The 128,824-nt window shown below is 38.0% G+C and overlaps 1 protein-coding gene across 8 annotated transcripts; it reads left to right on the plus strand.

Moving 5' to 3' along the window:
• Positions 1-3,376: 3,376 nt before the first annotated feature.
• SCEL (sciellin) lies at positions 3,377-107,998 on the plus strand. 8 transcript variants are annotated; one of them, XM_047720185.1, is made up of 33 exons: positions 3,377-3,558; positions 19,316-19,377; positions 20,339-20,456; positions 23,215-23,274; positions 26,675-26,743; positions 31,818-31,886; positions 32,769-32,807; positions 34,646-34,726; positions 36,750-36,815; positions 53,735-53,815; positions 55,980-56,045; positions 59,106-59,165; positions 63,096-63,140; positions 64,103-64,162; positions 64,463-64,522; positions 68,562-68,621; positions 69,122-69,181; positions 70,793-70,852; positions 74,965-75,024; positions 75,669-75,728; positions 76,980-77,039; positions 79,485-79,544; positions 83,170-83,229; positions 83,373-83,432; positions 83,581-83,637; positions 91,453-91,515; positions 97,297-97,389; positions 98,092-98,163; positions 99,999-100,073; positions 103,728-103,836; positions 106,080-106,182; positions 107,379-107,408; positions 107,652-107,998. In XM_047720185.1, exons 2-33 carry the CDS (start codon positions 19,335-19,337, stop codon positions 107,666-107,668), a joined length of 2,076 nt encoding a protein of 691 aa, XP_047576141.1. In that variant the 5' UTR covers positions 3,377-3,558; positions 19,316-19,334; the 3' UTR covers positions 107,669-107,998. The 8 variants fall into 8 exon arrangements, with proteins under 8 accessions (XP_047576141.1, XP_047576139.1, XP_047576142.1 ...); XM_047720183.1 differs by having other exon boundaries at positions 3,378-3,558; positions 79,482-79,544; XM_047720186.1 differs by having other exon boundaries at positions 3,378-3,558; positions 69,125-69,181; positions 79,482-79,544.
• Positions 107,999-128,824: the final 20,826 nt, after the last annotated feature.

Genomic DNA, 128,824 nt, shown 5'->3' on the forward strand with positions numbered 1-128,824 from the left:
AGAGAAATTGGCTCTGTAATTATCATCCTAATGATATATCTTTGTATCTTTGTTTTAACGTGCACATAACATTTTTTCCATCTGGGAGGAAAAATGGGGACTCTTTTTGAACCCCAGCATGTCCTATATAATAGATTAGAGAATTCGAGATGCTTATTTGTCCCATTTGCTTTTTTTTTTTTTTTTTTCATTTTCCACATCACTTTTGGAATCTGTCTGGGGTGTGGAGGTATCTTAGTCCATTCAGGCTGCTATAACAAAATACCACAGACTAAGCAGTTTATAAACAACAGAAATTTAATTTTCACTGTTCTGGAGGCTGGGGGGCCTGAGATGAAGATGCCAGCATGGTTGGGGGGCGGTTTCTCTCCCTTGTTCAAAGCCTGTGCCTTATCACTGTGGCCTCACCTAAAGGAAGAAGCTAGAAAATTCTGAGAGGTCTTTTTTGTAAGAATACAATCCCATTCAGGAGGGTTCCACCCTCATAACCTAGCACCTCCCAAAGGCCCCAACATCCCAACATTACCCTCTTTGGGGGTTAGGATTCCCACATATGAATTTCAGGGGGACGCAAACATTCAGACCATTGCAGAAGGTGACAATCATTTAATAACAATTATTAAATTAATGTATGAAAAGTGCTTAGAACAATGCCTAACACATTAACAATGCTATGTATTTTGTATTTTCATTATTATGTAGTAGTAAGGGCTCATTTTGGCTGATTGTTTCATTGGATATAATACATAGAAAAAGCACTGCTTCATTTAAAAAAAAGGGAAAAACAGGAAAACCACTCTTTTATTTTAAGGAGCTATATTCAGTATAAAATCCCCCCTCTGAGATGCATGACAGATAATGTTAATTAAAATTATGGCACTCCTGAGTAAGTCAAAAGTTGCTTTACAAATCTCATCATATCCCTCCAGGCAGCCACTACCAAGCAATTGGCATTGGGCACCTGCAATAAAACATGCCAGCCTAGGAGCTCACGTTCTAAAGAGACCTCAAGAACTCAGATACTCACAGCGAAATATGCCGGTGGACCAAGTATTCCAAGCATGCTCAAGGCCTGAGTGAAACCAAGACCAAACCTATCTGGCCACTTCCATACCCAAACACATTGTTGACTGACCTCTTCAAACTTTGAGATTCTTAATTCTTAGCAGTCTTTTCACAGAATGTCTGCTCAGCCAGGAGGAGGTGTGAATTTTCCCCAAGTGTTTAGAATGAACCCCTTCTTGAGTCAAAGATTTAGTTCTAAATGAAAAGACACTGGTGTGGCTTAGTGGTATGGATTCCTGCTGGATAAGAGGAACCATCAATTACAGGCAGAAATAATTGCTTGGAAGCTCAAAAGCCTACGATGTATCTTGGGCAGTATATTTTACTTCATTAAAATTTTAAAAACTTATTTTTCTGGTTCTATATTTTATGAGGACAAAAACATACATTTAAACATTCTGTAATGTAAGTTATTGCCTGTCCCTACAAGCTGGCTCTGAAACTGTTTTAGCCCTTCATTTGGCTAAATGAATGCTGAATCATGCTGAATATAACTTCTAATTTATTTTACTGAATGTTACTTCTTTATAATGCTGAATATAACTCCTAATTTATTTTTTGAATTGAACAAACATGTTTTTTCAACTTTCTCATCTATAGTATTAATATCCAGCCTCAATCTAACCAACATTTACAGGCATCACAGAAGTTTAGAACATATTTCTAAAATTTTTTACATTTATAAAATTCTGTGGAAGGATGGAATATACATGTATATATATGTTACTTTTATTTTTTTTAATTTTTAAAAGATTTTATTTGACAGAGAGACAGAGAGAAACAGAGAGAGCACAGGCAGGGGGAGCTGCAGAGAAAGAGGGAATACGAGCAAGGGAAGTAGGAGAGGGAGAAGCAGGCTCTGTTGAGCAGAGAGCCCGATGTGGGGCTCGATTCCAGGACCCTGGGATCATGACCTGAGTCGAAGGTGGATGCTTACCCCACTAAGCCACCCAGGCACTCCTGTATGTTACTTTTTTTTTTTTTAAGATTTTATTTATTTATTTGATAGACCGAGATCACAAGTAGGCAGAGAGGCAGGCAGAGAGAGAGAGAGAGAGGAGGAAGCAGAGGCTTAACCCACTGAGCCACCCATTAAAAAGTATGTTACTTTTTTAACATAAAGTAACCTGTATGTTATTTTTAAAGAAAATTTTCCATTTTAGATTTTCAAATTCTTCAGCCCAGAAAAAGGGCCTATTAAGGAAGTGGTGTCCCAGAGTATAATGACTGCATACTACAATTGTCTGTGCCTTCCATTCTGAACATTTTTCTACTTGTTGTTATGGTCATTTCTGTGACTACAGCTCACCTGGCCTGTAGTTTTCAGGAGCTGTCTTGAAACTGGGAGGATTTGGTTAATTGTTGGTATGACGAATGAATAAAGACCCAGGAGGTTCTAATGACTTGGCTTTGCTTGGCAACATCCCAGGCTTGCTGGGCTTCTTGTAAAGTTCCCCTGGCTATGATGGAAGGTACATTTCGGACCCCGTAATGGGAACCCCCACCAAGCATGGCTTTTCTATGTTGTTGCTTCCTCTCTGGACCAGGGGTTGACACTAGAGTCTACCTCTGCCCTTAGATGTGAAAGACGTTCCAAGCGTCTCTTTCCCGTTGTTATCTACGTTGGAATAATGAAAGGATCAGATTTCAAAATGCTTGTTTCCTCTGATGGTTTTATAAAAATATCCCATGTATAGAATTTGTGTCCTTTCTTAGTTTCTGATTTCAGAATTTCAAAGGCCTTCTCTCTCCTAAAGGATATGGTTCCCGTGAGCAGTGTGCTTCTTGGGTTGTGACTTCGTGCCCCAGCCTTCCAGCCACTATGGGTAGATAGAGAAAAACTCTCCCTACCTTAAGTTTTTGTTTGGCTTTTTAAGAGAATCCAAAATGGGGGGCGCCTAGGTGGCTCAGTGGGTTAACCTCTGCCTTCGGCTTAGGTCATGATCCCAGGGTCCTGGGATCGAGCCCTGCATTGGGCTTTCTGCTCGGCAGGGAGCCTGCTTCCCCCTCTCTCTCTGCCTGCCTCTCTGCCTACTTGTGATTTCTCTCTCTCTGTCAAATAAATAAATTAAAAAAAAAAACACCTTAAAAAAAAAAAAAGAGAATCCAAAATGGATGGGGTACTATGCCTCCTTGTTCTGTGTATTGTTGATATCAATTAAAAGGGCGATAACAGGAGTACATTCTTTTTGGCATAACGAGGCCATAACTTAGAACAAGAATTCGCCAAACAGAGACAGTAGGTCCATGAGTGAGCCTGTTTTAATTGAATTGGTATTTATATAAGGTGACACCCTCTTTCACACCACCCACCTCCTCCCTGGGTGACTCAGCCACTGAGGGAGAAGCCGCAGAACTATTCATTAATACAGTCAAGTAGAGGTGGAAAGGACACTCATTTAACTCCGGGTACACATTAGTTTTAGTAGTATCCACCTGGGGAATCGCTGCAGACAGTTTAGACAAAAGGTCCTGGTTTTTGCCTCAAGAGAGGTAAGTTGGATGATATTTGCAAACATAAATGTATCTGCTTTCCTTGTATTACTTTCTCTGTCTTTTTTGCAAATGACTACAATGAAAACTTACTGTATTAACTTTGTCGTTTCTCCAGTTAAATTTCGACAGCTCCCAAGGGGCTGTTCTGCTTGTCAACAGCTCTGCTGCTTCTTGTGATTTGAGATGGCATTGCCTTTTAACTTCTCTGCAACTTTACACAATTACGGGTAGCAGAGAAATGAAAGCCTCTTTGAGTTTCCGTGTGGGAGCTGTCAGCTGGTGAATCCGATCACCCATAAGGGTAGTAACTTCTTCAAGGCAATTCTATTTCGCAAGTGACTATAAAAACATTTTTTAAGAGGACCTCCCTGTTTTCACAGATGATGCTTTTATGGTGTGCTCCATTATTTTACGGATTTGTTTTTCTTGACTGCTAAAAACATTGCAAGCACTGAGCTGTGAGGGGGAGATGACAAGCCCATACCGCCTCTACCCCATCTTCTACCCCAAATAAGAAAAACCACATTTCTTGCACAGTGTACCAAGGAATAAAGCAGGGTGGTATGAACTGGCAGCAGGTGGGGGGGGCACATAATGTCCTCCAGGCGTTCATGTATATTTGGCCAACTTGTCTATGTTATATCCTGAGTTCTAACCCAAGAATTGGTTAATGTAGGTGGGGGGCAATTTTCAACCTCTATTCATATTCTAGTCCTAAAAATTGTCTTTAGAAACTGATTCTTTGATAGGATTAGAAAAATTATTCTAACCAGGCTTTCCTTTATAATTGATAACAAAGCTGACTTGTCTGACTCATGTTTTTTTCTCCACTGTTTCCATTTATGACATAGAGCCTTGGGACTCAAACTCCTGGATACATGCAGTTTGCAAGTAGTAGCTCTGTGCCCACTAGAGGAGGGTCTCCCTCCCAAGAGCCTTGAGGCTCTGCCTTAAGTTCTAGCCTTCTCATTGCTTCCCATTGCTGACCAGGTCATGTGTGTCTCAGAGGGGTTTAGAGCTCAATTCCCAAAGGTTTACTGAGGAATTTTATAACTTGGCTTTCAAACATTTATAGTAATCAGAAAGCTAAAGCACAGCATTTGTGGGTTGTAAGTTTACTTTTCAGTAAAGGGGATCAAATTTAAAACCGGCTATCACTTCCACAGTTTATAAAGCAAATGTGGTCTTCCTGATATCTGTTGTACTCCAGGGCTTATTGGAACAATCAGTTTGAGAAAACTGAGAAATGTTATCAGTAAAAATTTTTGAAAAGCATTGGGTTTATTTTAAATGTCAGGTTAGACAGAATGCAGATAAACAGGTCAGGGTTTTTATTTAAATTTTAGCTTCATGTAAATCTTTGATTCCAGCAACAGAAATTTCTGATAAGAATGGAGCATAGCCTTATCTAGTCTAATGTGTGAATTTTTTAGATGAGGACGACGAAACATATCAGTGTCGAGCAACTTGCCAAGATATGGTTACCAGAATTGGAACGAGAAGCCTGATTTTTGTCTTACTGAACTTTTCAATGGTTTTTCAAATTTCTTTCACATAAAATATGTAGGAGCAATAAATGAGCTTTCCTCTGGCTTTATAAAAAAGCTAAAATGATATGGAAACAAGAATTTCCTTATTCAGTAATACTTGTACGTGTGGTATGACTATTACATGAGATACATTTTTATTTGTGGTTTATGGGGTCCGTCCTGTTAAGCATTGTATTCCCAGGGTTTTAATCCAAGAAGCAGTCAGCCCCTCTGCAGGAAGGCAATGTGGTATGTGTTTGGAGGTTGTGGTGCTCCCCATCTGTGACATCCCTACCTCAGCTACCATTCTGTAGTTGCAATGTCTTTCCTAACCACTGGAGTTTTGACTGAAATACCTAAAAAACTAATTTTTCTGTCAACAAAACAGAGAGAATATGTTTTGAATGACTAAACTCAGACTGTGGTATCTAATTCACTAAGCAGTCAACTTAAGTAAACATGATTTAACTGAGAGTATCCCTGTGATCCAGGCATTAACTTGAAGCATACTTTACGAAAAAAGTGGTAAAATCCTTGGCCAGGAGGTCAAGGGAGATCTTTGTTGTCCCACACAGCATATCTTCTGATATTATCTGCTTCCAGGCCACTGATTGATCAAATTTCCTTTTCTCTTGCTGAGAACTTTGGAATAGGGTTTTATGTAAAATTTCTGTGTACTGTCATTAGTTTCTCAGGGTTTACTTTTTAATCATGAGGCTTCATCAGACATGTTTAAGTGTTTCTAGTTTATCGCTATAAAAATCTGTGTGATTTTAGAATTCGGGAGAGGCCCTTCAAATGGACGCTTTCTCAAATGACCACTGTATTTATTAGATTGCATTTTATGTCAGTTGCTAAACTTATTAAGGATACAAGTCATCCTTTTATTGTGATTATTAATTGGAAGAACGCCTTTTATGGCTCCCCATTAAATGACAACTAGCTTACTTCTAGACATGAGAACCAACAGTGCTGAATCCTCATCGTAATTGTATACTTGAGAACTCCAAGCATCTAAATAATTTATTCTGCATTTCTAGACCTAAGTTCCCCTGGCCTAAAATGTAATTCAGTCTCCTTTTATGGAACCTCCTGGCGGCGGGAGGTAGTGAACTGTAGACCATACTTTTTAAACTGGAACATACACATCCCAGAGACTGGTGGTATTTGAGAAAATGCACAGATGCCACGTGGTACAAAGGCACTAAGAGCTAATTTTACTTAAAAGGTTTTGCAGAAAAATGTCCTCCTATAACTCTGCCCGCTTTTGTCATTAGGTAAAAGTTTGAAAGGAATCAGTATAGAAAAAACTGTGGGAGGCTGGAATCCAGATAGACTTGGACTGAATTGTGATCCTACTTTGAACCAAGGGTAATTTGTATGATCATGCATGTCTCATAGCACCAGTAGATACAAAGAAAATTTAGAATTCTTTTTAAAAATTTTTAAAAATCTTTTTTAAAAATATTTTATTTGTTTGCAAGAGAGAGAGAGAGAGAGTAGTGTGTGTGCACAAGCAGGGGGGGCGGCAGGCAGAGGGAGAAGCAGATTTCCCTGCTGAGCAGGGAGCCTGATGTCGGGTTCGATCCTAGGACCCTGGAATCATGACCTGAGCTGAAGGCAGACCCTTAACTGACTGAGCCACCTAGGTGCCCCCCAAATTTAGAATTCTTATTGAAATATATATATATAAAGAAATAAATATAAATAAATATATAAATATATTTTATATAAACATATAAAGAAGTAGTAAATATATATATTTACTATTTCTTTCACAATAGCACAAGATATGTGAAACATCAAGAAAAAATCTCCATGAGAAAAATGTGGGACCCAATTTTAGAAAACCACAGAAATTTATTGTAAGACATGAAGAATTTCTTGAGTAAATGCTTCTTTGAGTACTGTCCCTAGATGGACAGATTGAATATCATAAATGTCGGCTCTTTTGAATTCATTTTATAGGACTCATGCAATTCTGATCAAAAGTTCCAATAAAATATTTATTTTGGAACTAGAGGAAATAATTTTAAAGTTTATATGAAAGAAATAAGTGGGTTAGAGTAGTTGATAGAATTTACACAAAGGAAATTAATGAGGGGTGCTTGTATTGGTATTAAAATGTATTATAAAAAAGACAGTAATTAAAATGTTATTTCTGTTGCAAGAAACTAAAAACAACTTTCTGAAACAAGACAGACAGTCATGAAGCATTCTAGAATATGTAAGAATTTTATATGTGACAAAGGAAGAATCACATATCAATAGGAAAGGGATTCACCATTACCAGACTAAATCCATATGTAATAGAGTTTCCATGTAACAATAAAATACTTTTTAAAAAATTTTAAGAAAGCACACATAAACATTTAATTAATCTCATTTGTCTGGTAAATAAATATCCCTCTAGAACTGATTATGTGCCAGATACTCTAATAAGTTTCTAGAAACACAACTGTAGAGAAAATGGTCTTGTTTATAGTTTTCAAGATTTAGTCTGTATGTGTGTGTGTGTGTGTGTGTGTGTGTGTGTGTGTGAGCACGCATGCACATGTGTGCCCAGGTGTACTCACTCTAGGGATAGAAGAATAATCAGTCACACAAACAGGCAGTCTGTTTGGTAAATGTTTTTACCGAGAGATACTCTTTGCTATTTGAACACTTAGTATGGCCCTTAACTCATCCTGGGGAGGTGGGGGCCAGGTTACAATGCTGTCACTGAATGCTTCTGGGAGGTTATGTGACCTAAAGAATGAATAGAAGTCTTTCCTGAAAAGAGAGTTAAGGGGTGAGGAAAGGTTCAGAACAAAGACTGTTTGGGGCCTAGTGCATAGCATAAGCAACAGCCTAAGGGTGATAAAATGAATGAAACCTTCAGGGAATTAGCATGATTTAGTGTGGCTGAAACTAGAACTTGAATGAGGAATGGGGAGTGGGGAGACATGAGACAGGAGGGTGTGTGGACTTGTAAGCCTTATTGACAACTTGGCTTTTAGCCTGACGGAAATGGAGCACCACTGAAAAAGTTTTAAGCAAGATGGTGACTCTCTGGAAGAGAATGGGTTAGAAGAGATTAAGTCTAGAGACCAGGAATATATTGAGGAAGCTGTTAAAATAGTGAGCAGATTGCAGTAGCTTGAATTGGTAGCTGAATAGGGAAAGACATCCTGTAAGGGATATGTAGGACCAGAGTTGTGGGTCTTGGTGATTGCTTGGATTTTGAAGTCAGAAACAAGTTTCATGCATGGTCTACAGGAATTTTTAAAGACTAAAAGAATTTATAAGGGGAAAGATAATTAGAAAAGTGAAAGCTGCTGATAAAAACAATCAGAATAAGCAGACAAGTGAAAATTGGAAAAGTAAAAATTACTATTACTGATATATGATGAGAAGAAAAGAGCAGTAAGAAGCACGTAATATAAATCAATGGAGAATTCACAAAATAAATAAAATAATGGATACAATTATGAAAATATGCAATTGAGGTAAAGTGATTCCACTTTCATTTATTAAATTGTTAAAGGATTAATAAGTGACAATTCTAAATGCTGGTGAATGTGTGGACATTTTTATACTGCTTGTGCATTATAAGCTGGTACGGGTTTTAAGGAAGGAGATTTGACAATAGGGATCAAAAAGGTTTTAGAAGTTATACCCCTAGGCAAGCAATTTCACTTCTAGGGATTCATCCAAAGAAAATAATCAGAGCTGTGGTCAAAGATTTTTGTATGGTTTTGTTGGAAACACCAGAGGAGTTATGTTATATTCATAGACACATAAGATGAAATATATTTTAGTTGCAGAAGAAATGATCATTTAATTGTTTTTAATGACATTGAAAAAATGTCGAACAGTAGGATCTAATAGAAAAAGAAAACCCTGGAAGAAAATAATGATATAGATGAGAAGTGTCTCATTTTTTTCCTTCTTTGTGCTTCCTTTGACTTTTCACATTTTCTTTTGAGCATGTATTACTGGTATAATAAAAAAGATGGTACAGTGTAAGATTGTAATAAAGAATGACCTCATGACAGAGCCATTGTGAATATGAAACATGGTAAAGTACTTATGTTCACTAATGGGGTTTTGGCTCATAGTCCATGGTTAAGAATTTGGGTCTTCACTCATTTAACAAATGTTTTCAGCTAAAACTGAACATAGCCCATGAAGGGCTCAGGTGATAGATAACTTTTGTTCCATAGCAATTTTATTAATGAGTATTAAATCAGTGTCTTTTTTTTTTAAGATTTCATGTATTTATTTGACAGAGACAGAGATAGCGAGAACAGGAGCACAAAAGCAGGGGGAGTGGGAGAGGGAGAAGCAGGCTCTCCACTGAGCAGGGAGCTGGATATGGGGCTCGATTCCAGGACCTGGTATCATGACCTGACCCAAAGGCAGACACTTAATGACTGAGCCACCCAGGCAGCCCTAAATCAGTGTCTTCTATAGACTGAAACGGATCATTGTCCCAGAGAGTAGAACTCTTCATGCTAGAACTCGATGCTGTCATTCTGTGGAAAAGAGGTGGTGACTGGCTCACACTAAAAATAGAACAAACAGAAAATGTTATGGTGGGTACCAGAAAACCAGTGGCCTGTAGACCTCTGGCTGGCTGAAAGATTTCACTCGCATACGTTCAGAACTGTTTCACCTTCAGTGAGCAAGTTTCTCAGTGCTAAGCTCAGATTGCGTGACTAAAGAAATAGCAAATTTCCAACCATCGCAGCGGGCTAAATGAGTCCTTACCAGCCTGGTAATTACTGGATTTGCTTCTACACTGCATGTGAAGGCTAAACACAATCCATTAATTTAAATGGACCTGTTAATGTTTGCACTTCACGAAGACCTGTTTGTTTTCTTCTTACATAATATTTCATGTTCTTTTGGGTGGTAATGGGTTGTTTGTTTTTATTTGTCTTCCAGAAGCTAAGGCTTGTGTTTATTGGTTTGTAATTACCAGCCTCCTCTTACTCTTCTACAGAGAACAGTTTGATGGCATTTGTTCTTTGCCAGTTTCTAGGGTTTTTTCCCCGCTTACCAGTGATCTCTGGGAAACAGGGACTAGTGGGTATGGCACAATCATTGGGCTGTGAAACCACCCGGACTTTCATACACAAAGGTGAATGCCACCAGGGCGTGGACCTCTGCCAGTCTTTACCCATTTTTTGCTCTTTTTATTTCTTTATTTTACATTAGCTTTTAAAAACTTTCCATCACTATAGTGATGTCCCCTAGGTGAGGGTTCACGTTTGCTCTTTTTCGTAAAGATATCAGTTTGCCTGAGTATATTAGAAGCTTGGTAAATTGGAAGATTTTGGAGCAGTTAAAATAATCAATTATGGCTCAGTGCTGATCTTATTATACTTCGGTAAAATGATCCAAGAAAGCCTAGTCTGATCTCTTTCTCAGTTGAGGTCCATCAGGGATCCATGGTAGAGGAAATGTCATTCTTCTTTCCCTTTCTTTTAGCCTGTTACTTTCCACCTGCTAGCCTCTTTTTGTTTCCTGGGTTTCTAGGGACAGGAACTTTGTTGCCAGGTCAAATCCCAACTTGTGCACCGGCTATGCAGCCTCGGGCAAACTATTCATCCTAAAACCTCTTTCCAGAAACAAGTAATTTCACCCACTGCCCACATTTCCAACTCCTGCCCTACCTTCTAAAAAAAGACTGATTCCATTGAAATCATTCATCACACAGTTTCACTTAGGTGTAGAACGAAGATAATGATAGCATCAACCTTAAAGCCTTGAGTGTGTGGGTTTTAAATGAGATAATATATATATATGTATTATATATAAATATAAAAACAGAGCTCCATGCTGCTGACGCTATCACATGACCCAAATCCAGCAGTCACATTGATTTTTCCTTTTTTTTAACTCCTTTCTTCTCTTATCTATTTTATCAGCTTATTTTCCCCTTTTCTATCTCACTTTTCCTATTCCCTTTCCTCTATGCTATACCCCATTCCACTTTCTTTGCTCACCCAATCTTTCTGAAGGGAACATTAGCAGAGAGTAGTAAAGACCTTGTTACATAAGCCAAGAGACATTTTGTTCTTGTGCAGGAAGGGAAGAGTGAGATACACAATATTTTGACAAGAAGACCCAGATGATGAAGGAAAAGACTGTAGCTCAGTTAGGAAGTGTCCAGGAAATTATTTTAGAGTTGGGACAGGAGGAGCTGGAACTGAGATTGGGCTTAATCTAATGGACCTAAAGGCTCTTGGGAAAGTGCTATTATTACAAATAGAAAACAGTGAAGGGAATTGAGAACAACCATAAGGAAATAAAGAGAAACTGAAAAGAGGATAATTTAGGAAATAGGAGATGTTTGATAGTTTCAGATACACCCAAAGAGAATGAAGAAACGTGATTGCTTTTGTGATTCAGAGCTTAAGAAGAGCGATCTCACCTAAAACCTAAAGACAGATGTCTTTGTGTGTAAGCTGTAGGCATGCGGTAAAAACCAGCTCTTTCTGGTGTTTGGCCACAAAGAGGAAATGAAAGATGGGCCAGAGGTTGAGAAGTTTTTTCCTCTATCTTTATTGATTTGATGTCATGATTTCACATCAGAATTTTCAACTTATGCATTCGATGCTTTAAAGAGAAAGGCTTTTGTAGTGTCCAGTGTAATAGAGACAGACAGCTTTCCCACATCTTTTCTCATAAAATTTTCACATTTAAAGTACAGTTGTTGGTTATCTGCCATTGTTAGGCATATGCACTGGTAACAGCTTTTTGAGAAGCTAACGTTAGAGTCTTTCTCCTGAAAAGTTACAAACTTAATTGGAATGAAACTGAAGGGCAGCACTTAGAAATAAGTCTAATTGGCCAAACTGAGGCTACTAAGATGTCATTATTAGACACTTTATAGACATACAGACACAAAGGCGTCTGAGTAGGTTGGAAACTCAGGATAACTTCAGTCCCTGAAATAAGTAATTTCTTTTAAAAATGTTGTAAAAATAAAATTCGGCTGTAGATATTCTTGACACTATCAATTTAAGAGGTTTATTATCTCTGGTTCACTTGACAAAAGGATATTTAATTAATATTAATTATAATAAGGGTTATTCACAAAGACATGTGTTGTTGATCCATTTTAATAACAGTACAAGAAATATTCATATATACAAAATACTGCTTTATATTCTGGGTAAGATGGAAAGAGTTCCACTGCAGTAAACTTTCCAAGGCATGAAAGGTGGATGAAACAGGGTCTTACACCTTAGAGGTTTTAGATCGGAGCTTCTAGGAATGGTTCTGGGCCACCAAAGAGGCTGATGTGGGGAAGTGGTTAGGGCAACATGGCCGCTAAGTCCTAAGGAGGAAAAGGAGAAGGTGGGGCTGAGGGAGATTGTGTGGGAGGTATAAGAGAGACACATGCAGGGCACTGTGTGACTCAGTCAGTTGAGCAGCCAACTCTTGGTTTCTGCTCGGGCTGTGATTTTGGGGTCATGGCATCAAGCTGCACTCAGCATGGGGTCTGCTTGTCCCTCTCCCTCTGCTCCTTCCCCTGCTGTCAAGCACTCTTTCAAATAAATAAATAAATGAATAAATAAATAAATAAATAAAATCTTACAAAAAGAGGAACACATGTAGATTTAATGAGAAAAATTTATTTTCTCATAATATTAGTCACTTTCATAAGAAAAAAAAAAACTCTCGCATATTTATTAAACTACCATCACCTGAAAATGGAATATATTACATGTTCCTTTCTCATTTACTTTGTGTCAATGGACAGCCCGGGGCTAAAAAAGAGTATGAAGCATCATTAAGTCATCTAAAAGGGAGATAGATCCAGGCAAAGAGTCCGGTCAGGAATCCTGCCAGGCCACTCATGGCTTCATTGTAGAGGCAAGAGTGAGGCTCGTGGCTGAGCTGTCCAGAGATGTTGGGGCAGCCCTTCATTGCTGCTGCTCCTCCCAGCTCCTCTTCCATTATCTTCCATTTTTCAGAACTCCAGGGCATTTCCTTGTGTCTGGTGTGGGTTATATCACATGGTACTTAGGGTGACAGGTAGTATCATGTACTCAAAAGAGCCTTGGTGTTGCGGTCATATGGACCTAATTATACTTCCTGGTTCTGCCACTTACTGTGTGACCTTGGGCAGGTTATTTAACCTCTCTGAGTTTGGGATTCCTATAATTAGAGCTAATAGTACTCATTTGGAAGGACTAAATAAAATAACATTCATAAGGCACGTGGCACAACCTGAAGCAATAGTAGGAACTCAACAAATGATCCCTTCTGCTAGGAACACTGAACACATAGACATATTGCAAGAAAGAGTGTTTTACTAATAAAAGAGTCACTGATCTCTTAAAAAAAAAAAAAGATTTTATTTATTTCTTTGAGAGAGAGCACAAGCAGTGGGCAGGGAGCGGGGAGAGAGAGAGGGAGAAGCAGACTCCTTACTGAGCAGGGACCCCGAGATCATGACCTGAGCCAAAGGCAGATGCATAATGACTGAGCCACCCAGGTGCCCCAAGAGTTATGGATATCTTATATTTTGTAGACCACCGTGGGCTTTTTACATCTTATACCTTCTATTTGCTCCACAAGGACATAACAGATAGGAAGAGCATTAATCTTATATAATAAAAATATGGAAAAGCAATCTTCTGAACAAACTAGGAGGTTTATTTTTTTCTTGCAAGGAGAAGTCAAGAGCTAGATCATCTAGGGCTACTGTGGCAGCTTTGTGATTCTATCAAGGCCCAGGCTCCTTCAGCTTCCCGCTCTGCTATGCTTAGTATGTAACTTTAGTCTTCATGGTTGGTCCATGGTCCCAAGATGGCTGCTCCTAACTTCTGCATGCATTCTAGTTTGAGAGAAGAGGAAGCATGAAGAACAAAAGGCTAAGTTCTTTCTGGGGACTTTCATGGAAGAGGCAATGTGATAGAACCGGGTGTCCTAGAGGAAGCAAGTGGGTTTGTAGGAAACTTCCCTAGAAAGTATTACAGAGACTCTGGGGTGGAGCCAGAGAGGAGTTTACAGGACAGCTGAGGCCACTCACTGTCAGGGAGAATGAGGTAAAAGGCCATGAGCTTCATGCGTGCCTTATCTCACTTGATTCCACTTAACTAGGACTTCTGGAGAATGCTATGGGAGGCATGAAAATGTCAGTCCCTCTAGCAGAATGTTGGATCTGATTAGAGCCATTCTCTAAATATAAGGTAAAGAGGAAATACCTGCTTTTCTCTGTACAACTTTGCAGGAAGTGCTGACGATGTGGGAGTCCCTGGTATAGAGATAAAAATGATGAGCCTCCAGCTAGAAAGCCTCAGGTTGAGTCTCAGCTTTTCCACTCATTAGTTACTCGATCTGAGTCTTTGCTTCTGTCTCTGTGAGGTAGGGATTGTATCACTCTATTTTTTTTTTTTAACTGAGGTATAGTTGTCCTACAATGTGTTTCAGGTATAGAACGTAGTGCTTTTGACAATTCTTTGTGTTAGTGCTCACCACTGTAAGTGCAGTCTCCATCTGTCGTCATACAGTGTTATTCTGTATTATGGGCTATATTCCCTATGCTCTACCTTTTACCTTAGTGACTTATTATTTATTTTACAGCTGGAAGTTTTTACTTCTTAATCGCCTTCACCTATTTTGTCCATCCCACTATCCCCCTCCCTTCTGGCAATCACCAGTTTGTTCCCTGTATTTATTACTCTGTCTCTGTTTCTTTGTTTATTTGTCTGTTTGTATTAGATTCCACATATAAGTGAAATCATATCATATTTGTCTTTCTTCTCTGACTTATTTCACTTAGCATAATGCCCTCTAAGTCCATCCGTATTGTTGTGGAATTATGTCACTCTTAAATGTTGTGGAAATCAAATGGGATAAATTATAAATTAATATAAGAGCATCTAAAGTATTATTCTTGTCTGAATGCTCCTCCTTAACCAGCAGAACTTAAAGGGACAGCAGAAGACTTGCTTGGGAGAGAATTGAGGTGAGATATGGTAGAACCTCAAAGAAAATCTAAAAAATAACATCCATTTAGAACCATATGCATGTGGTCTGTTATGTCTGGCTTCCCTCATGAGCATGTGTCAAGCTTCATTCATGTTGTAGTATGTACCAAAACTTTATTTTTTTGAAAAATTGCTGAGTAAAATGTATGAGTGTAGCACGTTCCTGTTGAATACCACGTGCTCTTTGCCCATTCATCCATCCGTGGACGTTTATGCTGTTTCCACTTTTTGGCTGTTTTGCATGCTGTTATGATCATTCCTGTACATGTTTTTGCATAGACGTCTGTCCATAACCAAGAGAATATCAGAGAGCACCCAGAGAAGCCTGCTCTGTGAGGCCTTGTCTGCTGCAGACGCTATCCAGGTTCTCCTGCTGCGAGCAGAGCTCATAGCACTTCTGAAGCCTGAGATGTCAGGAGTCAGGTGGGGGCCGCTGGGGTCTCCCTTTCCTCTCACGCTAATGTCAGTGCACTGGTCCAGTCTTGCAGTGACTCCATATGAGCCTTATTGCCAGTTTCTGTAGAAAGAGGTGGCTTTGGTTTAGAAGGCAGATTCTGCCTCTTCCCACCTTAGGTGTGTTACATCCTCTCCCTGAGCTTCAGATGTCCTGTCTGGGAGATGGAGATAATAGCTATCTCACAGAGTGTAGGATGAGGTTGAGACAATGCCTGGGGAGTGCCCCATTCAGAACAGGTGCTATTATGGCCCCAGCAGTAGGACAGTTGACAACGCAAAGGGCACAGGTCAGAGACAGTGTGACACAGAGCTCTTTGAATGACCTAAGCATATTTAAATCACTTTTCCCATAAGCACTCTATTTATTTGCTAGGTCTGCCATGACAAAAGACCAAAGACTGTTGACTTAAACAACAGAAATGTATAGTTTCATAGTTCTAGAAGAGAACTAGAGGCTACAAGTCCAAGATCAGGGTGCTGTCAGGTTTGCTTTCTCTTGTGGTCTCTCTCCGTGGCTTGCAGATGGCCACTTTCCGTGTCCTCACATGGCCTTTTCTCTGTACACATACATCCCTGGTATCTCTCTATGTGTGTCCAAAATTCCTCTCTTATACAGTCACGAGACAGGTTGGATGAGGACCTACTTAATGGCCTCATTATAACTTAATCATCTCTTTAAAGGCTCTGCCTCCAAACACAGTCATAACTTGAGGTACTGGGTACTGGGCTTTGACATATCAGCTTTGGGGGACACATATTCAGCCCATAACAAGCACCTGAGGAGCATCTACTCTGCCCCAGACCAGGATATACAGAAGGGAAAGACTCACGTTTTACCCCCAGTTTTTTGGTAGAGATAGGCCAATAGACAATTATGAAAATACCTCTTCTCCATTTACCTTGCCCTGTGTCTTACACGTAATTTTCAGTCTTTGCAAATGTATCATCAAATATACATTCAGCATTTTGTCCACTGAAGAATCTCAGTTCAATCAGCTATGAGCTCTCTAGGTCTTTACAAGCTCAGGAAGAGAATTTATTGGAGTCCATTGAGAAGCAGAAGGTTAGCCAAGAGCCCAGATGAGCTGGGCCAGACTGAGGGGGAAATGAACAAATAGTTGAGATTGAAGTTTGTCCTCACATTGCCTCTTTCCCACCCCCTTCTGCCAAATTTTGGTGACCTTCAAACACAGCTAGCCAGAGGCTGCCCACACTCCCTGCATGCCCAGTGTCCCAAGTTTAAGGCTGTTCCTTCCCCTCTCTACACCCAAACACACCTGCCTTATGTCTTTGTTTTCTGCTTCCAAGATGATAGAGGCATGAGGTTAAAAACTGAGCATTTTGATGGGGTGCCTGGGCGGTTCAGTTGGTCAAGTGTCTGCCTTTGGCTCAGGTCATGATCCCGGGGGTCCTGCGATCAAGTTCCATATTGGGACACTCCCTGCTCCACAGGATGTCTGCTTCTCTCTCTCCCTCTGCCCAATCCCCTGCTCATGTTCTTTCTCAGATAAATAAATCTTTAAAAAAATTGAGTGCTTTCAGTGTGTTGGGCAATAATTAAACACTTTACAAATGTCATCTAATTTGATCTTCAAAACAGCTTTTTCATCGTTTGATAGATGAGGGAGCTGGACTATGACACACTCAAAGTAATAGTCAGCAAATAGCATCCTTTAAATGCAGATCTTTCTACCTTCTGATAGTAGTGGTAGTCTTAGGTTGGGTTCCTAAAAGCAGTGCCTGAGAGGAATGTGGGTGCCTGTAACTTACTGAGGGTAAGCTCTCAGGAGAGAGGAGAAAGGGAAGCAGGAAGTAGAGGCAGAGGAAGGGGCTGAGCAAGGATATGTTCTCTGTTAGTTTAGCGTCAGTCTGATCCCATAGTGAGCTCTGAAGCATAAATCACCTACAGAAATTGGCTCCACCTTGGGGCACCAGATTCACATTTTACCCTAGGTCATTCAACCATTGGCTGTAAGTTGTAGTGTGTGGGGAGGGTGTGTAACCAGGTAGCCCCACCAGCAATCATGAGTCCATAGTGCCAGACATGAGATAGGTAGACAGGACCTGGTCTGGGCACCAATACATTCCACTTCTCACCTACTCAGGGTAGGGGTGTGAACATTCTAAGAGAAGGTCCCAAGAAAAATGATGATATGATCAGGTCCTATGGCAAGTTATTGTAGGAGATACTTTTGCATCAGAATGTGAGCGGGGCTTTTAGAACCCCTAAGTTATACCTATGAACAGCTTCCTGACAGTATGGTCTTAAATTGGACTAGCACTTAAAGTTTAATGATTGATGTTTGTGTACATTATTTTTAATCATCACAAACCTATGATGGCAGGTTTCATTAACCCATTTTACAGGGAGATTATGTGGTTCAATTATAGAACTTTTTAAAAAAGATTTTATTTATTTTTTTGAGGCAGAGAGAAAGACTGCATGTGCACAAGCATGGGGGGAAGAGGGAGGAGGAGAGGGAGAGGAGGAGAGGGAGAAGCTGAGTAGGGAGGCCAACTCCAGGATCATGACTTGAGCTTTTGAGACAAAAGCAGGTGGTTAACCTACTGAGCCACCAGGCACCCCCCAATTACAGAACTTTGATGTGATAAAGCTCAGCCTATGACTTGCCTTGGACTTGAGATCTAATGTCCCTCTGTGATTTCATCCATTGTACAGTTGGACAGATTCTGCAAAAAACATACTACCCCGGGGCACCTGGGTGGCTCAGTGGGTTAAGCCTCTGCTTTCAGCTCAGGTCATGATCTCGGGGTCCTGGGATCGAGTCCCGCATCGGGCTCTCTGCTCTGCAGGGAGCCTGCTTCCTCCTCTCTCTCTCTCTCTGCTTGCCTCTCTGCCCACTTGTGATCTCTCTCTGTCAAATAAATAAAATCTTAAAAAAAGAAAAAAAACATACTACCCCACCGAGGGGACCAGCCATCCCCATTTGCTCAGGACTTTTTCAGTTTTAAAACTGAAAATCTCACATTCAGGGAAACCAGGACCAACTTAACCATTAAACAGAAAAAGCAGTGCCTAAGGCCTATGATACTTTTGGGGGCCTACAAAAACGTTCTAATTTTAATTCCTTTTAACAAGAGAAGAAAAAAATGAATATTATAATAATGAAAGTCTGCTAAGTAAGCCAGCCTGAGTTATTTTTCATCTTTATACTAATAATCACAAAATATAATTTTTTAACTGTGTGGGCATGTGTGTGTGTATGTCTGTGTGTGTGCCTGTGTGTGTCTGTGTGTATCTGTGTTTGTGAAAGAAGAAGCCTATGAAAGCAAAAGTGCCTAGGACTCACAAAGTCGTAATGCAGCCCTGAGTTCACTTTGGCTTCCCCACAGGTACTCTGCGTATTTTTCTGTGAATTCCATGTCTCTCTCCCCCTATAGACTTGACCAGACATTTCTCGTATTCATCTTCTTGTCTCCAGCTCCTGGCTTAGGGTCAACCATACTCTAAGCACCCAATGCCTATTTATTGATTGAATAAATGAATTAATTGACGGCCTCATTCAGCCGATTGCTTGTTATAATAACTCAGGGGACATCAGCTGCTCTTGGCCTTAATTTCTACATCTGTAAAATAAATACATTGGAATAGAAGAACTCTCAGGTTCTTAGGGGACACTTGATGTCATGTATTCCTGATACCAGGTCATGGGACTTTCTTAATGTCCTTGGAAAATGTCATTACCAATGAAAGAATCACTTGTAGATTCTTGAAGTCATTGTTGTATTTTTTCCCCCTCCTTATTTTTTTTGTAGATCCTTACTGGAAGCCAGCATGTCCAATTTTACCTCGCGAAAAATTTCTTCCACAGGAAATGGTAATGTAGATAATATTTTCCTTACTCAGAAAACTTAAAAATCTGAGAAAAACAACGTATAGCTCTTAATTCTTTTACATAGATATGGAATGCTTAGAAGCAACAGTCTAAATTAGCATTGGTCAATGTAAGGCTTAGAGAAAAAGTAGGAGTGCTATAACTTTTACTCATGTAATTGCAATGCAAAGATTTTTTTTTTTAATCAATAAAAATGTTCTTTTGTGTGTGGGACATTCTGTGCTTCTGACTCCCCTGAGGTTAAAGAATTCAGTTACGGGGCACCTGGGTGGCTCAGTGGGTTGAGCCTCTGCCTTTGGCTCAGGCCATGGTCTCGGGGTCCTGGGATTGAGCCCAGAATCGGGCTCTCATCTTGGGAGGGAGCCTTCTTCCCTCTCTTCCTCTTCCTGCATCTCTGCGTACTTGTGATTTCTCTCACTCTGTCAAGTGAATAAATAAAATCTTAAAAAAAAAAAAAAAAGAATTCAGTTACTTATAATGAAAAGCACCGGAACTTCTTGACTATCATTTACTAGGTACATTGTAAAAAAGTCTTGTGTGTACATTTTTTTCCTTTGTACTTCTGAAGCATATATATATATATATATATATATATATATATTTTTTTTTTTTTTTTTTTTAATGAAATGGCCAACCCACCAAACCATGGCTTTGTTTATCCCACACCCATAGTTCTCTATTCCCGGGTGCAGCACAGGACATCATGAGCTGCCCTGGCAGTTTCACTTGGCACCTGAGCAATTTTATATGTTATCTCTGATGCTGGGGTGTGAGATTTGTCCTCTCCTACCAGAGCATCATATTTTGAAACAGTGCTGAACTTGTCAGCCTAGGAGATGGATGATGGCCAATCAGATGTGCCTCTCAAGACACCCAGGTTAACAAACTCACACTTGACCCCATACAATTGCATCTCTCGTTTTTTTCATTTTTCTGTTGATAGATATGAAGAATACCTCTCAGGGGACAACATTGAGGCAACAGGGTTTTCATGACGTGAACAAAAGAAGGACTTTCTTACAGGACAACAGCTGGATAAAGAAACGTCCGGAAGAAGAGAAGTAAGAGAGTGCGGAGAGGAGGGGGTGGGTGGACAAGTAGAGCTGTTCTCCAGCTGGGAAGCTAGTGGCCATCTGGAAAGCAGGTTCTTTCCTTAAAACACTTGTTGCATAGCCTAATGTTTGGTTTAATAGGCATACATTGGCTTTCAGATTTTCAAGAATATTTCTACCATTTTTATGATTTACATAACAAAGAGCATGTGAGTCATTAGGGAGAAAAAGCAGAGTTTCATTGTTACAACTAGCATGGGTGTTTGTGTCTATTTGACAATTGAAAAGAACATGACTTTCCAGTTTCCCAACAGGTACTATTTAATGCATGGCAGGGAGCCTCCTCATGTATATTCATCATGTCAGTTGAAATAAACAAATAATAGCATGATTCCTAATTTACAAATTTAATAATAACTTATCTAAAATTCCTATATGTGCAAGTGAAATCAATACATTCTCAACTCATTTTAGTCCCAGGGGTCATATATCTCTAGATATCGGGTGGGAGCTAAATGCGGTATTACTTTGCAAGGGAAAACATTTACCATCAAGAATGTTTTGTCTGTGTTGAGCATTGCTTCTACTAGCTCAGGGTTACAGATCTGAAAACAATTACAGGCGTATTGTCTCATTGTCAGCATAGATTTACAATAAACATTTGTCCAGCCCATATATATTTATTATAAATCACACATATACGTATGCATATGTTTTAAGATGCCCTCTTACATATAGGTACATACTTTACATAAAAAGCATCTTTAAATCTCACAAATCACACAAGGTAGGTATTATTACATCCTCTATTTTATAGAAGAGGAATCTGAGGCTCAGAAGAGTTAAGTAACTTGTCCAATCCACACAGCTGTTAAGTGATGGAGTTGAGATTTTTAACTGACCCATTGTCTTTCTGTTACACCAGTGGTTCTCACTGAAGGGCAGTTTTATCCCCAGGGGATGTTTGGTAAGAGCTGGAGACATTTCCAATTATCAAAATTAGGGAGTACTCCTGACATCTAGTGGGTAGAGACCATGGATGCCACTAAACATCCCTCAATGCACAGGGCGCTCCCCACAACACAAAATTGTCAGGCCCATAGTGTCCTAGTGCTGAAGCTGAGAAGCTCAACATTACAGGATACTTACTCTAAACTTTCTACTAAACTGCCCATATATGGTTATCTGAGAAACATACTTGTGACTGCTAAATGAAGATGTCTATTAATTCCTGTTACTAAATCTTATTATTTTAAGGGAATATAGGGGTATTTAGAGACTCACATTGACTTTCGGAGTTGACATTCTTGGACAACAACCATTTCCTTTAGTAACACACATTTACTACTTCTGTCAAAGCCTAATGTGGCACTTCTATTTTTCCATAGTGGTGGAGTGATGTCAAACGTGAATCATAAATTCTGTGTTGCAAATATTTGCACAGATGTGTGAGGATAGAAATGTCTAAGACAGATTATAATTGGTAGGAATGATGGTTTTATGCCAAGGATGCCTCATTCATAAAGGGTGAGGGAAGCCAAGTTGGATGATATGGCAGCTGCTGAATGAAGGGAAAATGGGCTCTGATGCTTTCCCCACTCCTACTGGCCCAGGTCTGGGCTGTGTGTTATGATTCTTCTTCAGGTCAGAATGTGTCCCGTGTCTGCTACTCTCTCACAAGTTTAGGGAATGGATACCAAGAGAGATGGAAATGTTCTCTTGGGATTTTTGAGGGCGTAAATTTGCTGGAATTGTTTCAGTTTCACTGTTCATCTTTCTTTTTAATTATCTACCACAGTTTCTTGTATAGCTTTATTACAAATAGTTCCAGAGCATTGAGTAACATTACGGGAGCAGAACCAGGAGTAATGCAGTATTTCAGGTTTGGTTGGGTTAACATGAAAAAGGTTCAGGTACTTGGTTCAAGGCCAAAAGATCTACTACATGTTTTGACATTTCCTAAAGTTGCCTGTACTTTCAGGTCTGCTGTACAAAGTAAGAAAGGGTTTGGGATTTTATGTATGAAGGTCTATGTATGTAGTAAGGGTTATATATAAAGGGTTAACTAGGAGAAAAAGCAAAGGTTTGAAATAAAAGATCTGGGTCCTACATCCATGCCTTCACTTACGAACCTTTTGGTCTTAAGAAACCACAAAATCTCCGAGCAGTTTTTTCTTCTGTGAAGAAAAGACCCTGTCTGACAGGGTCTTCTTTGCCTAATTCATAGGATTATTTTAAGGACCAAACAGTTCTCATGGTTCAAATGGGCCAAATCTGCTGTGAATGATTGGCCTTCTTAACCATAAATGTTGGTACTTATTTTCCTGCTTTTTGTCAAGGGAAACTATGAGGTCCATCAGATGAAAATGTATAGGTATAAAGGACTTAATTAAATTTAAGACATGTTTGTGAAACCTTTTGCCTTCCTGCAGAAACTGACTTATAATGTACACAAAGTTGATGTCCACATACATGTTCCCACACTCTGATAGAAAAAAAAACCCCACTCATCCCATTGTTGAATCACATGGAAATCTCATGGGATATATGAGAATGATGATCATTTGCACTGACAAACTTGTTTCTTTTCACCATGCTCTTTCAAGGGGAGACTGGTAAAAACAAATGTATGGTTGTGTTCTTATGCCTGAAATAAAATGAATTAACCTTGCTCTAAATAGTGAGCTCTTTGCTGTCTCCCTTGTTTAGTGTGTACCAAATACTGTGGTAACTCTCCATGTGACTTAGTTTTGTTCTTTCTTTACAGAGATGAAAATTATGGTAGGGTGGTGCTCAACCGACATAACTCCCATGATGCTTTGGACAGGTGGGTGTTTCAGACAAGTTACATCATTCGCAGAAATACAAAGACAATAGTTTTGAGAGAAGACTTGTTCAAGACAAGCTGAATATTTGTGGCTAGCCTCAGGCTTTCCTTGGCATTCTGGAAGTCTCTGTGATATCATTAGAGCAAAGTCTGTGCTTCTCCAACTCCATGCTTCCAGAACCACAGCTTGGGGGTATAGAATAACCAATCCATGGAGGTAGCCCCCTGGATGGGAAAAAGAAAGGGCTTCCACAGAATTGTGACCAGATAAGCTATCTCAGAATCTTAGGAAAAGGAACTTTAAAATACAGAAGTAACAGTCCCAGAGTTCACTTGCTTTATGGGCAGTATACTTCTTTTGAGAAACTCCAGGTTTGTGGAAAACCATTAAATGATACTGAGTGGTAAAATTAGTAGAAAAATTTAGACAAAACTCATAATCATAATAATGCAAATAATCTAAGATTGATCAAATAAATAGATAATACTCTTGTTAAAACACATTTATGCTCACACACATGCAAGCAACCACACCCATCAGAAGAACCTGAGTATTTTTCAGACACAAGTTTTACTCTGTCTAGTCGCCTGTGTCTGTCTGTCACCAAACTGTATTTAGTAAAGGAGTGTGATTGTCTTTCATGGCATAGACTTTATAAGTAGATACCTTGAGTATTTTAGAAACTTTTATTTGTGTATTTTTCTAAACCCTTTTAAACTTCTTCGTAATTTTGACCTGTTCTAAGGGTACCAAGTTTAGAGCCCTCTACACAAAGTATCTGTTTGGTTTTCTGGTTCCCAGGCTTAGTTCATCTGACTCATTGTTCTGTGACTACCTTTGCCCTCTCCTTAGTCTTCATGATTTTGAAGATTACAGCCTTGTTCTCAGATAGTCTCATCTCATCTCAAAGGGAATCTGATCATTTCAGTCCAGCTGCCAGTGAAAATTGCTCCCTCCGTTTTACTGGCCAACTCCCCTCCATATATACTGGCTAACACAGTACATTGAACTTTTAGCTTTAGTAACAAAAGTATGTGAGCCCAGAATGTTTTCCCCATAACCCATAGATAGAGTCTCAAAACACACTTTCCTAGAAGGGTAGTGCGGGTGATTTTTCTCCTTGTACTTGGTCAAATGGATGCCTGCTTAGCCCTTTTCTGCCCTTTCACATAGCCTGTACCCACTTTGGTGGACATGTCGCCCCATTTTGGAGCATCTGTTATGTACTGCCATAGTACTAGGTACTGGGAATACAAAGATGCATAAAATACCACCCTTGACCTTAGGGAACCCTTACATGCTGGAAAAATATGGATCCATAGACTACAAGACTAAAATTTACCACGGAGGTGCTATTGTAGAAGTGTGTGACCGGGCCATGGGAGAAGAGATGAGAGAGCCTAACTCTGCCTGAATTAATCAGAGATGGCACCCAGAAAGCGGTCTTTGGTGTTGGCACTGCTGTTTGAAGGATGAGGAGGGGTTTCTGAGTCGGGAAGTAATGCCGGTGAGTGTGAAGCAAGAGAGAAATGCTTCCGGCAGGAGTAGCAATGTGTGCAAAAAGCTCCATGTGAGCAGAGACTGAAAAGACGAAAGGGAAGGGAAGATAAACAATATATCCTCCTCACCTAGGTAACAGCTTTACAGTAGGTATGAGCGAAGAACTTCCACTGTGTCCTTCTGCCAGATTGTTTAAATCTGTCAGACAAGCCTGGTAGCACAAATACTTGGAGAGAGGCCTCCGGTGAGCAGACACTGGCCTGAGGACTGGGAAGAAAACAACGTCCTTGCTTCCATAGAACCTGCATCCTAGCTGAAGGTGGAGGAGGGGAGAGACTGAAAATAAACAATATAATGTGCTGTGTGGCCATAAGTTCGAGAAAGAATAAAGTCAGCTAATGAGACATAAAGTGATGCTGTCTGAGAAGAGGCTGTTTGACTGAAGGGAGTCAGATGGCCCTGCAGTGCCTGTTTGTGTTCATGCCTGCAACACAATGATGGGCTAGACCAGGATTTCACTCTGAGGTACCTTTAAAACTTAGGGAATCACATTAGGCAATTTTCTTTCCTTTTCTCTTGCATCAACAGACACTGTTTCCTCTGCTCCCGTTTGAAAATGTTCATAGCTATTTATCCTCCAAGGCCCAGCTCAAACTGCACTTTACCCCTGAAGCTCTCTTTGATTCTCTTGCCTAGAAATACATGTTCTTGCCATAGAACTTCCTTGCACTTTCCCTGAACTACTTTTATGATACTGGCCACTGTCTGCCCTTGGGTGTACATATCTAATTTGTCTCTCTAGGTCTGTGTCAGTCAAGTCCATAATTTTTTACTCTTGGCTTCCTCGTAGTCATCAGCTACAGTAAATTGTATATTGTTTACCTTCCAGTATTTGCTTAATAAAAATACACTATATCAAGTTAAAAATTAAATTCTAAGTACATGTACTGTTTTAGTGCTTTTCCAGATTCTGTATCTTTGATCTATCAGCTTCAAATGATGCTTTGAAATGCAAACAGAGTAAATCATGGTATAATTCCTCAAAGAGCTTACTTTTCTTGTATCACAGGGTTATATAAGGCATTAAACAAACTGTTTTTGTTGATTGATCAGTCTGATCAAGATATTCCCATTTGCTTTGATGATCTTGATTCCTGCTATTGAACCTCCTATCCTGTCTTCCCTTCTTTTCTTGTCTTCTTTCCTCTCCCCTTTGTTCTGCCTACTTGTCTTCCTCAACTTCTCCTTGCCTACTGTATCTCTTCTCCCTACTTCTCCTCATCTCCCCTTTCTTCTCCTCTCCTCCCTCTACATCTCTCCTTTCTCTCTTCTCGTACTCTCTTCTCTTCGTTTCTTTCTAGCTTTTCCTGTTCCCTTCTTTTCTTTTCTTTCTCCCTTCAGTCAGCAAGTCCCCCCCCAGCCCTGTCCACGGTGCTGAACTTTAAATAAAGCATTTGTATTCAGCCTGTTGAGCTGGCTTACGGTACTACTAGAATTCTGCAAACAAAACATAGCTGATTTTTAAGGGATTGAGTTCTTATAATGTAAAAGCCAACAGTATTGCTAACAGTACGTATTAGTTATTAATCATTTTGCATGTCGTGTTCTTTGTTTTGCCTTTCCTTATCCCTAATTTGAATATGTTACATTGTAGTTAGAAATAATTGGACCTAAAGAAGAATTCCTTTATTAGCATGGGGAGTTGGGTTTGCCATAATTTATTCTATCCAGGTCAAAACCTTGGAAGATTTAGATACTCTGTATCTAAGATACTCTGTATCTTTCCTTTGCAACATGTACATCTCCTACCCAATAGGCCAAAATTTACCAAAAGCATGATAGATTTTATAAATTTTTTTGTAATTTATTTGATCTTTCTGTAATTGCTTTTTGCTACAGGAAAGCAAATGAGAGAGATGAGCCAAAAGCTACGATTAGTCGGTACAGATCTGATAACACTTTAGACAGGTAAGGTGTTGTTGAACCATGTAAAGTAGAATGCAAAATGTCTATGAAATCCCATTTTTTATCACTCATGAGGTATTTAAATGTTTCCCAAAGTAAGTTTTGAACCATGATATCTTATCCCTAAGATAGAAGGGCTATTTGAATTGAATTATCATCTTCAAAATTCATAAAATCCTGACTCAACATGCTATTTTCTTAAAATCCTGCTGCAGTATGTTGATAAGAACAATGCTGAAGAAACTGATTTGAGTATAAGCAGGGTGGACACTACACGGAATCTGTTCAGTTTAAAAGGAGAATTTGGTTATTTTCATGAATATGAGTCGTCTGTTCTTTTTTTTTTTTTTAATAGAGACTGTACATTTTAATTATCAAGTAGCTTTGATCCACTGTAGCATAAAGGCTCTGTAGTAAGTGAGACTACTCTTGTGGGTGACACTAGAGTCACCAGATGGTCCATAGAATGGGACCATTATGTTGTGCCTATTGTTAGTTCCTTCCTACAAAGAGGAAAAAGGCTCATCTCTATGGAGAAAATTGAGAAACATCTATTTTTTTTTTTAAAGTAGGCTCCATACCCAGTGTGGAGCCCAGTGCAGGGCTTGAACTCAACAGTGAGATCAAGACCTGAGCCAAAATCTAGAGTTACACACTTAATTGACTGAGCCACCCAGGTTCCCTGAGAAATATCTATTTAGACTGAAGGAGTGTAAATGCTACAAATCACATTTTTATCTTATATTTGGTAGAGATATTCAGTAAGCATATATAAAGTGCAAAGTTAACATTTTTAGTTGAAGTCTAGACAATGGTCACCTGAGGCTATTGACAGTTTAGGTCACTCCCTGTAGCTAAAGATATGCTGCTATTCTAGACAAAAATACCATCTGCTGCATTTTAAGCACACAAGCTGAAACTTATGGTGTCTAATATATTCTATATTCAGCATTTATTGGCATTAATTCATGTAGGAAATGTACATACTTCTATACCATTCGTAGGTTTTCAAGCCAGTCTCCCTTAATAGAGGATAATCCACACTGGTATTCCTAAGGAGTTAACTTCTCTCTTGTAATAGCCTCAAAACAAAAAACAAAACAAAACAAAACAAAAAACACCCCAGTTTGTAGAAGTATCTGTACGAGATCTCATCTCTACAGAACTGAGTGGAGAGAGGAGTCAAAATAACTGTCTATTCACGTCGGCCTTGTGGGCTGTCCTGTTGAGCCATTAATTGAAGACAGAAACCCTTTTTCTAGGAATGAATCTGAAAGATAATTATGCCTCAAGAAAGGTAAATATGTGGGAGACCTAAGCCTTTGTAGGCTGTGTATCTGAAGGTTTACATTGGGCCAGTCAAGACAGAGCCCTGGAACGTTAACAATGAACTAGACCAGACCTCACAGGCTAACAAGATGAGTCCTTCTCAGCCTCAGCTGCAAATTAGAATTACTAAGAGAGCTTTAAACTTTGCCGATAGCTTGGTCCCACCACCTCTTGGCCTCAAAATTCTAATTTAATTAATCTGAGGTGGGACTTGGGCATTTTTAAAGCTTATGAAGTGATTCCATCGTGCAGCTGGAATTCAGAACCACCAATCTGCCCCAAATCCTTCATTTTGTACCCTAGAAAATGAGGCCAGAGATGACTTGCTTTATTTACACAGAGGTTTAGTGGTGTGTTTGGTCAGTTCATTTCCAAGGCAGTCCTGAGTCCCAGCAGTATGCTACATCTTTCTAAGGGTGGATATAGATGTGAGGGAAGGAACTCAGGAATCAGTAAAGAAAGGCAAGTCCTATCAGTAGTCAGACTTTTCATAATGCTGGCCACTCCAGATGTGAGATAGGAAATAATTTTAGGAGGAAGATGACCAAATATATTCGGTATACACGTGTACATGTATTTCAATAATGCATTTATTTTATTTTTATATTTTTTAAAAAATTTTTATTTTTAAGTAATCTCTGCCCAATGTGGGGCTTGAACCCACAACCCCGAGATCAAGAGTGGCATGCTCCACCATGGTGGCCCATAATTAATGCATTTGTTTTTAAATGAATTTGAGGAAAGTACTGACTTTATATTTGGAATTCTCTTTTAAAATATATATATGTAAGTAAAAGCATGAGATGTTCTAAAGGAATATGAGTAAATACTAATATATGCAGCGTGCAGTAAGGTCCAAATCCTCAAGGTGGTCTAATGACTATTCGGATAACCTAGGTTGTGGTGCCCTCTAGTGTTCCATCATGGAAGTGTAACTTTTCCTTTGGTACTTTTGATCACACTGCTAAATGGCTGTATTTGAGTATTTCCTTTCTCCAAGATTGACACTTATCAAAACAACCTATTTCATATCAAAAGTTGGCAGAAAGTTAACTTTCAAGAGAAATGCAAAGAATCTCCCTAAGTAATAAGAAATTGACGTATGTATTGGAATGGTGTATTAGAGCTCTCTCCATTGTTACTCATAGACTGATCCACCAGTGGCATAGAAGAGATAATGCAGGTGAAGAATAGCTCAGGAAGACATTTTGACCTAATACAGGAGTGTTAAAACAATCACACTACAGAATCAGATGTATGACACTGGGCCCTCCTGGAAAGACTTTTATTCCAGAGATACCCTACTTCTTAGTTGGGTGGTCAAGAGAAAGTCATTCACCTTCTCCGAGACTCCATTTTTTCATCTATAAAATGAAAATAATTACACCTCCCTTGTAAGGATATTTTAAAGAGTAGAGGAAAATGTATACAAGAAACAGCAAAGAGTAGGTGGCTGTTTTTATTATATCTAGTATTGCCCACATAGGCTTACACTGTAGAATTTTTTTTAACTTTGTTTAATTTTAACATCACAACTTACCTTGATATACACCTTGAGAATGTTTGATATTAAGGTTTTGTTTTAGACAGATTGTTGTTTTCAGTGAACCAGAGTAGCAATTTCCTAAGATTATTTTTAACTCATGTTAGGTCCTCATAGACAGCTATAAAGTATGAGAGGGTTTCCAAGGAACATTTAAGATTTAAGATTTAGGGTCATCTGACCTCTTAAAGTACTCACGGTGGTTTACTGCAGAGCCCTTTAAATATAACCATCCCAGAGGCTCAGTAGCAGTTAGTGCCAGGGATACAGTTACAATCCTTGGCCTGATGATCACTTTGGACATGAATTTTTTATACATGAATTCTAGGGGCATGTACAAGTTAATGCTGGATTTTGAATGGTTTGTTGAGAATATGGAGTTCTGGAAGATTTCAATCTCCCTTCCTTTTTGCATTTAAGAGTTCATCAGTTTGTGGCATTATGTACTATAAACAAAAATTTGTTTGGAGTTGATGCATAGCATTTTAACGTATTAGAGTTATTTATCCAATATTTTAGTCAGACATATCAAGATGACATTAGGAATTGAAACCATTTTAAACTTATGACAGTTAAGTCACATTTTTTCCCCACATTAATTTTGTTTTTGTTTGTTTGTTTGTTTTTAAGAGTGAGGAAAAGTTGGTTCCCATCTTTCCAGGAATAGTTTATGTAAAGCCATGTACTAAAGTCTATGGTAAAATTGACAGTTTAGAGAAAGTGATAGTAGACACATAGTATTGGAGCAACAGAAAAGTTTTGCTGACATTTTGTTTTCCTGAGCCTAATTTTGTTACATCCTAGTGTTGTGCACGTCTACAGAAGGCTCCAGGGAATAGTCCTATGACTTAGGAAGTACCTTCCTATCTGATATGAGGGAAGGAAGGGAAGGAGGCTCTGCAGTCATGAGAGCCCACCATTGGCATGGAGACCACAGGATTCCTAAGTTATCTTTTCCGACACAAGGGACAAATCACCTTTTCCAGATATGACCTCCTTGAGGAGACCTGAGATCTGAGGGATTAAAACCTCTGATGGCCATTAGAGGCTATTAACTAAATGTGTTAGTCAAAGTAAACTAATTCACCAGGGTAGAGTAACTCTTTTAACAAGTTCCTTCTCTTGTCCCCAAATCTATTGTGGTTTAGCACAATAGAAGATTACTGTTCACTCTCTTCAGGGTCCAGTGTGGTAGGCTGGAAGATAGGGGATGTCTCAGCTCCCTGAAGTGACTCAGGGACCTAAGTTCATGTTTTGATGCAGCCATCTTCAACCCATGTACAACAAAACCATAGTAGGAAGAGGAAGAAAGAACAAGGAGGATTACACAAGAGGTTTTATGATGGGTCTGGAAGTAGCAAACAACATTTCTGCCCACATTCTTTAGTCTAGAATTCAACCACATGGTCCCAAGTTAATTGCAATGAAGAATGGGAAATGTGGTCTTCCTGTGTGCTCAGAAGGAAAAGAATATTAGTTTGGCAGACATATAGCATTGCCTATGCCACAAAATATCTTAAAAAAATATTTGTTTTCATTGATACCTTTTCCAGACTTGAGAAGTACTGTCATTGACTGGATATACCTGTTATCAACCCTGTTGATAATACAGGATTTAGAGGTGCTGACCCCTATGCAATCAAAAACTGACATATAATTTTTGACTCCTCAAAACTTAACTACTATAACCCACTATCGACTAGAAGCATTATCAATAATGCTATAAAACAGATGATTAACACATATTTTGTATGTTATACATAAATGAATTCTTATAATAAAGTAAATATTATTAAGAAAATCATAAAGAAAAGAAAATACATTTACAATACCGTACTGTATTTGTCGAAAAAATCTGCATGTAAGTGAACAGTTGCAGTTCAAATCCATTTGATTCAAGGGTCAACTGTATTATTAAATAGTAATGAAAATAAAATATTGAGTTAAATGCTCCATGAATCAGAGAGTCTAGTAGAAAGCATAAACCTTAAAAATTCCAAAATGTATCAAAATAGCCTCATAAATAGATTTTGTCTTAAGTAGCTTTTTTTAAAATTGCAAAATATTCTAAAATATAATACCTGAAAACAAATCTCTTTACCAGCAAAAGATTTTATTGTGGAGTTATTCTTTCATGACAGAGGTATGAAAGGACTTTAATGATATAAATGTTCATCCAAACTTGTGTCTTGTTTCTTTATAAAGGATCTCAGACAGAAATGATGCCACTAAAACATATAAGGCCAATACCTTGGATAACCGACTAACCAATAGGTACAGGTATCTATTGACTTTGGGAAAGACCCAAGTACAATAATTTTCTAAGCATTACTTATCTACTTACAATTCTTCTGTCTTACTTGATTATCTTTCCATAAATTATTATCCTCTAGTTTTTAAACATAAAAATTCTGGAGTATATGCCTTTATTTTTCTTCATGGTTAGAGAAATAGAAAATGTTTGTTGCCTTGCTTAATTTTTTTTAAATTTTTTATTTTTTCAGTGTAACAGTATTCATTAATTTTTGCACCACACCCAGTGCTCCATGCAATCCGTGCTTGCTTAATTTTTTTTAAAGATTTTATTCACTTATTTGTCAGAGAGTGCCCAATCAGGGGGAGCAGCAGGTGGAAAGCAAGTTCCGTGCTGAGGAACTAGCCCAGTGCAGGACTCTATCCCAGGGCTCTGGGATCATGACCTGAGCTGAAGAAAGATGTTTAACCAACTGAGCCACCCAGGCGCCCCTGTTGCCTTGCTTAAATATTGAGAGTTCATTGCTTCAGGTCATCATTCTTACCTCATTCGTGTTTTTGTTTTAAATGAACCTGGTGGCAAGAGTATGAAATAATGTAAATGCCAATTTTACATTCTTTTTGCTAAAGAAAATTACTGAACTCAATAAATAAAAACATTGGGCCTAAATGATACTGAATTTTCTGAAATAAAATGATTTCCTTTAGAATCTAGTACAAGACAAAAAGATCATGAAATCACCTGATCAAATTTATTCAAATAGTGATGCTTTTCTTTCTCTTCCTCTCAAATAATGTATCCCTTTAAATAGAAACTCTAAATTCATGGACAATTGCAAATTGGTGCAAGTATTCATTCTTCATTATTGCTCAAACTTTTGCCTTTCTTGTATTTTTCCCCAGAAACATGTCCACGTTTAGATCACCAGAAGCAGCAAAGACGTATGTATTTTTCTGATGGGAGTTACATTTTAAGAACAAAGTGTATTTCTTTGTATGCGCTGAAGACAAACCAGGGTATATGCCCCTCGGGCCAAAGTTTCATTATAAGAAAGCCATATTCCTGTTGCTTAAGCAGAGTTTAGCAGAAATAAGAAAATGGTGCACGAACCTTTAAATATTTACCATCTGGATTTTTTTTTTTAAGATTTTATTGATTTATTTGACAGGCAGAGATCACAAGTAGTCAGAGAGGCAGGCAGAGAGGAGGAAGAAGTCTCCCCACCGAGCAGAGAGCCAGATGCGGGGCTCGATCCCAGGACCCCGGGACCATGACCCGAGCCAAAGGCAGAGGTTTTAACCCACTGAGCCGCCCAGGTGCCCCATACCATCTAGATTTTAACAGAAAAAATTTACCAACCTCTGTTTTTTTTTAAATATATATATAATTTTTATTTATTTTTTAAAATAAACATATAATGTATTATTAGCCCCAAGGGTACAGGTCTGTGAATCGCCAGGTTTACACACTTCACAGCACTCACCATAGCACATACCCTCCCCAATGTCCATAACCCCACCACCCTCTCCCTGCCGGTCTCCCCTGTACCAACCCCTGTTTTAACCAAACATCTTAACCTAAGTCATTCTTTTCTTCTTTTGTCTTATTTTTTCCCCTTTCCTTTTTATTTATTTTTTCTTTCTCCAAATCTTTATTTAACTTCTAGTTAGTTAAGATACAGTGTAATATTGATTTCAGGAGTAGAATTTAGTGATTTGTCACTTACATACAACACTCAGTGCTCATTGTAACAAATGCTCTCCTTAATGCCCATCACTCATTTGATCTTTAATATTTTTCTCCCACAGATCTTTATTTTTCCCTGTTCTTATGGCCACTAACTTTCTTCTCTTACGTTTCCCTTGTCTTTCAAAACACCCATCACATTACAATTCAACTGAGTCGTGAAATCATATGTTTGTTAGTAATCGATTTAGGTGAAGTACATTTTCTCAGAAACGTACTACTAGTGATTATAAACAGCCAAATTAGGTGGGTTTTTGAAAACAGAATTGACTTTTAAATTTTTATTTACAAATAAAGTAATTTTCACCTTGGACCATACCTCTCAGTCGTTGAAACAGGTCTGGGTTCCTTCTTTTTTTTTTTTTTTAAGGTCTATGTATATTAATAAATGCTAAATAGAGATTTAAAATGGTGTGATTTTCAGGGGCTCCTGGGTTGCTCAGAGGTTGAAGCCTCTGCCTTCGGCTCGGGTCGTGATCCCAGGGTCCTGGGATCGAGCCTCACATCGGGCTCTCTGCTCAGCAGGGAGCCTGCTTCTCTCTCTCTCTCTCTCTCTGCCTGCCTCTCTGCCTACTTGTGATCTCTGTCAAATAAATAAATAAAATATTTAAAAAATAAAATAAAATAAAATAAAATGGTGTGATTTTTAAATGTTGTCTTAAACAATCTAATGCTATTAACTGCAAAAAAGATGCAGTGTAATTCTGCTAGTCACAGTATATACAGGATTTTATTTATATATAATATGAATCCGGAGCATATCAGAATTCATTGGTCCGGATTTCAGACACACAATGTCATATAATGAATGGTTTCATTCAGTTTCTTCAGTTCTGGTTACTTGGATGAAGGCCAGATGATTTATAAAATGGCTAAACTAAGGAAGAACTTGTTTTCTGTTCTTCTTTTGTCCTTTGAAACATTTTATGGTGGGTAAAGAGCAGGTGGGAATATGAGTAGAGGATAAGACATTTCAAAGGTGGGACGGCATAAAAAAGTTTCAAGAATGTGATTTGTGGTTGTGATTGAACAGGCAACCTAGAGTTTCGTTCAGTGCCAACACTGCCAGCACCCCGGCTCCCACCGCTGTGACAACTCCAGTAAAGAAAAAGAGGTATGAAGGGCTGGTTGCATCTGCTTCTTGCTGATGTTCTGTACAGGATTGTCCTTTACTAATTTCTTTCTTTTTTTTTTTTTTTCTTTATTAATTTCTGAACCAAACCATCCATCAAGATGCCCTACGGCATTCAGAAGTTGGTCTCTCGTCCCTGTTCCTTCCTCCCTTTCCAGGGATCCAGTTCCGCTGGATTCTGCTGTCCTTAAACTTTGTTCCTTTTCCTCCTCTTTTCTGTTTCAAACATGCAGTCTTGGGTCACCTGGGTGGCTCAGTGGGTTAAGCGTCTGACGGTTAAGCGTCTGACTCTTGATTTTGGCTCAGGTCATGATCTCAGGGTTGTGAGATCCACCCCAGGTGGGACCTCTGTGCTCGCTCATTGTAGAGTCTGCTTATGGATTCTCACTCCCTCTACCTCTGCCCATCCCCCTGCTCACACTCTAAATAAAAGAATAAATATGATCTTAAACAAACAAATATGCAGTCTTTTCTCTAGGTCCCTTGGGGTCTTGAATATCTAGGTAATGCTTTTGATGACAGAGTTCAGCAAAGGATAAGCTACTTCAGGTAACACCTTTAGTAGAGTCCTACTGCGGGGAATGCCTTACCCTGAAATAATTATGACTGTGGGATGGCCAAATGTTGCCTTGCTCCTGAAATCTGCCTGCATCGCTGGGGTCTCCTCTGCTCTGTAGATTAGGTTGGTCCTACTTCCAAGTACAGAGTCAAAGGCCCCGTCTTGAGACTTCTATTTATGTAGTAGGCACAGAGAAGCAGCAAGACCTGTGGTGGCAGAATACTCTTCATGAGACAGAATGTGATGTTCAAAGCAATTTTTGCTTGTTAGAGAGAACACAGTGCTAGTGAATCATCATCAGATGGAAAACAAGTATTCACAAACCTCAGTGGTTTAAAAATGTTTTTATTTTCTTTGCCTGCACCTAGAACTGTGCCTAGTTTGGGTAGGTGCCAATGTTTGTGGAATGACTGGCTGATTGCCAAAACACTCCTGCAGTCAGAATTCTGGCTGTGTCTGCGGAGTCTCAGGAAACGTGATCACCTTTCTCACTTGGACCCAAATTTCACATCTCCTATCCACTGCAAGAGTCTTTCCTCTGACAGATTAGGCATAATTCAGGATCACTGAAGCCAGCAATAAGACTCTACTTTTATGATATATATTGGACTAGTTCTTGTGAGTAGCACTGATGACTTACATTGAGTTGAAATCTACTTTGATTTATGCCCATCTCTTCTTAGGCACCTGTGGTGCCTCAGAGAACAGACCTGATTCAAGAATTTAAAGCCAGCTCTCCTGTCTTCCTTATCCTAGCCTTTCCCTCTTTGGGCTTTCCTCTGACATGTCACTCTCCTCTACATATCTTCATTTTTGGTCCATATCTAAATCTTTCTGACAGAACCCTAAGCTATCTCTATCAATTAAAATTAAGTCCCAGTAATGTGAAGACATCTTTCTAATTGGATATATACGTGATTGTATATATGCATATATGTACATACGTATGTATACATAATTGAGGTTAGCATTAGTGGGGTGTTCACTTATGTTTTCAATACTCTTACTTTTAATTTTTTTAAAATCACACAGCTTTTTAAAAATTGTAGAATAGAGCATATGACTGGTTTTTATTATAAAATGTTTCATATATGCAGAAAATAGAAAAAGAGGTATATTGATGATAAACACCCATGAACCCACCAGCTACATTTAACAAATATTATTTCCCAGATTCTCCTCGTATTTCTCTTTAAGGAAATCTCCACATTTTAGTGTTAAGAAAATGGGGGAAAGGAGCTTACTTGGGGAGCAGAGAACATAGATTGTGGTATAGTCATTTCCTTTTAAGTTTATGAAATAGTTTTCATTTTATTTCCAAGACCTGTAGAAAAGTCACCTCAGTACCTTTTAAGTGTCAAATTATTTTCAGCTTTTCCTGGCGGACATGTGGGTGGGATCAAGTCTTCAAGCACCGCGTTTATAACTGGTGTCATTTCCTAACAGACAGTCCTGGTTTCCGCCTCCTCCTCCAGGTTACAGTTCCACCCCAAGCACGGGAACAACCAGAAGGTAAGGGAAAGGTGTCAGATGTAATTGCTATGTAACTTAATGGAAGAATGCATTGGGTATTGACAGTGTATAATAGAGGGAGCTTTGGAATAAATTGGAAGAGATCTTGTAAATTCTGACCGCTGAACAAGACAGTGCTGGGTGGGAGTGAGGTCAGGCTACCAGTGCCTCTGGTAGGAAATCTGTTGAGGTGTGAGGAGTCAGTGGTTGTATGAGTTTACTAAGGGCTGCCATAACAAAATCCTGTAAACTGGGGAGAGGTGGGGGAGAGTAACAAAAATGTTTCTCACAGTTCCAAAGGCTAGAAGTCCAAGATCAATGTGTTGGCAGGGTTGGTTCCCTCTGAGGGCTGGTAGGGAGAATCTGTTTCACACTTTCTGCTGGTTTCTGGTGGTTTCCAGGCACCCTTTGGCATCCCTCAGTCTGTATAAGCATCATCCAGATCTCTCCCTTCATCTTGGCATGATGTTTTCCCTGAGTGCGTGTCTGTTTCCACATTTGCTCTTCTTAAGAGGACACCAGTCATATTGGATATGCAGCCTATCCTCCTCTAACATATCTAATTACATCTGTAATGACCCACTTTCCAAGTAGGGTCACATTCTGAGGCCCTGTGGGTTAGGACTTCAACATATGAACTTTTGGGGTACACAGTTCAACCTACAAGTGGCAGAAGAGAGAATGGAATGAACAGCAGACAGGGCTCCACTGTAGGCTCCTGGTACACCAACCGCTTCCAGGCAGCCATGAACCCAGACAACTAGATGGGGATGTGAGTTGCAAGCTCTTTGTAAACTTTAAGAGATAAATGGGTGTTTTCTACTTTTATTTTTTTGTTGTTGAGATCAATAATTATAACTAAAATAATGGACTATGTGGAGGGTACTTTGTTCTACAAAATCCATGTTAGGAATGTCAACAAGCATTTGATTTCATACATGATTATTGAATGCCAGATATTTTTCTAATATCTTGGGATGTATCAGAGAGCAAAACATGGAGCCTACCCTCTGATCTTCAGAGAAGCAGACATTTGTGCAGAACTCTTATATTCTATGCCATCTCTAACACACAAAGAAAAATAAGTCTGATTTGGTTTTGCTTTAGGGTATCCAACATTGTTTTAATGTCTTCAACCCCCAGAATATATTTAGTGAACATTTCCATGTTCCAGTGGGATTTATTTTCCCAATGCAACCATTGGAAAAAGAGTTATTAAACAGTATGCTTGTTTAGCATTAGATTGTTTTATTTCCTAAAATTGTCATCTGTTGTGTAGGCTTTTGATGTCTCTTTTATTTCCAAATAATAGATATATTTGGAAACCAGTGTCCTTTATTAAAATTTAGGTTGGTTCTACAAGGATGTCAACAAACTTTTTCACACATGTTGCACCTATATATGTATTTATATATATTACATATTAGTTTTACATGTAAAATTATTAAACTTGTTGAACAATCACAACTTAGAATTGTATCTCCCTTCTATTAAAATATTTTCTCTTTAAAGAAAAAGAAAGTCATCTATAGGTGACTTCCAATTATATGAACTGCCAAGGATGGATTATGTTTCTAGTTTAAAACCTTCTTTCCCCTCAGGCAGGGTTTAGGTATGTCTCTATGAGTGACACCTTTCATGGAGATACCTGAGTGGGGAAAATAATAACTAGGAGTTTTGGTAGTTACTGTTGTTTCCTGAGTATTTTAAGATCCATCCAATTTTGTCTTGATAGATGATAACTGATAGTTGGGAATATTTATTACTTATTTCTAAAATCTTATGTTCATCTTCTATTTATTTTTTTGATATTAATGTAAATTGTCACTATAATAAGCAACTGGTTGTATAGCTGTGTGAGAATACAGAAGGATTATTCATGAGTTAGTATCTCATGCTTTCAATGCCTATGGAGCTTGTGGATCTCTGTTTGCACAGAACTGGTAGTGCTTGGCTATATGCGCTTACAATTTAAGCATTGCTGGATATAATTTACGTGGAAGATAAAATGAGTCACAGTGCTCCTATTTCTGGTTCCTGGATCAGATCCATAGTACCAAAACTAAAGGAAAGAGAAGATTTTTGGAGTAGGTTGATCAGTTTAGATATCCTTTCCTTTTTTAGAGGCATAGAGTATTAATACAATGACTAAACTGAAAGACTCCTCTTGGAGGATCCAAGCTAATGTCATGCCAGGCTTTCAGGGAAAGGAGGGAATAATAACAATACAGCAATGCCTTTGATTTCGAAAGTGCTTTTCTTTGGAAGAGCTCAGAGTACAGCTTCTGTTTCTCACCTTTAATGCCAGTGCATTCCTAGGGCTGAAAAAGAGCCTTTTTAGTGAAAGCTGAAAAAAATAGAAGCAATTATTAAATGATAAAAAGAACCAAAGACTTGAAAAAGAGATCTTTGTCCCCAGAAGAACACAAAGAAAATGAAAATAGGTCAAAAAAATGAAAATGGAGGACTATGATTTTTAATATTAGCTAATAGCTCGATGCTAAACATATTTCCCTCATCCTTCACTTACCCATTGGTTCCCTTCTCTCTTTTCCCATTCTCACGTCTCCTGCAAGAGAATTTCCCCTTACTACTGCCACTCTTGCTCTCCTTCCTATTCTTCATTTTGTGAACCTTCATTTCTCCCATCACCGGATCATTCCCAGAGATTTCATTTTCTCTCACACACCCTGTCTGTGCTGCACATTTGAAATGACCACCAGACTTGCCAGCCATTGTTGGAGTGAGTCCTTTTCTTCAACTTTTCTCCCCCTTGACCTCTCCATGGCCTTCAACACCATGGATCACGTCATCCTTCACTTGTTCCCTTCTCATAGAATATGGAAAAGTCAAACTTAGTTGTTTTTGGGTTGAAAACCTGTGTGGACGTCATGTTTGGGTTAAAATCTGTTACAGGCATAATGTAGGTGGCCTTACAAAGTGTCTCAAGCTCTTTTACCAGCAGAGGAACCCATGCTATCATAGCTTTATCTCTATTTACATGTATATGTATACTTATACCTGTGACTACATAGGACTGTGTTTACATCTATGTGTCTTTCTGTATCTATACCTATAACTATATCTACATCTAAGTCTGGGTACAATTAACATAAGACTGGTGAGTTCAACTAGAGATTAAATGAGAATTCTAAAATAACCATATATTATAGCTAAATAAAAAAAGCAATTTCTTAAAACAGGTATCCTTTTATGTATGATATACATTAGTCTTATGATGAGAGGTTGAGATCTAGGTGATCAAACAGAATTTTGGAGTTAAGAGTTAAATATCTTTGAAAGCCTCCTGCCTTTTTTTTTTTTTTTTAATAAAACAAGGTTAAGGAGAAAAGCTGTGATTCATGATAACAAGACATATAGCATTTAAAGTTTGAAACTTAAAAAAAACCTTTTCTTGGTTTCTAAGGCAGCTCCTTGGTCATTGGGATGGAAATATTTTCTGACCTCCTCTTCCTTTTCTTGCTGAGAAGGGAAAAATTCTAGCATCATATTTGAATGACCCCCTACATCAACAAGGTTATTTCTTCTGAAATATTCTTATCAAATGCCCCAGAACTTATAATTTCTTTTCATTTTAATTAAGACTGAATCAAGATTTAACTTTTATAATTGCTGTTCTGTGTTACTGTCATCAATCTTTCCTCCTACCTCTGTGATCAAATCCTTGCTTCACTGGTTTCCCTCTCTTCTATATTCAAACCCCTTTCATCTTAAAAAATAGCTTCTAAGAAATTGGTATCCTAGGGGGGTCTGGGTGGTTCAGTTGATGGTGTCAGACTCTTGATTTTGGCTGGGGTCATGATCTCAGAGTTGCGAGATCCAGCCTTGGGTAGGCTCTGCACTGAGTTTGAAGCCTGCATAACATTCTCGCTCTTGCTCTCCCTCTGCCCCCCTCCTCCCCATGCACAAGTACTCTCTCTCTCTCTCTCTCTCAGAAAAAAAAAAAAAAAAGAATAGCCTAAGGGCTCCTGGTGGCTCAACTGTTTAGGTATCTGACTCCTGATCCTGAGTTCAAGCCCCACCTTGGATTACTGACTAGTCATGGAGCCTACTTAAAAAATAATAATAATAATAATAATAATAATAATAATAGCCGAATTATACAAATCAGTTCGACTGGCACCTTATCTCTCCACTGCAACCGAGGTTTTCAGAAAAGTTGATGGTACTTGCCATCTTTATTCTCTGGTTCCCACCACCATAAATTCGTAGAAGCAGCTCTCCTCAACATCACAAATGACCTGGCTGATAAATTCTTTTTTTTTTTTTTTAAAGATTTTATTTATTTATTTGACAGAGAGATCACAAGCAGGCAGAGAGGCAGGCAGAGAGAGAGGAGGAAGCAGGCTCCCTGCTGAGCAGAGAGCCCGATGCGGGGCTCGATCCCAGGACCCTGAGATCATGACCTGAGCCGAAGGCAGCGGCTTAACCCACTGAGCCACCCAGGCGCCCCCCACCTGGCTGATAAATTCTTGTTGACATTTCAGTCCCTGTGATTTCTTGACCCTTCAAAGGGCATTATTGGCTATTTGTGCCTTTAGGAAATCTCTCTCCTTCTCTTTTGAGAAACCCCCCTACTCCACACCCCAAACATACTCCTGGGTTTCCTTCCTCTAACCATTCTTTCTCAGTCTCCTTTGCCACCTCATTATCCTATACCAGCCATTTATTGTTCATGCTCCTGAAGCTTCAAAGTTCCTTCCTTCTTCTTGTTCTGTGTTCTGCCCCTCCATAGGTTATCCATGCCCAGGACCTCAGTGACCATGTGTGTGCTCTTGACTCCACTTATAGCCGCTCCACACCTCTTTTCTGAGTGACTTTGGACAGCTATTTGCTCAACATCTTCCCTTATATTTCTCAAAAGTCTTGTAAACCTCACATGTTCAGAATGAAATTCCTAATTTTCCACACTAACCTGGTGCTCTGTCTCAACTAAAAATACCATCTTTCAGCCCATTGACCCTTGAAAACTTAAAGTTATTTTTTACACTTTTTTCCCTTAATCACCAATATCCAATCCATTTAGTAAATCCTATCAATTTATCTTCAAGATACCTCTTGAATCCATATGCCTCCATCCATTTCTATTATCATATCTTTTCTGGACTACAGTAGTAGCTACCTAGGTGTTCTCCCCTCATCCATCCTGATACCCACTCCCCTAATCTCTTTTCTACACAGCTGCCTGAGCGATATTTATAAAAGGATAATTGGAACATATCTCCCTCCTAAATAAAAATATGACTTTTCATTTTTCTTAGAATAAAGACCCAAATCTTTAGCACTGACTACTGCCCTTACCTGGCTTCTATCCCTCATAACTCCCCTTTGCTCTCTTTTCTGGTCACATAATCTGTTTTAAATGCACCATATCCCACCTTCTATAGACTCTTAGCATATAAGTTCCTCTCTGCTTAGAATCCTGTCTTTTCCCCCATTTGGAGGCACTTACATTCTGTGGCCATGTTTTCATCTGTCTTCTCTTCAAAATATCACTTCTGTCTGTTCTGTCCTCTCTGCTTCATAGTCACTCAGGTATAGAAGATGGCAGCTTTCCCCCCTTGATTTGTCCACATATAACCTGCATAAGATTTCAATAAAGACGTGGGATGGCAAAAGTGCCAGCAATACATTGTAGAAGCCCAGCCCAAACAAGATCAAATGTAATGTTAGAAATTCCTGTTTGGTAGTTCTTTGGCCACACCTGTTATGGGTTATTTCTTCTTGGCTGAGATTTCTCTGCAGGCCTGATCTTGTTGTATTTTGCTCAACAGCCCCTCACTCCTTCTTTCCTCCATCTTTCTTTTTCTCTCCCCGTACCCCCTCCCTCTCCTTTCCCCTCTTCCTTCCACCCCTCAAATTTCTATTAATTATTTATGCGGGCAGTTCAGTTCTCTCTTTGCTGTGCCAGGCTCTTCTCAGAGAATCTCATCCCCATAACCAAACACGATGATATATTCTCTCTTTGGGAAACATTCTATGCTACTTTTTTTAAAAATAAAATTATTTTCTTGTGTCACAATAATATAAACATCCAGTCACCCACACTTAAAACATCAAAACTGTCATTGATCTATCTCCTTTTTCTTTTTCAATAGTCACTGTAGTGAAGGTGAGGGACTTGAGTGCCATTCAAGAAAAAGTATATGACCACGGGGGGAGGGGCGGGTAGTTGCATACTCTGAACCTTATTTGAATGGCACTTTGATAGATTTGTCTGGGGAGGGAGTCACTCCCACATAAGACTTTCCTAAAGCTACTGCACAGGAGCCACCACCCAGAAGGGGAAGAGGGCAAGGGAACTCGTGAACAAAAGGAAGATTCATAGAGGGGGCTTTCATATCTAGATGATGCCACTCAGCAGAATGGAAGGCAGTCCTGGGTCAGAGAACTCTGAGAGGCAGCAGCAGTTTGAGGTCTTTTATGGCTCCCAGAGTTGCATAGCATGGACACAGAAGAAATCACAACACAAGATCAGCTGTGGGATCATGAGAAAAGCATCAACATTCTCTGGGAACTCTGATGTTGTAAAGAAAGTTACAGGATTCAGGGAAGAGGTCCTGAAAGGGGTGTGGCATTGGGGGGAAGAGAGGAATTACATAATACACAGGGTGATTTTAAGCCCAGTGATGCCACCAGTCAGTATAGGAATAAACAGGAGTAGAATGGGGAATACACGGTTGGTTTTAAGAGGCTGAGCTTTGATTGGAACAGGTAGGGTCTATTTGTGAAGGTAAGTACCAAACAGTGGGAGATGGGGGAGGTGCTCAGGCAAGATATTTGTGCCACAGACCCAGGTTTGGAAATGATACCAGAGATTTAAATATGGTATCTTCAGATATGGAGAAAATATTAAATGAGAAGAGAATGAAAGTTGAACTTTGATGTGTGTCTACACATCAGGTGGTGAAGGAGGAACCAGAAAACGAGACTCTCTTAAAATTGCATGGTAAAGGTGAAGTATAATATGAGATCGGTAGCAGGGAGGCAGAGTGAGTGGATGCTCTCTACATCTCAAACCAGCCCAACTTTCAAAGTCTAGTATGAATCTCACTTCCACCACAGCTTCCTCAGTCCAAGGGGTTATTTTTGTCATCTGAACTCAAAAAGCTTATTCTCTACAATCCTCACTTGGCAATTAATTGCCCATTACCTTAGAACATTACTTATTTTCATGGTATACTCACTAACTAGATGGCATCATCTTATAATTCTAGGAGTCATCCATACAATTTTATCCATAGTAATTTGTTAATAAGTACACATTAATATCAATTTATCAATGAATTGTAGAGCGAGTCCTTGAGGGTATAATAAACACAAAGATTGCAATAGCCACAAAATATGTGGAGACATGGAGGGGGAGCCAGTAGAGGTTGTGTTTGAGGTACAGTAGGATAGGCAAGAGAAGCCAAGTACAGAGATAAGGGGGGGATGGAGCCATTCCAAGAAGAAAGGATTGCAGGACAAAGGTTCTAATGCCAGAGAGTGGTGTGTGTGTGTGTATGCATGTGTGCACACACAACCAGGTATCTGTTCACGTGTGTGAAACTATGGGACTTCTATCCAAGAGGCAGTATCTGCATTCATCCTCTATCAGTTATGTTTAGTGGTAGCAGGAAATCTAGTAATTGCAAATTCAATGTCAAAGGGAAAAATGTCTAGATATCCATTTGTAGATATTCTGTGATAAGTTTAAGTATCTTTTCAGAATATCATATTTCTTTTTTAAGAGTTAGTGGTTTGCTGTTATGTGATTTGAACTCTGAGTGTATGCTAGAGATTATAAAATATATAATGGGGGGGCACCTGGGTGGCTCAGTGGGTTAAGCCGCTGCCTTCGGCTCGGGTCATGATCTCAGGGTCCTGGGATCCAGCCCCGCATCTGGCTCTCTGCTCAGCAGGGAGCCTGCTTCCTCCTCTCTCTGCCTGCCTCTCTGCCTGCTTGTGATCTCTCTGTCAAATAAATAAATAAAATTTTTCAAAAAAAATATATAATGGGTAGTGCAAATGTCATCACTATGGGTAATTGCTTGGTAAGAGCCAGTGAAGTCTGCCTTTCCCACTTCTTTTGCTTTAGGATGTGTCAGAAAGCTTGGTGCAAAGCTAATTGTCACCAATCATTTGGATATGTCTTCAGTTTTCAAGTTCTTAAGCTTTTCCTCATTTTTGAGTCCTTCAAAAGAGTGATTGCATTTGCCAAGCTTGTGCTGGGACATGGATAATAGTCACCATTCGTGAGAAATATTCAATAACAGCACAATGAAATGTGGACACAGAATTTCTAGGAAGTTGATGTTGAAGTTGCTTCTGATTCCAGTACCGACCATTAAATGTATTCTCTTATGATACATTTAAGGGCATCTATGTGTTAAAGTGACTTAGAGATTCCGTGGTTAAATGGCATGTGGAGCTCATTTAAGAAACTCACTGAAGCTGACTTAAGGTAGTTGCTTAACAGACAATATGAATGTTTATGATGTTACCCATTATGGTGATTCAAGACCAGCAATTAAGCTACTGCCAGCACTATCACTACCAAAACACCAATGTGTTTTTTTTCTGGAATCATTTCCAAAGATAGAGAATAAAACACATAGCTTCTGATAAAGTTAAAATAGTGGAAACTCACCTAACAAATTTGTCTAGGAAATTACCATATATTTAAAGGCTTGCTATGTACTTTTATAATTTCTCATCCATATTTGTTTCAATCTCTTCTTCTTCACTGGATTTCACTTTCAGTTAGCTGGTTGGTGGAGTTGAAGGAGGAAAGAAAATCCTGATTGAGATGTGAGTTGCCATGGCAACTTTGCACTAGTTATATTTTTCTGTCTGTAACTATAAATGGTAAAATGTAACCTTTCTAATTATACTGCTACATTTTTAACTCTATTGGTACCAAACACTCTGCAAAGTTTGTTGTAATGGTATTTAAATCAATATATTTTATTTTTATCTCAACCAAATTCTTATATTAACTGGAATCTGTTTCATAAAAATTAAGATTCTAAGACCATTAGTAAAATGTCAAAGTACAGTGAGTTTAAAATATTATCTGAATGCCTAGAAATACCCATTGTAGGGACACCTAGATGGCTCTCAGTTAAGCGTCCTGATTCTTGATTTTGGTTTAAGTCATGATCTCAGGATTGTGAGATCCAGCTCCTCCTTGGCTCCAGGCTGGATCTGAAGACTTCTTAGGATTCTCTGTCTCCCTCTGCCCCTTCCCTTCCTGCTCGCACGTATACTCAAGTACTCCCTCTGTCTGAAAGAAAGAAAGAAAGAAAGAAAGAGGAAAGAAATACCCATTCTAGACATTCAAAATAATTAAAACATTAACCTGAAATAAGGTTTTGAAAAGCTTTATTTTTGAATAGTATTATTTGAATAGAATGAGGAGAAAGCTAATTCAAAATGTGTCAGTGAAGGGCTTAACCTTTAGCATTGAGTTAGTTGCTTTTTTTCAGTCCTATGAGGTCAACATAATTTCTGGTTTCATAACACTGGCTTTAAGTAACTCATACATTTAAACAACAACTAACAAAGTCATCCTTGCTTTCCCCCAGTCCAGATTCCACCAGCCCTGATCCCTAGGAGCCCCTGTTGCTTCTCCTGGTGCTGGGGAAGACCCTCGAAGTATGATGAACTGGGGGATATTCAGGTTCAGAAGCAGGGCAAAGAAGAAGCTGTGAGAATCAGAATACCTAGGGACAAGCTCCCTGCCAAGTTACAGCTTCCTCTGCACCAACCATAAAAAGCAAACAGTTTGATTAAAAAAAATTTTTTTTCACCCTTTAGTGGTATTGTTTGAAGGTCTATCAACTAGAGATTATAAATCTCACCTCAGAGAAAAGCATGAAAATTCTAAGAGGTTAAAGGGGCTGTCTCTGGTCATCCAAACCTTAGTGTTAATGACCTAAATCATGTTTCTTTCTTGTTAGAACTGGGCAGAATTGGGACATGCTGAAGTATGGTGACTTGAATTTCATGAACAGGGCATGGCTTTGGAGCAAGAAGACAGGGCATCCTGGGTATGGCGCAGTGTGCGTAACAGGAGCATACTGTGATATAGGAACGGGGCTTCCAAGTGCCTAGGAGGAGGGCAGTGGGAAAAGTGGGGGGGGTGCGAGGACCCCATTTTACTTAGGACTGTCTGCACATGTGGTGGCACTTCTTTGTCTTCTGATCTTCTTCCTCTGTCAGGAATATACAGAATATTAAATACATATGTATTTAATGTATATGTAGCCTTTTCGATCTTGTTTCTCTCACTTAGCGTAATGCATGTGGAATTCATCCATGCTGTTGTATGCATCAGCTGTTTATTCCTTTTCATTGCTGAGTATTATATGGAGCTACGCAGTTATTTATCCATTCACCTGGTAAAGGACATTTGGGTTGTTTTGGGGGGGCTTCAAATGTTCTCATACAGGTTTTAGTGCATGATCATTTCTCTTAAATAAATGCCTACAAGTGGGATTGCTCAGTCATATGGTAAGCATATGTTTAACTTTATAGGAAACTGCCAGCTTGAAAAGTGGCTGTACCATTTTGCACCCCACCAGCAATGCATGAGATTTCAAGTTGTCTCACTTCTTTAATATCACTTAGTATTGTCAGCTTTTTTTAAATTAAAATATAATGTATTATTTGCTTCAGGGGTACAGCCTGTGAACCGTCAGTCTTACACAATTCACAGCACTCACCATAGCACATACCCTCCCCAATGTCCATAACGCCCCTACCTCCTACCAGCAACCCTCAGTTTGTTTCCTGAGATTAAGTCTCTTATGGTTTGTCTCCCTCCTGATCCCATCTTGTTTCATTTTTTCCCTTCCTTCCTCCCATGACCCCCCCAACCCTGCCTCTCAAATTCTTCATATCAGAGAGATCACATAACTGTCTTTCTCAGATTGACTTATTTCTCTTAGCATAATACCCTCTAGTTCCATCCATGTAGTTGCAAATGGCAAGATTTCAGGTTTTTTGATGGCTGCATAAGTATTGTCATCTTTTAAAAGAATTATTTTAGCCATTCTAATAGGTGTGTAGTGTAGCTCTTCCTAGTTTTAAATTGGATTTCCCTAGAGACTAACAATGTCAAGCATCTTCTCACATGCTATTTATCATTTGTACATCTTCTCTGGTGAAGTATCTATTCAAATCATTGGCCTATATTATTCACTTGGTAGTGTTTACTTACTGTTGACTTTTGAGTTTTAAAAGTTTTATATACTGCTTTCAAGTCCTTTGTCAGGTATGTGATTTGCAAATATTTTTCTCCCAATGTGGCTTATATTTTCATTCTCTTAATAATGTATTTTCCAGGGCTGCCTGGGTGGCTCGTGGGTTAAGCCTCTGCCTTTAGCTCAGGTCATGATCTCAGGGTCCTGGGATCGAGTCCCACATCAGGCTCTCTGCTAGGCAAGGAGCCTGCTTCCTCCTATCTCTCTCTCTACTTGTGATCTCTCTCTGTCAAATAAATAAAATCTTTAAAAAAAAATAATGTATTTTCCAGAGCAAAAGTTTTTAATTTAATGAGGTCTAACTTATCAAATTATTATTTTTTTTAATGAATTGTACTGCTGGTGTCATATCTGAGAACCCTCTTCCTAACCCATGTTACAAAGATTTTTCTTCTAAAAGTTTTATACTTGTATGTTTTATATATGTTTACGATTTTTTACTTCACCTGATAATAATTGCGCTGTTCTTTTTTTTTTATGTCTTTGAGAAAATATCTAAGGACCAAAAGCTTCTATGAATTCAGCAATGCTTAAAATTTTGTGACACTTTATGTCTATTTACTGGAAAATATCGACATATTTTCTTATAAAGCTGAGATGAGTTATGCTAATTGAAATTGTATTAACCACAATTGCATCTACGTACATTTGAAGGTGCTTAGTCTACAGCAAGTGCTCGGGGCTCTGTGAGCTGAAGACGCCTTGCAATGACCCTGCTTTCCCACAGTCACGTGGGACAGATCAGGACCTATCTTCTCCTTTAATAAAGAAGCAGAGGTTGAGAGAATCCGCTGTTTTACTAGGGTCAAACTGAGTTAGTGGCAAAGCTAGTCTACAAGCTAGGTCTCTGGAATTTAAGTCCAGTACATGCTCTATTGCTGGGTTATGGTTTATTGAAATGGCCCCTGGCCACCAGGAAATGAGACTTCATTGCAGTAATCATTCTTTTGAACATATGCCGCACATTCAATAAACTCTTGGGAGCAGGGACTGCCCCTTTTCTAGTTTTTAAATTTTGTTCTGTGTTGCTATGTGTCCTAACATTATACCTGAGGCATCTGTGGTATAAACACTCATTAACAATGCCGTCCTTGGGCAAGGAAGCAATGCAGGACAATCTATCATTATTAGATTTTCCCTGGGAATATCGAAAAGAGTATTGGTTTAATGCAGTACATTACAGAGAAGCACATGAGATTCAACATTAGAAAAACTAAGTTGAAACCCTGGCTGAGTTACTTACTAGCACCATGATGCAAGGAAAATTACTCAACCATTTTGACTCATTAGAAAAAAAACATTTTCCAGGGGATAGATGTATGATTGGACTAAAATAATGTTTGTGAGAGCTTGGAAAAGTTAGCATGGCACTAAAATTCAAAAAAATATAAGTTCCATCTCCTTTGTCCTTGTTAAAAATTCTGTGTGTGGGAAACAAAGACTAAGCATAATGGGAAGTAAAAACAAAACTCAGAGTTAAATATTACAGTCATTTATTCTTGTTTCAAACCTGGGTGTGTGCTGCAGTAATGAAATGCTCTTCACATAGGCAGACAAACAGAAGTCACAGAGCCAGGCATGTTGTGCAAAAAAGCCATAATGGAAAGAAGTGATCTTTGTAGCAGCATGTGAAAATGAAGTAACATAAACTGCTTCACAGGGTTATTTCTATTAGTTCTGGCCTTTGGGCTATTATCTACAAATTTTCCCATTTCTTGTGAAAGCTGCCTTTTTATTCCTGGAAGTTATTCTTAACAATAATAGCCACTAATGTGGTGGTGTCAACCCTGCAAAGGGTCTTGGGGGCTTGAGGGAAAGACAGAGGGTAGAGCCAAGGGTCAACTTATCCAAGCTTGAACATTGCATCTCAAAGCGCTATTCAAACAGGATCATTCCACATCCATGTCTCTTGTTTGCTTCTCTTCAAAACATTCCGGGCCACAGCTTCCTGCCTTGCTCTTGCATTTTAATCCTCCTGCTTGGCATCCCATCAAGCTCCTGGCATGGCATGAATGACTTCTCTCATTGCCCCTAAGGGTTTGGGTTCTGTCATCTGTGGCTGTCATTGCAGAGATGCAAATGAAAGCTCCTTTGAGGTGAACGGAAGTCAATGTGGCATTGCCTAGCCCTGGCCCAGCGGGGGTCTGAATGCAGCACCCTCGGAAATAAATGTGCTCCTCTGCTTCTCTTGGCCTTCACAACGGCTTGCCCACATTTTCTTTCTGGGTCATCCCCAAACCATATCTGCACTGTGTCCCCAGATCTACTTCTCTCCCCGTGTCTGTTTCCTGGATACACCCGGTCAATATTTACCCACCTCTCTGAGGACTTAGCCATTGTAACATGGAAGAAATGTAGCTTTTTATCAATGTGATTCTGGCATAAGCGAAGTTTGGCACCATCCTTTTTCTCCTTTTTGCAATCCTACTTTTCATCATTTTACCTCTCTCCTGCCTGTTCACAGATATCCAGTGTCCTGTGCAGATTTACTAGCCAGGACTGACCACCTTCTTACCCCTTTCCTCTGCCCCTGGAGGAAAAGCATATAATCAGCTAATCCACCCAGATCCACCCAGACACATTATCACTTGTGATATCCCATTATTCCCAACACAGGGATATTTTTTGAGAAGAGGAGATAATGGTAGTTCAAATAAAATAATAACTAATTGTAAAATCTAGCACTAAACCAGAACAGGGAACTGTTTTTTTATAAATTGTTTTTGCTAAATTTGAACAGATTTTAGAAGTTTCAAGAGCCTCTTCACTACTCATTTCCTTCCTTACCAAATAGAAATCCAGCCAATCACTCCCTCTTTCAACACCATCTTTAATTTTTTTTTTAATTTCTTTTCAGTGTTCCAGAATTCATCGTTTGTGCACCACACCCAGTGCTCCATGCAATGCGTGCCCTTCTTAATACCCACCACCAGGCTCACCCAACCCTTCCACCTCCCTCCCCTCCAAAACCCTCAGATTGTTTCTCAGAGTCCATAGTCTCTCATGGTTCATCTCCCCCTCCAACACCATCTTTATTGGGCACCAAAATCATACACAGTCCTAGTACTTGGGATATAACTATCCTTCTAGGAACTTTCAGCTCAGTATAGAGACAGAAAATTATTTGTAATCCAAAACAGTGAGATATAGGCCATAAAGAGGATGTACTATGGGGAGACATAAGGGTATATCCAGCACAGATTTGGTACCACCAGACTCACTAATGTCTAAGCCAAGTCTGAAGGACAGGAAGGAAGTATCCAGGGGAAAGGGAGAAGCATGTAGGCCAGAGAGCAGAGAGCACATGGTGGTGGGGTCCTTAGGAGTGCAAGCATTTTGGCAGTTAAGTATTGGGTTCACATGGGGTAACAACAACCACAACACAACACATAGAGTGAGCACTTAGTGTGAGCCAGGAAGAGCTTAAATGCTCTGTAGGCCCTTCTCCCGGCTTCAGTGCCGCTGTCCACACAAGAGCAAGGAGACCCACCGTGCTCTGCACTCTGCTGCTCCACTGCCCATCACCCAGACAATCATTCCCACGCTCTGCTGAGAAAGATTTAGAACTAATTGCATCATGTCCTCCATCCCTATGGCTATGGATTCCCCAGGAGAAGCCCAGTCTGACCATTGCTTGTCACCAGGACTAGCCCCACAGAGCTCTGTCCGTCACGGAGCCTGACCTGACCTAACAGTAGCCTAACCACTCAAACCTTCCATAGTACCACCCTGGATGTGTCCGTTATTCTAATCACAACTGGCTGCTCTACAGTCTCATCTTTGGCTCAATGGCACTCTGCTCTGTTGGGCTCTCCCAGAGGACTCTGCTTCCACAGGATCCAGAGGAAGAGGAGAGGTCTTGTTTGCTCCTCGTTGCTACTGCTTATCAATTTTAGCTTTCTCCTCCCTAGAACTGCTCCATCTTCTTGAAATTGTGGCATCAGGAGCTTCTCTTCCTCATTGCAGTCATCTGTAGGTCTCAGAGTCACTCACCTGCACTCTTTGAAGATGCTGGCACCAGGTTCATTGTCTGTCTCACATGTGTCTCATAATGCTTGGTGATTTCCAAATCCATGTGGAGGATCCTTCCCCACTTTGACCTCTCACTTTCTTGATCTTCTCTCCAATAATCTTGTCCTTTGCCCTACCTTAGCCACCCATAGATCGTGCCCTTCTGAATAACCATACAAATTTCAAAATCTTCCCATTCTGCTTCCACTTTCTATCTACTCCATTCAGCTCATTCTCACCAGTCCTTTGACTCCAGAAGTTTCTCAGCCCTGTCCCCACCAACCACCAATCCACTGACTTTTCACATTTCCTCTCCCCTCATATCCTCTGTTCCCTCCATGTCCATCTCAGATCCCATGGTCCTTCCTTATCATCACTTCCTCACATCCCCCTTCCTCATCCTCCTTCACCATCATTCTCTTTGTTGCCCTCACTTGGCTGAATTATAAACTTAGTTAAATCCAACTCTCGGTTTCCTCTGCTTCTGCCCCCTAAGCTGCTGAATGTGTCAATAGAAAAACAATGGCAGCTAGCTTTAATTCCGTGACCATGAACCATGACCACAAACCAGTAGCTGAGCTACTGATACTGCCCAAGGATTCCTAGCAAAATTTGGCGGGGTTGAGGGGAGGTGGTGCTTATGGAGCCAGATTATCCACTTTGTAGAGTACCTGTATGTAGAAAGCTGCCAATAAATGTTTGTTAAATAAGAGCATGGTCTAATTTAGTCCTGACAACATTCAGCAATCCTATGAGAAAGGTTATTACAAATGAAGAGATGGAATCAGGTTGACCCATTATCACATAGCTCTGACAGTTCAGACAGCTGGACTCCAGATCATATGTGCTCACTTAGCATGTGGCAGAAGCCACAGGGGTACCTGGAGTCGAGATCACAAATGTACTTTAACTAGGCATGGAATTTAATAGGGAGTCACTAGGGTGGTAGTGGTGGGGGTTGGGGGGTGACATGACCCGGGTAAGGTACTGACTCCATCCAAATGGTGGACATAATTGCCTGTCTGCAGTTCCTAGGTTATCAAATCACACTGGCTCAGAGTCTGCCTTGGCTCTTGGTTGGAGAGTTTAGGCTGACAGTATATACTTGCTTTGCTAGCAGCAAACTGGCCTGTGCTGCCAATATTTAAGTCAGATTTAGTTAAGAGCTTCAAATCAACTTTATCTTGAGGTCTGTAAAACTGAAAACCTTTCTTGCTGTTTCCATAGCAGCCTGATGGTTGACATAATTCTTAAAGAAGATTATATGTTAATGCCCAAGAACCATTTACTACGCTCACGCGCTGCTGACCCAAAATGCCACAGCTTGAGCTAGATAGTCTAGCAAAATATTAAGCTTTTAAAAGGACACATTATATTTCAAACTATAGTGAGAGGGGATGGGGTTTCCAAAAATCTGATTAAATGAACTTTGAAAATACCCATAATTTAAATATTTGACTCCTCTTAAGTATAGTGCTGTATAGACTCTAGCCTTTTAGCTACCTCGTGCAAGGTGTGGGGCGGGGTGTGGAAGATGCATGAGTTATTTCCATATAGGCCATAAGTACATTTGGTTAATAGATGCTAAAATTTGCCATGTCTCCATGGTGAAATGAACTGCTGTTTTCTGTTTTAAAGGGAACCAACTGTTCACCCTCCAATACCTCCAAAGCCCAGTTCTCCTGTTTCATCTCCTAACCAGCTGAGACAGGAGAATAGGTGAGACCTGGCGTTCCAGAATCTCTTGCTCAAATGAAGAAATTAAAGAAATGAAAAGCAAATGAATTGTGACCTGTTTTGTGCAAAGCGTGGGTATGTTTTGTGCATACATTCACAGAAGAAGCACTTGTAAAGCTTTTCTAATTGCCAACACAAGTGCGTATTTATGTTTGCCTTTGAATACTTATAGCCACATCCTGTCTTATGGATACACCTTCAAGATAGAAGCTGAACAGTATTCATGTCCAGAAAATGTTTATCCTCTGGTTTCTTCTAATTTATGTATGAGGAAGCATTATATAAGGAATCTCTTTCTTTCTGTCCCTGTGTATATACATAGATATATATGTATACATATATAGTATTTGACATAGATAATCTAGATAGAAACTATGTGTGTGTGTGTACACACTTAAGTTTCCCATTAAAAGCCCTATTTTCTAAAAAAAAAAAAAAAGCTATATTTTCTGATGAAAGATGCTCTTAAAACTTTGTGTTACTGCTCAAACCCTCCTTATTTTAGAAATACTTATAGGTAGGTTTTAGTATTGTTTTAGCTAAGGAATTTGCAATTTATTTCAAAACTATTACAATTAAAAAATGTTCTCTGAATCAAGGGAAAAAAGACTTGTTTTTTCATTTTGAATCTCTGACACTCTATAATTAATACTTAGAAACAAATTCAAAGATCTGAAAAATGTCCCACGTGTTTCTGTTAAACTGTTTAGTAATCTTGAGCTGTTTTTTGAGACGTACATTGCACATTTCCATTATCATTGTGAGATTTTAAAAATATCTCATTGGAGACTGTATACGTTAGATCCGCTTGATTGCCTGCCTTTGATTCTTTTGTATTTTTACATTTTGATGGTGATTTTTGTTGACAACGTGAAGGAAAATTCTAGAACTATTCTTCGTGAAGAGGGTAACTTCAGCTAGGAAATGCTGACTGGGCAGCAGAACTCTGTAGCATTAGGTGCTAAGCCTATTGAGTTAAAAACCCAGGTCTGAATATCTATTCAGTGAAACTTTGCAGAATCTTTGAAATTTTGTCCTTAGGGTGAGAAGATATTACTTTTCCTTTTAATGAGCCAAGAAAATACTTCTTCATTGAATTAATGAAAGATATAGACCAAATTTATAACTTTTTATTTGTGCAATGATTATAATTATACTCTTAAAATAACTGGAGTTTTTTTATCTTATATTATTTTTCCTTTTGTAGTATTGAGCAATTAAATTTTAATTTGAATAGGAATTTTTAGGGGGCCTTAAATACATTGGCTTTAGTACTATTGAAATTCTAGTCTAAAATCAGCAACTCCAGAGCAGTAAGCTTGTGTAAATTTTAAAAAAAGCTAAATTTCATGGGAATTGGTCTAATCCATTTTTATTACTTTAATTTCTTTCTTCTACCAGTGATCTTAAAAATAAAATTAGGACAACTTGCATGTTTTAAACTCTGTGATTACTTTAATCACAGCAAGATGATTTTAATGAAAGAATATGAAAGGGAAGTGTTTCCTGTGTAATTAACAAATGTCCTCAGGAGGACAAAAAATAGTTGAATATAGGTTTTTGAGAACAAGCAAGAATATATAAGTAGGTCAGTCAGATACTTAGGAAAATAACAGATAAAAACCTCATATCATAAATTGTGACAGAACCTAATATCATAAACTTGTTCTATTAACTTTGTGTATTAGAAACTTAAGATATTTCCCATCTTATCTGAGCAAATGTATTTTTGGATTGTATTCAAATAGATTAAGTCTTTAAGAAAAAAAACATTCATTTGATGCCCAATAACAAAAAAGAGCCTTAAGAGAGAAGTATGAAAATGCTTTATTGATGATTGGAGACTAAAATAAGATGAACATAAACACATTTAAGACAGATATTTCTAGATATATCTAGTGGTTGAAAATATATTAAAAGAGATAAGCTAAATTACAAATTGCAATAGAGTTCAGAAATTTCAAATAAGAAATGGCTGAGTTCTAGCCAACCAAAAGAGCTAAAGTGAGGTTTGTTATCTCAAGCAGTGCTATTGATCCAACACTCTGTGATCTTTTTGAACATGAATGTTTCCTTAAAAATTTATATTTAGCAGAGAAGTGTTTTTATTACCTAACAGATATTATCTTTAACTTTGAAAATATAGGCAAATATGTCCACCTAAACCAGGTGTAAATACAGAAACCAACAGATCTGCTGAAAGAAATATAAGGTAAAATGATCTCTTTTTATATCTATGTAATTGTTGAAATGATAATGTTTGTCTTATTAGAATACTTAAAAATACAAGACAATTAATAATAGACAATATCAGTCCTCCAGCTGGCTTCAATATAGCGGGTAATTAATATTTTTATATGTACCTGCAGAATTTTGTTCCTTTTATTTCTATTCTTAGCTTTACATTAAGAAAGCAACCAAAATTGTCTGAACATGATAACAGAATAAAATAAACCCCTTAAGAAGGGAAAATTCCCAGCACTTGGGAATTAGGTCCCAAGGTCTGTGATACAGTTGTGCTGATGTTTAAATGAATAGGTGTAAATATAGTCATTTTACTGAACTTGCTCTACAAAAGCCTTGCTAGAATTGGCTGTATAATAAGGCCATATCCAGCTCTACCCACATCATCAGAAAAAGGCTTGCAAATAGTATTGATCTTTGGGTAAGCTTTCCCCATAACAGTCCTGATTTATGCCCATTGTCTTACTCATCCCATCTGGTTCAGTATAGACTTTGGTTATATCCTGGTTTTATTATTTTTTTTTATTTTTTAGAAAAAAACCCTATTTTTATGTTTTATTTTTAAAAAAGATTGTATTTATTTATTTGACAGAGAGACAGTGAGAGAGCACAAGTAGACAAAGCCACAGGCAGAGGTAAAGGAACAAGCAGGCTCTCTGCTGAGCAAGGAGCCCTATGTGGGGCTTGATCCCAAGACCCTGGGATCATGACCTGAGCCAAAGGCAGCCGCTTAACTGACTGAACCACCCAGGTGCCCCCCAAAAGCCCCTATTTTAAAAATTAGTTTTAAATAATGCTAGTCTATAGGTTTATCAGTATGATAAACCAGTTTTTAATTATTATGGTAAAAATACAACCTTAAATTTACCATCTTATCCATTTTGACCAATGATTTTTCAAAATTCAAAACTTGTGTAATTTTGGGGTGTTTTTTTTGGTTATCTCCCCTGATTCTCAGGGTTTCAAACTCAGACTTTTCTGAGAATCAAAATTACTGTGGTAGAGACACAGCTTGGGAAGTGCTGAGATATAGTTGTACTTGAAGTTACCTGGATACCTTACCTTTGGGGAGAATAATGTTTACCTTTTACTTAGTAACTTCAAGTACAACTATATCTCAGCACTTCCCAAGCTGTGTCCCATGTGCCCCAAGATGTCAATGCATGTTCTGTGAAAGAGGGATTTCATGGCCGACCCATTTAGGAGACACAACAAAGTAGAGTTCTCTACCACAGGACTTCTTCAGAACCTTCAATGTGCTTGTATACATTCTGAATCTCCAAAAGTTGGTTATAATATTTCCCAAATTTACTTGACTGCAAAATTCTTTCTTCATGGAACCCTATTAACCTTCTATGAGACATTGTTTGTGAAACAGTTCTTTTTTTAAATTTTTATTTGTTTTTTTAAATTTCTTTTCAGTGTTCCAGAATTCATTGTTTATGCACCACACCCAGTGCTCCATGCAATATGTGCCCTCCATAATACCCACCACCAGGCTCACCCCACCTCCCACCCCTCTCCCCTCCAAAATCCTCAGTTTGTTTCTCAGAGTCCACAGTCTCTCATGGTAGGTCTCCTCCTCCGATTTCCCCCAACCGTCTTCTCCTCTCCATCTCCCCATGTCCTCCGTGTTATTCCTTATGCTCCACATATAAGCGAAACTATATGATAATCGACTCTCTCTCTACTTGACTTATCTCAGTCAGCATAATCTCTTCCAGTCCCATCTATGTTGATACAAAAGTTGGGTATTCATCCTTTCTGATGGAGGCATAATACTCCATAGTATATATGGACCACATCTTCCTTATCCATTCATCCGTTGAAGGTCATCTTGGTTCTTTCCACAGTTTGGCAACTATGGCCATTGCTACTATGAACATTGGGGTACAGATGGCCCTTCTTTTCACTACATCTGTATCTTTGGGGTAAATACCCAGTAGTGCAATTGCAGGGTCATAGGGAAGCTCTATTTTTAATTTCTTAAGGAACCTCCACACTGTTTTCAAAAGTGGCTGCACCAACTTGCATTCCCACCAACAATGTAAGGCAGCTCCCCTTTCCAACATACGTTGTTTACTGTCTTGTTGATTTTGGCCATTTTAACTGGTGTAAGGTGGTATCTCAGTGTGGTTTTGATTTGAATCTCCCTGATGACTAGTGATGATGAACATTTTTTCATGTGTCTGATAGCCATTTGTATATCTTCATTGGAGAAGTGTCTGTTCATGTCTTCTGCCCATTTTTTGACATGATTATCTGTTTTGTGTGTGTTGAGTTTGAGGAGTTCTTTATAGATCCTAGATATCAGCCCTTTGTAGTGTCATTTGCGAGTATCTTCTCCCATTCCATGGGTTGCCTCTTTGTTTTGTTGACTGTTTCCTTTGCTGTGAAACACAGTTCCTAATTACAGGAACATCAATGAGGATGTTCCCAATTATTCCTTTCCATGATCACTAGGGAAATTCGTGTGGATTCAACCCCTCTGTGTCAGGTGCTTCCAAATACCCTATAGTTTAAAATGTACTTTCCCTTTGGAAGCTTAAGAAGACAGACACTTTCACCACATGTGAGGGATGAATTAATCATCTGGACATGTTGCTTAATGCTCTTTGGCTCTGGTCAAAAAAATCTCTGAACACACTTCTGTGTTTACTTGAGTAGTTAACTCTGCTTTCTTTTCCATATCCTCTAAGTATAGAACTAGAGAGAAGCCAATGTGTTCAGGAGAAACTGTAGTTATTTCAGTGAGCACTAGATGGCAGAGCCAATGCCCAGTTAAATGACTGCTGTGGGGCGGGGGGGGGGGGGGGGGGGGAAGAGGGGGGAGTGTGCACCTGCATGTGCTCACACCCACACCTGCAAACCCCATGAGCTGATATGATAGAACTATTTCATATGCACTTAAACTCAATAATTCCTGAACACATGGACTATTGTTTTCTTTACTGAAAACATAGATTTGAGACAACCTCAAAGATAGCTGTACCAACATCGACTTGTGTTTCCTTTTCATCCTTTGAAGGGGTCAGGATCTCGAGAACATCATCAAAGTGGCCACTTCACTTCAGAAAACTAACAAGGGGTAAGAGCTCAGAGCCTTTGAGCTTATGTTTTTCCTTTCTTTATGTTTCAAAAAAGCTTAACCAGTACCTTTAGAAGTTCCAGATATAAACAAGATCCCCATGCTGTTTACCAAATATAATTTAAAAGAAGAAAGAATCAGTCTCTTTAGATAAGTGTCCCTGAAAAGCGGGTCAGATGGACATTTACCAATACTCTTCTTCCTCTGCTTTGTCTTTTGGTGATTATACTCATCTCCTTCACCTCAGCTGTTTGTGGTTTTGACCTTGTTGTAAGTCCTTGTCCTGTATTTATGTTGCTGGCTCAGATTTCAACTTATCTGTCTTCCCAGAACCCTCACTAGAATGTCCTAGGCCGTATTTACCTTCCTTCCCAAGTGTGCTATTTCCTAACTTCTTTCTGTTCTCTCCTTCAGCCAAGCTCACCTTTCTGGAATCATTCTTGATTCTTCCATGTCTTTCCCCTCAATGTAGTATCAGGCATATGTGCATAAAAAGCCTAAGATTCTCCTCCTGCCCACATGGCCTCACCCCAGTTCAAATCTGCATCGACTCCATCATAGATTATTAGACTAGCTTTCCAGATTTACTTACATTCCCTCAGTCTTTCCTCTCCTAAACCATATTTTTTAAGATATTTATTTATTTATTTATTTGACAGAGAGAGAGAGAGAGAGATCACAAGTAGGCAGAGCCACAGGCAGAGAGAGAGGGGGAAGCAGGCTCCCCGCTGAGGAGAGAGCTGATGCAATGCCAGCGAAAGCAGAGGCTTAACCCACTGAGCCACCCAGGCGCTCCTCCTAAGCCATTTTAAATTAACCATTTCCTCCCCTAAGCCATCACTGCCAGAGTTTTCTTCCTAAAATTCTACTAGAACAACTGTTTCGCCAGCTCCCCATTGCCCATTTAATTACATTTAACCTTTGTTAACTTGGCTCCTTCCAACCTAACATTCCAGAGTTATTTCTGACTTCGCCTTTACATTTATCCCGCATGCAATGCCAAATTAAACCACTTTCTTCCTACGGTTTCCAGATACCTTGCCTTTGTTTATGCCATTCCACCCATATGGCCCGTTTTTTCCTAGCCTCAAGGCCACTGTGTCAATCCATTCAAGCCCTACCTATTTTTCAAGATCTGGATCAGATACCACTTCCTCTGTTGAGTCTTCCCAGAATGATTCAGGGAGATGTGACTTCTGTTTCTCTACGTTATTAAAGCCCCACTATTTATGTGTTAAAATAACTAATCATATTTGTTGTTATTTCATGGTATCTATGTAAATACTTCATCTTCTCTATCATCTCTTTAATCTCTTTGGGCACATATTTTGTCCCGTTGACCATAAGTCATTTGCAAAGTCGGACACAATGCTTTAGGCAAAGTAGGTGCTTATATAATAGATTACGGTAAAGAATGATGAACAGCAGGAAACCTGGAGTATAAACATTCCATAATTTAAATTACATTCCTACAAAAATCCTCCTCGCTCAGTGGAATTCAGCAATGCTAAGTGTGATTAGGTAGTGCAGTCTCAGCCAAAAGACCTGAGAAAGGAGACAGAAGCAACAGGTAGTTCTTCTGTGTAAATGAAACTAATTGGAGCTCTAAACCCAGGAGGGGACTCCAGAAAGTATCCAGAATGTTTCACTTCCATTTTTCTTGTCTAAGAGCCTGGATCTCTTATTTTATCTATTTGTACTTATTGAGGTAATATTTTGTTTTTAAGAGGGATTGAACAGTTTTTTGGTGAGTGATGGGGGTGTTTGAAAGAGAGACATATGAGTGATGCTGAAGAGAAATTACAGTTTGGCACAAAGCCAACAAAAACAAGAACTACAGTTAGTTCTGTCCCTTCTGTGTAGGCACAATAAACTAATTCCACAGCAAGATGCGTTCTTCACAGGGAAAGGTTACTGCTCTGACAACGGCCAGGGAAAGCGTCTGTTAGATCGACACAACCAACTACCATCGCTGTGGGCCATCTGGGGACTAGAAATAACTTTTAATCCCCTGAGCTGCTCTTGGTGATATTCCTGTGTGAAGTGGACTCCTATCTGATTAAGAACATTTAATTTACTGCACATGAGATGGTGAAATTTAATATCCAAAGCTTTCCTCGATACAAGGTCATTTTAAAAGTCCAACTTCCTAGTGAGAATATTGTCTCCATTTTGTTTAATTTACCACAGAGTGTCTTCTCATGATTTATGCCCATTCATTTGTATTAAACATGAGCAACCCCAAATTCTGATCATCTCTTCACTGTGACTCATACTAGTCAGAAAGGTCTGAGACTACCATTTTACAGGATTCTTAGGTTTGCTCTTTTCCTTGGAGACATGGACAGATTCATATTCTCAGAGCTGGACAGTGGAATTTCAAGCAAGAAACAACGCTGAGGCATTGTGTCAAGGGACTAGCTAGTATGTTAATCTATTTTTTGTCAGGGTCAGCAGCATTTGTATTTCAGAATTTTTTTCCTCAGACTTAGATCCTACCACCGAATATGTAACATTTCTTGAAAGGATTCACCTATGTGAATTCAACATGTTTTTAGGGTCTCTAAGCTTTTATGGCAATATATTGTGCCAGACATCTTGAGAGCCCATATATGACTCAGCAACTATACCTGTCTAGCCAGAGCCAAAGTCTTGATGTCTCTAAAGGCAGTTTAAAAAATAAATATAGCAAGCATTTATTAAATGATAATTTTAGTAGACTGGGAACTGTTTTCTATAATGGCCAAAATTAATTGAGAGTTTAGGACTTGCCAGACATCATGCTACACACTTTATACTCATTAGCATATTGATTCTCTTCTCAGGTGGGTATAATTAGTATTCTTTTTGGACAGATGGAAAAACTGAGAGGGCAGGGGGTTAGGTTACTCACCCAGAGTCACCAGCTAATAAGTGGTGGATCCTGGGTAGGGATCTATGTATCCCTGACCTGAGACCCTGAATATGTAACTACTCATAGCCTCCTGGTCAGTACTAGGGATGACTCAGAACAAAGAGGAAAGAACATTGAGAAAGTGTGGAAAATGTGCAATTTAGAGCAGGAAGAAGGGAAAACCATGATGTGGGATCTAAAAACTGGACTAGGAAGGCAAGAGAAATGGGGGCAAAGGGATGACAAATAGACAATGCTATCAGGGGCAAACAGGAACCAGAAACCCACTAAAACTGCCTTCTTGGGAGAGAGACCTGTACTCAGATGATGCTAAGGGACAGGGGTTTAGCCTAAATAGGTTGCTCCCCAGGAAGCAACCAGAAAGTTGCAGTTCTCAAATACAGACAAAAGATCACAAATTTAGCGGACTTGGAAGTAGGATCACAATTTAAAAAAACAGCCAGACTTACTGATGAACAGGTATTTTCCTATAGCTACTTTGTGTAGGTACATTGTATAAAGATAGAATTTATAATTAGTCAATGTGCCTATATATGTCGATTCAAATAAAAACCTATATTAAATATTTACTGTTTAAAATATATGGTATTAAAGACTGAAGAAAATCCAATGTAAAACACAGTTGTAAATCTTAAGTGGTGTGTGTGTGTGTGAAAGAGATGTAGGAGCAGGGACATTAACATGAGAGAAGTATGTAGCTGCTACATCACAAAATATAGTAGTATTAGTGCCATAAAGGAGATGCAAAAAATCCCACCAACAACAACAACAACAAAACAAAATGCAGCAAGGTTTCCAAAAATTTAGAGGACTGTATTCCATTGAAGGAATGGGGAATATGTGTTGGAGGAAGAGGCATCTGAAGAGAGCCTTGAAGGATAAACAAGATTTTGGTGGCATGTATTGTATTCCAGGAACTCAGAAACAGTGGTTTAAGGTGGACCTGCTCTTTGACTCAGGGCTGGCTTTTACTGATGTGAGATTTTGTTTGTTTGTTTGTTTGTTTATTCCAAAAGTGAAGAACTGGATAATCTCATCAAAATGAACAAAAGCTTGAATAGGTAAGATTTGAAAAAATCCATTTTTTCCTTTATTATTGAGTTGCATTTTATGGCTTCTTATATCTTTTTAGTATTTGAGTATGAGGACCCGCATAAGTTAAAAAATAGCCTACGAGTCTTGAATAAAAAGCTTGCAGGAATTATCATTTCATCACTGCTATAAATGGTTATTACAATCTAAAGATACTAATATTAAAGTATCTTTGATGTTCACACTCTATTTAGTGAGGCAGTTACATAGAAAACCACAGTTCTCTTCCTGAAATATTAATATATAAGTATGTGGGCAGAGTTTAGTTTGGTCACTGAATGTTCTCAGGTTTATACTTTACAAAAGCCACTTACAGTCTTAGTTAAACTTACCTCCTTAATTTTGAATCAGTTAGAATTGCACACTTTAAAGATTATAATAACTGAGGTCTGTGTTGGAAGTATGTGCAGTTTTTGTGATCTCTCTGTTACTCTGCCTAACATACTAAATGGGTAAGGACTAGAGAGACAGAGAAACAAGTTAAGTGTCAAATGAGCTCATTGCTCGGAGCATCCAAAGGTGTGGTGTTCATACCCTGTTCGACAACAGTGATCTTACTGTGACTTACTGTCAACAACTCATTTACATGTGCTGCTTTTTCAGTTTCTTCATCTATAAAGACAGAGGGTCAACATTGGCTCACATTAAAAACAAAACACTCTGTGAAATCCATACAATGCATCACAGACCTATTGGCTGTGTGTGGATCCCCAGTTTGTATTTTCTATCTTATTTTTTCTGAGGTCCACTGCAATTTAGTGTCTATGAAAATACATATTTGAAATAAAGCAATTTTAAGAATTATTGCTCATCTTTCCTACCCAGCTTCTATTTCCTATCTATCTATAGAAATATAAACTGGTCTATATTTCTAGAGTTATGTATCTGCTGTTACCACTGATGAGGTTTTTTTTGTTCAATGCTTTTAAAGAAATCAAGGTCTTGATGGTCTCTTCAGAGCAAATCCTAAGGCAGAGCAAACAGAGAAAAGGTAAGTTCATCTGTCCTAAACCTGAAAATATGATCTCCCAGATTGCTTGTTTTATACTTTCAGATGGTTGCTGGAAGGGAGTTGTATCCTCTGGCATGGAAATGTACGAGCAGATGGAGTAGTGCTCTCAGAATTGTACATTTAGTTCAGACATAATTGCCCAAAAGGATTTCTGCTCTTCCATTCAATAAGAGTAAATGAGCAATTTATGAAGAATGTTTATTGTATCTAACCTCTCAAGATACCACCCAATTTTATTTCAATATGTAGTCTTTTATTTGAATTTCTTTGTGTTTACAGAGCCAAAAGCCTTGAAAATCTCATTTTTATGAATACTCGAACAGACAAAGACAGCAAAGGGTAAGCTGTGACTCTTACAGGCCCCTTTGATTGAGTCCTAGACTATATGCCATTTCCTAGGTTTGACCTCCTGCTCAGGACAAGGGGCAGGCAGGCTGGTGGAACAGGAGATGGGTGGAAATCTTGGTAACGGGCTCTGCCTCCCACATCTATCTGGATGACCCTGGGCAAGTCACTTAACCTCTCCAGACCTCTGTTCTCATCCCATAAAATGAAGAGCATGACCCAGATGATCTCCAAGTTCCCTTTTGTATTTAAAAATAAAGCAACTCTAGTTGGCTGTTACAAGTAGTGGACAATAGGCTGGTTTATGAACTAATTATATTTACTCTAAGACATTTTGATGCTGGAAGCTAGTCTCTCTTCACTGAAGTCTTTTTTTTTTTTAAGATTTTATTTATTTATTTGACAGACAGAGATCACAAATAGGCAGAGAGGCAGGCAGAGAGAGAAGGGGGAAGCAGGCTCCCTGCCGAGCACAGAGCCCGATGCAGGGCTCTATCCCAGTACACTGAGATCATGACCTGAGCCGAAGGCAGAGGCTTTAACCCACTGAGCCACCCAGGCGCCCCTTTACTGAAGTCTTTATAATGCTCTAAGGTACTTCTCAGTTAGAATCTCAGTTGAGTCACTTCATATGTATATCTTACATATATTTGTAAATATCTCAGCGTCAAGAGTCATGCCTTTACTTATTCTATATCATAAAAAGGATTAGTGACTAAACTGTTAGCATTTAACAGTTAGTAACTAAACTGATAGCATTTAAGAGGTTGACTTATAGTTCTAGACATACTGAAGTCCTAGAAAGTTGACTTACCTGATTTTATTTTTTATATGGAAAGAAATCAAATTCCCGACAGTTTTGTTAAAGAAAATCTCAGAAAAGGAACACCTGGGTGGCTCAGTCAGTTAAGCGTCTGCCCTTGACTCAGGTTGTGATCCCAGAGTCATGCCCTGGTTGGGTTCCTTATGCAGCGGGAAGCCTGCTTCTCCCTCAGCTTGTTGATCCCCTTGCTTGTGCTCTCTCTCTCTCTTTCTCTCTCTGACAAATAAATAAATAAAGTCTTAAAAAAGAAAAAAGAAAAAGAAAATCCCAGAATGGTAAAGAATGATAAAGTATAAAGATTTAGGAAACCACTACTGTTTTTCCCCCAGATTGGCTGTTTACCTTGTACTTGGTTAATCATTAGATTTGCCTTCCTAACGTGATAATTATTTCTATTGTCTTGATTATCTTTTAAAGCCATTCATCTGTGCCAGTCTGTGCCCAGAATGGTATTCTAGCTTTCCAAGTCAATCTTGGCAGATGCATTCTCAACTGTCTCTGATATAGAGCACTTAAAGTCTATGTGATCATAATGTGAAAATAATTGGCAATAATAAGTTCACAGATACTGAATCCTTATTAAGAATATATTATTACAATGTCAAGCTGCAAGTATTATTACAGGTAAAAATTTTTCTTCTCATGGAGAACTGATGAAGTGGGAAAACAGTCAGTTCTCTCTGAATGGTTATATGAGCTTTATAGGAGAAGATGAGATTTCAGATATTTAAAAAATGAAATTGGGAAGGATCCATCAAAATGGTAGAAAGCAGAAACATTAGGATGAGTATCTGAAGCAAATCATTCCTGGACTGGCAAGGAGAAAAGAGATGTGGTTTGTAATGTGTGATAAACGGGCTTTCTGTTGCAGGAATGATTGAACTCACTGACGTGGTAGGGTCAGTCTGTAGTCCCTGGTCCTTCTTTCAGCCTACCCTCTTTGTCTTCTCTTTTGTATCGCAAGAAACTAAGATGTCAATAGTCTTATCACTGTGAAATCAGAGACAGATGAAAATGACAAAGCTACACCTGGGCAATTGGGTGATTTAGAGGGATTAACTCCAATGTTCCCTAATAGCTTTAAACCATTTGCATGGAAAAGGTTTATTGTCTGTAGTCAGTTTATGTAAAGCACTGGAGCCATCTAGAGTTATTTCTACCTTCCCAAGGGTACTTCAGAACCTTGAACTTTTTGCTAAAAATGACATGTCTAAATCTCCAAAAGGTTGGGACACCTGCTCAGTTGGTTGAGCATCTGCCTTCAGCTTGGGTCATGATCTCAGTGTCCTGGAATAGAGCCCAGAGTTGGGCTCCCTGCTTAGCAGGGAGTCTGCTTCTCCCTCTCCCTCTCCCTCTGTGCTCCTCTCTCTCGTGCTCTCACTCTCTCCTCACTCTCTCAAGCAAATAAATAAAATCCTTTAAAAAAAAATCTCTGAAGCATTCAGATTTAAAATATTGACCATCTGATTTCCACCCCTGATATGAATGATTTTCATGTTTAAAGAATGCAGTCTATCAACAAATGTATTAAAGTTAGCTTCCCACCAACTGTCCCTGAAAGGACAAAGAAGGCACAGACTGATACCTGAAGGGAACTTTTACTTATAAAATGGTTTAATGATAAAGAAAATGTGATGTGTATTTATATCCACACACGCATACCCACACAATGGAATATTACTTAGCCATAAAAAAGAATGGGATCTTGCTATTTGTGACAACATGGATGGACCTAGAGGGAATTATGCTAAGTGAAATAAGTCAGACAGAGAAAGACAAATACCCTATGATTTCACTTATATATAAAACCTAACACACACACACACACACACACACACACAAAGAAAAAGCAGAAATAGGCATACAAATACAGAGAACCAACTGATGGTTGCCAGAGGGGAGGATGGTATAGGGATGGACAAAATGTGTGTAGGGAAGTGGAAAACAGGCTTCTAGTTATGGAATGAGTAAGTCAGGAGGATAAAGGATACACTGTAGGAAATATAGTCAATGGAATTAAAATTAAAATAGTATTATATGGTGATAGATGGTAGGTACTCTTGTAGTGAACATTGTATCACATATAGAGTTGTCGAAACACTATGTTATATACTTGCAACTAATGTCACTATTGTGTGTCAACTCTATTTCAAAGATTTTATTTATTTGACAGAGAGAACACAAGAAAGGGGAGTGGCAGGCAGAAGGAGAGGGAAAGACAGACTCGCCACTGAGTCGGGAGTCCAATGTGGGGCTCATTCCAGAACCCTGGGATCATGACCTGAGCCAAAGGCAGATGCTTAACCAGCTGAGCCACCCATGTGCCCCTCAACTCTATTTCAATTAAAAACATTAAATTTACTAGGGCACCTGGGTGTCTCAGTTGGTTGACTGTGGGACTCTTGGTTTCGGCTCATATCATGATCTCAGGTTCATTAGATGGAGCCCCACATTGGATCCCACAGTCAGCAAGGAATCTGCTTGAGATTCTCTCCCTTTCACTCTGCCCCTCCCCCCAACTTGGGCTTGCACACACTCTCTCATCCCCCCCCCCCCAAATAAATAAATAGTGCTTAAAATAAAACCATTAAATTTACTTTAAAAATAAAAAAATAAAGAGTTTGCAATAATTTGGCCTCAATCTACAGGTCAGTCTCATTGACCATTAGGTCTTCTGAGAATATGAAGGATAAAATATCAGAGTAATAAAGGACCCTAAGATAGCATAGTCTAATCCCCTTATAGTGAGGAAAACGGTGCATGATGTGAAAGAACATGGTCACAAACCATGTTAAAATCAGAACTAAGATTTGAATCCAGTTCTCTTTATACTGATACTGAGCTCTGGTGCTATGATGCATGGTAATAAAAGTAACCTGAAGATTATAGCATTGTATAAGCTGTCAATACAACAACTCAGTTCTAAATAGCAGGGATGTTTATTATTTTATTAAAAATTATTCCATTAAAATGATTGAATCATAACTGAGCAATGACTGAGACTTTATCATTAGAATAGTTGGCATCTATTCAGCATTTTGCACAGAGAAGAGTCACTTGTATTAAACATTTCTAAAGACTTCTGAGGCTTTAGGTACTGCTAACATCTTACTCCTGGGGTGAGAAATCTGCTGTTGCCATAAGACATTAAATTACTCTCTTTCCTCTCTTTTGTGGCACTTCTATCCTCCTTGCTCCCATGTTATGAAGAAACCAAGGCCTTGGAAGTCTTATTAAAGTTAATCAAAGGATGGACAAAAATGAGGAAGGGTAAGATCCTACATTGCTGGGGCTCTCTTTTTTCTCGTTAGTTTTTCACACCTTGTTAGAAATGGGAGTGTAATGCTTTCCTCGATCAGAGATGAACTGTTGTCCTTTATAGGCCTATCAGAGAGTAAGCAAAGGAGTATGATGTATGCTGTTTCCACAGGACCACATGTTGAGTTACATTGAAGTGAGTGTAGGAAATCTGCTACACAATCTCTTATTCTGTATTTTCTTAAACAATGTAGATATGAGCCAAGTCTCATATTTAATTAAGAAATATAAAGGACAAAATTGCAAAGTGAGAGGTACGCTGGGAAGTTCTCAACTGATTTAAACCAAGTACTGCTGGGGAAATTAACAGCTCTAAGTTTTTCTGGCCATTTGACCTGGAAACATATGATATCCTTTCCAGGACATTCTTGTTTATACAGATTTCAGAGACAACTGAATGTAACCTAAGTAACGCAAGGTTTTCGTGTTTTTGTTTCTGTTTTTCTCCAAAGAAGCCAAGATCTTGAAACGATTATCAAAGTGAACGTCAGGACAGATAAAACTAGGAGAGGGTGAGAACTGTTTTGATGTTTCTGAATCTTGGTTGTATTCTCCCAGATTTCACTGTGTGATCTTCTTAGTGATATTGAGAGGGTCACATCTTTGAGTTTCCTTTCTGTCTTCTGTGTCTGATCCCTACCACTCTGATTTTCACTTTGGAGGCTCTACAATGAATTCTATCTAAATTTACCTTTGGCTGACATAAAATCCCAGAGATTAATTTTTTTTAAAGATTTTTTTTTATTTATTTGACAGACAGATCACAAGTAGGCAGAGAGGCAGGCAGAGAGAGACAGGAGGAGGGGGCAGGCTCCCTACTGAGCAGAGAGCCCGACGTAGGACTCGATCCCAGGACCCTGAGATCATGACCTGAGCCGAAGGCAGAGGCTTCAACCACTGAGCCACCCAGGCACGCCCCAGAGATTAATTTAACTATGTTATTGATAGGTAATTTTTATAATAGAATTAATATAATTCGTGTATAATAATTTTCTCCAAAAGCTTTCAATTAATCACCAATAATATGGAATATCTATTTAGATATAATACTGTGAGAATACTTAGAAAGTGAACTAAACTTTTTTTAAGAGGTAAAGACCTTGATAATCTTATCAAAGCAAAGCCCAAAGGAAGTGAAAATGCCACTGGGTTAAGAATTATTAGTGTAAAAAAAAAAAAAAAAGAATTATTAGTGTCTTTAAGTCTGATCTCTGTAGGTAACAGTCAATAAGATAAAATGATTCAGCATTTTAACTTCATAACCATGTTTTATTAGCATGGAGATAGACAATAATAGTGGGCCACATGAACTTCCCTTCTTGTTCCTAATAAAATCGCTTATTTTTTTGAAGAACTGTCCTAGCGTTTGATAGTAAGTTGCCTTTTATCCTAGATTTTAGACTTGGATTTGTTTTAAGCATGAGTTACTGAAATGAGTTTCTTTGTATCTAAAGAATGCATGGTCTTGACTACATTTTCAAGGTGGATCTCTAAATTAGCAAAGATATCCAGAAGGGAGGCTTGACTAAAACTCTTCTAAGTCGGCTTCTCTAAGGATGATGGTCTCAGAAGGCAGCCCAAGAGAGGCTGGGCAGGTATACCCTCTGGGAGGAAGGAAATTCCACCATTTTTTTCTCCTCTTCACGGCTCTGTCAACACGATAGCAGCAAGAAGTCACAATACTTCTGCCAACCCCTACAGTATTCTCTTTTCTGGGTTCAGATGATCTCCTTTTGATATTACTCAGTGCATTTTAATGAGGGTGACATGTGTCTTCCCAAGAAATGAGTCAATTTTCTTACTATGCAAGGTGTTTTTTTCTTGCTCTTTGTAATTTGTCATAACCTAATTATATTTTTAAAAAGTGTGGGTTAGGGAAATTGTTGACTTTATATGAAAACATATATTCTTATTTAAAAAATATTATCATTATTATTTTTATTGACATTGTTCATTTTATTTAAAAATGGAATAGGCAATTATATCTGATTTCTTGAGTAGAAATTTAATATTCTGTCTGGATCCAGTACAGAACTTTGACTTACATTACTTCTCTAATCATCATTCACTTGATTTGTGTTTTAATTAATAGCATTCATTAAAACTCATTTCTTTATTCAAAGGAAACAAGACCTTGATGGATTTATTAAAGTGAATCCTGAAGCAAATAAAAATATCAAGAGGTAAGACATTTAAAGCTTTCCCCCTTCCTTGGCATTCATAAGCACATTGGAACCCTGAGTGTTTGTATTCAGGAGAGTAAATTGAAATTCAAACCAGGTTCTCTTCCCCCAAAACATATCATATTAAGCAGTTTTATACAAATGATGCTTAGAAGTGATCTTTTGCATTTTTATTTTTTGAGTGATGTTTACTATCAGGTAGACTTTGAGAAATTAAATGGGAATTTCAGTTTCTCTATTGAGTTAAATGATTTCTCGTGTGTGCGTGTGTGTGTAAATAGTGTGTGTTTGTATAAATGTATTTCTGTATATATAAATAGTGTGTATGTATAAGGGTTTGGGTATAAGAGTATGTACATGTTCTGATCAGGGTTTTCCATAGAAACTGAAACAATAGGATATGTATATATATAGGGAGAAAAAGAGATTTATTCTAAGGAATTGGCTCACGATCTTATAGAAACTGAGAAGTCCCAAGATTTGTAGTTTGCAAGCTGGACATCTAGGAGAGCCAGTAATAAAGTTTCTATTCAAATCCAAATGCCTAAGGATCGGGAGATGTAGTTTAAGATGGAGATGTCTTAAACCAAGCAGTCAGTCAGGCAAACTCCCTTCTGACTTAGTCTTTTTGCTCTATCCCATCCTCAACTGATTGGTTGTGGCCCACTATGTTCGGGAGGACCATCTGCTTTACTCTGTCTATACATTTAAATGTTAATCTCACCTCAAACACCCTCCCAGACATACCCAGAATAATGTTTGACCAAATGTAGGCACTCTGTAGCCCAGTCAAGTTAACATATGAAATTACCATCAAAATGTATAATATCTGTGTGTGTGTATATATATATATATATATATATATATATATATATATATATACTGTGGATGTGGATGTATACACAGTATAAATATATATAAGTGTATGTATGTGGATGTGTAAGTAGTGTGTGTGGATATATGTGGATGTGTTCATGTGTGAATGATGTGTGCATGTCTAGTGTATTTGTGTGTAGCATATGTATGTCTACATGGTATATATTTAAAGATGAAGAGCTTAACAGAGTGTACTTCATTAAAAGAGTTCTGCTACCCATGAACTGTCAAGTAAATCTGGAAAGCTTATGTCCTCCTGCTTTTTATTTTTTAAAAAGCAGATGGAATATATTTAAAACTGAGCTTGTTGGTACGTTGCTGAAAACAGTACACCAAATAATTCCATGTGGTTTCCTTTGAACTTCTCTCCATTCAGTTAACTCCATACATGATATTATTAGTTGATTCTAAAATGTGTCACTTATGCCTGCAGGCCCAGTCAGCAGAGCAGGGGCTCAGCTAGCTGAAAAGCTGGTGTGCACACTGTCAGGCTGTCCTGTTCTAGCAGCATGACATGGTCGAAGGCCCAACAATCCAGCAAGTTAGACACTCGTATATGCCCCAATAGACTAAGAAGAAAGCATTGATTTCCTTGGCTACCTGGGTGGTCTGGTATGGTAACTGGAGCAGGGAGTCTAAATTCTGGGTTCAAATTTTGGCTTGGTCACTTGCTAGCTGTGTCCTCATGCTTCAGTTGACTCATCCACAAAATAGAGATCATCACACTGTCATGCCTGGCACAGAATAACTACAACTAATTGTTAGCAATAATGAAGATTTAGATGAATTATGTTCTGTTAATGATTTAGATACTGTTCAAATATTTAATTTACTTTGATTCTCCAAGAAAAATCCTTGTTTTCTTAATTTTTGTTTATGAGTAGTTTAAATCATCTCATTGTTTTTCATACATTGGGGTGTGTGTGTGTGCATGTCTATGTGTGCCCCTGTGTATACATGAAAATAAATGCTTTGTGTGTGTGTACTTGTGTTTGCGTGAATGTGTGTATATGTATAGGTGTGGCTTTGTGTGTGTCAGTGCACATGCATATGGGTGTGTGCATGTCTTCGCAAATGTCCTGTGTGTGGTTGCATGAAAGTGCTCACATGCTTGCATGTACATGGATACACATATATCTCTATGCTTTTGTGTGTATATGAGTTTATATGTACATGGATGTCTATGTGGTCTATGTGTGTGCATCCATGTCCATGTGTTTCGGAGTATGCCCAGTGTGTGTGTGTGTGTGTGTGTGTGTGTGTGTGTGCATGCGCCTTGTGAGAACTTTCAGGGACAGTGGTTGTCTTTTTCTTTCACTACAGGTAATTAAGTCCTGTCAATCTTTTAAAACAAAACTAAATCACACTCCCTCTCTTATTAAAAAATTACAGGGCTTTTCCATTTCAGGTAGAATACAATTCTAACCCTCAGTAATGGTTGCATACTTGTTCTATACAGTATGGCCAAATTAATCTTTTTTTCTATTCCTGATTTCATTCCTGCTTTATGAGTTCTCTATATTTTTTTCTCACTTTGGGACTACTTTACACCCAACTTGTCATTTCTGACCATTGACTATAATTGTCACCACCCCTTCCTCCAATCCCAGCACCACAGGTACTCCTTCTTCTTTTCTTTGGAGTATATGTTGTTATCTGGAATTGTGACTTTTGTTTGTATGTTTGATTGTATGCTTCCTGCCTCTAACCAAGTTAGAATTGAAGCCTCATGAGAGCTAAGCCTAAGTCTGTATTATTCATAGGTTTCCATAACTATTTGTGGATTAAAAGAATGATCGAATATAAGGGTATATGCATTATGAGGCATTGATTCCCAGTTTAGCTCAAAATATTATTTTAAATGACTACATTAATTAGCACATTCTGCTTTATTGATTTTATTTACTTTGAGATTTAAATAATCTTCCACTTATATGTGCATTATTTACTATGTGTAAAGAGATCAAGTTCTTGACAATATAATCAAAGCAAACGCCAAAATCAACACGAACATTACAAGGGAGGGGTTACAATGCTTATTATGTGTTATTATTTTTTTTTAACTATTCAAATCTGGAAATAGAATTCTGGGAATTTTTTTTCTCAGACTCTGGCATTCAAATCTCATGTACTTCATGTAGGCCAAAATTAACAAGAGATAAAAAACATCAACAAGGGGTAGTCTGGGACAGAATAGTTGCTTCTGTTGGGTTAATTGTTTCATTTTGCATAGAAAATGTCTGCATTTTTTCTCTTGCTGCTTTTAGCCTGGGTATGTACAGTCTCGGATATCTGAATACAAGTCAAAACTTGGGTCAACATCTGATTGCATCCGAATATCCCCATCATTGATGTTGTATAGATGCAACCTCAGAGACTTTGTGATACAGTCTTAGTAGGACCACAGGGCATGGAAAAACAGGGATTACCTTCTGTGGAGGTTCTTTACCCATGTGGCATCCTCTGTAGATCAGAGGGGCATTTGCTTGTGCTGTGTATGAGGAAAACACATAGAAACAATAAGAAAAGTAAACTTCCATTAAGATCATAAACAGAAATATTAAAGGATAACAACAAAATACTGACAGTTTTTAGTGACTACATGGAGTTTTTATTATAGTAAACATAGCTTACATTTCAGAGCTCTATAGATTTTAATCTTCCTACTATTTGTTGCCAACAGAACTAGTCGAAATTTGTAGTTTGAACACATAATTGTAAGCACCAGATGCAGATACCAGGTTGTATAACATGGACCTCAACAAATTGGTATATTAATCTTAATCCAGTGTTATGAATAGAAAACCTGCTAATGAATGTCAATTTTACAAAATATAGATTCTCCAAAGTTGATTTTAAATTCCCACAGCATGTTGGAGGTTGATATTAAGAGGATGTACTTTCTGGAATATTCCATGAGATGCATATATAGACTATTACAAAATGTTCAGTGCACCTAGCGAAGGTTAAGAGCATAGCATTAAATGAATTATATTCGAGACAGAGTCCTAGTACAGTGTTTGTGACTGGCCTAAAGCCTCTAAGATTAAAATATTGTCTCATTGAGTCTCAGAGATGTACAAATCCCTACATTCTTCTACATAGTTACTTTTAACAATCTTCCATTCTTTGGCCTGATCTCAGTGTTTATCCTGTTTCTGAGTTTTAATAAATGGCTTTATTCCTTTGGTGTTAATCTCTCATTAACCTCATCATTTTTCTTCAATGTTTTAAAGGGGCCAGAGCCTTGACAATCTCATCAAAGTGACTCCTGAAGTAAACAGCAGTAACACAGGGTGAAGATTACATATTATCTTTCTTCCATCCCCGCCTGCATCAATTTGTAGCACTCATCAGAGAAGCTGTGTGGAAAAAATCTTTGGGTTGGAATCAGAAAGTCTGAAACCCATCACTTCCCAGTGGGATGCCTTTGAGCAAGTCCCTTGAACACCCTGAGCTGAGGCTTCTTCAGTTATAAAATGAGGATCATTTATAACTATCTGGTCTACCTCTATTACTTGGTTATTGTCAGGATCAAGCAAAATAATGGATATAAAATCCCTTTAAAGCAAGAAAGCGCTGTAAATGGAAATGATTAACAAAATCTAGTTTAGTAACAGCTACAGTGTTAGATGGAATATTTGTGGGGGCAGGTGAAAGTTTTTGGCAAATCATTACATAGTTGCTGATTGATTTTTTTAAAAACTCAATATTGCCTGAATGTTATGGTTTTATTTTGAGGGTAAATAGGAATTGAGCCATATATTGATGGTTTGTATGGACATCAAAATTTGTATCTTTCAAATTAAGAACAAAGACTGGTGTTGATTTTTCTCAAAACCTAATAGTAAAATTAATCTTGAGCACATATATCTTCTAAATAAATACTTAACTGATTTAGTTTCATTTTTACTTATCATTTTTGCTTTTTGTTTTTAAGTTCCAAAAATCTTGATAACCTCATCAAGGTGGTTCCAAGAACAGGAAAAAGTATGCAAGGGTAAGATTTAATATGCCTCTGATTTTTTTGTTTCACACATACTAATGCTTAAAAACATAACTAAATTAACGATTGTAGCAGACTGACACTGAACTCAATTAATAGTTCAAGAAAAGTCATGCTGACCTTCATGACCTCATATCTGAAATGCTGAACATTTTGGCCAACTAATTCTTAATAAAATGGAGACAACCTTTGATTAATTACATGAACAGTTGATTTCCAAGAATGGACAAGACACTTATGTTCTTTGATTTGTTTATTCTTCTTACACAGAGGATGGCACAGAAGTGGGATGGGCGATGGGAGACCATAGATGTGGGTCTAGGTCTTGGCTCTGCCCTCACTAACTGTGCAAAATGAGATTGCCCACTTCCCCTGTTTCAGTTTCCTTGTCCTCACAGTAAGGAAACTGGACCAGGTGCTGTGTAGTCACTTCAATGCTAACACAATTACTCAGTGCCAGTATGATGATTGGTATCATGGACAGAGCCAAGAGCTCTTGAGTTAGATTACTTTGTTTTCACTTAATCTTTCTGTGTCTGTTTTTCCCTTTGAGAAAATGGGGTGATAATACTTCCTATATTGAGGGGCAGCTGGGTGGCTCAATGGGTTAGGGCCTCTGCCTTCAGCTTAGGTCATGATCCCAGGGTCCTGGGATCGAGCCCTACATCGGGATCTCTGCTCAGCTGGGAGTCTGCTTCCCCCTCTCTCTCTGCCTGCTTCTCTGCCTACTTCTGATTTCTGTCTGTCAAATAAATAAATAAAATCTTTAAAAAAAATACTTCCTATATTGAATGATTGATGTGACATCTTGTTCATTACAACCTCCCAAAATATCCTAAATGCAAAATATGATTTGGGAAATAAAGAGCTTAAGAGCAATTTAAATTTGAGGTTGTCTTGAAAGAAACAAGAATAAATGTGAGGATTCACTTATATATATATCATATAAATCACTTGAACACTGCTTGGCACATCATGAATTTTCTAAAGCCATTGGTTATTGTTTATTATTTCTATGCAACAGTAATTAGGTCCAAATATATATATATATATATATATATATATATATATATATATATATATATTCATAGCACTGGAAATCTCCAATCCTGTGAGATGATCTCTGTATTCATAAATATTATATAACAAATTTTTTTATAACAAAAAATGTTTCTTGGTTTTAATATTTGCAACCACATGATGGAAGTCAACCACTGACCTAATCATTTCTTCCACATTTTAAAGGGGCCAAAGTCTTGACAGCCTTATCAGAGTGTCTCCTGAAACAAACAGAATTAACCAAAGGTGAGGTTCATGGAATTCTTCTGTCTGTTTTTTTTCTATTTAACCTTAAAAAAAAAAAGTAATTTACTGTTCTACCATTGAGGCAACCAGCGATGGGATCCAGGATCAACAGCTTTGTGTCATTAACCTAGTGTTTGTGTCCTTGCTCAGGCCTCCCAGACTGTGGGCTTCAATGGAGGATAAAGAATTTCTTAAAATATCTCTTATCAGTATGCGATTTGTGTTCCATGCTTGGGATTTCAACATCATTCTATTTCAGCATAATAGTTCAACATAACTTACATGAAGGGATATGTGCATGATAAAATTAGTTTACAAGTTAATTCTAAAGATTCCTTAAGTGATACAAACCTTTCTGGCCTTTTTACTCTTCAGGATGTATGCTATAGTGTCCAATAATAATGCATATCCAATTAGGCAACTTGTTTAGGCCTTTGGGGTTAGTGTTGGTATGAAAGCCCATTGTGATAATAGGAAAGTCTCTTTAAAGGTATGATTGCCTGTTTGGGTGCTTAGAATAAAAGTAATTTATGTAATCCAAAAGTCTTCTTGTTCTGATTTAGCCTTGCATGAAGTGCAGTTCTGAAGTGATTTAATTATTATCCTAGAGTAGCCTCAGTGTTACACATTCACATCATATATATTACCTGCACACTTCAGAATTAGGAAATAACTATTTTTTAGAAGTCCCAAGTTTTGTTTTTATTTGCTTGTTTGCTCGTTTTTGTTATTTTTAAAAAATATTTTATTTATTTATTTGACAGAGAGATCACAAGTAGACAGAGAGGCAAGTGGGGGCAGCAGGCTCCCTGCCGAGCAGAGAGCCCAATATGGGGCTCGATCCCAGGACACTGAGATCATGACCTGAGCTGAAGGCAGAGGCTTAACCCACTGAGCCACCCGGGCACCCCTGTTTTTGTTATTTTTTAGAGAGGGAAGTGAGGAGTACATGTAAATGATAAACAATTTTGTATTTTTCTCTTGTTCGTTACAACCTCCCAAAATATCCTAAATGCAAAATATGATATGGAAAATAAGAAGCTTAAGAGCAATTTAAATTTGGGGTTATCTTGAAAGAAACAAGAATAAAACTAAATTAAATTTTCATGTATACATAATGGTATAAGATATGAATTCATAGCCACCCGCTTTTACGTAGAGCTAAAGGAAATTCAAGTAATGAAGAAGGTTTGTTTGTTTTTTTAAGATTTTGTTTATTTATTTGTCAGAGAGAGAGATTGAGCACAAGCAGGGGGAGCGGCAGGCAGTGGGAGAAGCAGACTCCCCACTGAGCAAGGAGCCCAATGCAGGATTCAATGCCAGGACTGTGGGATCAAGATCTAAGCCGAAGGCAGACGCTTAACCAACTGAGCCACCGAGAAACCCCTGATGAAGTTTTAAGTTAGCAATAATTTCTCTTGATGTAATATTAAAGTTGAAAAGAATGTATAGATAATTAGTGATTTTGAATTATTTTACCAGCTGTTGCAACTTGCATCATTTTTTTAGGATCCAAACATGTTACCTCAGCAAACACAAGGTAGATATATAAAGATTATTGAAGACTCCTGAGCAAGTCTCCAATTTCTGCCAAAAAAAATAAGATCAATCATTTGGCTAAGGGCATTCTGAAAGGGGACATGAAAAAAAATGAGAACAAATTGATTTGTTGATGTGTAGTGATGCTGGATGGACTCTTCTTTTTTCATTGTTTCAATTTATTTCATTACAATATTAAAGTGAATGCTGTATAATCACTACTTAGGAAATCCACTTTGACACAATCATAGCATTACTGTAAATTTATAGTTAATAAATCATTTGTTCATAAAACTGAGTAAACCAAAGAATATTGACTTTCTCCTCTCCACAAACCCAAGGATTAGTTTTTAAATGACTCAAGAAAATTGGTGACATAACATTCTTATACTTGACCACGATATTTTCGCACAACATTGACTGTATTTCTGTCTTCTTGAGGAGTTAAAACTCATTGTGTCTGGGGTCAAAGGTCAAGAAAAGCATGACAGAGTAACTCCAAGGTACCTCTCTCAGGATTACTATGATTACGGTGTAAAACATGGTGCAGATATAAGGAATTACTGTGAGCATAGAGGGAAGATGTTAGTGGAAAGGAGTATGAGGGTTGGGGTCCAGTTGCTATGTTTCCAAACCTGGTTGATCATCTCTTAATTCTTCCTGCTTGCCCCCAAAGAGCCTTAAATTCCATGAAGCTCAATTTCTTATTTGTAAGGGGAGGATGGTAATATCTACCTCAGTAGGTTTTTTGAGGACTTTTAAAAACTTCGTAAAGTAGAAACTTGGCAAGCATTACTTTTTATCTAGGATCCCATTGTATAATCCACATGTATCAAAAGAAAAAAATGTCAGTCATAAAATTTACAGATTTCTAGCTGAATTTGAACTTTTATTTTGTTTTAGCAGGAAAGAAGGTCTTGACGAACTTAACAATGTAAGCCCCAAAGCTGTCAAAAACATGGCTGGGTAAGAGAAAGATGTTATTTGTTTGTTTGTTTTGGCTTTTTTTTTTCCTAAGTACAAACGTAAGTGGTTTATAGTCATTCTGTGCACAAACTGCATATAGGTCTTAAAAAGCCATCACAATTTTTATATGTTCCTGGAAATAAATATCTATTTGTTACTAGCAAGAAAGAGCAATATAGCTGGAGAAAATAATATGATAGTGACATCCCTTCTTTGTCTCTGGAACTGATGAAAATGTATTAATAATAGTTCATGTTTAAAAAGACCTAGAACATTTTATGAGATTCATCATCAGCAATACCATGCACTTCATTTTTAGGGAGTGTTCTCTGGTAGTCAGCAGAAATTTTATGAGCCGTATTGTTTCTTAGATCATTTGATGCTTCCAGCCAAGTTATGGACCTAAAATTTGTTATTTCTTTAGGTGGTACCTATAAGATGATAAAACTCATGTTTTCTCTGGTTACATGAGGATTTTTAATACTGTTTCACACTAAAGGAGTATATAGATAATATACACAATATATAAGATTATATATTATATATGTCATGTATAATATATATACGTATATATGCATGTCACTTAAGAATGTTCTCATGATTTCCCTTATTGAGTTTAGCTGGTACATATAAAATTGCAAAATTTTAGAGACGAAGGAAGGAAGCTGAGAAAACTCCCAGCCCTGTTAGTTTGAATAGTTTTGAAAACTGCTGTTCCAGTCAAATCTATTCGATTTCCAGAAGAGGAAGCAGACTCACAAAGGCTAAGTGATCTGACCAGGATCACAGAGAAAACTGGTGGAAGACTGGTAGTAGTTCTGTGATATGCTAGGCAAAGAATAATTACTGAGCACCTACTGGGTTTGAAGCTTACAACTAGGTATCATTAGTTGCACATTAGGTATAATTATAGGCCATGGACGCCAAAAAGAGAATTCAATAGACATACTCAATCTTATTAACAATAGGCAATTATCATAGATTAAAGCTAATTATGTACTGGGGGCACAGAGATGTTACTCCAAGAGAATAATAGGTTGCCAATTTAATATATTACATTTTGGAACACTCATATTCTGCTTGCTGAATATAGAATGCATTGTCAGGACATTGCATTTAAAAAGAAAAGGTGACATTGACTAGCTAGTTTAGTAAACATGACAGGCAGTCAACTTCATATTCATAGATTCCTAGGAGTAGATGTTAGGGATGGGTGGATTCTTAGAAATGGTCCAATCTCCTTATTTTAACAGATGAGAATAGTGAGGCCAGGAACAAAAGTCTCGTAGTCTCCTGTGTGTTCTTCTCACTCCGAGACCAACTCCTGGTCTCAAAATCACAGACACGATCTTTGATCTTAAAATAAATCAAAGTTAATTAAACACCTATGGAAATAGAGACTTATAAAGCTAGGATTGTTGCTCTTGCCATGGGATGGCCCAGAAATGTCCTTTACTTCTCTTCAGAGTCTCTTGAAATATGACTTCATACATGACGATGGCACAAATGTGCAAATGACTGCAAAACTTTACAACTCTTCAACTACATGGAGGTAATCATGGCTAAATATTTGGATGTATCTCTTTACTACATCCTTGAAGCAAAACAAATGAAAGCAGTCACTTGAGTAGGAAGAATGTTACATTTCCTGGATAAACTTTAGATATAAAATTCCTTTGTGTGCAGGGATCCAGGGCCTTAAAAAAAAAATAGGTCTATACATTTGTTATTTTTAGTTCATTGAGATAAACCACATGATGCTACCAATCAAGGCAATTCAGAACTGACACCAAGATCTTTATTTTGTTAAAAACAGTGTGCTGTCTTTTTAGGAGTAGTGGTAAAACATAGCATCTATTTCTATATTTTCTAAGCTAGGATTTCTCAAACTGTAGGTCAAAACCCATTAAAGGGTCTTGTAATTAATGTAGTAAGTGGCAATCAGCTTTTTTTTTCAATTAAATTAATTAAATAGAGGGGAGAATATGAGTGTTCCTATGTAGTAAAGGTGTTATTTAATGAAATTTGTGTTTGCATCTGTATGTCTGTCGGTCTGAAAAGAGAGTAGTATTGGGCTGTGATGCAAAATGTATTTCTTAATGGGCTTTATGAAAAAGTAATTTAAATATCACTGTCCAGGCTATTAGATAAATCAGATTTTCTGTGCTCATCAGAACAGTGAAAATGGAAGTTCTCATGGTTGTGTGTGCAGCTTATTCTAATTTTGCTGGTACACGAATATTACATGCAGTTATACTAAGAAATATTGTGATTAATTTATATGTTAAAAGACTGTGGCCTTTGAATACTTTTTCTTCTAATATATGAAATTAACCTCACTTTATTTATTTTAATTCCAGTGTAGTTAACATACAATGTTACTGTAGTTAGAGGTATACAATAACCTCACTTCAGAGGTTATTGTCTTTTAGGCACAGTTGAGCTTTATAAGATTTGCAGTCAGTTCATGCAAGGAAATTGTATTTTGGATAGCTGTCATATGTTATCATTCCTTTAATAGTATTTGTAGACACCAACTGATTATCTTTAATTGCAAATACTATTATTGGAGATAATTCAAAACAGTAAATATTCAATTAGCGGCTTTCTGTCTACCATGAAAATCTGAGAAGAAACTGAGTGAAGCCAGGAGCTGGGAAGCACATTCTATGAAAACATTAGGGCTGAGGGAGGGAAATGCAGAACTTTCCTTAGAATTTTTTGGTGATGAAGCTCTAAATGCCTTCCCTTCAGTTCTTAACTTTGTTTCAATCTTTTTGATGGGTAAAATGTCTCATTTTTCTATAAGGAAAAAGGGCTGCTGAGGGGGTGGGAAAGGGGAGACAGGCAGGTTGTTGTCCAAGAAGGTACGGAAAAGCCAGTGTTCTCAGTCCTGCAATTTCTTGCCAAAACAGGCTATCTTATTTCCCGGAATAAATATTAAAAAGGGGTTTAAGGGAACACTTTGAAAAATCATCACTTAAAACAAGGTATTATACTGAGGCAGTGAATGGCAGCAAACTATGTAGGAAGAAATACTGTTCATGACTGAGCAAAGGAACTGGTGGGGCTTACAGTAGGAAGTGGACAGTCTTCAGAGTCTGTAAGTCATTTGACCATGAACAGCTGCGTTTAATTCGGCTTTTTAGTTATTGTAAAGGAAAAAAAGTCACCAATTTAATGGATTGCTGGGATTCTCCATGCCAAGCCTTAGGCTAAGTATAATCCCAATTTTAGAGCTTATTAAAAAATATCTTTAGTTGGTGAATATGATCTTAAAAATAACAAGGAAAAGGACATGAAAATCAGCATGTATCTTCATAATGCTAAAACACTGCAGAGTGCTAAGTTGTTAATCACCAGATGTTTGCTGTGAATGCCTGCCAGCGTGCCCCTGTGGATGTGCTCTGGCTATGAAGTATGTAAAGTCAGAGCAGCTTCTCTTCTAATCCAGCATAATTTGTCCCCGTAAATTAGCTAGAAAACTTATTTCAAGGCTGTTCTATGCCAAACCAGTATGTATCATACTAAACGATAAGATAGCTAATCTTTTCTTCTAATTCCAGCCAATTTGAACCTGTGTTTTCTCTAACACAAACTTCTTTAATTTTTTTTCTACTTAAAGAAATCAAGATCTTGATAAGCTCATCAGAGTGAATCCTGAAACTCTCACCAACAACCGGAGGTAACAGATCTATATTCATTTTTGTACTTTGGTCAGGAAGAATGTTTTGTTTCATTGTTATTTCAAACAGATTTGTAACCTGAATGCTCCTGCCAAAAGAACTTTATCATTAACCTGCTTGCCTTTTATTTTTCTATTTAAAGAAACCAGGATCTGGATAACCTCATCAAAGTGAATCCTGCAGTGACCAGAAGTAGTCAGAGGTAATCAGATAAAAGCAGTCATTTCATGTTTTCATCTGTCTGTTGCCCCTGGGTGGAGCGGATTTATAATGTTGCTTTATTGATCTAGCCCAACCAAAATCCTATCCCTAATCTGAATTTTTTTTTTTTTCTTTTCTCTTTCAAACAGTGAAGGCTTGGACAATATCATTAAAGTGAAATCTTCAGCTCTCAGAAACCCTGAGCGGTAATTGACTTTGCCTAAGTATCTTGATAGGTCTCAACGTTCTGGTTAGCAATTTTGTTTCCTTCTCTCCCAAAAAAGAGAGGTTTTTTTTTTCTTTTTCTTTAGTGTTCAAGTGAAGACACAATTATAACTCATGTTTCTCCTGTTCAGCAAGGAAACATGTTGCATTCTTCTGGAATCAACAATCAAATCACTCTTGATTCAGTTCTAACTTTTTATTTGCAGTAAGACAACTTAGTATTCCTTGTCTGTAGCAAACGGAGTGTTAAATCAGGAGAAAAAGTATTTTGAGGAATTGAACCAAACTGGTGGCTCATATGGATGACCGTGGAGCATCAGAAAGGATATTTAGGGTCCTCAAAATCACAGGTTCACAGTCTGTGTGGGCTCACAAAATATTACAGCAGATTTTGTCTGTGAACTTCCAGTTTGAGTTCTACAAATATCTTACAGTTTACTATCTTTATATGACATCTTTCACCTAAAGTCCTTTATTAATAAACAATAAGATAATGTAAGCTAATAAGATAATATTAGCTAATGCTCCGGAGTACATTATATTAGAAATTCAAATTCAAATTGTCCACAATGTTATCATGATTAACACAGACCTGAGAACTATAGTCTCAATATTCTAGGCTCAGAAAGCAAGTTAACCTAGGGAAAAGTGCTGCAGACCCGCTGCAAGAAAGAAGACCTTGTAATACACACTCATCGGCCCAGCTCTTCTATCTCCTAGTTTGTTGTCTACATTCGTGCATGATTTTGCCATTTCTGTTTGTATGTTTTTATCACTGTGCTGCTGGGGTCTTTGGAGTAGGCGGGCATAAAGAGGTTTGAAGAGCCATCCCTACTGAGAGTAGCATTTATTGAGCACCTCTTGAGTGACTGGCAATTTCTATACATTTAATTCTTACAACTACCCAAGAGAAATTTATTCACACACCCTGTTTTATAGAAGAGGAAACTGTAGATCAAAGACATTAAATGACCTTATTAAGAAAGAAAACACATCCCAGATCTAAACAACTAAACTCACACCTTTCTGATGTCACTGTCTAGAAGAAGAACAAAAAAATCTATGGCCAAAACAGTTCAGTCCCCCTTTTTCTGTCCACCCTTCATATTCCCCACAGTCTCTTCCCTTCTAAGTCCCCACCTCCCACTCTGCAGCCAAAGGACTACAATTAGAAACATTTATTCTAGAAAGTTATCATGAAAGTAACAGGGAGGAGAGAAAGTAGTCTCCTAGAGGTTTCCTGATAGCTGAAATGACATCAGACTTATGCTGACCCTGCCACTGAGAATTGTATGGAAATATCTTTGTGAAGTAAAACCATTTCTTCATAGTGGTTTTGGTGGGGACAGATTTTTCTTTTCATTAGTAACAGTATGAGGAGGTTCCCCACCATGTTGGAAGTGGTTAGGTTTACTAACCACATGCAGAATCACTAACAGTGATTACTGTAGCCAACTCTTCCCTCAGATTCCACAAAATGTACTACTGTCTCTGACACACACACACACACACACACACACACACACACACACACACACACTTTCCTTTTTATCTCACTTTCCCTTCCTTCCCTCCCTACCTCTGGCAAATGTGCTTTGTTGACAGACAATGGCAACTTTCTCATAAGCGTTATCTTTGCCTATTGTTTATTAGAAGACACTAATTTTATAAAAAGGTAGTTCATATTTCAGCAACTTCTAGAACAATTTCTATAGAAAGAATTTTCCTTATATGGATGAGATTCCTAAGAAAAGGAAATTTTAAAATATTGGCCATCATGTTGCTTTCAGAAGGCAGCCATGAATCCATGAATGTAACCTAAGCAAAGTCTCACTGTTCTTTAGGAGTGACACCAGATTTAATGATGACCAGCCAGGTTGTTCAAGAATTAGAACAGAACAGACGAACAGGAAAGCTGCATATTTAAAAAAAGTGACTTCATTCAGTTGGCACAGCCACCTGCAACTATAATGTATCTATCATACCCACTTGATTTTAGCAGGGCTGGGGGAGGATGGGGTGAGAGTGTGGGAGAGGGGCATTTTAAAGGGTCTCCCAGAGGAATAACAGCCACAGGCATTTTTACATCCAATTCAATGTGACAGGAGCACCGATTATTTAATAGTAGAACAGCAAGCAGTGAATCAGAGTCCTTTTTATGTGACTTTGCTGACATTTCCAGCAGCTGTATATTTAATTCACAGTTAGAGGCAGAATAAACTTTGGTCATCGATCTGAATGTAAGTAGGTATCCCTGAGCTCCTTCGAGGAACACAACAACTTGAACAAATGCAGATGTGCACAGAATTTTCACTTATTCAGGGAGAAACTACAGGGCTTTTAGCAGGGACAGTTTCACATTTTCATGAACCAACATAAAAGGAAGACATTCAATTATCTGTAGCCTATAAACTGCTGCTCCCAAATGAAGATCGAAAAGCAGCTAGTGCCACTTAGGCCTCTACAGTTAGAAAAGGCATCCTTCTGATACCCTGTGTCTTTTGATTGGGGCATTTAGCCCATCCTTCATCTGAAGTGGAAAAATATTCTGAAGTATTTGTATTATTTCACTTCTGTATTTTAAGGGCTTCCTATTGGCTAAAACATACACCTCCAAGTTTTAGTATTCCAACAAGAGAAGAGGTTCTTGCTATCTTCCTAATGCAGATTTCTCATATATCTGCTCAAGAAAGAAAGCTGGGGCGGGGAGGGATAACCCCAACTCTTTCCAGTGCTTCATTCCCCACGTAATCAGTAGGCTATTTTGGGATGTTTCTATCTCAGGAACTAAGACACTTGATCATCCCTGATACTACCATAACCGGATTGTAAATCAGTATCCCAATTGGCCCCTCTGCTGTCAGTTTTGCCTCCTGATCTTCAATCCATTGGCAACAGTATAGAGTGACCTTCCTAAAACACAAATCTGATCATATCATTCTGATCAAATCCAGGGGCTTTCCATTACCATTGGACAATGACCATACTCCTTAACATGGTTTCCAGTCTACCTTATCTTGCCTCCACAGGTTTTCCCACGCCTACCTCCCATCATGCTCCCGCCACCAGCAAACCCCACCCATCCTTCATCTGTACTGCACTAACTTCTACTTATCCCTTAGGTCTCAAAATAGGTGTCTCTTACTTAGCTCTGGGAGGTCCCCTGGACCTACCACACCTGTCTCAGGTGCTTCTTCTAGAAATTCTCAAGCTCTCTGAACTTTGTGTCCCATGACTTTTGTCTCATAGAGGGAATTATTATTTAATCATCTCCAGGAATTGGGTCTGTCTTACTCCCTTCTTTATTTGCAATGCAGAATATAATGCTTGCTCCCAATTAGGCGCTTAACAAATACTTTGTGAATCAAAGGCCAAAATCTCAAACTAATAGAGGACCTTTGATCATCCAGCTACTAAAGCTTATTGCTTTCCAGGTCTAACATTCTGAGCCCCCCAGGAGTGAAATCAGATTAAAGGAATCTGATATCTTATGATTGGTCTGCTTCCTTAAGCCAATGACTATCTCTTGCTCATGACATAATCTCAATCAACCGTGGTGAATTAGAGTCACTAAAATTCTTGGTTACATCTTATATTTAACATACCTATGTTGTCCAATTTCTCTATGCACATGTTAATTTCTTAAATATAAAATATTAAAGCCTCTCTCATTGAAAAGAAATATATATAAATTGAGCCCATTTTGCTGTGTCAACAGAACTGAAGAATTATACCAGTTATCTCACTGTATTCTATACTCCTTTCAGAGAGCCAAATATTCCCTTTGAACTAAAGCTTAATGCCTAAGATTTAGTTCTTGGCACAAAAGAACTGCCATAGTAAATTTTTTATATGGAGGCTCTTAATTTTGCAAATGTGTTTGGTACTCTACAAAAGCAATTTAAGTAAGCTGTAGAGAGAGAAACATATTGCAGCTTTTAATAAATACCTCCCACACCCTCATGAGAGAGGAAGAGCAGTGGTGAGTGAGCTGTTAACTTTCTCTCAGGCAGAGCTTATCTCAAGAGAAGTTGTATAATACCAGACATAGTAATACCTATTTTTTTCTTAATCTGATCTGTAAGGGATGTGTCATCTTCCTTAATGAGACAGTGGAAAACAAATTACATTACTATAGCAAGGATAAATGGCTTATATTGAAAAGTTGTGCTGTGACACTACATAACAGATGACTCCTTCCCCATCCCCCAAATTTTCAAATCTACATTAAAAAAATCTTTTTAGTTGCAAAGGTTAAAATTTCTTTTTAGCATTTCTCACTGTGTCCACAGAGAACTTTCCTTGGAGCTAATTCCAACTGCTCATAAATGTACACAGGTCTTCCTTCCACTGCAACGGCCATGGAGGGGTTCACAATCAAGCTTTTGCTCCACCCTGCTGCCTGGCTCTGGGCTTCTATAAAAATCCTCTTGTCACACTTTGGCTCACAGTGTTTCATTTTCTGCCATAGTGTAAAAGACAGGATGCAGTAGATATGTTCTTAATTAAAGAGTGAAAATTTATTTTTATATCCTTCAACTTGAGCAGTTTATGGGCAATTTGAACTTCTTTTATTGGATCTTCAGATCTAGCTGATGACATCAGTCAAGGTGAACAACCACAGCAAATACACATTCTGTGCTTTTCATAATCTGGAACTTTTCATCTTGCTTTAAATATTGGTATAGATTATTCAGAATAAAATCTTATAATTCACTCTATCAAAGTTGATATGTGATGCTGTTTAATAAAAACACCAAAAATTCTATGAAACCACTAATAATATTGCCTACTCAATGGTTCATAATTACATCAATTTGGGAGCATGCTTCTTTGAAGATGTGCATAGGTTCCAATTTTGAGTTACCTACTTGTACTTATTAGACCTGCTAACTTCTTATTCTTCCTCAGGCCCAAACTCATTCCTGTTCTCCCTCATGATAGCTGGGATCCAAAAATGCTTGGGTCCCGAGGCAAGGGTGGGAGGATACACAGAGATCCGGTATCTGCAGCAGCCAGGAACAAATGGAAAGTACCAGCAAAAGTGAGGATGTCCAGGATCAGACTAACAAACTAAATGTAATTGTGTTGTGAGGGCAGAAGCAGATCTCCGTTGGTTTTCTAGGGTTGTCATAACACATTCCACAGACAGAATGGCTTAAAATAGAAAATTTCTCACAGTGCTAGAGGCTGGAAGTCCAAGAATAAGATGTCTGTAGGATTGGGTCCTTCTGAAGATTGAGAAAGAAGACTATGTTTTTCTCCTTGGCTTCTTGAGGATTGCCTTTATCCTGTATCTTCACGTTGTCTTTCATCTGTGTGTGTCTTCAACCATATTTCCTCTTCTTGTAAAGACACCAGTCCAACTGGATTAAGGCCCACTCCAATGACCTCATTTGAACTTGATGACCTGTGTGAAGACCCTATCTCTAAAGAAGGTCACTTTCTGACCATACTAGCATTAGGACTTCAACATACGAATTTGGTGGGAGAACACAATTTGACCTGTAACAACATCCCAAAACAAGGAAACAAAGCCAGAGTTGAGAGCTCTATATAAAAAAGAAATATATGTAATTTGGGGGTGAGGTAAGGCAGGTTCTGGGTGACTGACACCAATGGAGATGAAATACCCATCACTGCCTTTACTGATCTTTTCTACAAGGTCATGGTGCACACTGTGTCTAGATGTGGGTAGAGCTGACTGCCTTAAAGTTTCAGAGTCTAATGTCTTCCCCTTGGGGCCCCTTTAATATTTTAAGCTTTTCCCAGAGCTAGGTAATGTAGTTAAAGATTTCCCCTGGGGAAGTAGAAAAAGAGAATTTAAGCTTAATTTCCTATTTCAATATGTTTGGAGAATCTTCCATGTACAAGGCCATGTAAGGCCATGGTAATGAGACTCTACTCCCAAGTTGTAGTGAAAACCACCAGTGTCCTTAAAAAATGGCACTCAGTTCATCCTAGGTTAGTAGTGGAAGGAGAATCATTTGCTGGGACAACATTCTAATTCCTCCAAGATTCACAGTTCTGGTGATCTCACTATTTACTACTGCCAACCATCCCAGTTGGCACTCCTAAGAGAGTGGATTATATAACATTATGGTTCATTTTTTCATTTTCTTTCATTACCCCCCAAGTATTAGGTAAAGTATTATTTTAAAATGATAAAAGGAGGACCATTTAATGCCAGGTTATTAAAATAGTACAGTGGTCCCTGGGGCCAAGGATGTAGCTCTAATAATTTGGGGCCAAGGACCATCAGGGTGTCAACAAAAGCCTTCTGTCTCCATTTCCAAATTTGAACGATGTGATCTGGGAGGTTTCCTTACATGGTTCTAGCAGTTATGTTGAGGGAGTAAGTTCTGAATTTTACATCATTCAGACTGCAGCATCAAAGGATTGCGACACTTCTGAGCTAACTTCTGAAATCTTGTGCTTTTGACATGTATTAATTAACATGTTTTCCTGACTATAATTCGCATGAAAAGATAATCTAACTAATTTCTACATTTTCAAAATTATGCAGCTAGTATTTTAAATGTGAACTTTAAGTGTGGCTATGGAATGCTGCTTAATTTACAGATTGATCAATTATTGATGGTTTGGATGTTATGTAAAAAGAGCATTACATCTTGTTACACTGCAAGAACTTTTTATAGTATTTTTCATCCTTACCAATATTAATTTCAGGAGTGATAATCCATACTCTGATTCCATGTACAATAATCTTATTTAAATCTACAATTCATAATCATGAGAAGGGAGATTTATGAAAACTAATGCTAATTAAAAAGGTGAAAAAAAATTAGAGCGGAAGTAAAAATGGAAAGGTAGTCCGTCAAAATATTGGAATCAATGGTGCCTACTGCTGTGTCACCAAACTTCTAGTAATTATTTACTTAGGCTTATTCAGTTCATCCATGACTGGGGCATTGTGCCATGACTTTTATTTACATTAGCTCATTCATTCTCACCACAACCTGATGAAATTAGGTATGATTAGTCTAGTTTACAAAAAGAAGATTAGGAAGGTTGATTAACAAGGAAATAGGGAAAGAGATGACTTCATTGTTTTGACTCCTAAAAGCCTCCTAATCAATTGGGTTCAGGACAAAGGCTTTTCCAAACTCATGGGGGAAAAAAAATCAAGAACCACCAGTGTTGAAACCAAATATATGAATAACTAATGTATAAATAACATACTAGAGGATATTGATATCATGAAAGTATATCAGATCATTACTGTAGCTCAAGATTCAAGAATCTAATTGTCCCATTTATCCTCCGCATTATGAATTGTTTACTAAAATTTTAGGTTTCATGTTTCTGTGATCTACAAAGCTGGAATGAAGTCTCTAATTAAATATCCAAGAATTGATTTCAGATGGGCAGGTGGCTTGGCCTCAAATCTTGACTCTTTTACAAATTAGTTAATTGACCTTGGAAAATTCACTTAGCCTTCCTGAGCCCCAGATGCTGTCCTGCAGGATTTTGTGACAGCTGAATGAAATCATCCATGTGAAAATACATAGTTAGTACTTTGTGACACAAAGTTATTAATCATTAAATGTTAACTTAATGGGACTATAAATTGGTTGTCTATTTTCATACCAGGTTTCTTAAAACTACTAAAACATTAGTTCTTTATTTCTCTATCACACATAATCAGTACTTTTATAAATGAGTTGTATAGATCAATTAACTCAATGTCAGATTTCCAATGTCCCATATGATATACATATTTTATATTTATACATATATATATCATACATGTTAATTATATTTTTCTCCTATAGAGACCAAGACCTGAAAAATGTAATTGAAGTAAATTCTAATGTGCCTAAAAACAAAAATGGAAGGTAAGAGTTATTATAATTTACTTTTTTGTTATCAATCCCATATAAGTCTACATAAATTATATAATCTTAAATCTTAGAAGATTTGCTGAGGAGTCATATTATGGTATTTAGTTATAAATGCTACTGAAATACAAAAATTAATAGTTGATATGGAAAAAAGTTAACAGAATTCAAATTCTGTTGGAATTTCTGTCAAAGAGCCTTCTATTCAATTCCTTCATGTAAAAGACATCATGGAAATTCAAAGCTCTGCACTTGGGCTGTGAAGATTTATTTTTACTTTTTGTTGCTTGGTAGTTTTTCAGTGGTGCAGAAAGCACTCTGGGACTCTCTTCCTTGGATACCTAGTGCTAAAAGAATGCACAAATTCATCACAGCTACAAAACAGGACCTAGTTTTGAAATTTCTTTACACCACAGAGTATAATGGCATTAAAACTGTTGTCCTTTTTTTTTTAAAGGGAAAGTATAGCTTATAGAAGTTTTACTTCATTGTTGTTACAGACTGTTTAAGAAAGAATTAAAATTTTTTTCCATGTTTTGTAATCCTCCCACACACATATAGGAGACCCAAAACCTATAGGTTCTTATTTTTTACCTTTGTAAGGTGCAGTTGTCTTTTCTAGTAAAAAATTTGTATGCAAAGAAATGATATTGTCAATATTGTGTGGAGAGTGGAAAAGCAAAAAAGATCTGGGTCACTTTTTCCCCATAATGTCTAAAAAAGACTGCATCTAATGGGTAGTTTCCTTCTTTCCCTTAATTCCCTACATCATCTTCTGTCTTCTCTTCTTGTGATCACAAAAAAGCCTTTGATAAAATGAGGGAGGGTAAATTTTCAGTAGGATCTGTTTATCTTAGAAAAACATCTATTATTTTGAGAATAGGATTGGGCTTACAATTAACCAGTCTTCCAGATAATTTGACTATTATAAGGAAGTGATCAAGGTAAAAAAAAAATTACAAGTAAATGATCATGTATGCTTAGGGAATGTCTCATTTAATATGATTTGAAAGATGGTCCAATTTCAGTGTGGCTTTTTCACAAAATGGGTTTTATTGGAAGGATTAATGAAGAAATGAAATTGTATGGAACTTTAAGAGCAGGAATGGTAGCATGCCCAGGTCTCATAGAGACCTGAACTGGAAGATTGTTCCTTCTTGGCCAGAGAACATTCCATCAGGAATCCCTGAACACTAACCCTAGTTCCTTATCATTACTGTAACTCAGCTACTCCCTGAATTTTGGCTCATCCCAGTTTTCCTCCCAGTCTTCCTTCTGCCTCTTGGCTTCCTTATTCTCTACTCGGTATCTATTCGATAACTAAGATTTTTTGCTGCCTCCCAGTTTTTGCCTCCTCATACCTGGAGCTTACTTTAGCTTTCTGTGTCTGTTTGGCCTCCTAAAGCAAGGCAGTATAGGTTTGGCCATCTGCATTAAAGATGGTGTGTAGATGGAAAACACCATGGTTGAAAATAAGGTGCACAGTCTCCTTTCCTTTCCAGCAATTTCATCTGTGTCTCCTGCCTTCCATAATCCAATGATGACAGAAATATTTGCAAACACACCCACTCTTTCCCCAGGGAGATGGGAATCAGCACAATCGGTGTCTACATCCAGATGCCTTAACACCACCATTACAAGACATTTGTTGATCCCTGAATTCTGTTTTCAGGTGGTGTTTATTCTCCTTCAGTTCTATCACTATCCTGTATATGTACAATTTCTCATGGTTCTACTATCTAAAAATTAAATGGAAAATGTCACCCCCACCCGGCACTGACACAACCATCATAATAAAAATTTTCACCCAGAAAAGAGTGGAAAGAAGAAATCTCTAGGCCCAACTTTTGTACCCATGGAATGGATTCTGGCTGCAAAAAGGACTGTCAAAATGGGTGAATGGGTAAATCTCGAATAGAAAAAAATTTGAGAAAATTCACAGAGAGTAAGAGACTTGACTAAGTGTGGAAGGTTACTAAGCCAGAGAGGTAGGATGAATCCAAGTGTTATGGCAGCAAATCCTCTCTTACGATTTTTACAATAGAGTACTTTTTAAAAAAATATTTAAAATTTGAAATTTTTACAAGAGCTTAAGACCTTGACATTTTGTAGAAGTAAACCCTAACACATATGATACAAAATAGTGGGCTTTTAATAAGAATTTTATTCTTTATGCAAAAGAGATTTATAAAGTTTGTAGGGGCATAGATGTTTATCCATTGAAATTGTTTTATGGTATTTAACGTCAGGCTGCCAAGTTTAATCTAGTAAGACGATGGAAATCTAGATAAGAGTCTTGGGCCAATGTGCTAAACAGACTTGATTCACTTTAGGAATGCATTCACTTTGTATAGTAATTGAATGTCCGAGTAAATATATGTTCCTAATCTGTATATGCATGCAGGTATGCAACCATCACCACAATCCATTTTAGAACATATTTGTCACCAAAAAGAGACCCCATATCGTTAGCAGTCACACATAGTTTTCTCCCCAACCTTTCATCCTAGGTGACTGCTAATCTACTTTCTGTCTCTGTGAGTTGCCTATGCTGAACACTTCATATAAGTGGAATCATACAGTATGTGGTCCTTTATGACTGGCTTCTTTCACTTTTTGTAATGTTTTCAAGATTCATCCATATTATAACATATATCAGTACTTCGTCTTTTTATTCCCAAATGGTACTTATTCCATTGTATGGCTAAACAGCATTTTGTTCCTTCATCAATTGATGGGCATTTGAATTGTTTTTGACTTTGGGGTTGTATTCAACTATTGTGAACAATGCTGTATACACAGCTTTTTCGGGGGATGGGTATCTTTTCATTTCTCTTGGGTATATATTTAGGAGTGGAATTGCTAGATTGTATAGTAAATCTGTGTTTAACTATCTTAGGAACTGCCAGACTGTTTTTCAGATCAGCTGTACAATTTTATACTCTCGTTGGCAATGCATGAGGGTTCCAGATAGGTAAATTTTCAGGGTGAATTTCCACTGCAGGAAACATTTTCTCAAGAGCAATTTCATTAAGAATTCTGTAAGATCCTACACAGTGTTTGAGTTTATATTTTGTAGAGTTGTTATTTAAGAGACAAAACTATGACCATTAATTGGAAGTTATAATTCAATAATTTTTTTCAATGAAAAATAGATTCTTAATCATAAAATTGTTTTTTAACAACAAACATTGTGAGTCATGAGTTCTCCTTTATGAGGATTATTCAAGGCATACTTGATTTGTACCGGTTCCCAAATTTTAGTGCATGTCACAACCACCTGCTGACCCAGGGATCACACTTTGAGAACCAGTGCTCTTTTTGGTAAGATGTTGGGCTGCCCAACCTCTAAGGTGTTAGTTTTCAACATTCACTTGCATGTGAGATTCACCAGAGAGGCTTAAAAGAATCCCAGTACCTAAGCTGCAATTCAAGCTAATTAAACCAGAATATCTGGTGGTAAGACCCGTAGCATTAATAAAAGCACTACAGGGGGCAGCTGGGTGGCACAGTGGGTTAAATCCTCTGCCTTCGGCTCAGGTCATGATCTCAGGGTCCTGGGATCGAGCCCCACGTGGGGCTCTCTGCCCAGCAGGGAGCCTGCTTCCTTTCCTCTCTCTCTGCCTGCCTCTCTGCCTACTTGTGATCTCTGTCTGTCAAATAAATAAATAAAATCTTAAAAAAAATAATAAAAAAATAAAAGCACGACAGGTGATTTCACTGGTTGCCAAAGTATTTTCTAACTATTTCTATGGTTCTAAATAATAATAAAAAAAAAATAGATCACCACTTATTGGCATCAAGATAGAATTTCCTGTGTAACATCTATCACCATCTCACGAAGAGCAAAGAAAGACTTGGCAACAATCACAGACCCTAGAACACTAGAAAGACATGATGATTTTGTGAAAGATATATCCTGGTTCTGATTCTGGAACTGAGAAAGGACATCAGTGGAAAAATGGATGAAATACAAATGAAGTCTATAGTTTAATTAATAGTATCGTACTGATGTTGATTCCTTAGTTTTGACAAATGTACCATGGTTATGTATGATATTAGTATTAGGAGAAGCTAGGTGAAGGGGTGACACGGCTTGGCCACATCGTCTTTGCACTTTTTCCACACATTCAAAGTTACTCGAAAATAAAAGATCTCTCTCTTTTTTTAATTAGTCTGTCATCTTCCAAACCTAGTGGCAGAGCAAAATCCATCAAAGAGTTTGTTGTTCCACATTTCAAATTGGTTTACTAGTGTTTGGGTTTTATTCACAATTATAAAAATTAAATCTTCACGAAGGCATTGTTATTAATCTCATAAACACAACTAGGAAATGCTACTCATATTATCACTCTGTCTGGGCTGCCATAACAAAAATACCACAGACCAAGTGGCTTAAACAACAGAAATTTATTTTCTAACAACTCTGGAGGCTGGAAGTCCAAGGTCAAGGTGTTGTCAGGTTTGGCTTCTACTGAGGCCTTTCTCCTTGGCATGCAGATGGCCACGTTCTCACAGCCTTGCATGGCCTCTCCTCTGTATTTGTACAAATACACGCACATCTCTTCTGTCGCATCCTCTGCTTAAAAGGACACAAGTCCTATGGCCCCACCCATGACCTCACTTAACCTTTTTTTACCTTCTTATAGGTTCTGTCCGCAAATCACATTGAGCGTTAGGGTTCCAAGATATGAATTTTGGGGGGAGACAATTCAGTCCATAACAATACTGTTTACAAATTACTTCCCTTTCTTATTTGCTGATTTTGCTAACTGGTGATACTTGATTTTATCCTGCCTATGATGGTACAAACACATTTCAAACTCATGGACAACCTTTATTCTTTGAAGCAGTTTATCTGTTAAAATTGGGTTTTGTTTTGTATATGATATGATTTGAATATTTCCAAACAACTGCTAGTTAGGTTAATAATTCCTGGAATGACATATTCTAATAATCAGGTTAGAAAATCTTCTAATGTAAATTCTACTTTCTCATTACTTAGTAGCATTTTAATGTAGCTGTATGATTTGTGAAACATCCAACCTAAAACTTGAAGATGATCTTCTGTATGCCAGAGATAATATGCGAACAAATGTTTTCCTCTTCTTTAAGAGCTATCTGGGAATGGAAGGAACAGCGTGTTTAAAAATGATAAGGCTTGATTAGGATCAAAACTATCCTCTTGGTTTTCACATCTCTTCTATATCAGAGTTTACTAAACTGCAGGGAGAAAAGTGGCTAAAATTCTAAAGCTATTTCTGCTTTAAAATTTTCCTCTGTTCCAGAGAAAAAAGAAAATATGCCTACACTTTGTTAAGCATAGTGACATATTTTAGTTAACTGAAATCTAGGTCAGGGTTCTGTAATCCTCAAAATATTGCTTTCCATTAAAAACAAGATGGAAACTGTAATTTCCAAAAGCAATCCCTGGATAATTTTCATCAAGTTGATAAGCTCAAGATATACAAGAGAAGCTTTCTACAGTGGCACTGCTGGTGTGACAATGTTACTGGAACCAATTTCAGATGACTTCTGCCCTTGGTGAAAAGGTATTCTATCCTAGTGTTAGAAAATATGACACATGCCTGAGGATTATTCTTAAAGGTAAGACAGTGGTTGCTGTGGAGAGTAATTCTATTCGTGTATCTGCACAGAAACCAGAAAAATATAATGAGGTTCACTGTATGTAAAGAATGTTAATTGAACAAATTTAAGAAAAACAAAAAACTTCTAAGTGGCCTTCGAAATGCCAAATATTCGCGTTTGCTTTCCCAGGCTAGATGGCCAAGTCAATGGATCCACGGATGCTTTGAACAACCAGCTCACTGGCACTCCTGCCCATTCGTATGAAGCCAGGAAGAATCTCAGGTACTGTAGCCAATTATAAAACAAATGACAGGACTACTCTCCTGTTTTTATAAATCATCTTATATATAACCTGACCCCTCCTTTGAAATGCGTAAGTTTCTAATTTTATCAGTGGCTGTATGTAAACCGCTTCACACAAAGGCATTAAGTCAGAAACTTAGTCATTGGGAAGTTTTGATATCTGGATAGGAAAAGGCAAATGTAATTTTTCCCTGAAATTTTTACCTTTTTTTTTTTTTTGAAGAGCCTCTTTGTGACAGTAGTGTTGAGATTCTCTAGATAGATTTAAAGTTTTCATTAAAATGGATGTTATCATGTTAGTTCATTAAGGTCAACTTTTTGAGGTTTGTGGGGCAAGAGATGGTTTGGAAATATGAATGAGATACCAGGGAAACAAACACCAAAATGTATGATACAGATACTCCGAATAATCTTCATGCTCTACAGCAGATATTCTGAGTGACCAATTTTCATAGCATTCTGGAAGTAGGCCAAGACAGTGGAAGCTAAGAATAAAATAGGAGATATGCAGATATTTTGCAGAAGTGGGTTAATACCCTTTTAACAATTACATTTCAAAAGTTATAATTTAAAAGGAATATATAAGCACTATTTGTTTGCACTGAATTGGATAACAGCCTAATTATTTTCGTTATCCTTGTAACTAAACTTTAAACATTAAATAAATGGTTCATATTGCAGCTTCAATGCCGAAACCAGGCATGCAGGACCAAAGGATACCTTTGTGTATACAAGGACATATGTGGAGAACAGGTACTGGAAATTTATTTAAAATATTTTGCTCCATTTATTCCAATTTTGAAATAATCTGTGTGTAAGAAGAGATGCTATTATTTTGGAGTAAGCTTGTTTTTTTTTTTTTTTGTTTTTTTCAATTAGAAGACCATTTAAGAGTATACTAAGTTCTAGGCGTATAATTCTTTATAATAGCTCCAATGTTAAGTTTTTGGCAAATAATCATAAATAGTCATTGGTTGAACCAAATACTTGAATTTAACAACTGTATACATAATAGGATAACCATTTGTCAGTTATCACATAATTGTATGTAACTATTTGTCTATAACAAGCTTTATAAAATCATGCAATACAAAATGACTCCATTATTTCTATGGTAATTTTAAGTCCCACTTTAATTAAATAACTCTAGTTCTATCTCCTCTTGTTTATTTCCAATCTGAAATAGGGGGTATTATTTTTAGTAGATACACTCTGGCTCAACTTACAGAGAATTGGTATCTCCAAAAATCTGCTGCTTGGGGTGATGAATGTTGAGGAAAACATCAAACAAGGTCATTCATTCATAACTCATTCCATTTCAGGGAGTTTAAAAATAAGAATTAGCCTAACTGTGGGGTAATATACTGATGGGGACTACAAATATGATCTATGTGACATATGTGTTAACCAGAGCCCATTTCAAAGAAGGGAGGGTATCTGTGGAGAAGGGTCCCTGAAAGGACTCAAGGAACTTCATTATATGTCAGAAAGTGGACAATTTTCCAAAAAGGGTTTTTCAAACCACACATAAGTTACCTTGTAAAATGTAGCTTCAAGTTTGATTTTTCTGTCGAATCTAATTCTCTCTAAATTGTACACTGATGTTGCGGTATAGTGTGGAAATCCTGGCATCAGATTTGGGATTGAATCTCTATCATTTACTAACCATGTAGTCTTGGCAAAAGATACTTAATTTCTTCACATCTCAGTTTCCTCATCAACAAAATGGGAGTAATAATATATGTATGTATCTTGCACAAATGTGTGCAAACTCTTACTTAGCATTGTGGGTTATGTATTCTGACAACAGTCTGCCTGCCTGTGGGCAGTTTGAAGGGAGAGAGAGATTTCCTATTTACAAATCCCAGGGGAAGGTTGTAGAATTACCACTCACTGTATGAAGTAATAGCAATGTATTGCTTCCAGCCGTAATATACTCCAGGTAGCATAAGTACTGGGAAGCAATTATGAGCGGCCAGCTGGTTAGTGAATTGCCAGATTCCGTTTGTCTCCCGGAAAGACTGACATTTACAAACTGGGGCAGTCTGAGAAATGGAACAAAGAGGACTTAAAATTACTTTTTTTTTTTTTTTTTTTGCTTTCATTCTGGACCATTCTTTTTTGGGTGTTTTCAAGTAAAAACAGCATTTCTACCTAAGAGTCTCTGCTTCCCTACCTGAATGGTGAGGTTCGTAGGTGCTTACACTGGTTCGCGCTTTGTGTATTTCCTTTTCTCTGTTAGATACATGTGGCTTTCTTTTCGTAAATGAATAAGCGAGGGGCAAGTATAAATTTCATAAGAAATAGTAACTTCTTATCCCATTCACCCTTGTCCCTGTGCTCTTGCCCTATTCTCTGTTTACTTCAGTAGGTATGTCAACTTATGTCATCTTAGAGGTGGCTTGTGTGTTAGATCTTCTCTGTATTAAAAAAAAAAAGACATTAGTACATGATGTTGGTAACATCACAGAGAAGAATAATAAGGCTGCATGAGGAGGTGTGTGTGCTTCGTCACCTGCATATCGGTGTGTACAAAAAGACTATGGAAATAGCCCAATTCTCACATGTCCATGTGTGTTTGTTTCTAGTAAATCACTGAAGGATGGATATCAGGAGAACATCTCTGGAAAATACATACAAACTGTTTATTCAACTTCAGACAGGTGAGTTTGTCTGTATTTCCACACCTAAAAGTATGTATACACACATACTTACACGGACGTATGTACACTTATATAGACATATATGTGTGTATATACACTTTTAGAGGTAATATATATTTTATTTATTTTACTGTATATGTATATATATATGTATGCATACATATATGTTCATATATAATATTTTATATTCACATTTGATATTTATATATATATATATACTATTGAAATATGTGATTCTTGTTGTCCATTGTACTTAGAGATGGCACTCCTGACAGTTACTGTTACATACGTGTACGAATGGAACAATGTACAACAACCTCTGCAACCAGGAATTAATTCTTTGACTTCCTGGCTATTGCTGCTCTTGATTTTGATGTCCTTGATGTACTTGATTCCAACAGAGCTTTGCACACCTTGCAGCTTCTTCACAGACCAGGCCCTAGGCTGTTGCTGATTCCCAGGAATCCCTGTTAATGCCACATTTTTAGTGTCTAGGCTTCATTGCATCACTTGACTCCACCCTCAACCCTCCCTTCTTCTGGTTTTCAAAACCCAGCTTACTTACCCACCGCTGCGTCGATATGCTGCTATGACCCACTCTGGGCCCACTCTCAGTTCTCAAGACAGGGATTACAGTGCATATCAAGTTAGTTCTGGGAAAGAGACGCCAGGCTTTTGCTGTTGGTGATCCTTTTTTACCGTTTAATGTTCCGTGGGGCACATAGGTGATGCTCATGAGAATATAGCCTGAAGATTTCCAGTGGACAAAATGAAAATAATTAGCATTTCAACCCAACCACCGGAAAACCAGCTATAGTGCAAATGTACAACATTCTATGGATGGTATTTCTTTATAGCAGAGGCTGGACATATGACTTATGAGGGTGAGGGCTTGTCTTATTTTTATGCACAGCCTCAGCCTGTAATGCAGTGTTTGGCACCTAGCAGGTACTCAGTAAATGTTTTCAGAAAAAGAAAACTAATGCTCTGTTTGCTACAAAAAACACAGATAGGCCAGCCATCAAAATTATATCCTTTCTGTCTCTTTTATAAGTTCTTGTAGTACCAGTGATCTTTCTAGCGTCTTGCCTTTAAGTCACACTGCCTTGAGGAATAAAGTCATCCCTGCAAGCATTAGAACTACAAATACTGTCTAGATAACTAAAAACCACAACAAATTAAAAAAACAAACAAACAAACAAGGTTTGGGTTTTTTTTTTTTTTTTTTTTTTCATAATGCTTTGAAAAAGGTCTTTGACTAACAGTATGATCTTAATAAGGACAATACCAACATCAGGGCTTTCTCTTGGCTCATATTGTTATTATTAACTTAAGGAAGGAAAACATTCTTCACAAAAGCATTGCTCTTAATGTGAAGAATTTCAGTTCTGTTACTCAAGTGGTCCTTGAAATTTTTCTTAGTCCTCAGAGCAAAAGTCAATTCTCTGTAAGACCAGCCAAGCAACTTTTTTTGTTGATTATTGTGTGAAATTAGGTGAATCCCCAGAGTTCTTATCTAAGCATTTCAATCCCATTTAAAGTGGCTTCCCCCTTTACAAGATAAAGACTAATTCCTTTGCACAATTATTTAAGGGCCTTTAGAACTTGCTCCTTCTGAATATTAACTGATGTTTAATGACTCCAGATACCCTCTTGGGTATATCCTGTTCACTCTGTTGAATTCCTCTCTCCTGTCCCTCTACGCCTCGCTGAACTCACCTTGAAGTCCCCTCTGTCTTCAAGCTTTAACTCATGTGGCACTTTTTCCAGCAAGACCTCCCTGACTCCATGCTGGGGAATAGTTGCTTCGTGGGCCACGGTCTCCTAATTCTCTCCATCTATCCATAATATGCTGTGATCATCGAATCATACACTTGGCTGCCCTCATGAAAAGAAGGAGACCATCTCACTCTTCTTTATATTCCCAGCTCCTCCCTCAATGCCTCTGGAATGGAAATAGAGTAGAGAGTGCCTGTTTTCTACTCTTCAAGAGCTTGCCGTCTTACAGGGGAAATTTAAGTGTGTGTGTACATATGTATGGATGTATATGAGTTATACATAGGAAAGTGCTTGCCAGGAATATATACCCAAGTACCTTTAGAGTTAATTGAAAGAGGAAAATATTTATTGATATACATAAGGACTAGGAAGACATGGCTTAGAATGACCCAAAGTATAAAATTAGACAGTATTCTTCTACTTGAATCTTCTCTCCTATCTCCTCCTTCCATTCATTTTCCCTCCTCTCTGCTTCTGGTCCTGGGCTTGATCCTAGGATCAAGGCTCCCGGGCATGACTAGTTCACTTTTCCACAGGGAGTCTGATAGTCTTCGTGGGCAGGTCTAGGTAGCACAGGGACTCTGGAGCCACACTGCCTTCACTCAAATCCTGCTGCTGCCACTCAACTAGCTGCATGACTGGAACAAATTTCTTACCCTTCTATGCTTTAGTTTCTTCTTCTGTAAGCTGATGTAAAAATAGTAGTACCTGCTTTTCAAGACATGTGGTGAAAAATAAATGAGTTTAAGTGAGCCAAGTGCGTGGAAAGCACACTGCCTGCATAAAGCAGATTAGCACTCTATAAGTATTGGTTATTTAAAAAAATATATTTATTTTAGAGAGAAGCACGCATGGAAAAGGGGAAGGGTGGAAGGGAGGGGCGGAAGGAGTCAAGCAGGCTCCACGTTGAGAATGGAGCCCAAAGTGGGGCTCCGTCTCATGACCCTGAGATCATGACATGGGTCAACACCAAGAGTCAGAAGCTTAACTGCCTGAGCCCCCCAGGTACCCAGTATTGGATATTTTTATTTTATCACCCCATTGTATATTCTACTATGGAAATTTCAGGCCTGCCTGCTAATACCCTGAAACTAGTAAACTTTGCAAGGTTTTTACATAAGACAGTTCTAGTACCTTCCCAAAGGAAAAGAATTACAGAGCTGTTGGCCTTTTGTAAGGTGCTGGCCCGAGGTCTTTGGGACTTGCTGATCGTATCTGTGGTTCATGTTATTGGACACTATTTTTTGAAAATAAATAACAAAACTCTTTTCCTCATCAAATTTGTGGGTTATTTCTTATTGGAGAACATAAATTTGGTCATGAAAGCTAGCCCTGTATTCTGAGTCTTAAAAGACACCAAGAGATTATAGGCAGTTGTAGGGGAACATTATGGGGACTGTAGACCCTCGAGTCTGGGGTAATATGGACCCATCATTTGTGAATTTACCAGAATATTTTTGAGTGGATTTGTATTTTTGTCCTATTGAATGTTTCGAGACCTAAAATTTTATATTAATCTACTGTATAATTTTTTCTATGATATATGCAAATTAATAATTCAAAACCTCTTCTAGCTTCAAGGGGTAATCATGACCTAGTTCAATTAAGAAACTGTGAACATCTTTGCCCTGCCCAGATGCACCCTTGATTGCTAATGAATTAATAATTTGAGACTTTCCTTCATGTTAATTCTTTGATATTTTGAGGTAACTAGAAGAATCAATTCTATCAATAGAATAAGTAAGTCCCAAACTTTTCTTGATTTTACACAAAGTATCAACAAAATTAACATATCGTTTCTACATGACTTTATGGGGAAAACATCCATCTCTTGCATGATGACAAATTTATTTGTAATTCCTTACATCCCTATAGGTCTATCATTGAAAGAGATATGTGTACTTATTGCCGGAAACCTTTGGGCACAGAAACAAAAATGATTTTAGATGAATTACAAATTTGCTGCCATTCCACTTGCTTCAAGGTAAGGACATGTTTATTATAGTTAATGAAATGTAAAACTGCATAATGATGGCTGGAATAAAAATAATTATTTAATGAAATACATGAGATGAAGTTAAGGCCTTCAGAAACACTCTCATCCACATTAATAATGCACTACTTAAATATTTCTCAGAGTTCTGCAGCTTGAACCTCAAAGGTTTATAATTGCTATCTTGGCTTTAGGCTTAGAGTTGATTACTGACACATTTATTACTCTTACCCTAGAGATTTAAATCTGTAAAAATATAAACACTTGTCCTCTTTATAAAAGCTTTTGCAACATTTTAATGAATCATACATTGCATAAAAAAGTCACAAAATCCAAAAAGAAAAAGAAATTTTTGAGAAGAAACCTAGCAACTTTTTACATGAGGCATGCGGTTAGGACTGATAGGCTTAATAGTTGAAACTCAGTCTGCTTTTGAGAACATGGTTAGTTGTAACTAATTGTGGCTTAGTGTAATAAAAATAAAGCTTATGTAGAAGAATGCTTCAGTTTGTGCTCATATGCCATTTCTTTTGCTTCTCACAATAATATTGGGTAGGTCAACATGACAGTTGTTGGTGTAACTGGATGAGCACTGGATTGGGAGTCTGAAGGCCTGAGGACAAGTTTTCACTTCCACAAGCTGTGACTGTCATTTTGGACCAGCCCCTAATTAGCTTGGCTTCAGTTTCCTTTTCTGTTAAATGAGGTAGCTGACTAGACTAGTGGTTCTCAACTTGGCTGTACATTATAATCACCTGGGGGCAGTTAGGAGAAAAATAGACTGCTTAGGACCAGTCCCAGTTAAATAAAAAACTCTCAAAGATTCCTGGGCATTGGTATTTTTAAAAGCTCCTTGGATAGATCCAAGGGCAACCAATTTAAGAATCATTTGCCTAAATCCAAGTGTCCTTTCTGTGCTGACCTTCTGTGGTTGTTATAAATTACCTAATGTGATCAAGCACCTGTAATTCTTTAGACAACTGATTGCTTCTCCTTCAATTTGCTTTTAGACAGTGACACATAGCAATCAGATATATGATGCCTCATTTTGAGAAGAAAAGTCAAATTTTAGGCCACAATTTATAGAATTCCATATAAAGTAAAATGTGAAATTTGCACAATTAATTATGGGAAAATGAAATTTCCTTTTAGTTGTGAAAATTTACTCAATAAAACAAAAGTTAGTCCACAGATCTTTATTGAAAGTTATTATGCAGAAAACTTTAAAATAAAATAATTCTCCCATTTATTTTTTTGTAAATAACAATAATTTCCATTTATTGTATTTTTTAAAAAGATTTTATTTATTTATTTGACAGAGAGAGAGATCACAAGTAGGCAGAGAAGCAGGCAGAGAGAGAGGGGGGTAAGAAGGCTCCCCACTGAGCAGAGAGCCCGATGCGGGCCTCGATCCCAGGACCCTGAGATCATGACCTGAGCCAAAAGCAGAGGCTTAACCCACTGAGCCACCCAGGCGCCCCATTTATTGTATTTTGGATGATTTATTTCCATTTTTGGTTTAATTATAAAATACTACTGAGAATAAAAATGTCGCCACATTCCTCGGAAAAGAGGTATTAGTCTTATAGCCATGATAATAGAGAACCACCTGGACTTGTTTAAGCATGTTGAATTGATCAATGACAATTTGCTGCAGTGAACTCACCTCTGAAAGCCATCCAATCAGTAACAGCCTCATGCCTGAAAGTCAGCCATCCAGCAGTGAACTTGTTTCCAAAGAACACAGGTCAACATTTTTCTACCTCCATAACCAACACAATGCAAAACAAACTGTTCCCTAAAGCCTATTTAAGATCACAGGTCTGTTTTGTCCAGTGAGACTCTAAGCAGACAACATAATTTGTCCTTAGCAAGCAAGCGATACGCTTTATGTTTTTGTTTGAGATATTGAGTGGTGATCTTGTTGTTGGCATTAACCCATTTTTGAAAAATTATATCTACTCTGTTGTGAGTTAAATAGAAGTTCCGGTGCTAATATGCCCTGAAATGCACATTTTCAGCGTAGCGAGATGTTGTGAGAGTTTGTTTGAAAAGTTCAATGTTTGGCTTCTGGACAAGTACATTCTCACAATCCCTGTGGGTTCTCTTTCATCTGAGCATTACTGTGTAGGACGGTACTGAATGAAGTGAAAGGGCTTTTCTATCCTGTTGCACTAAGAATCTAGACGCCATGTATAATACATGTTAACTTCATATATCTTTTTTTTTTAAAGTGTGAAATATGTCAACAGCCTTTGGAAAACCTACAAGCAGGTGACAGTATTTGGATTTATAGACGGACAATACACTGTGAACCTTGCTACTCTAAAGTTATGGGTAAGTGTTAAGCACTTTAAGAAATGATCACTTTTACAAATAATAATGAGCACTTGATGTTGTTGAAATGAAGATTTTCATTTCAATAAATGTAAAGTAAATAAAGTAAAAAATACTTAAATAAAGTAATAAAGTAAAAAGTATTTTATTAATTATACTTAGTTAAGAATTCAGCTGAAGGTAGTTATACTATCATAGTGTTTTAAAGTATAAAATCAGTCAACATGTATTATTGTCGCCTGATATCAGACCAGACATAATACAACTAAATAATGAAGCCACTTAATTCGGGAAGTTTTTTTATTTTTTCCAAACAAAAATAAAGATCTTCTTTGTTCAAATAAGTGCTTGACTTGAAGTCCATTTCTGTGAATGACCTATTATTTTTGCACTGAAATATAATTTTGTACCTAATTTAGTGATTACACAAATCCTTTAATGTTATTTTTAAATGCAAGGTTTAGAGCTAGTTCTATATAATTTTATATTAATATAGCATCTAAGTATTTTTTAATGTGCTCTTAATTGTCATAAATGATATGAGAAGAAAACACTAAGGACTGGCATTTTTAACTCATTTTCTTTAAACAGTGTGAAAACTTTAAAAGTTGATCTTAAAGCTATGTGCAATGTACACTAAGATAGTAAAATAAAATCCTATGAAACTTGAGTAGTTTTTAATAACCAGTGTCAGCATTTTATTTTTTAATTCAATGGTACATAGAATAACCGAGGTGATATTGGATACCAGGTCAACAGCCCTACATGGGGGCAAGTTCCCTGACATCTTACTGGTGTGGTGAATAAAAGAGGAGCATGTGGGATTCTTCCATGGGATCCAAAATATGGAATTTAATGACAAATGTGTGATGTTAATGAGGTACTGGGAGGCTGCATCTGGAAAATGTTCTGAGAAATACTCAGAAACCCACGTTCCATCAGGCTGCAGTATCAATTATAAGAACAAACCTAATTATATTCACACTTTGCTTTCTATTTCCTGCTTTCCCCAGCCAGTTCTCATATTCTGTTTTCTTCCTAATTTAGCAGACTTATTATGATCCAGTATTGTATCAAAGGCCTTGGTGTGCATGGTGACAATCTGAAACTTTCAGTCTTCTAGAAATCCATGGCATGGATTGGGAGATATGATTACCAGAATACTCAGAAATCTTTGTATCTTCCTCCCTGTCTAGGTGCACTCCACAGGCATTGCCTTTTTTATAGTACGTATCAGTTGTCAAGACACGACTCTCAAGACATCTCATAAGTACAAGTACCAGGCATTGGTAACTTTGTGTTTATGGTGTCTGACCAAAAGCCATAGTGATGAATGCAGTAGAAAGAAAACATTAAATGCTTAACCCACCACTACCCCGCCAATGATAGTTATTTAACATTTTTTAATTATAGGCTTATGTTTGTACTGAAGCTGTATTTCTAACTGTTATTTTCTTTCAAATTTTCAGCAAAGTGGATTCAATAATTCTGGCACATGGAAATCAAGAGAAAAGCGTACATTAAGAAGTTACACTTTTATTTTAAGAATATGTCATCTAGAAAAGCATTTACACTGAAGATTGACTCTTGTGTCTAACAATTCTGCTATTGCACAAATAATCTAATTGCCTTCAATAAGGTCATGTACAAAAAGCAAACCATCTGGTGTCTGGCTAGATTTAGCCATGAAAAATTCAAGAGGTTCCAGCTACCAATGTCCAAGGAATGATCGTTCTGAGGGCAGTGAGCTGTGTCAACCCTAACTAGGTCCATGTCTGTCCCCTATGTGTGTGTGGACATTGTGGTTGCCGTTATAGAAGAGTTTCCTTTTTCTCATCTTTGTTTCCCTAAGGATTTGGATTTACAGACATTATTGACATCCTGACAAACTGTCAAAAAAGCAAAATATGTTTCTTTTATGCTCAAAAGAAATGTTGATAGAAATTTTTTATGAAGTTTGGCAGAAAGATGTTTCATATAAAGTTGTATGAACCTCAGAGAATCACTTGACCCTTCCAGACAAAATGATTTCTAAGGTCCCTTTCTGTTCCCCAGATTATCTGATTCTAAAGCAAGTGTTGTTTTCTTCTCAAAACTACATTTGAATATGTTTGTTAAGTATATTGAACTAAATAGTACATTCTAAACAATTTGATGTTATCCTTCAATTTGCCACAGATATAATTTTTATAGAATGTTTTAAAAATAGACATGATTTATGGGTAATGGGAAAAAAAATCACATGATGTGGATAGTTTACATATTATAAATTGTTCAATTTTCTTTCATGTATTTCAAAATCCAGGTATATGAATAATCTCTGAGAAATAATGGTTGTGGATTACAAAGACATGTTCTTCTGCTTTTGTATACCTATTCATACTACATAGCACTTTACAGTTACAGACAGCATATAAATAAAAATAAAATGAACTACCAGTTACACAGAATCTTTTTATGGAATGTCTATAAATATTCACTGACATTGATGTCATCAGTTACAGAGATCACAATTTATTATATTCTATGCCATACTGGTTAACTTAATTCTTTAACTACTTGAACTATAGTTTTTATTTTATTATTATCATTTTTTTTTTTGAGAGAGAGAGAGAGAGAGAGAGAGAGAGAGAAGTGCAGTGGGGGAGGGGCAGAGGAAGAGAGAAAATCCCGAGCAGGCTCCATGGCCTGTGCCAATCCTGACACAGAGCTCCATCTCAAGACCCTGAGATCATGATCTGAGCTGAAATCAAGAGTGGGGATGCTTAACTGACTGAGCCACCCAGGCACCCCACAGCATTTATTTTTTAAGAGTTTTTCTTGAGGAATTGAAAATTCAATAATCCTATATGAGGAACTAGTATATTTGTGAGAAATTCTTCTTATGAACTATTTTATGTGCACATAGAACTGCTTTCTCAAAGGAAGGCATACAGAACATTGAAGAGAGGGTGGAAATTTAGGGAAGCCTAAGGTAGTTGTGAAAAACCGACATCAATTAGGGAGATTAAATGATCATCATATTTTTCCAAATGTCAATAAATTTAAAGAATTATTCTTCTGTGTAATGATATCAGCATCTGTTCCTCTTAGAGACTGGTCTGCAAAGTGTTAAATACAAAACCCTTATCAAAACACAGCAATGTATAATTGTCCTATAGAGAGGAAGCCAGAAAAAACAATTAATAATAATTTGATATTCATTAATTCATGCTTGACGAGAAGCAGTGGTAATTGGGCCATATGTTTTATTGTTCTTTTATTACATGCTATCAGAGTGGATCAAAAGAAATAATTTTCTTAGGGTTGGAATTTGTGGCAGAAAAGGACGGATGGAAGTGTATCCTTCCCTTTTATATAAAGTCTATTAACATCTCAATGCCTTTGTAGTAATTAAAAATCATTTGAATATCATTTTAGAAGTATTCTAATTTTTAATGCTTCATTTAAAAAAACTTAAAAGAAACATATTTCTCACTTTTCTGTAGCTGTTTAATGGACCCTTCCTTCTATAATAATGTATTAAATTAAACCAAAAACTGTTGTAAAAATGGAAGGAATACAGAGTGGAGAGAGCAAGGCTTCCAATTCGCTAAGACCACATCATTATGTCTGGGTTTATTTGCACCATCAGAATACAGATTTCTAAGACGATTTGGAAGGTTATAGTTTTTTTGTTTTGGGGGGTTTTTTTGCAGCCAATTAATTATAACTGCCATACTTTTCCTGGCCACAACTGCCTAAATCTCAAATACCAGGTCCTGAATTCTATTGCTAATTAAGAGTTACTTCTGAAAAGAATGGCTGCAACATGACAATATCCTTCTAAAAAAGCAAAATGGAAGAAATATAATAATCTCAGAAATAGGATTTGTTAAGATAGTATTCTTTCTTTTAATAAGGCTAAGAAATAAAAACATAGTCAGGAAGTAATTTGTATACCCTAATTGTTTGATTGCAACCACTCCTGTCCTTAAATATGAGTGATGAGTTATGGTCCAGTGCTCACTGTCAGTGTGGTCTCTGACTTGTTTACTACCATAGAAAATCATGAGTGTTTGGAACATTTTCCTACGCGGCTTGATTCAGAGTTCTACCAAAACAAGTGACTGTTTGGTCTATATTATGGCAAACTGACAATGCCAATGTTGATTTTTATTTGTGTGTGTGTGTCCTACTGAATTTACTGGTTATTTTGTAACAATGTAAATAAGTTAGTTTTAGAGTTCTACCTATTCTTCAGTACTCAGCATTTCCCAGAGGCACCCCTAAATGTCTCCTGGTGCATACCTTTTCCCCTGTGGGCCTAATCACTACTTAAAATGTGAGATTCAGAGGTGCCTGGCTGGCCCAGTTAGTAGATAATGGGATTCTTGATCTTGGGGTTGCAAGTTCAAGCCCTACATTGGGGATAGAGTTCACTTAATAAAAAAAAGCTTTAAATAAAAATAAAATGTGAGATTTAGAAGACTTAGAACATGTACCCTGCCAGCTCCAACATTGCATGGATCTGTGAACCTGCTGCTTACCTCATTCTGAGATGATCTCTTTCATTAGATGCTTAGGGGTTGTTGAATGTTTTATATTTTTATTTTTTATGTCTATGGACTTGGTGGTGGTGGTGGTTTTGGTTTTGCTTTTTTGTTGTGTTTTTTTTTTGTTGTTGTTAGATTTTATTTATTTATTTGAGAGAGAGAGAGTGCAGGTGAGAGGAAGAGGGAGAGAGAATCTGAAGCAGACTTTGCACTGAACACAGAGCCAATGTGGAGCTTGATCCCGCAACTACGAGATCATGACCTGAGCCAAAACCAAGAATTGGATGCTTAACCAACTGAGCTACCCATGTACCCCTTGTTTTTGTTTCTTAAGATTCCACATATAAGAGAGATCATTTTGTGTTTGTTGTTCTCTGACTTACTTCACTTAGCACTGACCTTAAGATCCATCTGTATTGTTGCAAATTGCAATTTCATTTTCTTTGAATACACACCAAGAAGTGGAATTGCTGGATTATGGGGCAGTTTGATTTATGTATTTATGTATTTATTTATTATTTGAGAGACAGGGTGAGTAAGGGAGGGGTAAAGGAAGAGGGGGAGAGAGAGAGAGAGAATCTCCAGCAGACTCCCCCCTGAGCACAGAGCCTGGTGCAGAGCTCAATCTCATGACCCTGAGAACATGACCTAAGCTGAAACCAAGAGTTGGATGCTTAACTGACTGAGCCACTCAAGGGCCCCTATAAGGTCGTTCTCTTTTTATTTTTTAGATTTTATTTATTTGAGAGAGAGAAAGAAAGAAGGTGGTGGGGGAGAGAGAGAGGGAGAGGGAGAGAGAAACTCAAGCAGACTCCTTGCTGAGTGTGGAGCCTGCCACAGGGCTTGATCTCATTGCTGAGATCACAGCCTGAGCCGAAACAAGAGTTGGACGCTTCACCAACTGTGCCACCCAGGTGCTCCTATTTTTTAATTTTTTGAGGAACCTCCATACTGTTTTCCACAGTGACTGCCCCAGTTTATGTTTCCACCAACAGGGATATCCTTTTCTCTGCAGGCTCATCCATAGTTGTTATTTCTTTTCTTCCTGATAAGGTCATTCTACTATTGTAGAATGTGAGGTGTGAGGTGATATCTCATTGTGGTTATCTGGTATCTAGGAATGCAAAAGATTTTTGTGTATCAATTCTGTATCCTGCAACTTTACTGAATGAGATTATTAGTTCTAACAGGATTTTGGGAGGTATTTTTTTGTTTGTTGTTTGTTTTTAGTTCTAAAAAATTTTTGATGGAGTCTCTGTGGTTTTCTGTGTATAATATGTCATCTGCAAATAGTGACGTTTACTTCTTCCTAGTTTGGATGCCTGTTATTTCTTTTTCTTGTCCAATTGCTTCGGCTAGGACTTCCATTACTATGTAGAATGAAATTGGTGAGCTGGGCACCCTTGTCCTTTTCTTTATCTTAGAGGAAAAGCTCTCAGCTTTTACCATTGAGTATGATACTAGCTGTGCACTTACCATATACAGTCTTTATTACATTCTCTCTATAGCCACTTTGTGGAGAGTTTTTATCATAAATGGATGTTGAATGTGTCAAATGCTTTACTCCATCTATTGAAATGATCATATGATTTTTATCTTTAATTTTGTTAAGATGATATATCCCATCAATTTGTGGAGGTTGGACCATCCTTGTGTCCCTGGAATAAATCCCACATGATCATGTATGATCCTTTTAATCTATTGTTGAATTTGGTTTGCTAATATTTTGTTGAGGATTTTTGCCTCTATCATCAGCAGAGATATTGGCATATAAGTTTTGGTTCCTTGTCTGGTTTAGTATTAGGATAATAATGGCCTCATCAATGAGTTTGAAAGAGTTCTAGAAGGATTGGTATTAATTTTTCTTCAAATGTTTGGTAGAAATCACCAGTGAAGTCATCTGGTCCTGGACTTTTGTTTGTTAGAGGGTTTTGTTTTTTTTTTTAAGATTTTATTTATTTATTTGACAGAGAGAAATCACAAGTAGGCAGAGAGGCAGGCAGAGAGAGAGGAGGAAGCAGGCCCCCTGCTGAGCAGAAAGCCCGATGTGGGGCTCGAACCCAGGACCTGGGATCATGACCTGAGCTGAAGGCAGCGGCTTAACCCACTGAGCCACCCAGGCGCCCCTGTTAGAGGGTTTTTGATTACTGATTCAATCTTACTACTAATCAGTCTATTCAGATTTTTTTTATTTCATCATGATTCAGTCTTTTTTTATAATAAAGATTTTATTTATTTATTTCACAGAGAGAGTGAGAGAGCACAAGCAGGGTGAGCAGCAGAGAGAGAGGGCTCCCTACTGAATTCAGTCTTATTAGGTTGTATGTTTCTAGGATTTATCCATTTCTTTTAGGCTGTGTAATTTGTTGATGTATTATTTTTCATAGTAGTCTCTTATGATTCTTTGTATTCCCATGGTATCAGTGCAACATCTCCTCTTTCATTTCTGATTTAATTTATTTGAGTCCTCTTTCTTGGTGAGTCTAGCTAAAGGCTTGTCAATTTTTTCAAACAATTTTTCTTTATTCTCCACAAAGAATCAGCTCTTCATTTTATTGAATTTGTTTTGATTGTCTTTTTAGTCCCATTTCATTTACTTCTGCTCTAATCTCTGTTATTTCTTTTCTTCTACTAATTTTTGACTTTGTTCTTTTTTCTAGTTCCTTAAGCTGTAATGTTAGATTGTTTATTTGAGACTTTTCTTATTTCTTAATGTAGGCATTTGTCACTATGGACCTCCCTTTTAGAACTTTTTTGTTGCATCCCACAAACTTTGGTATACTACATTTCTATTTTTGTTTGTCTCAAAGTGTTTTTTAATTTCTTTTGATTTCTCTTTGACCCATTAGTAGTTCAGTAGCATGTTGCTTCATCTCCACATATTTGTGAATTTTTCTTTGTGTAATTAGTTTTTAGTTTCATAGCATTGTGTTTGGAAAAGATGGTTGATATGATTTTCATCCTCTCAAACTTATTAAGGCTTGTTTTGTTGCCTAATATACAATCTCAACTTGAATATGTTCCATGTCCACTTAAAAAGAATCGGTATTCTTTAAAAAAAAAAAAAAAAGATTTTATTTATTTATTTATTTATTTATTTGAGAGAGAGCAAGTGAATGAGAGAAAGAGAGAGAGAGAGCACGCGCACACAAGCCAGGGGGAGAGGCTGAGGGAGAAACAGACTCCTCTCTGAGCAGTAAGCCTGATGCAGGGCTCGATCCCAGGACCCTGGGACCATGACCTGAGCTGAAGGCAGAGGCTTAACCCAACTGAGCCACCAGGCACCCCAAGAATGGGTATTCTGTTGTTTTTGAATGAAATGTTCTGTATATTTCTGTTAAGTCCTTCTGGTCTAACATACCATTTAAGGCAGATGTTTCCTTATTGATTTTCTGTCTGGATGATCTATCCATTGATGTAAGTGGGCTATTATAGTCCCCTGTTGTTATTGAATTGCTGTCTATTTCTCACTGTAGGTCTGTTCATATTTGCTTTATATATCCTGGTGCTCCTATGTTGGTTGCATGAATATTTACATGTTATATCTTCTTGTACTTTAGAATTGTGTGTTAGCTTTATCACAGTACAAATGTTTGGCACCATCTAAACTTTACTTTTTTTTTAACTTTTTTTTTTAATGTTATGATAGTCACCATACAGTATATCATTAGTTTTTGATGTAATGCTCTGAGATTCATTATTTATGTATAACAGCCAGTGCTCCATGTAATACGGGCCCTCCTTAATACCCATCACTGGGCTCACCCATCCCCCGCCATTCTCCCTCCCCTCTAAAACCCTCAGTTTGTTTCTTGGAGTCCACAGTCTCTCATACTTCCTCTGCAATTTCCCTCCCTTCGCTTTTCCCTTCCTTCTCCTGAGGTCCTCCATGCTATTCCTTTGGTTCCACAAGTAAGTGAAGTCATATGATAATTGACTTCCTCTGCTTGACTTATTTCACTCAACATAATCTCCTCTAGTCCCATCCATGTTGATGCAAATGTTGGGTATTCATCCTTTCTGATGGATGAATAATATTCCACTGTATATATGGTCCACATCTTCTTTATACATTTGTCTGTTGAAGGGCATCCCGGCTCTTTCCATAGTTTGGGTATTGTGGACATTTCTGCTCTGAACATTGAGGTGCTTGTGCCCCTTCTTTTCACTACATCTGTATCTTTGGGGTAAATACCCAGTAGTGCAATTGCAGGGACATAGGGTAGCTCTATTTTTAATTTTTTGAGGAACCTCCACACTGTTTTCCAAAGTGGCTGCACCAACTTGCATTCCCACCAACAGAGTAAGAGGTTTCCCCTTTTTCCACATCCTATGCAACATTTGTTGTTTCTTGCCTTGTTAATTTTCGCCATTCTAACTGGTGTAAGGTGGTATCTCCTTGTAGTTTTGATTTGAATCTCCCTGATGGCTAGTGATGATGAACATATTTTCATGTGTCTGTTAGCCATTTGTATGTCTTTATTGGAGAATTCTATTCATGTCTTCTGCCCATTTTTTGACTTGATTATCTGTTTTTTGTGTGTTGAGTTTGAGGAGTTCTTTATAGATCTTGGATATCAGCCCTTTGTAATGTCATTTGTGAATATCTTCTCCCATTCTGTGGGGGGGCTTCTTTGTTTTTTGACTGTTCCCTTTGCTGTGCAGAAGTTTTTATCTTGATGAAGTCCCAAAAGTTCATTTTCACTTTTGTTTCCCTTGCACTAACAATGAAACTATAGGGGCGGCTGGCTGGCTCGGTTGTTAAGCGTCTGCCTTCGGCTTGGGTCATGATTCCAGAGTCCTGGAATTGAGCCCCACATCTAGCTCTCTGCTCAGCAGGAAGCCTGCTTCTCCCTCTTCCTCTGCTGCTCCTGCTTGTGTTCTCTCTCTCGCTGTATCTCTCTCTTTCAAATAAATAAATAAATATTTTTTAAAAATTGAAGAAGTCACAAAAAGATGGAAGAACATTCCATGCTCGTGGATTGGAAGAATCAACATTGTTAAAATGTCTGTGCTGCCGAAAGCAGTCTATACTTTCAATGCCATCCTCAGTAAAATACCATTAGCATTTTTCAAAGTGTTGGAACAAGCAATCCTAAAGTTTGTATGGAACCAGAAAAAAACCCAAATCACCAAGGAAATGTTGAAAAAGAAAAAGCTGGGAGCATCACGTTGCCTGATATCAAGCTTTATTACAAAGCTGTGATCACCAAGACAGCATGGTACTGGCACAAAAACAGATACATAGACCAATGGAACAAAGTGGAGAGCCCAGATATGGACCCTCAACTCTATGGTCAAATAATCTTCGACAAAGGAGGAAAAAATATCCAGTCGAAAAAAGATAGTCTCTTTAATAAATGGTGTTGGGAAAATTGGACAGCTATGTACAAAAGAATGAAACTCGACCATTCTCTTACACCATCCACAAAGATAAACTCAGAATGGAAGAAAAACCTCAATGTGAGAAAGGAATCCATCAAAATCCTAGAGGAGAACATAGGCAGTAACTTCATCATGAGCCACAGCAACTTCTTTCAAGACACGTCTCCATCTGAACTTTATTTACTGGATCTTTGTCCTGTCATTTGAAAAGTATGGCTCTCAGAGACATTACAGAAAAGTTCAAAGACATGAGTCAGATAATGGTTTCAGTTTTTCACTAGAAGAGAGGAAACTAAACATTATGAATGCCTTATGGATGATAAGAGAAGGATGTTTTAACATCATTGCCTCTGTAGTTTCTTTAATACATTCTTCTCCTTATAACATTGAATTGCTGAACTGTTCTAGGTGCTATATAAAAAAATGCATGGCTTATAATCTACTATTATTCATTCAGTCAGTCTTTTGTTCTGTTATTCAATAAACTTAAAAACCTTCATTTTAATCATATGTTCCAGATCTTAGAGATGACCAATACCACCAAGGTTCCTGGCCTCATGAGATTTATATGCTAAAGGAGCAGCTCGAAAGACAGAAAATAAACACAGTAATCTCTGAAACCAATAAGACCCATGAAGGAAATAAAACACAGTGACCAGGTCTTAGAATTGGCCAAAGTCAGAGCATTTTCCCCTTTAAAACATAATAAGGTAGAAGTTCAAAGATGCCAGGAGGCAAAGATCAACCAAAATTTTTAAGCTTCCTCTGGTCTTCATCCAAAACAAGATTCAAATATTACTCAGATAGCTTTCAAAAAGGGGTGGATTACACCAAATGGCTCTGGAAATCCTGGTCCTCAGGCTGAAGTGCTCACTCGGAGAAAGGAGCCAAAGGGCATGTTCTGGTGACTCTGCCGAAGGTGGTGATGGGTGAGAGGGAAGTCTGAACAAGCCCTCAAATGGATTGGAAACCATGGGCTGGGTTTGACCTTTCCTCACTTCATTTGAGGCACTAAGGATTAAGTCACTTTCTGTTTTCCAAGTGGAAATATGAAACAGCCAGCATCATTTCTGATCTGGGAGAGATTTCTCCTAGGAATTTTATAAACATTACGTGTTCTCTTGCCTTCTTGCGATATGAATAATGTATCTGGTGGAAAGAAACATTCATATCTTGGTATAACTTTCTTGGCAATCACAGTTTGTTAATTTTACCTCCTTTCTCAAGAGAAAAGGGATTCATGAGCTTGAAGGGCCCTTCAGGCTCATAAAACAAGAAACTATCAAATTTGCAGAAACATGGATCCTTCTTAAATGTTCTTATATTGGTAAATGAACAAAGTCAGTCTGACAGAGGCTCCATGCCATATGATTCCACCTATACAACATTCTGGAAAAGACAAAACCATAGAAACTGTAAGCAAATCAGTGAATGCTGGAGGTTAAGGGAGACTGGGTCTGGGAAGCTGGAGAGTTGAGTAAGTGAGGCACAGGGAATTTTTTAGAGCAGACTAGTCTATGTGACAGTGTACTGGTGAATAAATGACACTATGCTTTTGTCAAAACCCATAGAACTTCACAGTACAAAGAAGGAACCTTATTATAAGCAGATTTAGAATCTCATTTAGGTGGTCAGGGACAGGAGATCTCAGGATAGAATGCAGAATGTACCAAAAGTATCTAACTGTATTAAAAATGTATAACACGCACAAAAAAATGTATAACACCATCTCACTGAAGGGGCTGAGTGGAAAAATGCTGACCTAAGTAACTTTGGAAATGAGTGGCTTCTACAAGATTAATGACAAAAGTATCTGTATATGAACACCGTACTCTAGCTGATAAAGTTGTTTTCTGAGGGGTCCAGGTTAACAATTTTTCAACCACTATAACTGTACGCTGGAATTGAACAATTAAGTAAATAGTGGATAGAGGGGTCAGATATTTCATAGTTGGAGTGGGGGGTTACAGATACGCAAAGGGAGGAGGCTAGAATGATCTGTGTGATCGTGAGTACATGATTTGGATTCAGGTTTAGTTTAACATGGATACAAATGATCAACTAGAGAAGTATTTCCAGATATGTACATATACATGGATTGCTGTACATGCATATATTGTTCTGTCAACTGAGAGGGCCTATAAGCAGTGAAACTCTAATAGCAATGAGTGTAGCTGGTGTCTAGATTTGACTTCTGATGCCATTCTCCAGTATAAGGGACCAAGGCTTCTTGGAGAAATGGCTGGTTCTAGGACTGGAGTGGGATGTATGTAAGATGAATCTGGAGCATCTTATAGTGCTAGAAAATAAGGAATTGTTCAAATATACATGTATAAATACACACACACACACACATGCACACACACACCCCTCAATGTGGATATGCTAAAGGCATATAGGATTCAACTGAAAGAATTTCCAATGCCCAAGGCTGGAACAATTTGAGTAACTAAATAAATGATGTAGTACTGAATTATAACCCCACGTATAAAGTGAACATTTGCAAGTCGATGCTGGCTTAAATTAATGATTAAGTAAATAAATTCAATAAATGCAGGAGACACAAACCTCCCATGCAGAAGAGTTTCAAATAATTTCTATAACTGTCTTCAAGGAGGTAGAGCGTACTTGTCCCCTTCTTATGTGTGGGCTGCACATAGTGACTGCCTTCCAGAGCACAGTGTAGGATGAGAGAAAAGAGTGACTTGACAGTGGAGAGACCCGATAAGCACTTGCTCAGACAGGTTACCAAGATTAACGTCAATGACAAGAAATCATTGTGCTAATAGGCATCCATGATAAAATGTGATAAGCATGACACAATTGCTCTCTGATTTTCTTCCCTAAAAACCTGTAACCCTAATCTAATCATGAGGAACACATGAGACACATCTTTTTATTTTTTTAAGATTTTATTTATTTATAAATAACCCACTGAGCCACCCAGGCACCCCCACATGAGACACATCTTAATTGAAGAGCCAACATGCCTCAAAACGGTCAGTCATCGGGGCGCCTGGGTGGCTCAGTGGGTTAAAGCCTCTTCCTTTGGCTCAGGTCATGATCTCAGGGTCCTGGGATCGAGCCCCACGTAGAGCTCTCTACTCGGCAGGAAGCCTGTTTCCCGCTTTCTCTCTGCCTGCTTCTCTGCCTACTTGTGATCTCTGTCTGTCAAATAAATAAATAAAATCTTTAAAAAAAAATGGCCAGTCATCAAATACGATAAAGTCTGAGAAACCATCACAGCCAAGAAGAGCCCAGGAGAATTGGTGTCTAAATGTAATGCAGTTCATGGATGAGATACTGGGGGGTGAGGGGAGAACTTAGGTTAAAACTGAAGAGTTCTGAATAAAATCTAGGGTTTAGTTTTAGTTTCTGTCTTCTGAATTTTTTTTTATCCCTTCCCCAAGAATCACAGTCTCCGTAGCTAAGGTAAGTGAGAACTCTGCCAGATGTTGGGCCCTGGTGTAATGAGGGTTCCGGGATTCCCGACCTGCAGGATGTCATTCCTCCTTCCCTCCTGCAGGAGCGATTAGCTAACACCACACGTTTTAGGCTTTTGTTTGAGAGCGTACTCTTTCTAGCCCCAGTTTCTAAACAAGTGAGGGGACAGCTAAATGGCTATAACAAAGTCCAGTGGCTCAGGCAAGATGCTCTGTTCCCTTTCTCATAGTAAAACAGGAATATGCCATATCCGTGATGTTGACTAGAGCGTATGGTTGCACTGCCATCCCCTAGCATCTCACCATCAAAGCGGGCTCACTGGCCGCAGAACCATGGCCCTATCTGAGGGGAGAAGAAAAGAAAGCAATGAAAAGCCACCCTGTTCCTGTGGGTCACACCCAATTGGCCGCTCATGTCTCATCAGCCACACCTCACTGCCAGGTGACATGTCGGTCCTAGCCATGTGCCTGCTAAGACAATTTGAGATTTCTGTTCCTAAAGGAGGATGGACCCATGGGTTGTGGGAGCAGGTGGTCCTTTCCGCACAGGAACCCATGAACTAGGGCTTCTTCCTCTAGCCCCTGGGAGACCTTATCAGTGGATCTGAGCACAGATCCTCCTATAAACATTGCTTTGTATACAAAGGCATTGTGATCAGATTCTCCACAACCATTGTGATCAGATTCTCCACAACCATTGTTTTTTTGTTTGTTTGTTTTAACTATTATTATTTTTTGTTATGTTATGTCACCATACAATACATCATTGGTTTTTGATGTAGTGTTCCATGATTCATTGTTTGCGTATAACACCCAGTGTTCCATGCAATCCCTGCCCTCCTTAATACCCATCACCAGACTCACCCATCCCCCCACCCCCCTCCCCTCTAAAACCCTCAGTTTGTTTCCCAGAATCCATAGCCTTTCATGGTTCGTCTCCCACTCCAATTTCTCCCCTCTTCAATTTTCCCTTCCTTCTCCCAATATCCTCTATGTTATTCCTTATGCTCCACAAATAAGTGAAACCATGTGATAATTGACTCTCTCTGCTTGACTTATTTCACTCAGCATAATCTCCTCCAGTCCCATCCATGTTGATGAAAATGTTGGGTATTCATCCTTTCTGATGGCTGAGTAATATTCCATTGTATATGTGGACAACAACTTCTTTATCCATTCATCTGCTGAAGGGCATCTCAACTAATAATATTTTCCTGATGAACAGAGGATTTTACATTTGTGTGGCCATTTGAGAATAATTCTGGCCTGATGCCCTCAATTTACAAGATTTATGGATGAGGAGAGTTGGGGGCTTGAATTTGTCAGTGGCAAAACTGGGATTGGAGACCAGTGCGCTGAAGTCTTTTTCACTAACTGTGGGGTTTTAAAGTGAATACAATAATCTAAAATTGATCTCACCAGAATAGAACACAGTGGCAGACTAAGCCTCCCTTGCCATTCTCCAACTTAGAGAATTTAGTGTTTTATTAGCTTTTAGAATTACAGTGACACACTGCTAACTCCTACTGATCTTGTGGTTTTTGTGATTCTAAATCAATTTATGCCATACATTCGAAAAATAAGTTCTGTCCTAGTTTGCATTTGTATAGATTTCTTCTTCTATGAGTTGCTTTTTGTACTCTCCATGTGTCATTATTGAATTAGTTAAATTTATAGTCCTTTGGCTCCCATTTAATATGAGATGCTTTAGAATCAAACCCTGGGACCAAATAAAAAGTTTACTAAAATTCTTATGTGTTATATCCGTTATATACCTCCCAATTTACTATATTTATTCCTATTACTAAAAAAAGAAATTAGATTAGGATTTACTCCTTTAAAGTCCACATTATTTTCCACATTTTCCTATTGTGTATATGTATTCCCATATTTCTTCTGGAAATATAGCTGATTGGTCTCCAATTCTAGACTTATTCCCTTCGAAATCTGATTTTCTATTTCACTTTAAGGTTTTTCCATAAACACTTTACCTTACATTTTCTGCAGAGATATATTTTGCCACGTGCTTCTGCAAAGTGTGGGTTTCCAAGACCATTCTCATTTCTGGCTTCTACCACAAGTTCAAGTGTTCTTCTAGACCACTGTTCATTTCCATAATTCACAAGAAAGACTCCTAGAACTCAGAACAACTATTATAGTTATAGTTTATTATGGTGAAAACGTACAGGTTAATATTAGCCAGGGCAAGAGGCACATAGCACAGTGTCCAGGAAACAGCAAACATGGATCTTCAGGTGTCCTCCCCAGGGGATTAGTGGGGACTGCTCTTGTTTCTACCAGTAATGATAGGTGATGATAGGCAATGAGTTGTGACAGCCAGGGAACCCCATCCCGGCTTAGTGTCCAGAGTTTTTAGTGGGATTCAGTCATGTAGACTTGGTTGACTGCTTGTGTTGTTGACCTTAATCTCCAGCTCCACTAGAGGTGGAGCTGATACCATGAGACCCAAAGCCCCACCATTGTTAGCTGAGAGTATCTGGAGTGGCCCAGGACCTCCAAGTAAACAAAGATACACATAGCAGGCAGAACATTCTAAAGACACTCCCCCCCACCAAGAAACAGGGGCAAAGGCTTATTCTCCTTAGGCAAGGCCTATCTTTTACTGTATATAAGTTTCAAGTAAATAATAATATAAGCTTGTAAATTCAGAGACACTTGGGATTCATTCCCATAACAATGCTACACTTAAGAAATATAGTTCAATTCTTAAAATGTAATTAAAAAGAATTCTCTCTTTAACTAGTGACTCTCAAAGAACATTCTAGAGGATCCAAATACATACTCCACATCCACTTTTATTAAAATCTGCTTCCCTCATTCCCAACCTTTCCTGCCCCCCAAAACCCTCTTATACTCCCAGAGTATCTTAATGTTGCCCTCCTCCTTTTCTCTCTCCTCTTTCTCCTAACATTATTTAGTAGGGTTTAGTCTTAAATTCAGCACAAAAGTATCCATCACTTTAGGAACTTGGAAGAGGTGGAAAATTGGGTTCCCTGATGCAAATTTTCTTTGACAGTCAGGAAAATGGGTGAAAATCAAAGTGTATGCCAATACTATTTTTTTTTTCTGATACAATAATAGTAACTTCACTGGATACCAACTGTTTATTTTCCATGCGTATGTTTCTGGGTCTAATATCTCACTATTTCAGAGATGTTGCAGCTTGGGGAAAGTGAAGGCAAAACCATTTAAGGAATGCTACAGGTGTATACAGCAAAAGGCTTGATTCCATGATACTTTGATATGGAAAAGGAAATATGTATCATGGGAAGACAAAATATATAAGTATCAAAATATTCAGCCTCAAAGATTCCTTTTTCTTTATTATTTCATACTCTTAAATGGTTGTCTTCTACTCTGTATTGGATGGTTAATTTAGGGAGAATAGGGGGAAAGTCTTAGGATTCTACCAGCCTCTAACAAACACAAAATTCTAAAATTCAGGCATATGTCTGTATATTTAACTCTCTCATGAAGTGTTGACTTCTATTCTCTAGTATACGTGGAGATGTTTGAATCTGTGACAAAGTTTCAATACGTTTTCTTTACTAGAGAAAAATGAGCCAGAGAGAAAACTTTTTCCACCATCTATGTGTTTTAACAGCATCATGGGTTTATTTGTTAAATGACTCATGCGCATGCTTCAGGGTGAACTAAAATCAAGCTTGGAATATATTTTATAGTTTATTCTTCTGGAAAAAGGAGGCAGCAACCCTTCCTTTCTATCTCCGTGACCCGCCTCCCCCTTACTTCAGGCCTCAGGAGACTGATTCAACGGTGGTTAAAATAGCATGCTTTCTGTATGACATTTACTATCCTTACACTTTTAAAACATGACACCATATCACCAATATATTTCCCAAATCAGCTACAATTCCTTAATCCCCTCAAATATCCAATCAGTGCTGCCATTTCCCAAATTGTGCTATAAATGTTCTCTATTTGAGTTTTTTTTGAATCATGGTTCAGAAAACTCTGTACACAGCATTTGGTTAACATGCTCTTATCTCCTTTAATCTATACGTGTTGTCTCCATCTCTCTCTCTTTTTTTTCCCCTTTGGAATTTTGTACGTTTTATAGAAGAAGGAGAAGGGGAAGAAGGGGAGAAAAAAAAGAAGCTGGGTCACTTGTCTTATAGTTTCCTGCAGTTTATATTTTTGTTGTATTTTATAAGTGTTTCCTGGCCTTATTCCCATGTCTTGCGATACCAGGTTTGGTGGTGGTGTGGCGCGAGTATGAAGACTACCTAGGAAGTGGTATTGGGTCCTTTCACGAGAGGTGCAAAATATTTCTCATTTTGTGATATTAGCAATTTGCCTGAGATTATAAAAAGCGGTACTCTCCTTCTATTGTTCCTTGTTCATTTGTTAGCCAGAACACAGCCACTGAAAGATACCTTCTCTCATCACTAATTTGGTTACCCATAATTTGTATAAAAAAGATAGAATAAAGTCTTTCTCCTTTATTTACTAGTTTTCAAAATGATAACACAAAGCCCTTCATATGCTCCAAAGATGATCTGTGTGTGTAAGTGTCAGTAAGTATATTTGATGTGCTTTAATTATGGCAGTCACTGTCCTTATTGTCACTTGAGTTGTATAATCTTCAGACAGTGGGAACTTATTGAAGTTGGTTCCTGGGTCTTTTTGACACAATCCTACTAGCTCTTGATAAAAAGTTTCAGGATCATTTACCACATTTCGTACCTCATACTTCCAACCAGGTTTCAAGAACCCTGATCTCTTTTTGTGAAAAAAATGGTATTTTAAGACCAAAACCTAGGCACTAGGGTAACTCAGTGCTATTGTGTTGGTCAGTATCTCTAAGTAATTTCAGTGACTAGTGCTAAAAATAAATATTTTGTACAGCAAATGAGTTTGAACTGATATTCTAATTCAATTTAGGATAAGAAGTTAAATTCATGATCTTAGTGGAGATCTCTTTTCTCCCATGCTATTAACACCAGTACTCAGGGACACAAATGTAACACTCATTTGCTTTATGCCAGAGTGCACACATCATAGTCTCTAAAGAACCATATCGACACCATAATCAACAATATATTTCTCGCAATTTCTTCAATTCAAATGAAAGTATCTGTAGGAAAAGGAGGAACTCTGAAAACCGACACTATGGATGACTCTTTTTTTAAAATTTTTTATTTATTATTTTTTCTTATAAACATATAATGTATTTTTATTCCCAGGGGTACAGGTCTGTGAATCGCCAGGTTTACACACTTCACAGCACTCACCATAGCACATACCCTCCCCAATGTCCATAACCCCACCCCACTCTCCCGACCCCCCTCCCCCCAGCAACCCTCAGTTTGTTTTGTGAGATTAAGAGCCACTTATGGTTTGTCTCCCTCCCGATCCCATCTTGTTTCATTTACTCTTCTCCTACCCCCCAAACCCCCCATGTTGCATCTCCACTTCCTCATATCAGGGAGATCATGTGATAGTTGTCTTTCTCCAATTGACTTATTTCACTAAGCATGATACCCTGTAGTTCCATCCACGTCGTCATGAATGGCAAGATTTCATTTCTTTTGATGGCTGCATAGTATTCCATTGTGTATATATACCACATCTTCTTTATCAATTTGGATGTCTCTTTCTTAAGCAAAGACAAATCGCATGGGTTAAGCGTAGTTACTTGGTGTTATGTAAGATCAGTTGAGGTACTGTGTATGTGTGAAGTCTGGCTCAGAGGATGGTAGAATCTTCTTCTCAGGATTAGCACCTCAGGGGTTCCTGGGTGGCTCAGTGGATTAAGGCCTCTGCCTTCAGCTCAGGTCATGATCCCAGGGTCCTGGGATCGAGCCCTGCATTGGGCTCTCTGCTCAGCGGGGAGCCTGCTTCCCCCCTCTCTCTCTGCCGGCCTCTCTGACTACTTGTGATCTGTCAAATAAATAAATAAAATCTTAAAAAAAAAAAAGAATTAGCACCTCATATTCAGATGATTCACAAGCATGTCTATAACTAATTCTTATCTCTGCTGTGTGTGACACCAGTGCTAACATATTTGCAGAGAAACTCTCTTGTAATGTGACAGGACTCACAATGAGTTGGTCTCCCTCCATTAGAAAGGCACAGTAGGGGTCAAGCCATACCCGATTACACCACGCTTCTGTCTGGTCTCCCCGAACAGTTACCTTCACCGTAGCCACTTTGAAGCACTGAAGGAACAGATGGTAAATTTAAAAGAACAGCTTTTGAAATTTTAAAACAAATCCAAATGTAAACCTCCCTCCTCTTCTCCATCCCACTCTTTGCCAAGAAAGGGGAGAAAAACATCACAAGTATGATTCCGAGATGTTTATTTTAAACGTATCATTTATCGTAGCTTTCAAAATCCATTACAACTCATCTTAAACAGTGGGCTGTTTGTGGTTTCTTTGGCCAGCCAGTGCTTGATTTTTATTGGCTTTCCCTCACTCGTGACCAAGAGGTAGGAGCACAAGAGTTATGAGACTACAGTTTCTAAGAGGCACCAGCAGAGAGAAAGCTGCTGCCACAGCCCAGTTGACTCTTCTAGACTGACATAAGAGAGCATATCATTATACCTAAATGCATGTGATTTTTTTTTTTTTTTTGGTGAGAAGATGCTTTATGCGATTTACCTCCTGGTTTTTACATCAGAGAGAGAAGTTTAAAATCACCATAGCTTCCTCTCATTCTGTGATAGGGACAACATACCCATGAAATGGCATACCGTCCATGGCGCACTAGAGGCCAAGTGGGGTTGTAACCTGCAGAGAGAGCTAGCGTACAGTCAGACACCTGCTGTGGAGTGGGGCTAGGATGAATGCACTAGGGTTTTTTGTTTTTGTTTTTTAAATCAGATAATGAAAGAGTGTAGACCTCTTATCAAAGTGGCAAAGTTCATATTTTGAACCACCCACAGATTCCACATCCCAGGGAATAAAACTGGGAGAAAAAAGTTCTCTGTATGGACAAGGAACGGAAGAGAAATGTGGGACAGAAGCCACAGGACTGCCATTCTCAGCACCACGTGTGGCTGAGACAGTTCAGATTCAAGTGCCTAGGACTGTGGAGAAGTAGGGTGGAGTGGCAAGTCATTCTCGTTCCTCCATCCTTGGTCTCCATCCTGGGAAGAGAGGCTGCAAAAAGGTGTTGCCATTTGCTTCCCAGAGCAACAGCTGATAAAAGTCTGAGTGCCAAGACAGACAAGGATGGACTCAACTTTCACGGCCAAATGTAGCCAAAATATCTGACTTTATACTATTCCCACTGTCATGGTGGAATAGGAACCCTGGACATCAAGAGGAGATCTCGTGTTGGACTCTGGGTTGTAGGGGCTGAAGTGAGGCAACCACAAAACCTTTTAAATAGGGAAAGGTAAGAGAAAGAAAAAGAAAAGTAGCACCAAATCCAGGTGGATCAAAAAACCAAAATTTCGGGGCACCTGGGTGGCTCAGTGGGTTAAGCCTCCACCTTCGGCTCAGGTCATGATCTCAGGGTCCTGGGATCGAGCCCCATGTCGGGCTCTCTGCTCAGCAGGGAGCCTGCTTCCTCCCTCTCTCTGTCTGCCTCTCTGCCTGCTTCTGATCTTTGTCTGTCGAAATAATAAATAAAATCTTTAAAAAAAAACACCAAAATTTCAAAACATACAAAGAATATTAAAACCAAGAATGAAGCCAAGTAAAACCAAATATTGGGAAATAAAATCATTCTGTGCAAAATAAAAATAAACATGCCATCTTAAGAAGACTTCAAGATATCTAGAGTTATCAAAGAGATATAAAAAACACTAGCATCATTCCAAAAAGAAGTGAGAAATGATGCCAAAAAAAAAAAAGATGGTCTTTAAAACTTAGTTGAGTGGATAAACACTAAACTGGGATAATCAAAATAATACAAATGAATTGGGAAGCAATTCACAGGACTTCACCAAGAATATAGCAGAGAAGCGAAGAGAAAAAAAGCATATGAAAGATCAGTTAAGAGATATGAGATAGAGTGATATGGAGATAGTTATGAATGAATGAATGAATGAGTGAATACATGCACAGGAGCATGCAAACACACATACACACATGTGCACTCACAGTCACACACCCCCTCTTCCCCCCAGAAGAATGGGAATGGAATCCCAGAAGAGAATGGGTGCAGAAGTAACAAGAGGAGGGATAAAAACTGAGAATTTTCAAAGCTTATGTAAAATATGGGCTGTCAGATGGAAAGAATACTCCAGAAGACTAAAAGTAAATGCACCTTTAGACACATTAACATAAGACAACAAAATGCAAATATATTCTTAAAATGTACCAGGAAGAAAAGACAGGGTAGCTACACCTGGACTTCACATTAGCAGGAGATGACAGAAGAGATAAAATTGTATCTTTGAAGTTCGTAGGAAAATATCTATCTACTCAGAATTTTCATTCCAGTAGTTAACATACAGCGTTATATTACTTTCAGGTGTACAATTTAGTGACTCGGCAGTTCTGTACATTGCTCAGTGCTCATCGTGATTGGTGTATGCTTACTCCCCATCACCTGTTTCACCCATCCCCCCACCCACCTCCCCTCTGGTAACCATCAGTTTGTTCTCTATAGTTAAGACACTGTTTCTTGGGGCACCTGGATGGTTCAGTTGGTTAAGCATCTGACTTGATGTCAGCTCAGGTTAAGATCTCAGTGTTGTGGGATCAAGCCCCATGTCAGGCTCTGTGCTCATCAGGGAGTCTGCTTCTCTCCCTCTCTCCCTCTGTCCCTACCGCTGTTCCAGCTCTGTCTCTAAAATAAAGAAATAAGTCTTTTTAAAAAAAGAGTTTGTTTCTTGGTTTGTCTCTCTCTCTTTTCCTTTGTTCATTTGTTTTGTTTCTTACATTCCACATATGAATGAGATCATATGGTATTTGTCTTTCTCTGACTGACTTAGTTTGCTTAGTGTTATACTCTGTAGTTCCATCTCTCTTCTTGCAAAAGGCAAGTTTCATTCTTTTTTATGGCTGAGAAATATTCCATATATATATACACGCACACACACACACACACACACACACACATATATATCTTTTTTATCCATTCATCTCTTTTTAAAAATATTTTATTTATTTATTTATTTATTTATTTGACACAGAGAGAGAGAGTACAGGCAGGGAGAGTGGCAAGAAGAAGGAGAGGGAGAAACAGGCTCTCCGCTGAGCAAGGAGCCCAATGTGATGTTCGATTCCAGGACCCTGGGATCATGACCTGAGCGGAAGGCAGATACTTAACTGGGCCACC

The sequence above is a fragment of the Lutra lutra genome, chromosome 3, assembly GCF_902655055.1.
Source record: "Lutra lutra chromosome 3, mLutLut1.2, whole genome shotgun sequence".
Classification (NCBI taxonomy): Eukaryota; Metazoa; Chordata; class Mammalia; order Carnivora; family Mustelidae; genus Lutra; species Lutra lutra.

Excerpts from the sequence above, each read along its gene's own strand:
- SCEL (XM_047720183.1), top strand. The coding sequence starts at position 19,335 with ATGTCCAATTTTACCTCGCGAAAAATTTCTTCCACAGGAAATG. Across the intron at positions 91,516-97,296 it reads CCTAAAAACAAAAATGGAAG|GCTAGATGGCCAAGTCAATG; the intron begins GTAAGAGTTATT and ends TTGCTTTCCCAG. Across the intron at positions 106,183-107,378 it reads TTGCTACTCTAAAGTTATGG|GTGCACTCCACAGGCATTGC; the intron begins GTAAGTGTTAAG and ends CTCCCTGTCTAG.